The sequence below is a fragment of the Ranitomeya variabilis genome, chromosome 4 (assembly GCF_051348905.1).
Source record: "Ranitomeya variabilis isolate aRanVar5 chromosome 4, aRanVar5.hap1, whole genome shotgun sequence".
NCBI classification, from domain to species: domain Eukaryota; kingdom Metazoa; phylum Chordata; class Amphibia; order Anura; family Dendrobatidae; genus Ranitomeya; species Ranitomeya variabilis.
This window is the reverse complement of record NC_135235.1, coordinates 65,857,745-66,001,923: the sequence shown is the minus strand read 5'-3', so window position 1 is coordinate 66,001,923 and position 144,179 is coordinate 65,857,745. Positions and strand designations below refer to the sequence as shown.

General features: G+C 45.0%; 1 protein-coding gene across 6 annotated transcripts; it reads right to left on the bottom strand.

Annotated features, from left to right (window-relative positions):
- Window positions 1-46,550: 46,550 nt before the first annotated feature.
- Window positions 46,551-105,880, bottom strand: PDZD7 (PDZ domain containing 7). 6 transcript variants are annotated; one of them, XR_013213847.1, is made up of 17 exons: window positions 105,556-105,880; window positions 100,291-100,431; window positions 91,315-91,489; window positions 88,483-88,659; window positions 87,258-87,405; window positions 85,048-85,108; window positions 83,069-83,566; window positions 79,768-79,959; window positions 74,710-74,751; window positions 71,395-71,558; window positions 68,608-68,699; window positions 67,275-67,366; window positions 57,598-57,669; window positions 54,907-55,089; window positions 54,475-54,809; window positions 48,918-49,018; window positions 46,554-46,987 (listed from the first exon to the last, which is right to left on the bottom strand). XR_013213847.1 is itself a non-coding variant. In XM_077257079.1 (17 exons), exons 1-17 carry the CDS (start codon window positions 105,746-105,748, stop codon window positions 46,838-46,840), a joined length of 3,003 nt encoding a protein of 1,000 aa, XP_077113194.1. In that variant the 5' UTR covers window positions 105,749-105,880; the 3' UTR covers window positions 46,711-46,837. The 6 variants fall into 6 exon arrangements, 5 of the variants coding, with proteins under 5 accessions (XP_077113197.1, XP_077113198.1, XP_077113194.1 ...); XM_077257079.1 differs by adding an exon at window positions 84,598-84,687 and having other exon boundaries at window positions 46,711-46,987; window positions 54,475-55,089; XM_077257082.1 differs by having other exon boundaries at window positions 46,551-46,987; window positions 54,475-55,089.
- Window positions 105,881-144,179: the final 38,299 nt, after the last annotated feature.

Here is a 144,179-nt window from a genome sequence, read left to right as displayed (position 1 = left end):
TCCATCTTTAAGGATACCTGTGGGCTCAGAATTACCAGGGGAGTCAGGCTCAAAACTCCTAGAAAGGGCATCCGCCTTAACATTCTTAGAACCCGGTAGGTAAGACACCACAAAATTAAACCGAGAGAAAAACAACGACCAGCGCGCCTGTCTAGGATTCAGGCGCCTGGCAGACTCAAGGTAAATTAAATTTTTGTGGTCAGTCAATACCACCACCTGATGTCTGGCCCCCTCAAGCCAGTGACGCCACTCCTCAAAAGCCCACTTCATGGCCAAAAGCTCCCGATTCCCAATATCATAATTCCGCTCGGCGGGCGAAAATTTACGGGAAAAAAAGGCACAAGGTCTCATCACGGAGCAGTCGGAACTTCTCTGCGACAACACCGCCCCAGCTCCGATTTCAGAAGTGTCGACCTCAACCTGAAAAGGAAGAGCAACATCAGGCTGACGCAACACTGGGGCGGAAGAAAAGCGGCGCTTGAGCTCCCGAAAGGCCTCCACAGCATCAGGGGACCAATCAGCAACATCAGCACCCTTCTTAGTCAAATCAGTCAATGGTTTTACAACATCAGAAAAACCAGCAATAAATCGACGATAAAAGTTAGCAAAGCCCAAAAATTTCTGAAGACTCTTAAGAGAAGAGGGTTGCGTCCAATCACCAATAGCCTGAACCTTGACAGGATCCATCTCGATGGAAGAGGGGGAAAAAATGTATCCCAAGAAGGAAATCTTTTGAACCCCAAAAACACACTTAGAACCCTTCACACACAAGGAATTAGACCGCAAAACCTGAAAAACCCTCCTGACCTGCTGGACATGAGAGTCCCAGTCATCCGAAAAAATCAGAATATCATCCAGATACACAATCATAAATTTATCCAAATAATCGCGGAAAATGTCATGCATAAAGGACTGGAAGACTGAAGGGGCATTTGAAAGACCAAAAGGCATCACCAAATACTCAAAATGGCCCTCGGGCGTATTAAATGCGGTTTTCCACTCATCCCCCTGCTTGATTCGCACCAAATTATACGCCCCACGGAGATCAATCTTAGAGAACCACTTGGCCCCCTTTATACGAGCAAACAAATCAGTAAGCAGTGGTAACGGATATTGATATTTAACCGTGATTTTATTCAAAAGTCGATAATCAATACACGGCCTCAAAGAGCCGTTTTTCTTAGACACAAAGAAAAAACCGGCTCCTAAGGGAGATGACGAAGGACGAATATGTCCCTTTTCCAAGGACTCCTTTATATATTCTCGCATAGCCGCGTGTTCAGGCACAGACAGATTAAATAAACGACCCTTAGGGTATTTACTACCCGGGATCAAGTCTATGGCACAATCGCACTCCCGGTGCGGAGGTAGTGAACCAACCTTGGGTTCTTCAAAAACGTCACGAAAGTCAGACAAGAATTCAGGAATCTCAGAGGGAATAGATGATGAAATGGAAACCAAAGGTACGTCCCCATGAGTTCCTTTACATCCCCAGCTTAACACAGACATAGCTCTCCAGTCGAGGACTGGGTTATGAGATTGCAGCCATGGCAATCCCAGCACCAAAACATCATGTAGATTATACAGCACCAGAAAGCGAATAACCTCCTGGTGATCCGGATTGACACGCATAGTCACTTGTGTCCAGTATTGTGGTTTATTACTAGCCAATGGGGTGGAGTCAATCCCTTTCAGAGGTATCGGAGCCTCCAATGGCTCCAAATCATACCCACAGCGTTTGGCAAAGGACCAATCCATAAGACTCAAAGCAGCGCCAGAGTCGACATAGGCGTCCGCGGTAATAGATGACAAAGAACAAATCAGGGTCACAGATAGAATAAACTTAGACTGTAAAGTGCTAATTGAAACAGACTTGTCAGGCTTCTTAGTACGCTTAAAGCATGCTGATATAACATGAGTTGAATCACCACAATAGAAGCACAACCCATTTTTTCGTCTAAAATTCTGCCGCTCGCTTCTGGACAGAATTCTATCACATTGCATATTTTCTGGCGTTTTCTCAGTAGACACCGCCAAATGGTGCACAGGTTTGCGCTCCCGCAGACGCCTATCGATCTGAATAGCCATCGTCATGGACTCATTCAGACTCGCAGGCACAGGGAACCCCACCATAACATCCTTAATGGCATCAGAGAGACCTTCTCTGAAAATCGCCGCCAGGGCGCACTCATTCCACTGAGTAAGCACCGACCATTTGCGGAATTTTTGGCAGTATATTTCAGCTTCATCTTGCCCCTGAGACAAGGACATCAAGGCCTTTTCCGCCTGAAGCTCTAAATGAGGTTCCTCATAAAGCAACCCCAAGGCCAGAAAAAACGCATCCACATTGAGCAACGCAGGATCCCCTGGTGCCAATGCAAAAGCCCAGTCCTGAGGGTCGCCCCGGAGCAAGGAAATTACAATCCTGACCTGCTGTGCAGGGTCTCCGGCAGAGCGAGACTTCAGGGACAAAAACAATTTGCAATTATTTTTAAAATTTTGAAAGTGAGATCTATTCCCCGAGAAGAATTCAGGCAAAGGAATTCTAGGCTCAGACATAGGTGCATGAACAACAAAATCTTGCAAATTTTGTACCTTTGTGGCGAGATTATTCAAACCTGTAGCTACACTCTGAAGATCCATTTGAAACAGGTGAACACAGAGCCATTCAAGGATTAGAAGGAGAGAAAGAGAGGAAGGCTGCAGCATAGGCAAACTAGCAAGTGATTCAATTAAGAGCACACTCAGAACTAGAGGGAAAAAAAAAAAAAAAAAAATTGTAGCAGACTTCTTTTTTCTCTCCTTTCTCAGCCAGTAATTTAACCCTCTTTTGGGCCGGTCAAACTGTCATGATTCTCAATGGCGAGAGAACATAGCCCAGCATATATGAGAACTAGCTCTTGGAAGATGGAAACTATACTGACCATGAACTAAACCTGCCGCACAACTAGAAGTGGCCGGGTAGCATGCCTACGTTTTTTATCCCTAGATGCCCAGCGCCAGCCGGAGAACTACCTAATCCTAGCAGAGGAAAAGACAGTCCTGGCTCACCTCTAGAGAAATTTTCCCAAAAGGCAGACAGAGGCCCCCACATATATTGGCGGTGATTTTAGATGAAATGACAAACGTAGTATGAAAATAGGTTTAGCAAAATCGAGGTCCGCTTACTAGATAGCATGAAGACAGAAAGGGCACTTTCATGGTCAGCAGAAAACCCTATCAAAACACCATCCAGAAATTACTTTAAGACTCTAGCATTAACTCATAACACCAGAGTGGCAATTTCCGCTCACAAGAGCTTTCCAGACACAGTAACGAAACAGCAGCTGTGAACAGGAACAAAATGCAAAAACACACAAGGACAAAAGTCCAACTTAGCTAGGAGTTGTCTAGTAGCAGGAACATGCACAGAAGGCTTCTGATTACATTGTTGACCGGCATGAAACTGACAGAGGAGCAAGGTTATATAGCGACTCCCACATCCTGATAGGAGCAGGTGAACAGAGGGGATGATGCACACAAGTACAATTCCACAAGTGGCCACCGGGGGAGCCCAGAATCCAATTTCACAACACCTCTCCTTCTTTAGCCAATACCTTTAATACATTCTGGCCGGCAATACTGTCATGAATCCCAATGGCAGGGACATGGGCAAAAACGGACTAGCTCTAGGAAGATGGTATCTCAGGTAACCGCGATGCTGAACCTAACACGCAAATAAAAGTAGCCAGGGGGTGTGCCTACGTTGTATCCCTAGACACCTCGCGCCAGCCGGAGAGCTAACTACCCCTAGAAGAGGAATACACAGACCTGGCTTGCCTCCAGGGAAACCCCAAAAGTTATAGTAGCCCCCCACATGTAATAACGGTTAGGTAAGAGGAAAACACAAACGCAGTATGAATATAGATTCAGCAAAGTGAGGCCCTCTGACTAGATAGATGAAAATACAAAAGAGGACTTCGCGGTTACCTCAAAACCCTAAGCAGCCATCCTGAAACTACCTTAACTCCGTTATCAACTCATGACACCAGAGTAGTAATTTCAGATCACTAGAGCTTCCAGCAGCACGAGAAATATAAATGCATGCTGGACAAAACAAACACAAAAAAGCCAAAGATTTCAACTTAGCTGAATTGCAGACTTGGAGCAGGTAGCAAGCAACAGAGATGCTCTGGTAACATTGATTGCCGGCACTAGAGTGACTGAGAAGCCAGACTAAATAGGAAACTCCCAATTTCCTGATGAAAACAGGTGCACTGGAAACACAAGACCAAAGTCAACCAGTACCACCAGTAGCCACCAGAGGGAGCCAAAAACAGAATTCACAACAGAATGGCAAACGACACCGGAAGATCCAAGCGAAAGGACACTGGATTAAGGATTTCCAAAATCTTATAAGGACCGATGAAGCGAGGCTTAAATTTAGGAGAGGAGACCTTCATAGGAACAAACCGAGAAGACAGCCACACCAAATCCCCAACACGAAGCGGTTGGCAAAACGCTGAGCCTTCTCCTGTGACAACTTTAGGTTGTCCACCACATGATTCCAGATCCGCTGCAACCTATCCACCACAGAATCTACCCCAGGACAGTCAGAGGGCTCAACATGTCCCGAGGAAAAACGAGGATGAAAACCAGAGTTGCAGAAAAATGGCAAAACCAAAGTAGCGGAACTAGCCCGATTATTAAGGGCAAACTCAGCCAATGGCAAGAAGGTCACCCAATCATCCTGATCTGCAGAAACAAAACACCTCAAATAAGCCTCTAGAGTCTGATTTGTTCGCTCCGTTTGGCCATTAGTCTGAGGATGAAAGGCAGACGAAAATGACAAATCAATGCCCATCTTAGCACAAAAGGATCGCCAGAACCTGGAAACAAACTGGGATCCTCTGTCAGACACGATATTCTCAGGAATGCCGTGCAAGCGAACCACATTCTGAAAGAATAAAGGAACCAGATCGGAAGAGGAAGGCAGCTTAGGCAAGGACACCAAATGGACCATCTTGGAAAAGCGATCACATACCACCCAGATGACAGACATGCCCTGAGACACCGGAAGATCTGAAATGAAATCCATGGAAATGTGTGTCCAAGGCCTCTTCGGGACAGGTAAAGGCAAGAGCAACCCGCTGGCACGAGAACAGCAAGGCTTAGCTCGAGCACAAGTCCCACAGGACTGCACAAATGACCGCACATCCCGTGACAAGGAAGGCCACCAAAAGGACCTAGCCACCAAATCTCTGGTGCCAAAAATTCCCGGATGCCCTGCCAACACCGAGGAATGAACCTCGGAAATGACTCTGCTGGTCCATTTATCAGGAACAAACAGTCTGTCAGGTGGACAAGAGTCAGGTCTACCAGCCTGAAATCTCTGCAACACACGTCGCAAATCCGGAGAAATGGCTGACAAGATTACTCCCTCTTTAAGAATACCAGCTGGCTCTGAAACTCCAGGAGAGTCAGGCACAAAGCTCCTTGAAAGAGCATCAGCCTTCACATTCTTTGAACCTGGTAGGTACGAGACCACAAAGTCAAAACGGGAGAAAAACAATGACCAACGGGCCTGTCTAGGATTCAGGCGTTTAGCAGACTCGAGATACATCAGATTCTTGTGATCAGTCAAGACCACCACACGATGCTTAGCACCCTCGAGCCAATGACACCACTCCTCAAATGCCCACTTCATGGCCAACAACTCCCGATTGCCAACATCATAGTTCCGCTCAGCAGGCGAAAACTTCCTAGAAAAAAAAAGCACATGGTCTCATTACAGAGCAACCAGGGCCTCTCTGCGACAAAACGGCCCCTGCCCCGATCTCAGAAGCATCCACTTCAACCTGAAAGGGAAGTGAGACATCAGGCTGGCACAAAACAGGCGCCGAAGTAAACCGGCGCTTCAGCTCTTGGAAAGCTTCCACGGCTGCAGGAGCCCAGTTAGCAACATCAGAACCTTTCTTGGTCATATCCGTCAAAGGTTTAACAACGCTAGAAAAGTTAGCGATAAAACGACGGTAGAAGTTAGCAAAACCCAAGAACTTCTGAAGACTCTTAACTGACGTGGGTTGAGTCCAATCATGAATAGCTCGGACCTTGACTGGGTCCATCTCCACCGCAGAAGGGGAAAAAATAAAACCCAAAAAGGGAACCTTCTGTACTCCAAAGAGACACTTTGAGCCCTTAACGAACAAAGCATTCTCACGCAAAACCTGAAACACCGTCCTGACCTGCTTAACATGGGAGTCCCAATCATCAGAAAAAACCAGAATATCATCCAGATAAACAATAGTAAATTTATCCAGATACTTCCGGAAGATATCATGCATAAAGGACTGAAAAACTGAAGGAGCATTAGAGAGCCCAAAAGGCATCACCAAGTACTCAAAATGACCTTCGGGCGTATTAAATGCAGTTTTCCATTCATCTCCTTGCTTAATGCGCACAAGGTTGTACGCACCACGAAGATCTATCTTGGTGAACCACTTGGCACCCTTAATCCGGGCAAACAAGTCTGACAACAGAGGCAAAGGATACTGAAATTTAACAGTGATTTTATTCAGAAGCCGATAGTCTATACAAGGTCTCAAAGATCCGTCCTTCTTGGCCACAAAAAAGAATCCCGCACCAAGAGGGGAAGAGGATGGACGGATATGCCCCTTCTCCAGAGACTCCTTGATATACGAACGCATTGCGGTATGCTCAGGTACAGACAGATTAAATAATCTTCCCTTAGGAAATTTACTACCTGGAATCAAATCTATAGCGCAGTCACAATCCCTATGAGGAGGAAGAGCACTGGACCTGGACTCGCTGAAAACATCCTGATAATCAGACAAATACTCAGGAACTTCCGAAGGAGTAGAGGAAGCAATAGACACCGGCGGGGAATCACCATGAATTCCCTGACAACCCCAACTTGACACTGACATTGCCTTCCAATCCAAAACTGGATTATGGGTCTGTAACCATGGCAGACCCAAAACGACCAAATCATGCATTTTATGCAGAACAAGAAAACGAATCACCTCCCGATGTTCAGGAGTCATGCACATGGTTACCTGTGTCCAAAACTGCGGCTTATTTTCCGCCAATGGCGTAGCATCAATACCTCTAAGAGGGATAGGATTTACCAACGGCTCAAGTACAAAACCACAGCGCTTGGCAAATGACAGATCCATAAGACTCAGGGCAGCACCTGAATCCACAAACGCCATAGCAGGGTAGGAAGACAATGAGCAAATTAAAGTCACAGACAAAATAAATTTAGGTTGCAGATTACCAATGGCGACAGGACTAACAACCCTTGTTAGGCGTTTAGAGCATGCTGATATAACATGTGTAGAATCACCACAGTAAAAACACAACCCATTCAGACGTCTATGATTTTTCCGTTCATTTCTAGTCTGAATTCTACCACATTGCATTAAATCAGGTGTTTGTTCAGACAACACCACCAGAGGATTAGCGGCTTTGCGCTCCCGCAAACGCCGGTCAATCTGAATAGCCAGCGCCATGGAATCATTTAGACTTGTAGGAATGGAGAAACCCACCATCACATTCTTAATGGCTTCAGAAAGGCCATTTCTGAAATTTGCGGCCAGAGCACACTCATTCCACTGAGTAAGCACGGACCATTTCCGAAATTTTTGGCAATACACTTCAGCTTCATCCTGGCCCTGAGAGATAGCCAGCAAGGCTTTTTCTGCCTGAATTTCAAGATTGGGTTCCTCGTAAAGCAACCCGAGCGCCAGAAAAAACGCATCAATATTTGCCAATGCCGGATCTCCTGGCGCTAACGAGAAAGCCCAATCCTGAGGGTCGCCCTGCAAGAAAGAGATAACAATTTTAACTTGCTGAGCTGAGTCTCCAGACGAACGGGGTCTCAGAGATAGAAACAATTTACAATTATTCCTGAAATTCCTAAACTTAAATCGGTCTCCAGAAAACAGTTCAGGAATAGGTATTTTAGGTTCTGACATAGGACTACTGGTAACAAAATCTTGAATACCCTGCACACGAGCAGCAAGCTGATCCACACTAGTAATCAAGGTCTGGACATTCATGTCTGCAGCAAGCTCAAGCCACTCTGAGGTAAAGGGGAGGAAGAAAGAAAAAAAAAAACAAACTCAGAATTTCCTTTCTTATAATCCCACTTCTGCAATGCATTAAACATTCACCTTTGGCCTGGCATACTGTTATGACCCCAATGGCAGAGGGTCTCAGAATTTATAACCAAGTCTGCAAACACAAAAAACCAGCTCATAGGGCAGTGGTAACTAGGCTGACCGTATACCTGAACCTAGCACCACAAATAGCAGCAGCCGGGGAACGTACCTACGTTGGTTCTAGACGTCTCGCGCCAGCCGGAGAACTAACTAACCCTAGAAGGGAAAAGATAGACCTTTCTTGCCTCCAGAGAAAAGACCCCAAAAGTTGGATACAAGCCCCCAACAAATAATAACGGTGAGGTAAGAAGAAAAGACAAACGCAAGGATGAACTAGGTTTTTTAGCAAAGAGAGGCCCACTGACTAATAGCAGAATATAGGAAGATGACTTATACGGTCAGCAAAAACCCTATCAAAATTTCCGCGCTGAATATTCAAGAACCCCCGAACCGTCTAACGGCACGGGGGGAGAATATCAGCCCCCTAGAGCTTCCAGCTATATCAGGAATCACATTTGGTGCAAGCTGGACAGAAATAAGAGCAAATGCAAATAACCAAAAAATAAGGAAGCAGGACTTAGCTTATTTTGCAAGAACCAGGACCAGCAGACAGGAGCAAACAGAAAGAAACTGATTACAACGATGCCAGGCACCAGACTGAAAATCCAGGAAGCTTAAATAGCAACACCCCTGGACTTACGAGCCAGGTGGGTACCAAGCTAGAGAAAGAAGCTCAAAGTGTCATGTCGCTAGTGACCACAAGAGGGAGCCAAAAAGTCCAATTCACAACAGGTGGATAGGTTGCAGCAGATTTGGAACCATGTGGTGGACAATTTGACGTTGTCACAAGAGAAGGCTCAGCGCTTTGCTAACCGCCGTCGCTGTGTGGGTCCCCGACTTGGTGTGGGGGATTTGGTGTGGTTGTCTTCTCGTTTTGTTCCTATGAAGCTTTCTTCTCCTAAGTTTAAGCCTCGTTTCATCGGTCCTTATAAAATTTTGGAAATCCTCAACCCTGTGTCATTTCGTTTGGACCTCCCAGCATCGTTTGCCATTCATAATGTGTTCCGTAGGTCTTTGTTGCGGAGGTATGTGGTGCCTGTGGTTCCTTCGGTTGTTCCTCCTGCCCCGGTGCTGGTTGAGGGAGAATTGGAGTACGTGGTGGAGAAGATCTTGGATTCTCGTATTTCAAGGTGGAGGCTTCAGTACTTGGTTAAGTGGAAGGGCTATGGTCAGGAGGATAATTCCTGGGTTGTCGCCTCTGATGTTCATGCGGCCGATTTGGTTCGTGCCTTCCATGTGGCTCATCCTGATCGCCCTGGGGGTTCTGATGAGGGTTCGGTGACCCCTCCTCAAGGGGGGGGGTACTGCTGTGAGCTCTGTTTTCGGACTCCCTCCTGTGGTCGTGAGTGGTACTGTGTGAGTTCTATCTTTGGGCTCCCTCTGGTGGCTCTTTTGTTATTCTGCGGGTCTGTGGCTGGGATCAGCTGCCTCGTCACCTGCTATTCAGGTTTTCTATTTAACTCACCTGGACCTTCACTTTTTGCCTGCTGTCGTTGTATTCAGTGCTGGTTTTGATCTCTCCTGACTTCATTCGTGATCTGGCTCTCCAAGTGAAGCTAAGTTTTTGCTAGTTTATTTTTGCTCATCTGTGTTCAATATGTTTTCTCAGTATATGATGAGTTCAGTCCAGCTTGCTAATATGTGATCTTTTCGCTTGCTGGTAGCTTTGGGGTGCTGAGGTTCTCCCCTCACATCGTTAGTTGGTGTGGGGGTTCTTGCATCTTCTGTCATGGTTCCCAATGGCAGGGACTCAGGCAAAAACGGACTAGCTCTAGGAATGATGGAATCTCAGATGACCGCGACGCTGAACCTAACACGCAACTAATAGTAGCCAGGGGGTGTGCCTACGATTATCCCTAGACACCTCGCACCAGCCGGAGATCTAGTTACTCCTAGTAGAGGAATACACAGACCTGGCTTGCCTCCAGGGAAACCCCAAAAGTGATAGTAGCCCCCCACATATAATAACAGTTAGGTAAGAGGAAAACACGTACGCAGTATGAATATAGATTCAGCAAAGAGAGGCCCTCTGACTAGATAGCAGAAAATACAAAAGAGGACTTCGCAGTCACCTCAAAACCCTAAACAGCCATCCTGAAATTACTTTAACTCCGTTATCAACTCATGACACCGGAGTAGTAATTTCAGATCACTAGAGCTTCCAGCAGCAAGAGAAATATAAATGCATGCTGGACAAACAAACACAAAAAATGCCAAAGATCCAACTTAGCTGAATTGCAGACTTGGAGCAGGTAGCAAGCAACAGAGGTGCTCTGGTAACATTGATTGCCGGCACTAGAATGACTGAGAAGCCAGACTAAATAGGAAACTCCCAGATTCCTGATGGGAACAGGTGCAAGACAAAAAGTCAGCCAGTACCACCAGTAACCACCAGAGGGAGCCCAAAAACAGAATTCACAACAGTACCCCCCCCTTAAGGAGGGGGCACCGAACCCTCATGAGAACCACCAGGGCGATCTGGATGCGCCCTATGAAAGGCGCGAACCAAATCAGAGGCATGAACATCGGAGGCAGTCACCCAAGAATTATCCTCCTGACCGTATCCCTTCCATTTAACCAAATATTGAAGTCTCCGTCTGGAAACGCGAGAGTCCAAAATCTTCTCCACAACATACTCCAATTCACCCTCCACCAGCACAGGAGCAGGAGGCTCAACAGAAGGAACAACCGGTACCTCGTACCTCCGCAACAACGACCGATGGAAGACATTATGAATGGTGAAAGATGCTGGTAGGTCCAAACGAAAAGATACAGGATTAAGAATCTCCAAAATCTTATAAGGACCTATGAACCGAGGTTTAAACTTAGGAGAAGAGACCTTCATAGGGACAAAACGAGAAGATAACCACACCAAGTCCCCAACGCGGAGATGATGACCCACACGACGATGACGATTAGCAAACTGCTGAGTCTTCTCCTGAGACAACTTCAAATTGTCCACCACATGACTCCAAATCCGGTGCAGTCTATCCACCACCGTGTCCACTCCAGGGCAATCCGAAGATTCCACCTGGCCAGATGAAAAACGAGGGTGAAACCCTGAATTGCAAAAGAAAGGAGAAACCAGAGTGGCAGAACTGGCCCGATTATTGAGGGCAAACTCTGCCAACGGCAAAAAGGCGACCCAATCATCCTGATCAGCAGACACAAAACACCTCAAATAAGTCTCCAAGGTCTGATTAGTTCGCTCCGTCTGGCCATTAGTCTGAGGATGGAATGCAGACGAAAAAGACAAATCAATGCCCATCCTGGCACAGAACGCTCGCCAGAACCTAGACACAAATTGAGACCCCCTGTCAGAAACGATGTTTTCCGGGATACCATGTAAACGAACCACATTCTGAAAAAATAAAGGAACCAACTCAGATGAAGAAGGCAATTTGGGCAAGGGTACCAAATGAACCATCTTAGAAAAACGGTCACACACCACCCAAATGACGGACATTTTCTGAGAAACCGGGAGGTCCGAGATAAAGTCTATAGAGATGTGCGTCCACGGCCTCTTCGGAATAGGCAAGGACAACAACAATCCACTAGCCCGAGAACAACAAGGCTTGGCCCGAGCACAAACATCACAAGACTGTACAAAGGCACGCACATCCCGAGACAGGGAAGGCCACCAGAAGGACCTGGCCACCAAATCTCTGGTACCAAAAATTCCAGGGTGACCTGCCAACACAGAAGAATGAACCTCCGAGATGACTCTACTGGTCCATTCATCTGGAACAAACAGTCTCCCAGGCGGACAACGATCAGGCCTATCAGTCTGAAACTCCTGCAAAGCACGTCGCAAGTCTGGGGAGACAGCAGACAAAATCACCCCATCCTTAAGGATACCCGTAGGCTCAGAATCACCAGAGGAGTCAGGCTCAAAACTCCTAGAAAGGGCATCTGCCTTCACATTTTTTGAACCCGGCAAGTATGAAACCACAAAATTAAACCGGGAGAAAAACAACGACCAGCGCGCCTGTCTAGGATTCAGACGCCTGGCAGACTCAAGGTAAATCAGATTCTTGTGATCAGTCAAGACCACCACCTGATGTCTAGCACCCTCAAGCCAATGACGCCACTCCTCAAATGCCCACTTCATAGCCAAGAGCTCCCGATTACCGACATCATAATTTTGCTCGGCGGGCGAAAACTTTCGAGAGAAGAATGCACATGGTCTCATCACTGAGCAATCGGGACTTCTCTGCGACAAAACCGCCCCCGCTCCAATCTCGGAAGCATCAACCTCGACCTGAAAAGGGAGCGAAACATCAGGCTGGCGCAACACAGGGGCGGAAGAAAAGCGGCGCTTAAGCTCCCGAAAGGCCTCCACAGCCGCAGAGGACCAATTGGCAACATCAGCACCCTTCTTAGTCAAATCAGTCAGAGGTTTAGCAACACTTGAAAACCCAGTTATAAATCGACGATAGAAATTAGCAAAGCCCAAGAACTTCTGAAGACTCTTCAGGGAAGTAGGCTGCGTCCAATCACAAATAGCCCGAACCTTGACAGGATCCATCTCAACAGAAGAAGGGGAAAAAATATACCCCAAAAAGGAGATCTTCTGAACCCCAAAAATACACTTTGAACCCTTTACAAACAAAGAATTGGCCCGCAAAACCTGAAAAACCTTCCTAACCTGTTGAACATGCGACTCCCAGTCATCCGAAAAAATCAAAATATCATCCAAATACACAATCATAAATTTATCCAGGTATTTACGGAAAATATCGTGCATAAAGGACTGAAAGACTGAAGGAGCATTAGAAAGACCAAAAGGCATTACCAAATACTCAAAATGGCCCTCGGGCGTATTAAATGCAGTTTTACACTCATCTCCCTGCTTAATCCGCACCAAATTATACGCAAAGGCTCTAGGCTAAACCCACAGCGTCTGGCAAAGGACAAATCCATAAGACTCAAGGAAGCGCCAGAATCCACATAGGCATCCACAGTAATAGATGATAATGAACAGATCAAAGTTACAGACAAAATAAACTTAGACTGTAAAGTGCCAAATGCAAAAGACTTATCAACCTTTTTTGTGCGTTTAGAGCATGCTGATATAACATGAGCAGAATCACCACAGTAGAAGCACAACCCATTTTTACGTCTATAATTCTGCCGTTCACTTCTGGACCGAATTCTATCACATTGCATAATCTCCGGTGTCTGCTCATAAGACACCGCCAAATGGTGCACAGGTTTGCGCTCCCGTAAACGCCGATCAATCTGAATAGCCATAGTCATGGATTCATTCAGACCTGTGGGCGTAGGAAACCCCACCATGACATCTTTAACGGCGTCAGAGAGCCCTTCTCTGAAATTCGCCGCCAGGGCGCACTCATTCCACTGAGTAAGCACAGACCATTTTCGAAATTTTTGACAATATATTTCAGCTTCATCATGCCCTTGAGAGAGGGCTATCAAGGCCTTTTCAGCCTGAATCTCCAAATTAGGTTCCTCATAGAGCAACCCCAGTGCCAGAAAAAACGCATCCACATTGAGCAGCGCAGGATCCCCTGGTGCCAATGCAAATGCCCAATTCTGGGGGTCACCCCGCAACAAGGAAATCACAATTTTAACCTGCTGAGCGGAGTCTCCAGCGGAGCGAGATCTCAGAGAAAGATACAATTTACAATTGTGCTTAAAATTCAAAAAACGAGATCTATCTCCAGAAAAGAACTCAGGTATAGGAATCTTGGGTTCTGACATAGGAGCATGTATAACATAGTCTTGGATATTTTGAACCTTAGAAGCAAGAGCACTCAGGCCTGTAGCTAAACTCTGGATATCCATTTCTCAACAGCTGCGATCTGAGCCATTCAGGGGTTAAGAGGAGAGAAAAAAGCAGCAGATTGCAATTATGGCTAGACAGAACTTCTGAGTAAAAAAAAAAAAAAAAAGTGTCAGAAACTTCTTCTTTTCTCTCTTTCTTCAGCCAATACCTTTAATACATTTGCGTCCGGCAATACTGTCATGGTTCCCAATGGCAGGGACTCAGGCAAAAACGGACTAGCTCTAGGAATGATGGAATCTCAGATGTCCGCGACGCTGAACCTAACACGCAACTAATAGTAGCCAGGGGGTGTGCCTACGATTATCCCTAGACACCTCGCCCCAGCCGGAGATCTAGTTACTCCTAGTAGAGGAATACACAGACCTGGCTTGCCTCCAGGGAAACCCCAAAAGTGATAGTAGCCCCCCACATATAATAACGGTTAGGTAAGAGGAAAACACGTACGCAGTATGAATATAGATTCAGCAAAGAGAGGCCCTCTGACTAGATAGCAGAAAATACAAAAGAGGACTTCGCGGTCACCTCAAAACCCTAAACAGCCATCCTGAAATTACTTTAACTCCGTTATCAACTCATGACACCGGAGTAGTAATTTCAGATCACTAGAGCTTCCAGCAGCAAGAGAAATATAAATGCATGCTGGACAAACAAACACAAAAAATGCCAAAGATCCAACTTAGCTGAATTGCAGACTTGGAGCAGGTAGCAAGCAACAGAGGTGCTCTGGTAACATTGATTGCCGGCACTAGAATGACTGAGAAGCCAGACTAAATAGGAAACTCCCAGATTCCTGATGGGAACAGGTGCAAGACAAAAAGTCAGCCAGTACCACCAGTAACCACCAGAGGGAGCCAAAAACAGAATTCACAACAATCTTCTGCGTGGATATTTTTGGATAGGGTTTTGTACTGACCGCATAGATTCTTTACTGTCCTCTTTCTATCTAGTGATTAGCGGGCCTCCTTTGCTGAACCTGTTTTCATTACTGCGTTTGTGCTTTCTCCTTTACTCACCGTTATTATTTGTGGGGGGCTGTTCTAAACTTTGGGGTTATTTATCTGAGGCAAGTGTGGCTTCTATTTCTCTCTAGGGGTAGCCAGTTTCTCAGGCTGTAAAGAGACGTCTAGGATTTTAGGTAACGTTCCACGGCTGCCTATAGTGTGTGCGGTTAGGATCAGGTTTGCGGTCAGTCCAGTTACCACATCCCCAGAGCTCGTCCAATGTTCTCCTACTTAGCTGGTCAGATTTGTGATCCTAAGCCACTAAGGATCATAACACTCCACCACTATCCCAGCCTGGATGCGCTGCTGCAGAAACCACCGTCGTGCTGACTTCCACCATTCCACTTCAGTTGGTATAGAGATCTTTCGGACTACCGGTTAACCGGTTGACATGCGATATGACCACATCAGGGAATTAAACTCTGCACATGTTGCAGCGACTGTGGCAGCAGCGCTGAGAGCTGGTGCAGTATGATATTTTTCATAGCCTGGCACAACGTAGGACGAATGTTGCGCAATTCACACTTGTGTAGTGGACACAGATGAAGGACCTCTGCACCCTTCTGCACGTTTTCTTAGTGGCTACTAAGATGGTTAGTGATGACGATGCCATCACCAGCATCACTATTACTTTTATCTACAGGCTGGAGCACACTTTAAATAGTCTGGGTGAGGAGGAGGTGGTGGTCCCGGGGGCAGAGAAGGAAGCAGAGGAGGATACCTTTAGGGTTAACAATATAAATAAGTTCAGGTCTGTTGTCTCATAGGCAGTTGCAATGGGAGGAACACATGGAATGGACTATGGACTATGAAATGGACGAGAATGAAGAGGTGATGAACACGCAACAGTTAGGAGATGAAGACGATAATGATTCCCTCTATGTTGTCCGTTGTTGTCAGGAGGGGATGGAGGAAGAAAGCTTGAGAGTTATCCCGTCACTAACACACTGTGGAGTTGGACCTTATGAAAGAGATCGACTCATGAGCACCTTCTTGCAGCATTATGTACAACATGATTTTTATTGTTACCTGTATTGTTATGATTCAAAATAGTGCTGATTACTGGGTTGCCAGCGTGCTCTATCCACAATATAAAAGCACATTTTACCAGTTGCTTCCCCACCGGAAAGGGACACACCCATGCTGCAGTATCAAAACATGCTGGAAGACAATCTTGACAGAGCTTTTCCCCTTTTTCACAAGAAAGCAGTGAGGCACACAGTTTGCATCCCAGTGACAGCCTTTCAACCAGAGAAACGTTCAGTTGTCAATGCAAAAACATTAGCAACCTTGCAACGCTGTAGTCCTGTGTTTCAACCCCACCAAGGACAGCATCTGCAAAGAGTTTGTATGTTCTACCCATGTTTGTGAGGGTGTACTCCCCAGTAATTATTTTTCTACCCACACTACAAAGACATACAAATAGTAAATTTAGATTGTGAGTCCCAATGGTGACAGTGCCAGTAATGTCTGTAAATGTCTGTAAAACGAATGTTGAATTATTGGGGCTATATAAGTGATAAAACAAAAAAAAAATGAAATTGATGCTCATCCACACTCAGGTTGCACACATATCAGTTTTGCAGATTACTATTGTCAGAAAAATGTAAGGATTGCAACACTGGTAGTTGACTTAAAGACAGTGGAGGACTGCCGGTATCGGAGGCCTACTCCTACAGGCAACACACATGAAGGAGACCCAACCAGAAATCTACACATTTACAAACATTTATTGGCAGATTCCAACAAAGTGATATCAATTTCACCAAAGTAGAAATAGTCTAATAGGGTCTGAAAAGTCTTCCACTATACCCAATTCAGCAGATGGACACCCATTTAGGAGTGTTCACATTTTAAAAAAATAGTGCCAGACACCAACAAAGTGGCATCAATTTTACCACAATAGAAATATTATAATAGGGACTGACAGGTCTTTCACTACACCAACCCAGCTGATGGACACCCAACCAGGGTTGTTCACATTTCCAAAAAATTAGTGGCAGACACCATCAAAGTGGCATCAATTTTACCACAGTAGAAATAGAATAGGGACCGACAGATCTTCCACTACACTACCAAACAGGACTGTTTACATTTCCACAAATTAGAGTTAACATCTCCAGCAGCAGCAGCAACAGCAGGCACATAAACCACACTAAAGATATCAGAGACTGCAATTACGTGAAAACAATGCAGCACACTAAAAACTACAACATTCAGAAACAGAAGTTGACAGTTGTCTTTGGATAGGATATAACATTGTTGGTTCACTAGTGCTTTCAGAAACATTAACACCTACTGGGGGTAGGTACCCCACATACACCTCGAACACTAAGGCTAATCCCCCTTCCACCATAACCTCGCTTCTTTCCAGTCATGTTGCTCAGATTGTGTGCTAGCACACTATTAGCAACTAAAAATTAGATTTTTTTACTCTGCACACAGCTGAATTTCAGCTGCACAAAATTAGAAGGTGAAATATGGCGTTATGAATCATGTTACTCAAGGAAGAAAGAATTGTTTCAGTGTAGATGAGGCCTCTATGACAAAGAAGATCTGCTCCTAAAAAAATTCAAAGTGAGATGTTCCCTAGTGTATGACATTAGTAACAGAAGAAAGAATAGTTTAAGTGCGGATGAGGGCTGGATAACAAAGAAGATATGCTCTAAAAAATGTTTTAATTAGGTGTCCCCTACTATATTATACGTTTGTAACAGAAGAAATTTTTGGGACCTGTCGATGAGGCCTGTATAACATTGACTACATGTTCCAAACAATTTCAAAGAAATGTCCCCTACTGTATTACGTTAGTAACAGAATAATTTTTGGGGAGCCTGTCGATGAGGCCTGTATAACATTGACTAGATGCTGCAAACAATTTCTACGTGAGATATCGCTTCTGCGTTACGTTAGTAACAGAAGAATTTTTGGGGGCCTGTCAATGAGGCCTGTATAACATTGACTAGATGCGCAAAACAATTTCAAACTGAGATCTCCCCTTCGGTATCACGTTAGTAACATGAAAAAAAATATTTTTAGTGTGGATGAGGCCTGTATAATCTAGGAGATTGTCTGTGGCGTTGGAATGCCCTCTTTCCTACAGTTGCTGCTGGTTAGATGCAGGTTTGCCGGACAAATATGAACGACGTGTCGTTAGGTGCACTGATCAGGAAAAGGGGCATGACGATGGCTGGAATGGGAACATACAACAGGATCAATAACAGGGAGGTATGAGATCCAGGATCCAGTCTACAATTATTCGTTTACCCAACACCAATTACCAGAGAGCGTTTGATGCTCATCAGAAGAGAGATGTAACAGTTGCGCGTCTCAAGCTAAGCATAAAAGAAGCCCGTGAGAAATTGGTTGCCAAAGATGTACATAATCTAGAAGATAGGCTCAAAACAAGTTCAAACTCAGATCTTGGCTGCTGTATCACGCTTGTAAAAAAATAAAATAAAAAATGTAATGTGCAACAGCTCTGCACACAGAACAATTTCAACACCACTAAATGACAAGGTTGAATATAGCGGGCTGTGTTATGTTTAGCAACAGAAACAAATATATATTTTAATGTGTGTGAGGTCTGCAGACAGCTTCATATCGCGGCCAAAAAATGACAACGTAGGATGTGGCGACCTGTAACACGTTTTGCAACAAACAAAAATATAATTTTTTTTTAATGTGCGTTAGGTCTGCATACAGCTTCACATCACCGCCACAATATGACAACATGGGATAAGGCGGGCTGTATCATGTTTTGCAACAGACAAAAATAATAATTTTCTTTTTTTAATGTGCATTAGGTCAGCAGACAGCTTCATGTCACTGCCACAAAATGACAATGTGGAATACGGTGGGCTGTATCACATTTAGCAACAGAAAAAATTGATATACTTTTAATAATGTGCATGAGCTATGCACACTGTGGAATTTCACTGCCACTAAATAGCAAGGTGAGATATGACATGGTGAATCAAGGTAGCAACTGCCCCCCCCAAATTTTTTTTTATGCACAACAGCTCAAATCACTGAACAATGTCACCACAGCACTAAATGACAAAATAAGATTTAGAATGTTATACTTGTGCATGGAGCACAATAGAAGCAGTGCACAACATACTTGTATGACGTGCCCTGCTGTCTTTGTCTGTGGACCTCAGTAATGGCAAAAAAAATTTGCTGAAAGGTCAATTTCACAGCCACACAGGACACTACCTAGTTAAACTCTCTGAGCAAGAAACAATCGCCTAGCTAACTAGCTAAAATCTAGCTGTTCTTTTAGCATTGCGAATGGTACCCATCAGGGACGCTCCCTCTTGCCTTTACTATATGTAATGTGCATTGAACCACTGGCGGCAATGATTTGTCTAAATCTTAATATTTCGGGAGTAGAGGTAAGGAACAAAAATTATAAAATCTCTTTGTTTGCAGACGATGTCCTCCTGACCCTTACTAAACTTCATACTACATTGCCCAATTTACTAGAGGTTTTGAGGGTGTACGGTGGCCTTTCGGGCTATAAACTAAATACGTCTAAAACAGAAGCCTTGCCATTAAATATTCCTCCTACTGCCTTGGATCATTTAAAATCAAACTTCAAATTCAGATGGAAGACTGATGCTATTAAGTGCTTAGGGAATAATTTATCTTGTTCCTATGATAATCTATATTCATGCAATTGTCCGTCACTTTTCGGTGATTTGAGGAGATTGCTGGATAGATGGTCGCTGCACTCGCTCTCATTGATAGGTCGGATAGCCTCAATTAAAATGTCTCTTCTTTTCAAGTTGCTCTATCACTTTGAAACTTTACCAGTTAGGATCCCTATGGGGGAACTTAAGTCTCTCCAAGCAGCTATAATGCGGTTCATCTGGAATGGTCAGCGCCATAGGATCTCCAAGCGTGTCCCCGTCTCTCCTAAAACACAAGGGGGCCTTTCAGTTCCTAACATTATCAAATATTATGGGGCAGCCCATCTGCGTAGGATTCCCCGTGGGCCTCACTGTGGGCTTTTAACAAATGGACAGAAATAGAAAAATTATGGCTAGCTCTGTTTCATCCGAATTCACTATTGTGGACAATTAAAGGGAATCTGTCACCTACTTTTTCGTACATAAGCTGTGGCCACCGCCATCAGGGGCTTATCTACACCATTCTGTGCGATGGGTGTCGCGGTCCGGGTCCGGCGGCTCCCATCTTCATGCAATGACGTCCTCTTTCTTGCTTCCTGTCATGGCTCCCTGTTGAGGGCAGTGCAAAGTACAGCAGTGCGCAGGCGCCGGGAAAGCCCGAGAAGCCCAGCACCTGCGCACTGCAGTACTTTACGCTGCCCTCAACAGGGCAGATAAAGTACGCCTGCGCAGGAGCCGTGACAGGAAGCAAGGAAGAGGACGTCATGGAGATGGGAGGCGCCGGACCCGGACCATGACGCCCATTGGACCGGACCACACCGGGACCGCCCCTGGGTGAGCAAATTATAACTTGTTTTTTGTTATCTTTCAGGTTACAAAAGGGACTTATCTACAGCATTACAGAATTACGAAAACAGCAATTTTGCTGTTGGGCCGTATGCAGTTTACAAAGGAGGTTTGTTTGGCTTCTCTTAATTCACCTATGATATCCTTCATATAACAGCCATTAATACCAAATAGCACGGATCCTGCGATGATTCATCCTGTCAAACGCTGACAGCGGCATTTAACTACCGCTTCGGCCATCAGGCCGGAAATGAGCGCATCGCTGACCCCTGTCACACGGGGGTCAGCGATGCGACAGCATGACAACCTGAGGTCTCCTTGAGACCTCCATGGTTGTTGATGCCGGCTTGCTGTGAGCGCCACCCTGTGGTCGGCGCTCATAGCAAGCCTGTAATTCAGCTACATAGGAGCGATTGTCAGCTCGGAAAGCAAAAGATAAGCCCTCAGAGGTAGGCTCACAATTCCATATCGTTTGGTCGTGTCCCGAGATCATCGGATTTTGGGAAGAGGTGAAAGCTTTGATATGCAGGGTCCTTTTTGTGAAGGTTGGACTGGACCCAGCTATTTATCTTCCAAACATCCCCCCTAAAGGGATGGGTAAGAGCTAGATTATTACTTCACATTCTTACCGCAGCAAGGTGTTTGATAGCTCTTCATTGGAAGCAGACCGCCCCCCTTTCTCAACAACATTTGCTGAACAGAATACAGTGGGTAGGGAAAGTATTCAGATCCCTTTCAATTTTTCACTCTTTGTTTCATTGCAGCCATTTGGTAAATTCATAAAAGTTCATTTTTTTCTCATTAATGTACACTCTGCACCCCATCTTGACTGAAAAAAAAACAAGAAATGTATACATTTTTGCAAATTTATTAAAAAATAACATGAAATATCACATGGTCATGTATTCAGACCCTTTGCTCAGTATTGAGGGGAAGCACCCTTTTGAGCTAGTACAGCCATGAGTCTTCTTGGGAATGATGCAACAAGTTTTTCACACCGGGATTTGGGGATCCTCTGCCATTCTTCCTTGCAGATCCTCTCCAGTTCCCTCAGGTTGGATGGTGAACATTGTAACCATTTTCAGGTCTCTGCAGAGATGCTCAATTGGGTTTAGGTCAGGGCTCTGGCTGGGCCAGTCAAGAATGGTCACAGAGTTGTTCTGAAGCCACTCCTTTGTTAGTTTAGCTGTGTGCTTAGGGTCATTGTCTTGTTGGAAGGTGAACTTTCGGCCAAGTCTGAGGTCCGGAGCACTCTGGAAGAGGTTTTCATCCAACATATCTCTGTACTTGGCCGCATTCATGTTTCCTTCAATTGCAATCAGTCGTCCTGTCCCTGCAGCTGAAAAACACCCCCATAGCATGATGCTGCCACCACCATGTTTCACTGTTGGGATTGTATTGGTCAGGTGATGAGCAGTGCCTGGTCTTCTCCACACATACCGCTTAGAGTTATCACCAAAAAAGTATTTTTTTTAGCAAACTATGCTGGCTTTCATATGTCTTGCACTGAGGAGAGGCTTCCGTCGGGCCACTCTGCCAAAAGGGCCTGACTGGCGGAGGGCTGCAGTGATAGTTGACTTTGTGGAACTTTCTCCCATCTCCCTACTGCATCTGTGGAGCTCAGCCACAGTGATCTTGGGGTTCTTCTTTACCTCTCTCACCAAGGCATTTCTCCCACGATTGCTCAGTTTGGCTGGACGGCCAGATCTAGGAAGACTTCTGGTGGTCCCAAACTTCTTCCATTTAAGGATTATTGAGGCCACTGTGCTCTGAAGAATCCTCGGCCAGATGTGTTCCTTGCCACAATTCTGTTTCTGAGCTCCTTAGACAGTTCCTTTGACCTCATGATTCTCATTTGGTCTGACATGCACTGTGAGCTGTGAGGTCTTATACAGACAGGTGTGCGCCTTTCCAAATCAAGTCCTATCAGTTTAATTAAACACAGCTGGACTCCAATGAAGGAGTAGAACCATCTCAAGGAGGATCACAAGGAAATGGACATCATGTGACTTAAATAAGAGTGTCTGAGCAAAGGGGCTGAATACTTATGACCATGTGATATTTCAGTTTTTCTTTTTTAATAAATTTGCAAAAATCTCTACAATTCTGTTTTTTTTCAGTCAAGATGGGGTGCAGAGTGTACATTAATGAGAAAAAAATGAACTTTTTTAAATTTACCAAATGTATGCATTGAAACAAAGAGTGAGACATTTAAAGAGGTCTGAATACTTTCCGTACCCACTGTAGCTGACATTTGTAGGATGGAATATATGACGGCCTTGATGAATGCACGTGTGGACAGGTTTAACATTGTGTGGGCCCCTTGGGACTATTATTGGGTTCAGTATAGTTCCTAAGCATCTTCTTTCTCCTTATTACTACAGGTTTTGTGCCTTTCCCCCTCCCATCCTACCTTGTGTCTGTCCTGTCTTTTTATACAATGCCTTGCGAAAGTATTCGGCTCTCTGGAACCTTTCAACCTTTTCCCACATATCATGCTTCAAACATAGATGCCAAATGTAAATTTTTGGTGAAGAATCAACAACAAGTGGAACACAATTGTGAAGTTGAACCAAATGTATTGGTTATTTTATATTTTTTGTGGAAATTCAAAAACTGAAAAGTGGGGCGTGCAATATTATTCGGCCCCTTTAACTTAAAACTTTGTTGCGCCACCTTTTGCTGCGATTACAGCTGCAAGTCGCTTGGGGTATGTCTCTATCAGTTTTGTACATCGAGAGATTGAAATTCTTGCCCATTCTTCCCTGGCAAACAGCTCGAGCTCAGTGAGGTTTGATGGAGATCGTTTGTGAACAGCAGTTTTCAGCTCTTTCCACAGATTCTTGATTGGATTGAGGTCTGGACTTTGACTTGGCCATTCTAACACCTGGATACATTTCTTTGTGAATCATTCCATTGTAGATTTTGCTTTATGTTTGGGATCATTGTCTTGTTGGAAGACAAATCTCCGTCCCAGTCTCAGGTCTTTTGCAGACTCCAACAGGTTTTCTTCAAGAATGGTCCTGTATTTGGCTCCATCCATCTTCCCATTAATTTTAACCATCTTCCTTGTCCCTGCTGAAGAAAATCAGACCCAAACCATGATGCTGCCACCACCATGTTTGACAGTGGGGATGGTGTGTTCAGGGTGATGAGCTGTGTTGCCTTTACGCCAACCATATCGTTTGGTATTGTTGCCAAAAAGTTCGATTTTGGGTTCATCTGACCAGAGCACCTTCTTCCACACATTTGGTGTGTCTCCCAGGTGGCTTTTTGCAAACTTTAAATACACTTTTTATGGATATCTTTGAGAAATGGCTTTCTTCTTGCCACTCTTCCATAAAGGCCAGATTTGTGCAGTGTATGACTGATTGTTGTCCTATGGACAGACTGTCCCACCTCAGCTGTAGATCTCTGCAGTTCATCCAGAGTGATGATGGGCCTCTTGGCTGCATCTATGATCAGTCTTCTCCTTGTTTGAGATGAAAGTTTAGAGGGACGGCCGGGTCTTGGTAGATTTGCAGTGGTATGATACTCCTTCCATTTCAATATGATCGCTTGCACAGTGCTCCTTGGGGTGTTTTAAGTTTTGGAAATCATTTTGTATCCAAATCCGGCTTTAAACTTCTCCACAACAGTATCATGGACCTGCCTGTTGTGCTTCTCGGTCTTCATGATGCTCTCTGTGCTTCAAACAGAACCCTGAGACTATCACAGATCAGATGCATTTATACGGAGACTTGATTACACACAGGTGGATTATATTTATCATCATTAGGCATTTATGACAACATTGGATCATTCAGAGATCCACAATGAACTTCTGGAGTGAGTTTGCTGCACTGAAAGTAAAGGGGCCGAATAATATTGCACGCCCCACTGTTCAGTTTTTGAATTTCCACAAAAATTTAAAATAACCAATAAATTTCATTCAACCTCACAATTGTGTTCCACTTTTTGATTCTTCACCAAAAATTTACATTTGGTATCTTTATGTTTGAAGCATGATGTGTGGGAAAAGGTTGAAAAGTTCCAGGGAGCCAAATACTTTCGCAAGGCACTGTATGTAGTTAACTTAATAAGTTTTATTTGGTGGTTTAATCATTGGAGCTAGCATACAGTGGTGTCTAATATACCCATTCGAAAGCGTTACTAGAAAGTCTAGCTACATTTTAGTTTTTAATGCATTATCTTGCATTTTGGTTTTTCACCACTGGAGGGAGCGATCCCTACTACTCTATAGCACTGTGTTTTGCCTTGTAGCTCCTTTAATTTACAGCAATTTAATCTCTAGAAAATGTTTCTGAATATATTTGCTTGGATTTTTGTGTCCTTATTTTCAATCTTTATACTTGAAAAATGTAATAGAAATTTACAGTAAAAAAAAAAATCTACCTGCTAACACTGCCAGCGTCAAGACAGAGCAGCCTCTCTGCACTGTTAGGCCGGCGTCACACTTGGCGTAAGACAATACACCACGTATTATACGTCCGTACTACGGCCGTAATACGGAGAAATGTTCCCAAAATATTGATCCGTAGTCAGGGTGTTTCAGCGTATTTTGCGCATGGCATCCTCCGTATGTAATCCGTATGGCATCCGTACTGCGAGATTTTCGCGCAGGCTTGCAAAACCGACATCTAATGGATTTATGTGCTCAAATGTTAGGGAAAACATATATACAGTATATATGTATATATATATATATATATATATATATATATATATATATATATATATATATATGTCATTGAGACACATATATATATTCTGTATTTAGATTTCATTCAGCGCGATCTATGTGAACAGCCGGTAATTCAATTGCCGGCTTTTCATTTCTCCTGCACAAACCCGACAGGATATGAGACATGGTTTACATACAGTAAACCATCTCATATCCCCTTTTGTTTTGCATATTCCACACTACTAATGTTAGTAGTGTGTATGTGCAAAATTTCAGTGATGTAGCTGCTGAAATAAAGGGTTAAATGGCGGAAAAAATTGGCGTGGGCTCCCGCGCAATTTTCTCCGCCAGAATGGTAAAGCCAGTGACTGAGGGCAGATATTAATAGCCTGGAGAGGGTCCATGGTTATTGGCCCCCCCGTGGCTAAAAACATCTGCCCCCAGCCACCCCAGAAAAGGCACATCTGGAAGATGCGCCTATTCTGGCACTTGGCCACTCTCTTCCCACTCCCTGTAGCGGTGGGATATGGGGTAATGAAGGGTTAATGCCATCTTGCTATTGTAAGGTGACATTATGCCAGATTAATAATAGAGAGGCGTCAATTATGACACCTATCCATTATTAATCCAATTGTTTGAAAGGGTTAAAAAAACACACACACACATGATTTAAAAGTATTTTAATGAAATAAACACAGCGGTTGTTTTAATAATTTATTGTTCTCTCAATCCATTGCCCTCGCCCATCGCCCTCGCTTGGCAAAATAATAAACGCACACGATACATACCTTCTGATGTCAGATCACGTCCAACGAGGTAATCCATCTGAAGGGGTTAACTAATATTACAGGCACGAGCTGCGATAAACCACTCACTCGTGCCTGTAATCCCCGGGTGCTGAAAGGAAAGCTGGATCTGTACTTACATTGAGTCGCGGTGAGGCGCCCTCTGCTGGATGTTCTCATGAACTGCAGCCTGGGAACTTTTTCCCACGCTCCAGGTCATATGAGGACATCCACCAGGGGGCGCATCACCGCGACTGAAGGAAATGTAGGTCAATGACCTACATTTCATTCATTCGCCGGGGAATTACAAGCAGGAGCACACCGCTGCATTAGCAGGGCTCCTGCCTGTAATATTAGTTAACCCCTTCAGATGGATTACTTCGTGGGACGAGACGGTTCACCAGAAGGTATGTATATTGTGTGTTTATTATTTTGCCAAGCGAGGGCCTGGAAATGGATTGAGAGAACAATAAATTATTAAAACAACCGCTGTGTTTATTTCATTAAAATACTTTTAAATCATGTGTGTGTGTGTTTTTTAACCCTTTCAAACAATTGGATTAATAATGGATAGGTGTCATAATTGACGCCTCTCCATTATTAATCTGGCTTAATGTCACCTTACAATAGCAAGGTGGCATTAACCCTTCATTACCCCATATCCCACCGCTACAGGGAGTGGGAAGAGAGTGGCCAAGTGCCAGAATAGGCGCATCTTCCAGATGTGCCTTTTCTGGGGTGGCTGGGGGCAGATGTTTTTAGCCACGGGGCGGGCCAATAACCATGGACCCTCTCCTGGCTATTAATATCTGCCCTCAGTCACTGGCTTTACCATTCTGGCGGAGAAAATTGCGCGGGAGCCCACGCCAATTTTTTCCGCCATTTAACCCTTTATTTTACAAGCTACAGCGCCCAAATTTTGCATACACACACTACTAACATTAGTAGTGTGGAATATGCAAAAAAAAGGGGATATGAGATGGTTTACTGTATGTAAACCATGTCTCATATCCTGTCGGGTTTGTGCAGGAGAAATGAAAAGCCGGCAATTGAATTACCGACTTTTCACTAACACCGCTGCGTATTTCTCGCAAGTCACACTGCTGGTCCGTGTGGAATCCGTATTTTTCTCGCCCCCATAGACTTTCATTGGCGATTTTTTTTGTGCAATACGCTGACAAACGCAGCATGCTGCGATTTTGTACGGCCGTAGAAAGCCGTATAATACTGAACCGTAATATACGGCTAATAGGAGCAGCCCCATTGAGAATAATTGTGCCGTATGTAATGCGAGTTTTACGTACGTGCAGCGCCCCAGAGTCCTGGTCGTTGCAGTACTGTGGCTCCGCCACTATGGGGAGCTATGGTGCGTCCGATGGCACTGAAGGAGTTCATCTGATCAGGTATCACAGACACCAATACATTTCACAGCCGGGCCTCCGGGGGGAGCTAAGGGTGCTATTCATTAGGCCACTCCCCACCATAGTGGGTAAACTGGGGGTCAGACAGGAAGTTAGATCAGAAAGCTGACTGGGTTGGAACCAGGCAACACCTTGTGGCAGAGGGTGTTGTAGGGGAAGATACAGTAGGGTCTCTGTCAGGGGTGGGATCCTGACAGAGGCTTGGCAACGAGAACGAACGTAACGGGACCGTGCCTGCTCCGGGTAGCGGCGGTGCCCAAGAAAGGATTAGAAGAGAGATAGATTGTGCTGAGTGAGAAACGGGATCACGCAAAGGAGAAATACCAGTAGGAGTCGTGCTGTAAGACCGAAGCAACATCCTACTGAGGCGCACTACCGGTGGCCGGAACGCCGAGGGAGTAGAATAACATTCAGCTTCAAGCAATACTCCAAACAGCGGCAGGACAGTCAGTCTCAGGCGGGCTGTCTAACTCAAATCACCTATGAAGTCTTGGGAGGCAATTGTGGGAGAGGGGCGTCTCTAGGGTCCCGGAAGAACTCCAGGCCTACCCGTCAAACGGGTGTTGTTCCTACCCGAACCTCAGGGAGGGACGGAGGATTAGCAGAACATCATCTAGTCGAGTTGTGAGGGAACTTAAGAAACAGACACAACAGTTGTGGGGTACTTTCCGTAAGCACAGCAGGGAAGGACTACAACACATAGCGCTAGGGGGAAGGCACAGATTTCCTCCTGTGAAGAGAACTCTGGAAGTGTCATTGGACCGGCCGGACTTGCGCAGCCTGGTGAGCCGTATTCTGGACTGAGGACTCAGAGATCTTCAGTAAAGAGGTAAAGAGACTGCAATCTGGTGTCCTCGTTATTTACCGCGACCTGCACCCCACAACTGCACCGTTACAACACCACTTATTGCACCGGACGTCCCCCACTGACAGACATGGCCACGGACCGGGTCTAGCCACCGTGACAACCCCAGGACTGAGACCCAGAGGCCCGGCTCCGGGTACCCCTCGGCCCTGCGGCGGTGTGGGGGCGCTCCAACTTGGCGTCACAAACAGGATCTACTTAAGCCTGAAGAATCAGGTCATGTGTGCCTTGGAACTGTGACTTATTGTGCTTGGACTGTACTTTATTGAAAGACTGTGCTGTGCCATTAACCGCCAAAACCGCCGCCATTGCAGCGCTGAGGAGAGGCGCAGGAGAGGAAGAGGGGCGTGGAGTAGGCGTAGACAAGCTAGAAAGCGTGAAGAACAATGGCCGCCCAGTCTAAACATTTCTTGGTCCTGAGGACGTGTCCGTCAACAGCCGAGGTCCGCCTCCTCATCCTGTTTGGAGGGTGGAGACCATGGAGACGGGGCCGCCCACAAAAAAGACCGCGGGAAGAAGACACTGGAGAAGGAGAAAAGATGGCGACACCGAGAACACCGCGTGGGACTGACCCAATCCAGCCTGAGGCTGCACCACCCGACACAGCCCCAGATGCGTCAACGTTGCAGGGACTGACCCTCATGGAGCTACCGATGGGCCGACCCCCCTTGCCACCATCTGAGGAGTGTGTAGCTGCAGCCGAGGCTCGCCAACTAGCGCGCCGCTTAGAGGCTGATGCCCGCGTGCTTACTCGGCTAGGCCAGCCCACGGAGATCCGTCCATCTCCGGTGTCCCCTGCTCTTCCCAACCCGGCCGCGGCGGAAGATACGCTGCCCACACAGGGTATGAGGATCTTGCCGGAGGCCGAGCACCTGTGGCACCTGATGACGGCGTGGCGGAGCCGGCCCCAGCCTGCAGCTCAGATTGATTTGACCAGTGTGGGAGAAACCCCGTCGTCACACTGGGGTGTAGTGGTCTCCTTCAACCCCCGACATGGAAGAGGGGTTATACAGGAGATCGGGGAGCCGCTACAAGTCCACGTGGACCAGGAGGAGGTCGAGCCCTGCGGGAGAGGGTTTGCTCGCGACCTGGAGCCCGGTGATGCTGTCACTTATACTAGGTGGAGGAGGGCAACCGGCAAGGCTGGCTGGATGGCGCGGGGTGTCCAGCGGTGCGTCGCGCTCCAGGCTGCCGCTGCAACATCTGAAGATGAGCCTCCTGCCGAAAAGGCAATGGAACCTGACCCAGCGGAGCAGCGGAGAACCCGGACCCACCATGTACCCTGGGGGCGTGCAGGATCCTCGGCGAAAAGAGCATCACGGCGAGGGATCCTGTCATTGCTGGGACCAGAACCACTTCCTAGATCACCAGCGCGACCCGATGGTCTGGTGAGGCCCGGGAGGAAACCACCTTCTGCACCGAATGAGTAAGATAATACTACTCTTAAAATATGTATATAGTTACTGTTTCCTGTTCTGCTGCTAAACCCGTTCAGGGTTAACTTTTAAAAGGGATCCCTTTGTTGACCCGGGATCCCAATTGTTTGGTTTGTTTTTCCACTTTTTGTTTCCTGTTATCAAGAACTGCCGCAATCATGAACAGTGCATGATACAAACTTATTGTAAATAGTTGCACCTTCTTAAAGGCGCTCCCTACTGGTTTTACTTTAAAAAGGACTCTTTGTGAAGATACCACACTGGAACCTTTGATGAGTATGGACTGGTAGCCTGAGAAGATATGCTACCTCATAGAGACTTGGTCCCTTCTTAAAGGGGATGTTCAATTGTTGCACTTAAACGGTGATATTGCTTTAAGACAGGTAGCAATAATGTTCGATGAAAGAAAGTGATGATAATATGTACATGAGAAAGTTATATGTATCCAACCAGTTAATTGTGAAGAAATGATGATGATGTTTCTCGGAAGAAAAGGGATGATTGATAATGTTGATAGAAAGTGGGGATAGAAGGTAAACCCTGAGTCCTCCATAGAAAGTTAGTTTATTGTAAAGAAAGAGTTAATAATGTGTTACAGAGGACAGAAAGTTAACCCGTAGGGGTTAGGAAGTGAGTCCTCCTAGGAGCCATACGTAGATGGCTCAGTGCTTCTAAAACTGAAGGTAATGTTATGATCTATACTGTGTATAGAAGTTGAAAAGGCGGTAGGCCCTGGCTGAACGGGGCGGTCCTGTAACAGAAAGGAGAGGCAGTAGGTCTGGTGCCGATAGGACAGGCGGTCCTGCAGATTTAAAGAAGGAGAATGAAAAAGTTAAATTACCTTATAATGTGATTATAGGAAGGTCTTTAGTGGATACAGAGTGTATGTCCTTAAAGGCAACGTTAAAGTATTGTTCAGCAGTTTTTGCACTTAGTAGAATACCCGGTTGGGTAAGAAGAGTTATTTATAGCATGTTGCTATGTTATTTAACCATGTTTGTAACGTTCAAGTGTCCTTACCTCCCATAAAGGGAAGCCTGTTCAAGTATACTTATTGTTATTGCACTCAACAAAATTGTATGTCTTTTTGCTAAACTTGTATTGTTGTTTTCTTCCCAGTCCCGGAGTACTGTGTTTAACCAGGGGGGAGTGCAGCGCCCCAGAGTCCTGGTCGTTGCAGTACTGTGGCTCCGCCACTATGGGGAGCTATGGTGCGTCCGATGGCACTGAAGGAGTTCATCTGATCAGGTATCACAGACACCAATACATTTCACAGCCGGGCCTCCGGGGGGAGCTAAGGGTGCTATTCATTAGGCCACTCCCCACCATAGTGGGTAAACTGGGGGTCAGGCAGGAAGTTAGATCAGAAAGCTGACTGGGTTAGAACCAGGCAACACCTTGTGGCAGAGGGTGTTGTAGGGGAAGATACAGTAGGGTCTCTGTCAGGGATGGGATCCTGACAGAGGCTTGGCAACGAGAACGAACGTAACGGGACCGTGCCTGCTCCGGGTAGCGGCGGTGCCCAAGAAAGGATTAGAAGAGAGATAGATTGTGCTGAGTGAGAAACGGGATCACGCAAAGGAGAAATACCAGTAGGAGTCGTGCTGTAAGACCGAAGCAACATCCTACTGAGGCGCACTACCGGTGGCCGGAACGCCGAGGGAGTAGAATAACATTCAGCTTCAAGCAATACTCCAAACAGCGGCAGGACAGTCAGTCTCAGGCGGGCTGTCTAACTCAAATCACCTATGAAGTCTTGGGAGGCAATTGTGGGAGAGGGGCGTCTCTAGGGTCCCGGAAGAACTCCAGGCCTACCCGTCAAACGGGTGCCGTTCCTACCTGAACCTCAGGGAGGGACGGAGGATTAGCAGAACATCATCTAGTCGAGTTGTGAGGGAACTTAAGAAACAGACACAACAGTTGTGGGGTACTTTCCGTAAGCACAGCAGGGAAGGACTACAACACATAGCGCTAGGGGGAAGGCACAGATTTCCTCCTGTGAAGAGAACTCTGGAAGTGTCATTGGACCGGCCGGACTTGCGCAGCCTGGTGAGCCGTATTCTGGACTGAGGACTCAGAGATCTTCAGTAAAGAGGTAAAGAGACTGCAATCTGGTGTCCTCGTTATTTACCGCGACCTGCACCCCACAACTGCACCGTTACAACACCACTTATTGCACCGGACGTCCCCCACTGACAGACAGGGCCACGGACCGGGTCTAGCCAGCGTGACAACCCCAGGACTGAGACCCAGAGGCCCGGCTCCGGGTACCCCTCGGCCCTGCGGCGGTGTGGGGGCGCTCCATACGTAGTTTCTGCGCTCTTACGTACGTAAAACACGCATGTGTGACGCCGGCCTTACAGTGTCAAAATGGCGCTAAAACAAGATGTCCGCTCTTTATATGGAGAGGGACATATGATTTCAGCAGCCAATGACACAAGCTGTTGTGTCAGGACAATGTGGATGTTTCCTGCTCCCTGATTGGCTAGCTGCAATGTGCAAACATACAATTAGGAAAAAAAAAAAATTACTGTTTACAAGAACGTCGCGCCTCTGAGCTCTGCAAACCCCCTCTCGTCATCAAAACACGTGCCAAACGCTCATGATACACCACTATTATTGTTGCTAAAGTGCAGAAAATACTTTTGTGGCAACGTAAATATTTTCCTTCACATTTTACCGAATGTTTCCGATTTTTCACAATTTTATAAAATAATGCTTGTGTATCCTATCAAGAATCTGAATGTGCCATATTCGTGCCGAATTTATGTTTGGCAAACGTTTTCCGAACAAATTTGCTCATCGCTACTTCCGATTCCTCACTGCAACACACGTTTATCCCAAATGATTTGGATTAGCAAATACGGCCTCCTGGCTGAACCACAATATTAGGTCTTACGATTTTTAAGAGAAAATCTGTCCTCCTGATTCCTCACTGCAACAGTTTTATCACAAACAAATTGGATTAGCATATAGGGTCTCCTGGCTGATCTTTTATATTAGGTCTAATGATTTTTAACAGGAAATGTGGCCTTCTTGTTTCTCACCGCAACACAGTTTTATGCCCAAATGATTTTGATTAGTAAATGGGGCCTCCTGAGACAGCAACATAGTTTTAGCACAATCTAGTTAGATGCTGGAAGATCGATTACACACAGGATATTGTCCTATATAGCTAACTGATTAGTTCACTTGCAGGAGCGACGCCGCGGGGCATGTATCCCCATTAGAATGGAGCAGCACATGCCGACCGCCTTGGCTGTAACTCCTCCTTATCTGCTATGACCCAGTCTTACCCTCGGAAATCTTTTTCTCTTTAACTCTGGCAGGAGAAGAGAGCAAGAGCTTGGGGAATGTTGTGTTGAGAGTAGCTCACAGGGAAGCAACAATAGGGATCGGCAGGATTATTCATTACTAAGACCGCTGAGGAATATCACTCTGCTACTGCTGTATGGGGACGAGCTGAACAAATCGCACAGAGCGCTGTGACACACGACATTATTAGCCTAACACATCAGCCGTTGTGTTAACAATTGGAATAAGCTTTAAGCATGTGAACGATCAACATCTCTTAGGACAGATAATATTTGTAGAGGAATAAAGAACACAATCCACAACTAGCACTTTGGTATAAAAATATAAATCTCTTATTTACGGAATTTACAATATTTACACTATATACAAAACATACTGGCTGGTGGAAGATAGCCATTGTTGGTACTGGCTGGTTGTAGTTAGGCGTAGTTTGAGCATACTAAAGAGAAACAGACTAGGTCCTATATATGGGGATCACCACAATACGAATCTGGCATAAATATGAACACAGCTTTATTGAGTAACAAAAAAGTGACATGAACACTTACGGTTAAAAACATTTAAAAAGCATGATTATGCTATACACAACAGCCCCTAATACGGCAGTAACCCACATAAGACTAAACAATGTGACCTTATATATAATATATTCTCACAAAAATCACCCTGGCCGTACTATAATATATATAGGCCATAATACCATGGCACTCCCCCGGATACTATACAATTGTGCAGAGTATTGATAACAAATGAAAAAGATGTATATATAACAATAGCACAGTATGAAGATGGTACCAGCACATAAATCCCTGCGCCCGAAGTCAGAAATAAAGGACCACACCGCACAACCTGTCCAGTAGTAAGAAACAGATGTAAATATGGACGACTTATCAGGGACTATTAGCAAGCAGAGCAGTCACTTGTGATATGTGACCCACAATCCGCCATAAGAAATGCTGAGAGAGTCACATAAAGAAAATATAGAGGCCACATGTAAGAGAGAGGCAATAACTATATAATAGCCAAAGGCATGTCCTGCCTAACCTCTCATTAGAGTCCTAACGTGGGCTACTAAGAGACCCAGTTAGGCGTAGTTTGAGGTGGCTGGTGGAAGTTAATCGTTGTTGGTACTGGCTGGTGGTAGTCAGGTGTAGATGGAGCAGGCAGGAGGAAGTTAGTCATTGATGGTACAGGGCAGGCTGGTGGTAATTAGGCGTAGTTGGAGCTGGCTGGTGGAAGTTAGTCATTGATGGTACTGGTGTAGTTGGTACTGGCTGGTTGTAGTTAGGCGTAGTTGGTGCAGGCAGGAGGAAGTTAGTCATTGATGGTACTGGCTGGTTGTAGTTAGGCGTAGTTGGAGCTGGCTGGTGGAAGTTAGTCATTGATGGTACTGGTGTAGTTGGAGCTGGCTGGTGGAAGTTAGTCATTGATGGTACTGGCTGGTGGTAGTTTGGCGTAGTTGGAGCAGGCAGGAGGAAGTTAGTCATTGTTGGTACTGGCTGGTGGTAGTTAGGCGTAGTTGGAGCAGGCAGGAGGAAGTTAGTCGTTGTTGGTACTGGCTGGTGGTAGTCAGGTGTAGATGGAGCAGGCAGGAGGAAGTTAGTCATTGATGGTACAGGCTGGTGGTAATTAGGCATAGTTGGAGCTGGCTGGTGGAAGTTAGTCATTGATGGTACTGGTGTAGTTGGTACTGGCTGGTTGTAGTTAGGCGTAGTTGGTGCAGGCAGGAGGAAGTTAGTCATTGATGGTACTGGCTGGTTGTAGTTAGGCGTAGTTGGAGCTGGCTGGTGGAAGTTAGTCATTGATGGTACTGGTGTAGTTGGAGCTGGCTGGTGGAAGTTAGTCATTGATGGTACTGGCTGGTGGTAGTTCGGCGTGGAGCAGGCAGGAGGAAGTTAGTCATTGTTGGTACTGGCTGGTGGTAGTTAGGCGTAGTTGGAGCAGGCAGGAGGAAGTTAGTCGTTGTTGGTACTGGCTGGTTGTAGTCAGGTGTAGATGGAGCAGGCAGGAGGAAGTTAGTCATTGATGGTACAGGCTGGTATTAGTTAGGCATAGTTGGAGCTGGCTGGTGGAAGTTAGTCATTGATGGTACTGGCTGGTGGTAGTTAGGCGTAGTTGGTGCAGGCAGGAGGAAGTTAGTCATTGATGGTACAGGCTGGTGGTAATTAGGCGTAGTTGGAGCTGGCTGGTGGAAGTTAGTCGTTGTTGGTACTGGCTGATGATAGTTAGCCATCGATGAACTGGCAGGCAGAAATTAGCCGTGAATAGTATTCGCTGGTGATAGTTAGGCATAGATGGTACTGGCAGAAGTAAGCTAGGAGTAGCTGGCAAGTTGAAATTAATCGTTGATGGTATTGCCAGGTGAAAGTTAGCTGTAGATGGTATTGGCTAGTGGAAATTAGCCATAGATGTTATTGGCTATAAAAGTATATATTTCTTATTTAGAATATATAAAAATATAAATATGTTAAAAAATATAAAAATGAATATAACCATATGAATAAATCCTGAAATATTAACTACTGTATATACTCGAGTATAAGCCGACCCCCCTAATTTTGCCACAAAAAAATGGGAAAACTTAATGACTCGAGTATAAGCCTGGGGTGGAAAATGCAGCAGCTACTGGTAAATTTCAAAAATAAAAATAGATACCAATATTGAATCAGGAGCCCCATATAATGCTCCATACAGTTCATGATGGCCCCATAAGATGCTCCATACAAAATACGCCCCATGTAATGCTCCATACAGTTTATGATGGGCTCCATAAGATGCTCCATATTAAAATATGCCCCATATAATGCTGCACAAATGTTGATTATGACCCCATAAGATACTCTATAGAGATATTTGCCCCATATAATGCTGCACATGGCCCCATAAGATGCTCCATACAGATAATTGCCCCATATAATGCTTCACATGGCCCCATAAGATGCTCCATACAGACATTTGCCCCATATGCTGTTGCTGCGATTAAAAAAATAAAAAATGACATACTCACCTCTCAGGCCCCCGACACTTGCTATATTCACCTGCTCCCCGTTCCACCGCCGACCGGCACTGTGTCTTCCCTGTCCTCTGCACTGATGTTCAGGCAGAGGGCGGTGCGCACTAATCGCATCATCGTGCCCTTTGACCTGATCGTCACTGTAGAGGAAGCGGAAGACGCAGCGGCGTCGACGGTGGAACTGGGAGCAGGTGACTATCGCGCACTGAGTTATACTCACCTGCTCCCGGCGCGGTCCCTGCACGTCTGTTCCCCGGCGCCAGCAGCTTCTTCCTGTATTGAGCGGTCACATGGTACCGCTCATTACAGTAATGAATATGCGGCTCCACCCCAAGGGAGTGGAGCCGGGTCCATATTCATTACTGTAATGAGCGGTACCATGTGACCGCTCACTACAGAAAGAAGCTGCCGGTGCCCAGGAACCAGGGACCGCGCCAGGAGCAGGTGAGTATTATTACACAGCTGCCGCTCCCCCTCCCCTGCCGACCCCTGGGTATGACTCGAGTATAAGCCGAGAGGGGGACATTCAGCTCAAAAAAGTGGGCTGAAAATCTCGGCTTATACTCGAGTATATACGATAAATCTAAAAAAAATTATGGATATAGAAGATAAAAAAAAAAAGTAGTCCTATCAATAAAATAGATAATAGAATTATCCTAAATTATGGTGGTGGCTGGAGTTTGCTCTTGGCATTTAGTGGCAGCTTTTCTTATTTAGTCAGAGTTGTTAATGGCTCACCACCTAGAACAAGAAGACATTAAAAGACAAACAGTTTAGTGAAATCTTAATTCGCTGGAGACATATAATCATGGTTCTCTGTACCTTTCCTGACCATTCTTTGTTACAATATGTGGCACGTCATCATTATCTTATGTGTTTCCCAATCACTCTGTCTTCTATAAAAGACCCATTTAGTGATGAGCGAGTGTACTCGTTGCTCGGGTGACCTCCGAGTATTTATGACTGTTCAGAGATTTAGTTTTCATCACGGCAGCTGGATGATTTATAGCTACTAGCCTGCTTAATTACATGTGGGTATTCCCTAGCAACCAGGCAACCCCCACATGTACTCAGCCTGGCTAATAGCCGTAAATCATTCAGCAGCCACGGGGAAAACCTGAGCAACGAGTACACTCGCTCATCACTAGACCCATTCTGTTCATATTGATATTCATACTGTGAATATTTCTATGTGACTACTCCCCCCCAATTATCAGTGTAAAAGTGCTGGTGTAGAAGGGTCCTCCTCTCCCTTCCCCAACACAGAAATTAAGGCGTCGCTGCTGTGTTACCTCATCACTATTTTTTTGCTCTTTTCTTTGGGAGTCGGTTTGCTGGTCTTATTATTTCTTTTCCTTGAGTTTTTTTCTTTCGGATTTTCAGCCCTGAAAAAGGAATAAAAGATCTTGACGTTCTACATGTGTAACAGACATAAAATAAGATCTTGAGATGAGGTTATAGTGTGAGGCTGGCACCATCACTGTAACTCACTGCTCAGTTCCTCTGCGCTCCTCCCAATTCTTTAATCGTTCCGTAAGCATGACTGCGGCATCAATCTATTCTCTGTTTAGATTAGATAATAATTAATACATTAGGGTTAGGCGCGCATTCAGACGTCATAGAATGGGCATGCCCTTATTTTTGAAGAAGCGCTTCCATCAAAAAATCTTATGATCTATTGTAGATTTTTATAGGTGATTTTTATGATTGTCTCTAATACTATAATAATTACATGATGGGCTTAAGATCATAATAGGTATTTGTAAATAGATGTCTCCTGATGATTCGTCTACTAGTAGGACGGTGAAACGCGTAGACACTAGAGACTAGTGATGAGCGATTTTGTTCAGAAAACGATCACCAAACATAAATTCGGCACGAATATGGCACATTCGGATTCATGATCGGAATCACAAGCAAAATTTTATAAAATCGGAAAAAATCGTTAACATTCGGTAAAAGTGTCGGAAAATATTTTCGTTGCCACAAAAGTATTTTCAGCACTATAGCAACGATAATGGTGGTGTATCATGAGCGTTTGGCACAGGTTTGATGAGGGGAGGGGGTTTGCAGAACTCAGAGGCGCGGCATTCTTGTAAGCAGTCATTTATTTTCCTAACTTTAAGTGTGCACATTGCGGCTAGCCAACCAGGGCGCAGGAAACACCCACAATGTCCTGACACAACGACTTGGCTGCTGAAATCACATGTCCCTCTTCATATAAATAGCAGACATTTTGTTTTAGCGCCATTTTGACACGGTAACAACACAGAGAGGCTGCTCCTGACGCTGGCACTGTTAGCAGCAAGATTTTAGCTAGTTAGTTAGGCGGTTATATATCAGTCAGATAGTATAGTTAGATAGTGTCCAGTGTGGCTGTTAAATTTACCTTCTAGCACTTTGTGTTTTTTTTGGCTATTACTGCTGAGGTCCTCAGACAAAGCCAGTACATAGGGCACATGTCCTACAAGTGTGTTGTGCACTGCTTCTATTGTGCTCCATGCACTAGTATAGCATTCTAATTAATATTTTTTCACTAGCGAAATGTGGAAAAGCCTGCTGTATCCCAGATTTTAGCTAGTTAGCTAGGTGGTTGTATATCAGTCAGATAGTGTAGCTAGCTAGTGTCCAGTGTAGCTGTTAAATTTACCTTCCAGCATTTTTTTTGTGGCCATTACTGAGTTCCACAGACAAAGCCAGCAGGGCAGATATCCTACAGGTGTGTTGTGCACTGCTTCTATTGTGCTCCATGCTTGAGAATAGCATTCTAAATAATAAGTTTTCACTAGCTAAATGTGAAACCGCCTGCTGTATCCCACCTTGTCATTTAGTGCTGTGGTGATATGGAACTGTCTGCAGACCTAAGGCACATTAAAAAAATATATAATTTTTTTCTGTTGCTAAATGTGAAACAGCCTGCTGTATCCAACGTTGTCATTTTGTGGCGGTAATATGAACCTGTCTGCAGACCTAAGGCACATTGAAAAAATAATATTTTCTGCTGCTGAATATGATACAGCCCACCGTATCCTACATTGTCATGTTGTGGCGGTGATATGATCCTGTCTGCAGACCTAACGTGCATTAAAAAAGATATATAATTTTTTCTCTTGCTGAATGTGATACAGCCCGCCGTATCCCACATTGTCATGTTGTGGCAGTGATATGAACCTATCTGCAGACCTAACACGCATGAAAAAAATTATATTTTCTGTTGCTGAATGTGATACAGCCTGCCGTATCCCACGTTGTCATGTTGTGATAGTTATATGAACCTATCTACAGACCTAACGTGCATTAAAAAAATATGATATTTTCGGTTGCTGAATGTGATACAGCCTGTCGTATCCCACATTGTCATTTTGTGGCGATATAAAGCGGTCTTCAGACCTCAAGCACATTAAAAAAAATTATTTTTTTCTGTTGATAAATGTGATACAGCCCACTATATCCAACCTTTTCATTTAGTGGCGTTGAAATTGTTCTGTGTACAGAGCTGTTGCATATTAAAATTAATTTATTATTTTTTTTTACAAATGTGATACTGCAGCCGAGATCTGAGTTTGAACTTGTTTTGAGCCTATCTTCTAGATTATGTGCATCTTTGGCATCCAATTTCTCACGGGCATCTTTTATGCTTAGCTTGAGACGCGCATCTGTTACACCTATCTTCTGACGAGCATCAAACGCTCTCTGGTAATTGGTGTTAGGTAAATGAGTAATATTTCTAGGCTGGATCCTGGAACTTGTACTTCCCATAGCCGCCCTGTTATTGATCTTGTTGTATGTTCCCATTCCCACCATCGTCAAAGCCCTTTTACTGATCAGTTCATGCAACAACACGTCCAGGCTCGGACTGGCCCACCGGAGAACTGAAGGATTCTCCGGTGGGCCAAGGCACTGACACCTGCTGGCATACTGTCCAGCAGCTGCCTAGGGCCCCCACTGCTTCAAGGGCCCCCACTGCACCTGGGGCCCCCAGCCAGTGGCTATGGGGCCCCTGAGTCAAGGCGACCCACCCTGTGCCAGTGTAGCAGCAGCTGGAGACAGGATCCTGTCCCCGTTACCAAAGCAAAATGAATATTCATGCTTCCCCATGCCCCCATGGGTGTGGAGAGGCGTGAATACCATATCTCTTTAATAGCAGGCAGCGTAAGCCGCAGGCTGCAGCTAACACTGCCTGCATGTAAAGCCCCACCACTGCACCACACACACAAAGCACCACACCACATACACACACACAGGCACACAGACATACAGCACAGCACATCCCTGTGTCCTGCTTCCTGTCTGAGACAGCCCAGCTGGATGACATCATCATCCAGTGTGCTGTCTCAGACAGAAAGCTGCCGGCGAGGAAGAAGCTGTCGGGATATGCTGCTGCTGCTGCGGGGAGGTGAGCTATGCTGTGTCTGTGTACCTGCGTGTGTGTATGTGGTGCGGTGCTTTGTGTGTTAGAGTGAGAGAGTGATGCGGTGCTTTGTGTGTGTGAGAGGGGTGGTGGGGAAGGACAATGATATTGGTGGGGGGAGGCAATTATGCAGGTGATGGGCAATGATGGTGGTGGGGGAGGCAATGATGGAGGTGATGGGCAATGATGGTGAGGGGAGGCAATGATTGAAGTGATGGGCAATGATGGTGGCAGAGGCAATGATGGTGGTGATAGGCAATGATGGTGGGGAGGCAATGATGGAGGTGATAGGCAATGATGGTGGGGGAGGCAATGATGGCGGTGATAGGCAATGATGGCAGGGGAGGCAATGATGGAGGTGATAGGCAATGATGGTGGGGGGATGCAATGATGGAGGAGATGGGCAATGATGGTGGGGGAGGCAATGATGGCGGTGATAGGCAATGATGGTGGGGGAGGCAATGATGGCGGTGATAGGCAATAATGGTGGGGGATGCAATGATGGAGGCAATTAGGTAATGTTGGTAGGGGAGGCAATGATGGAGGTGATGGGCAATGATGGCGGTGGGGAGGCAATGATGGAGATGATGGGCAATGATGGTGGTGGCGGGAGGCAATGATGGAGGTGATGAAATGGACAAAGATGGTGGTGGGGAGGAGGCAATGCTGGAGATGGTGGAATGGGCAGTGATGGGGGTGGTGGGGGAGAATGATAGGGTTGGTGGGGGAGAATGCAATGATGGAGGTGGTGATGAGGACAAAGATGGGGGTGTAGAGGGGCTGCATTATACTTTATGAGGGGGCTACATTATATTCTGTGGGGGGACTGCATTATTCTCAGGGGACTACATTATATTCTGGGGGCTACAGTATACTCTATGGGGACTGCATTATATTCTGTGGTGGGGCTGCATTATTCTCTCAGGGGACTACATTATATTCTGGGGGGCTACATCATACTATGTGAGGGGGGCAGCATTATGCCCTATGAGGGGGCTACAGTATACTCTGTGGTGGGCTGCATTGTACTATATGAGGGGGGCTACATTATACCCTATGAGGGTGCTACATTATATTCTATAGTGGGGACTGCGTTATACTTGAGGGGATCGCATTATATTTTGTGGGGCGCTGCATTATATTCTATGAGAGGGGGGCTGCATTATATTTTATGAGGGGGCTACATTATTTTATGAGGGGGGCTACATTATATTCTATGAGGGAGACTACATTATATTCTATGAGGGGGCGATATTATATTTTTTGAGGGGGCTACCCCTCTATGATTTTACCCCAACCCCTGCTACATAATTAAGACGTGTACTACCTTATATTATACCCTGATATTAGCATGTTTTACCACACAATTGGTAGTCTTGTATTTATTTCTATGTCGCTACATAGTGGGCCTCAAGAATTATTTCCTCTGGTGGGCCCAAGGTGCTCCAGTCCGACACTGAACACGTTGGCCATATTTCTCCAACAAACCTGCACCTTACCAGCAGCAACTATAGAAAAGAGGGTGTTCCAATGCCACGGACAATCTTCTAGATTGTACAGGCCTCATCCACACTAAAAAAAATATGTTATTTTATGTTACTAGCCAAATACAGAAGGGGAGATCTCAGATTGAAATTGTTTTAAGCATCTAGTCAATGTTATACAGGACTCATCAACAGAATGACAAAAAAAATTCTTCTGTTACTAACGTCATACAGTAGGGGACATCTCACTTTGAAATTGTTTGGTGACTGTGCAACTGGTACTGGGGGGAATGCGACAGCCATCAGCTTTCGGAAACCGTCTGTATCCATATGGCGGAAAGACTGAATTTCCGTGGCCAACAGATTGGAGTGGCCATGCAATAATCACAGAGATCACAGGCCATGAGTTAAACAGAAACAAGCGCTGTGATCTTTGTAGCGAACAGCTCTCAGCTGGACCCTATTGTCCAGACAATGGCACGATTGGGCGACGGATCATCCGAGGAGGCCACATAGTGAGCGTATGGCTTATCCACGTCCAGATTACAACACATGGAATATGCATATATACTGCCGTACGATCACTGCTTTCTCGACGATAACCCTACAATCCTCGCTGCCAACAGTCTTGTTTTTAACCCAATAAATACAGGCCGATTGGATGCCATTCTTCTTTTGAGGTCCATACCATCAGACTGTTCCATCCCCTCTCCCTCAGAGTAACAGTTATATACCGGCCCTGAGGCTCTCCCACCCACTTCCTTGGCCACTTTTTTGCATTGCGGCCACACTTCATGTCCTCAGAATTAACAACCCTTATCTGGGAGACTCCAACAGCTCCACCTCCTCAACTGCATCCCAGCTTATATCTCTAGCCAATTGTCGTGGCCTCTCACAACTATCAAACTCTGAGACACACAAAGACGGTAACACCCCTGATCTGGACTTTGTCTGGTTCAGTTCAATCTCATACCTAGATGACTCACCTCGTACCCTTTGTCCCCTATGAAATTAGGAGTATAACCACAACTTAGACATTTTTAGGTGTTCCTTAAAAATACATCTGTTTAGGACGGCCTATCACGTTCCCTAATCAAAGTCCTTTTTATATATATAGTATATTCTCTACTTCCCTGAACATAATTCGCCATCAAACTTAGCCGTACCCCAAAGGCTCATGCAGCCTTTATCTACTCCCCATTTCCTCAAGACGGTTGTACCATCATTGTAAATAAGCATCTGTAATTGTCAATTGTGTCACCCCCACCTCATTGTAGATTGTAAGCTCTGAAAAGCAGGGTTGTCATTATTTTTGCTTTGTTTATCTTACATTTTTGACTGTTTTATATGAACTGCTGACTCGTAAAGCTACGTGGAATGTGTATATATAAATAAAGGTTATTATTAGTAGATTGAAGATGGTGAAATTCAAGCTAACTTTGCCATGTGTAGGAGTAAAGAATCTTTTACGTGAGCACAACTGCACAAATGAAGGTTTGCTGCTGTGCTGACACAGGGTGGAGTAGGGTGAACACAACAAGCTGCTGGACTGTGAGAGAGGTGCAGGCGGAGATGTTATGGTGGATTGAGGAAGATGAGGTGTTCTTGGTATGTAAGAGCAGTCAAAAACAGCAGGCATGTCCAATTCCGCATCAGCTGACAGGCTCTCAGTCACCCCAACTGTAAGGGGTAAACAAGTGGAGGTTCTTCGGCCGGAGACCTGTGTGACAACGCTTGCCACGGTGAGGAAGAATCAGAAGATGCGGGTGATGGGGTGGACGGTGGTTGGCGAGACCCGCTAGTCTGCGTTTTAGCACAGTGACATTCCCAGATTAGCACATGTTGATTGTGCATGTGTCAGGTCATGCATGTAGTACTGAAGTTATTTCATTTTTTACTCTACTAGGTTGTTTTTAAAAAATTTGACATGATTTTTTCGATTATTGCCGGTCTGAAAAAAAGACCTAAGATAGCCAATTGAAGAACAGCGAACGCTGCTGTCCACTGCCAGAGTTGGGCCTCAGGATGCATTGGTTGTCATAGTTGCATAACTCTGTGTGTACGTAACTCCGTCTTCCTTCTCCTCCTCTGCTGAGCTACTCCCACTCCTCGCCCTGAGAGTCACCCTTCTCCTCTTCCTGCCTTGACAGCACAGTATAGTCCACAGGCGCCTCAAATATCTGAGTTTCGATACAAATGGATCACCTTCACCCAACGGTGTTAACGTCTGTTCATAAGGGTTTGGTTTATGCTTGGACAAAACTTTGTCCGGCCATGGATCAAAGTGAGAAAAAATTTGGCCATCGGTGCAGATGATTTCCTCCTCTTGACTCTGTGACTCTTTAGAGTACAATTCCTATGCCCATGGCATACAATGTGTGAAGAAATCTACAGACTCAGCCATCTGTAGTTCCCAAGAGTCAGTTAGGTGCTTGGAGAGTTGTGATGTGGGGAAAAAAAGGGTAATTGGGGTGCCACCACTGAGGACTGTACTGTGTGTGATTTTAAGGTGGAGGAAGAGGAGCAGAGGCCCCTTGATATAGCACTTGCTATCTACTGGAGCACATGTTCTTTCTGGCCCTCATCTACAAAACGTACCGTTGTACAGCTGCCAAAGAAAGGGAGAGGAGTTGCCTGTCCAGTAACAAAAGTTGTAAAAATGCTGTGCAAATTCTGACTGCAGCAAATCAAACCGACTTCTTATCCCTCATATCATACCTGTCTCACAACTCTGAACAGCTATTCAGTACTTTCAATTCTTTCCTGCATCCACCAGTTCCCCCTCCCTCTTCTCTCATCTCAGCTGAATACTTTGCCTCACCACCTGTGAACTTGACAGAATAACGTCCCACCTCATTCCAAACTTTACCAGTCTTCATCACAAGCCTAACCCACCTCTTCAACCTGTCACTAACAGGTGTTTTCCATCCTGATTGAAACATACCTCGATCACACCCATCCTCAAAAAGCCCACCCTTGACCCATCCTCGCGTCTACCTATCATCCCATATCATTTCTCCTCTATGCCTCCAAACTACTGGAACATGTCCATTTTGAACTGTCCTCCCACGTCTCCTCTTGCTTCCTCTTTGACCGCTTACAATCTGACTTCAGACTGCACCATTCCACTGAAACCGCTCTGACTAAAGTCACCGATGACCTACTAACTGCCAAATGAAAGCTATGCGAGTTTGTCCTTCTCCTGGACCTGGTATCTGTCTTTGACACAGTGGACCATTCCCTCTTACTACTGACTTTCTGATCTGTTGACATTACAGACTTGGCCCTTTGTTGGAACTCTTTGTACCTAACAGACAGGGCAATGTCTCCTGCTCACACAACACACCACCTAGTTACGCCCCTTCCACACTTTCAGAGGGATAAGGAACAGTGATTTCACCACCTTGCCCATTACAGTCTCCATCTGCTGGATTGGCTGTAGTGGAAGAGGTGTCGGTTCCCACTATACTAATTCTACTTTATTGCAATGGTGCCACTTTGTTGGTGTCTGCCACTATTTTTGTAAATGTGTAGATTCCTGGTTGGGTCTCCTTCATGCGTGTTGCCTGTAGCAGTAGGCCCCCATGACCATCAGGTCCCCACTTCCTTGGAGTCAACTACCCGTGTTACTATCCTTATATTTTTCTGACAATAGTAGTCTAAGAAATTTATATATTTCTGCCACCTGAGTGTAGCGGAGTATGAAAGCAGGATGAACTGTTGCATGTGGTATCAGGGCTCCCAGCACAGGAGGCCTGCACCGATCCCGCACCCACTTTGTCTTACTGTGACGTTCAATTGAAAGCTGTAAATGCTGTCCCAGACCCTGATACCTCATGCCTGGCTGATTGCTGCAGTGCCATGCTACAATTAGTACTGTGGGTGAATTGAGGCCACTTTCCTGGTGTCTGTCCCTAATTTGATGTGTTTTGGTAGCATTTGGGGCTGTTATAAGGTGTTGTGCATGCTTTTGTTTTTGCCTCCCATTGACCTGAATGGCGTTCGGTTATGTTCGGTGAATATTCGACGAATTTACCGGCGAATATTGCAATTTCGGCGATGGTAATCCGAACCGAACATTGAAATATTTGCTAATCTCTACTCCTGACTTGTCTGTTTTAGCAAAAACTTGTATTCTACATGAAATAACTATTCTGGATACATTGTTCCTTAGAAATTTATGAATAAATTGACAACATGATGTTGAGGGAATGCACGTCTCTCTACACACTCTGTGTCCAATTTGTGCCAAATTCTGGAGAGATACATCTCTTTCACAAAAGGAATGGTAACCCCCAATTTATGAATACATTTCCTGAGGAATAATAGAGGAACTAAAACAATGCAGAATTCTAAGAAATGCTCCAGATTTGTTATTTCTTCTTTTCCTTTTTTTTAACACATACAATCCATGCATGTGTTGCGGCTGGCGGACAGTGGCGAGACAAGCAGCCGCAGGGACGCAAACATATTTTTCGAGCATGCCGAAGACACTCAGATAGCACCCGAGCATGCTCATAGTGAAGCTCGCGAATCACTATGATCAAGGGGAAGAGAGTGGAAAGGGACTTTGTTTTCTATGTGACCTTGTGAAACAGACAGAACCGGTCTTCTTTTGACAACGGTAGCGCAGTAAAAACTTTTATTACATTTTACAAAAGTATGTACATAATTATTAAAAATAAAGATCAGTGTGGTCCGTGTTCTGAAATACAAGGAATTGTATGCAGCTTTTAGTGCTGATTCAGATAGGACAGTCCGGGAAAGTGCAAGGGATACACAGGAAGACTCGGGAACACATTAGGCACTTGCAGTGATAACAGATGGTGCTGGTCCTAGGTGGGCTATAAAGGTTTGTCAGTTAATCGGTTCCTGGAAGCTTAGTGACAATATTAGGGGAGGATGTTGCCATTAATGTTCAGTTTTCTTGGGAATTTTAACAACCAGCTCCATTGGCTCCCTCTGTTTGTTGCTGTAGGACTGGCGAATCACGTCTACTGCCCGCTGGTGTGTCACGTTCTGCAACGTCTCCCCGTCAACCGATACCAGTTCATAGCCAGCCTAGAAATGTCGTCAGACGTGTTACAATTTATTCATTTAATTTATTGTCAACAGTTTTTATAATAACTATTAAAAAAAATAAAGTTCCCTGTAATCCTCATTCACTTTTCGTTTTCATTTTTTTTATTTTACTTTTTTTATTATGTATTAGTATTATTATTTTGTAACACCTAAAACGAGCATTATTTCTGACGTTCTTCAAGTCTTATAGAGACGTGTATAGGATGCATGACCTCCAAGAACATCAAACCTGAACATGAAGCGTTTTGAAAAAAGCAAAACAAACAATATCGTTAGTATTATTTTATTCTCATAATAGCTTTCACTGCTGTTGTGCGTGCCAACGTGAAGCCATACAAATAAAAACTCAAGATGAAAATTGGACAATTAAAAAAAGGAAATCTCCTGCCATAAAGACATCAATGTGCCATCGGATTTTTACAGATACATTACAATTCTGTAATATAGGAAACTGTAAAAGATTAATAATTGCGGAGTGAAAAAACGGATTGCACATTGACAGCACACGGATGACAAGTCAGAAAAAATTGTCTCACTCTCCTAAATGATCACTAGTGTGAGCGTCCTTAAAGAGGACCTGCCACTAGGTAAAAAAATTGGACATATTTTGCATATATTTTATTCCCTCAGCTCTCCTGAGTAATCAGCTTTTCCATTTTTTAAAATCCGTTGTACGGTTCCAGAGAAACAGGTCGTTTAATTTAGTGTGTGCAATATGCAAATTTTTGTGGTCTTTACTAAAGGGGCGTGTTTTCAGGCTGCTCTGCATATTTACTCTGTGAGCAACGCCCTTTTGGAAAGAGCAAAAAAATTAGCATATTGGGCACACTGAATAAAAAGGCCCATATCTCTGGAAGTGTGTTAGATTAAAAAGAAAAAAAAACTCGTGCACAACACCGATTTTCTCAATCAGGTGCTATCCGTGGTTTTCGTGGATGGCACTCGTACCTATGATATTCTATGAGGCTGTGCACGTTTGATTTTGTCCTTGGACTGAGGAAACTTTTTTTCACTACACATACGAGAAAAAAATGATGAAACTCTGATCAAAATCTGATTAGAATAATAGAACCGTTTTTCTTGGATGTGGAGAAATTGGTCGTGTGAACCTTCCCTAACAGAAATACAATAAGAGCAAAAACTGGCCACTTGTCACCTGGTGTCAGGTCCTCTTTAATATCAACGGAACTTTTCAGATTTAACACTTCAAACTCCACTAAGAAAAGCCCTGTACTAAATTTTGGAATGCGGCAACAGGAACATTAGCCTACACCCCAGCCAAGTCCCAAAGTGAGTGGTACCTACACATATTTGCATCTTCTTTCGTTAGTCAGTAGTGGGGGCTTAAAAATAACAGAGTTGGAATGCAAATTTTGGGAGGTATGTATTCGTTTAGTTTTGTTCCCAGTGGATTTAGGTCTTGATATTCACGCAAGATTAATTACAGATGAAGGTGGTCAGTGATGTTTTGTGCAGGCCAGTCACATTAATAGATGCCAAACCGACCTTTTAAGGGCCTAGCTTTGTACATTGTCATGCTAAATTGTCAAACTATAACAGGAAAGTTATAATCATTGCATGTCTCTGCCAAAGTTTACAGTAGGCTCTATGGATTAAACTATGAGATTTTTGCCCAGAACTTGATAATCCCTGCCTCATCTATCACACTTCCAGATGATGCCTAATTTGCTCCAGAGAAAACATTCCCACTTTAGTGACTAATGCGAGCATCTGAGCATTTCTATAGAATTGATTGTATTGATAATGTACACCTATTTATAGAGTCGGATGACTCTTGTTGGACCATGTCAAACTTATTTCAGGTTATATCTGTGAATTTTGAAGTTACTAAATTGAAATGATAATGGCAGGGTATTGGTAGAATATCACAAAAGCAAGACATCTTTACCTGCAGATCTCCACTGACAAAAGCTGCTCCTCCTGGAAAGATCTTCTCTATCTTAACCATTGGTTGAATTTTAGATTCCATGCCCCCAGAAATGCTAATACCTATAAAATGTGAATATGTATAAATCTTAAAATTACAATTCCCCCTACATTATACCTTACACATCTTATATCCTATGACAGCCATTGCAAGTAATCTGCAATCAGAAGTAAATGTAAATTAAAAAAAACATATTAACAGTCCTAAAAAATGTGAATTGTTTCTTCTAATTTCATGGTTTATATTTAAACATTCCTGATACTAGCACAAGAGCCATTGAGCCACATAATGCGCTGATATTTGCTGTTCTGTAGAGATCACATCTCAGCAGTCATCTCCATGTCAATACAGGAAGGATTAAAATGTCATAGTAATGCCCATAATACAAAGCTAAGAGCAGATAACACCTAGGTGATGGTCCCAACAGATCACTTCTTTTTCCCTCCCTGCACAATATCCTCTGCACAGGTCATAGATCATGACCACAACACTTTACCATTGAAATTGAATAAATACAAGATTTATTAAGTTACATAAAAGTTATAGATGAAAGTACGAAAAAACACACAATGGTTTTAAACAGTCACTAAATAAAAGGGAAGGTGAGACCTTGGTGGCCATTCAACTGGCCCACGACGACCATCATGATGATGTGTTGCCCTCTTTATGCACTGAAGATGGCACATTCCCTGAGTTTTTCCAGCAAGATGGTGCACCACCACGTTATGGGTGTCAGGTCCGAGCATTCCTACATGAACAGTTTCCGGGAAAGTCGATTGGTCGTCATGGGCCAGTTGAATGGCCACCAAGGTCTCCCGATCTGACCCCCTTAGACTTTTATCTTTGGAGTCATCTGAAGGCAATTGTCTTTGCTGTGAAGATACGAGATGTGCAGCATCTGAAACAACGGATACTGGAAGCCTGTGCTAGCATTTCTTCTGCAGTGTTGCTATCAGTGTGTCAAGAGTGGGAGAAGAGGGTTGCATTGACAATCCAACGCAATGGGCAGCACTTTGAACACATTTTATAAGTTGTCATAAACTTGTAAGTAACTCATGAAAGAATAAAGTTACGCTAAAACCAAGCAGACCATTGTTTTTCTTGTTAAATTCTCAATAAGTTTGATGTGTCACTTGACCCTCTTCCATTGGAAAAAATAAAGTTGGATCCAAAATGGCCGACTTCAAAATGGCCGCCATGGTCACAACCCATCTTGAAAAGTTTCCCCCCTCCCATATACTAATGTGCCATAAACAGGAAATTAATATCACCAACCATTCCCATTTTATTTAGGTGTATCCATATAAATGGCCCACCCTGTAGATAAAGGGAGATTGCGGAAACCAAGCATGCTGTGTGACAAAGTTGTATTGCTATTCTCAAGTGAGGAACGACCCCAGTAACCACTAAACTAACACCTCTTTTTAGGAAAAAACTATACCTACAAGAGCTGTATATATATATATATATATATATATATATATATATATATATATATATATGCCTCCATACAGTATAATGGGCCCCACATAGTCCTCCATATAGTATAATGGCCCCACATAGTCTTCCATAAAGAATAATGGGACCCAGATTAAAACAAACGAATGGTCACCTCTCCCCGGTCCCCTGTTGCTCCAGTCTCGGTAGCTTGTCTTCTGCAACTCTTCATTGCTTGGCACAGCGGGTTTGAAACCGTAACGTTATCGCACCCACTGTGCGGAGACGTCAGACGCAGAGGGAGTATGATTTAATATTACAGTCATGAAGCACCAATATACTCAGTATGTGTGAGTGGTAAGTACCAACTCTCTCTAGGCACTCCTCAGGTGCCCTTCTGGGACTACTCCAAATCAATACATAAACAAAAACACGGAGGAAAAGAGTCCACTTCAACATATTTAGAGAACAATATACAAAAAGTTTATTAAATAATCAATACAAAAACAGAATTAAAAATACAAAACATGGGTGTATTGTTAATACCGCCATATCGCAGAAGACACATAGGAGGAAATGCGGCAATGACCAAGTCAGGGGGGAGTTCACATATACACCTTTTGGGTGGCAGCGTCAGCTCAGAAAATAGAAGGAATGTATGACCAAATACAATTACTACGTTCCACTCATATGGCGCAAATAGCCCAGAGTACAAAAGGTCATATATTCATAAGCACATGTAATTGCTGCTTACCCATTGTAAATCAGGTGTGTCCTCCCCACCTTGCTCGGTCCCCCCGCTTGACGCGCGTTTCGCGTGGCTTTTTCAACAGGGTGTATCCATAGTGTGTCTCATTGTGTTTTTATATCATAGACCCGGAAGTAGAATCGGTGACGCCGGCGCATGCGCAGTAGCGTCCAGAGTGCATCGCTCAATAGGGCCATCACAGTGGGGAGTGTATGAGAGGCGGAGCTCCACCTTCCAAACACAAAAAGTGTGACACTCCCCACTTGTAAGTGATAGGTCCACAAGAAGATGGCTACGATGGACGACACCGGGCATGCGCACCACCAATTCCCAATAAAAAGGCCATGGCTACAGCCATTTTTTTAGTGATAAAGTTAAGATCGCTCAAAAACAGAAACAGAACGCCGCAGCGTCCCGAAATGTACGTAAACCGGAACGCTAGATAGATTAGAGGCGTCCCCAATAAAGTGGAAAAACAGGACGCCAAAAAGATGCAAAAAAATAATAATAACGCATCACATGTGTTTAGAGTGTATACAGTTACATAAAAACAATGACAAAAAAAGACAGAAAAAGGGAGAAAAAGGAGCGTAGCAATAAAAAGACAGATGACAAAAAGAAATAATAACATACATATAAATATATAAACAAAGCATATTATCATACATGTGAAACATATATGTGAATCCGTGTATACATAATGGAACAGACCCCACAACATACTGGGGAATAAATTGTACTATATATTGGTGGTCGCTTACAGTCCCAAAGTACATATTCAATGTCAAAGGGTCCGCTCACGGTGCTAAAATATAAACCAACCAAGGAGGTTAAAATTGATGTATGATCTATGATCCTGCACGTTTATAAAAAGCGCAGGGATATCAAGTGAAACTTAGTGAATAACTAAAGACCCCCAATTCCTGAACTAAACCAAATAATATAAACATGCTAGCAACTCATACAAACATTCACTAAAGAATGATGTTAGCGTATAGAGACTACATAAAGTGCAGATTCATAAGAAAACATAAACCACGTATAAGAACCTATACGTGGACAACGTATAGACAGAAACTACAGGACACTCCTTCTCTTCAGATTCCGAGACGTTCACCGGGTTTTGCTGCGGCGTCATCACCAGTGCGTAGCCATGGATAACTAATAAAAACTAAAAAGAAAAGAAAAACACACAACAAGACGTAAATATATAAAAATATTAAAAGCGAGTGGTGAAAAAATCACCCAAGAGAGGACAGCCAGGTCAAGGGACATGGAATATTTTCCACATTACATCCTCATTATATTGCTGCATGTCAGGACAGAGCCGAAAAATTATGGAAGTATATTTTTGGAACCAAATAATATATAGAACACGAAGGAGAACCCACGGGACTCTCACAGAAAAGGAGCGAAGCTAAGCTGTTCATTAAGTCCCTTAGGGGCAAGGGTGTCAAGGGTGACAATCCACTTACATTCACACTGTGCGAGTAACTTGGTCAGATTGCCCGGGGGGACCGAGCAAGGTGGGGAGGACACACCTGATTTACAATGGGTAAGCAGCAATTACATGTGCTTATGAATATATGACCTTTTGTACTCTGGGCTATTTGCGCCATATGAGTGGAACGTAGTAATTGTATTTGGTCATACATTCCTTCTATTTTCTGAGCTGACGCTGCCACCCAAAAGGTGTATATGTGAACTCCCCCCTGACTTGGTCATTGCCGCATTTCCTCCTATGTGTCTTCTGCGATATGGCGGTATTAACAATACACCCATGTTTTGTATTTTTAATTCTGTTTTTGTATTGATTATTTAATAAACTTTTTGTATATTGTTCTCTAAATATGTTGAAGTGGACTCTTTTCCTCCGTGTTTTTGTTTATGCAGAGGGAGTATGATGACGGAGGGAGTGTCAGCTGACGGCTCCATCTTCCACCACTGCTTTCAACTGTGTCTGCATCCAAAATGCCAATTCAGTTTAAAGTGTGATGCCAGGCAGGGGTGTGGGTTTCGGCCAAATATAACCACCCTGTGGGCCAGAGTTTGACCATGTGTGATGTTGAGGTATACAAACACCCTGGAAACCTGTTGCTGCAGAAGACACCACACACATAGGCGTTTCATATTTACTGATGTTTAGGGGTGCTGTTATGTGTCAGTGCGCTCCTCACATACACTTCTATATACCGGATGTATGTGTATTATTACAGTATCCCGTTGCCCTCTTCTGTATGCACCACTCAGAGAAGCAATCTAAGGCTGTCTCACCAAGCCTTAGGCTTAGGCCTTCTAGTGACTGTTTTTATATCCTGTACTTAAATTACAACTTAAAACTGACTTATGAGATTTAATACAGTCTTGTATTTTATTCACTTTCTATGTTGTGTGCAGGATCTATTACCTGTGCAGGGGAGTCGCATCAATCAACAATGGACAGGCTCTGGAGCGGACACAGACAGAACAGTATATGGGCCCTGTACAGTCCAATAGCTCATCACAATGCACAATTCCACCTAATTTGGGGGTAGAAGTGGCCCTCATACCTCTTGGGCCTTGCGTGTGTCCGCCTTTCAACAAGTTTTTATTCACATTTTTTTTATTTGGAGGATTGTCAGTCCAACGATTTTTCAGTGGAAATGTGAATGTCCAAATGCATCTTTATTTAAAGAGTAACCATTGTTTGAATTTTTATTTTAATAAAAATAAAAATTTGTCTATCCATTACTTATATAAGAGATGGCAGTCGGTGCTCATAAAGTTCAATGTAGGGGAGAGGAGCTAGAGACAGACACAAATATTCTGTTGCAAGTTCTCCTGAAATGACAGTTAGGCCGGGGTCACACTTGTGAGTGTAATGCGAGTCTCTCGCATCAATACCCGGCACTGCCGCCAGCACTCGGGACCGGAGCATGCGGATGCATGCATTTTTATGCAGCTGAACGCTCCGCTCCCGAGTGGCGGCAGCAGTGCCGGGTATTGATGCGTGAGACTCGCGCAAGTTTCTTGCATTGCACTCACAAGTGTGACCCCGGCCTTACAGTTCTCAATTGAGCTTTATGAGCACTAACTGTAATCTCCTGTGTCAATAATAGGAAAGTTGATATTCAGTGAATACAAATTTATCAATGACTTTTGAGAATGAATGATCAGGCCAAGAGGAGACAAAAAAAACAGACTTCTGTGATAAGATACATTATAAAGTTTCTTATTTTCAGGTGTAGTATTGATTTATGGAAAAAAAATATAAAATGATGGTTAGTCTTTGAAGGAAACCAGAAAATTGTGTGTGAAATTAAAGTTAGGAGACGTCATGGATGTGCAACTTACCCAAAGACTGCTTCATCTTGGAGACCATCACAGTCACCAGCTCATACTCTTCCTCCTTCTCTTCACCAAAACCATTTTGGGACACCAGATCAGCTTCTACATGATTGGTCTCTATCTCTAATTTCACAGGTTTCAGCTTGATATCAAGATTTGAAGGACTCAGGGAAACGCCACCGAAAATCTGAGATAAGATTGGCCTGGATTTCTTGGGTTTGTTGAGAACAGAATAAGCATTATCTTTTTTTTCTCTAGATCTACTGCGGATAGTCCTCGATGCTTTTGAGTTCTCACTTGAGTCTTTTTGATCTTTTCTACTCCTCGTAGACTTGTAATCACTAGGCAGAGACGAGGATGTTTGGGATAAATCAGAAGATGACTTTGTGGGTTCAGCAAGAAGCCAATTTGGCCTTGCCTTGCTAGAGGAAGACTTACTGTAAGTTATGTTTTGGGCATCATATGAATCGACTGGCACATCTTCAAGTGGGGTAAAGTTTTTTTGAGTCCGTTTTATATTTGTAGAATCCGAAACCTGCAACCTGTCCATTCCCCCTATCAGCGGTTTATCATTGTGTATCATATCTTCTACTGGCTTAAGCTGGAAGGCTCCTCTGTGATCTGATATAAAAAAGAAAGTAAAGTACTAAATATATTTCCTAATAAAGCACTTGGGATAAAACTAATAGTTTTAAAGGAGCATAGTATATAAAAAAAAAGGTCTGCTAATATACAGTCAATTATCTTGAGAGGAAAATCCTATAAAAAATGGTCCTTCTGTGGAGTCCTCTCAATATACACAACAGACAGGGAAAATCTGTAGCATAAAAAGTGATTTAGATAAGTGGTCTTCTCAAGGAGATTCACTTTTTGAGAAATTTTTGGAGGTGTTATCATGATGGCTGACATTTTTTTTTAGACTTTTGGAAAGTATTCTCAAAAAAGAACAAGCTATTTTCTACTAGCAGGAGCAATAGTTTCTGTTAAATGACACAACTAATACATGGTAGGGGTTGATAACCTGTTTTTTATTTATTTTTTTATTTAAAAAATGACAGACAAGCTGACATTTTCTATGGACTCCATCAGAAAACCCTGTTGAATCAAAAAGATCAGATGTAACACTTGTCTATGTGACCAGCAGTAATATGAACTCACAGCTGCATTTTCTGTATAACCTAAAATGTTGGGAATTACAATTATAATAATTTATATAAGATCATTTGAAAGAAAATCACAGACATCAATTTTTGTGTTTCCTGTTTCTATGGACTGTCCAGGAATTTATGAATGATTGGCATAAAGAAGGTAGACTTTAGGACTTATAGTGCCACTTTTACAATATAGACATATACAGTTGTTCTGACACATTATTCAGAGTCCCCGGCAAGTGGACATTTCAGATAAATTAATTACTTCCCAAAGGTCAATGTAGTGTGAGGCAGTGACCCCTGTTACAGCTAGGGGGTGCTGTTTGTGCTCCCCAGAATGTGCATGGAGACGTATGAAGTCCATAGGTATGCATGGCAGTCACAGGCATAGTGGTGACTGCAATGCAGGTTAAATGTCATAATAAATAAGGTTAGTCTTGGACATACTGTTTGTCCAAGACAGATTTAGGTAAAACCTGCTCTGGGTTTTGTGTTATGAAATTGACTGAAGTATGTTAATGGTGCAGTCTATTTAATTTCCGGTCCGGTTTTCCATGTAGCGGGAAGCCACAATTTGTTTGTTAAAAACCCTGCAGTAAAGTGTATGGGTGTGTCAGGTGTCAGGGTCAGAGTCAGTGTCTGGCTGGTGTTTGGAGGAGGACAGAGCAAGAGGCTCTGCAGAGCTTTGTCGGTGTGCAGTGACATAGGACAGAGCGGAGCCAAACAGCCAGGGGAGCTGAGACGCCTGGCATCCACAGCTAACACAGCGTTGCCACCACCCACGGGAACTGGTCAAAGGAGGACCAGCGTGTTTAGTGGCCGCAAACCAATGGAGTGTGAGTAAAAGCTGTGTGAGTAAAAAGACTGTGATACAGCAGTGCAGGACACCCACGGGAACTAGTCAGAGGAGGACTGGTGTGTGTAGTGTCTGCAACATATGAAGCTGTGTGTGTCAGAGACTTGGTCACAACCTGCAGTTGCCCCACGGAAACCGGGCAAAGAGAAGTCCGTGTGCTATATACTGTGTGTAGGGACTGTGACTTGGAAGATGCCGTGTGTTTTGCAGTGCAATGTTTATGTGAACTAAACATGAATTCTATGCACTTGTGAGAAATGGACTGTGTAAAGTAACACATTAAAGGAACATTTTGTGTTTGAACTTTGTGGGTCACTGCCTCTTCACTGCGTACGTGTGCTATCGCAGCACTACAGTAGACAAAACTGAACTGATTATCTTTTCTCCATCCCACTCAAATCCCTTTCCCAATTTATCTATCACAATAAATAACATCATGCTTTCCCCTGTACCAGAAGTCCTCTGCCTCGGAGTAACCCTCCACTCTCCCCTGTTGTCCAACTCAAAAATATTTCCTGTATTCTTCCTTTTTGTAATCCCATATCTAATAAAATGTTACTGCAAGCCCTCATCATCTTCTGCCTCAACTACTGCAATTTCCTCTGTGGCCTTCCAGCTAAAACTCTAGCACCTCTCCAGTCCTTCCTTAACTCTGCTGCATGATTAGTCAACCTTTCTCCTTGATACTTCTCTATTTCTTCCTTCTATAAATTCCTTCATTGGCTCCCAATTCCTGAAGGAATGAAGTTCACACTGCTAACAATGAACTACAAAGCCGCCCATAATCTGTTTTCTCCTAACACCTTCTCACCTGTAATCTCTGGTCCTCCCAAGACCTCTTTTTCTCTTTCACTCTCTTACGTTCCTCATCCAATCGCCTCCAATACTTTTCCAGAGTATTTCCCTTCCTCTGAAATTTTGTGCCTCAACACATCCAGTTGTCCACCACATTTGGAACTTTCAGACGGAACTTGAAAACTCACCTGCTCAAGAAAGCTTGCAGCCTGCAATGACCTGTCTTACGAGTTTGTCACTATTATTCTGTTCATTGTAACTTATATTTGTATTTTGTATGTAACCCCTTCTCATGTACAGCAATTAAAAGTAATAAAAATTACTGACCTGGAATTGGTGTAACAAGATGTTTCTTGGGAAGAGTGTTGGACATGGCCGGCCGGAGTGCAGGAGAAGCCACTAGAATGAATACACAAAATAAAACCTATTAAAAACACTGGCATTATAGGAACACCTTAATTAAAGGGACTATATGGATTTTTTAAAAATTGTTCACAGTGGTTTAAAACATAATGCTCACTGTACTCAATCCCTCACAGATTCTGTTCTGATGCACGCCTTGTCCCCTCTGATCTCTGCTTCTTCCGCCTGTCCCTGATGCACAGGAAATGTCCAGAAATGCCCACAGAGCCAATCAGAGGCCACTACCGTGACTCGTTTCAGTGATTGGATGAGCAGGCATTTCCCCCATTTGTTATTTTTTGAGCATTCGACCAGGAAACAAAGATCGGTGGGGGCAAGGTGAGCATCAGACCAATAACTGCAGGGGGTCAATTAATTTTATAAAAACATTCTGGACATTTTATGGACTTTACCTCCAGTAATTAAGTCAGTGACAGTATATACTCAGTACGCATACCTGCTCAATTGTAAAGTGCAGGGGAAAATGTTGGTGCTATATAAATAAAATTATTATTATTTCATTACTATCTCACTATGATGGTCCAGTGACAGCTGTGCAAAGGTCATAAACTCTGATTGTACTGGTACCGCCTCTGCCTAAATGAGAATCGTTCGTCCTGGAATGTTTAGTGGGTGTTCTTCATTCCTATCTGTTCACACTTTAAGTGTGACTAATTAAGTATTTAATAAGAATATATTGTACTAGTTGTTATTGCCAGATACAATTTACATAGTGCGTAGCTGTTATTTGGTCTGCTGAATACTTTTAGCCCATAGAGAAAGAGTGGAGTGATTGTGCACATGCCACCGCTTCATTCATAAGGGGCTTTGCAAAACTCAATTTTCTGTATCAGTGGAGGTCATACCGGTTGAACGTCCACCGATCAGCTAGTTATCATTAGAGATGAGCAGATCGATCCACAGAGGATCAACTTGGAGTCAAATTTCCTGATATTTGCGACTCTGTGGAAATTCAAACACTTCAAGATTAATCAAATGGCTTTCATCACTTTATATTCAGTTTTACTCAAATTTGTTGATGCAAAAAATGAATACACCCCACATCTTAAACTACATCTGGTATTTTGCATGAACTTCATGATTTTTAAGGACAACATCTCCAGGTATGGAATGAACAAGTTGGCGACACATTCCAACATCTATCTTTTTCCATACTTCTAGAACAACCTTGGAGGGATAGCGATTCTCAACTTGTCTCTAACGGATTCCCCATAGGTTTTTGATTGAGTTCAGTCAGGAAACTTGGTCACTGAATCACTTTCACCCTATACTGAAGGCACCATGCATTTAGAATAAAGAATTTAGAAAAATGCCTGGTGCCTACAGTGAAACATGGTGGTGGCAGTGTTCCTATGTGGGGCTGCATGAGTTCTGCTGATGTTGGCGAGTTACATTTCATTGATGGGATTATGAATTCACAGATGTACTGCTTTCTGAAAGAGAAGATACTGCCATCACTCTGTGCCCTTGGCCGATTTGCCCTTTTACACCTGACAATGATCCAAACACACACATTTGTTGCATTTCTGAAAAAGAACAAGGTGAAAATTGCCCCAAATTAGAAATGTGATAGAAAAACAAATTATTGCTCAACTGGTAAATGCCACACTGTTCAATGCTGTGGTCCTGTTGGTCAACCATCTGCACATGATGACTGCAGTCAGTCGCTGTCCTTAGTGATAATGCCGGCATGTACAGTGGGTACGGAAAGTATTCAGACCCTTTTACATTTTTCACTCTTTGTTTCATTGCAGCCATTTGGTAAATTAAAAAAAAGTTCATTTTTTTTCTCATTAATGTACACTCTGCACCCCATCTTGACTGAAACCCCCCCAGAAATGTAGAGATTTTTGCAAATTTATTAAAAAAGAAAAACTGAAATATAACATGGTCTTAAGTATTCAGACCATTTGCTCAGTATTGAGTAGAAGCACCCTTTTGAGCTAGTACAGCCATAAGTCTTCTTGGGAATGATGCAACAAGTTTTTCACACCTGGATTTGGTGATCCTCTGCCATTCTTCCTTGCAGATCCTCTCCAGTTCCGTCAGGTTGGATGGTGAACATTGGTGGACAGCCATTTTCAGGTCTCTCCAGAGATGCCCAATTGGGTTTAGGTCAGGGCTCTGGCTGGGCCAGTCAAGAATGGTCAAGAATTGTTCTGGAGCAACTCCTCTGTTATTTTAGCTGTGTGCTTAGGGTCATTATTATGGAAGGTGAAACTTCGGCCAAGTCTGAGGTCCAGAGCACTCTGGAAGAGGTTTTCATCCAAGATATCTCTGTACTTGGCCGCATTCATGTTTCCTTCAATGACAACCAGTCGTCCTGTCCCTGCAGCTGAAAAACACCCCCATAGCATGAAGCTGCCAACATCATGTTTCACTGTTGGGATTGTATTGGGCAGGTGATGAGCAGTGCCTGGTTTTCTCCACACATGCCGCTTACAATTATCACCAAAAAGGTCTATCTTCATCTCATCAGACCAGAGAATCTTATTTCTCATAGTCTTGGAGTGTTTTTTAGCAAACTCTATGCGGGCTTTCAAGTGTCTTGCACTGAGGAGAGGCTTCCGTTGGGCCATTTAGCCGTAAACGCGCAACTGGTGGAGGGCTGCAGTGATAGTTGACTTTGTGGAACTTTCTCCCATCTCCCTACTGCATTTCTGGAGCCCAGCCACAGTGATCTTGTGGTTCTTCTTTACCTCTTCTCCCATGATTGCTCAGTTTGGCTGTAAGGCCAGGTCTAGGAAGACTTCTGGTGGTCCCAAACTTCTTCCATTTAAAGATTATGGAGGCCACTGTGATCTTAGGAACCTTGAGTACTGCAGAAATTCTTTTGCAACCTTGGCCAGATCTGTGCCTTGCGAAATGGACAGCATGTGACTTAAATATGAGTGTCTGAGCAAATGGTCTGAATACTTATGACCATGTGATAGTTCAGTTTTTCTTTTTTTAATAAATTTGCAAAAATGTCTACATTTCTGTTTTTTTTCAGTCAAGATGGGGTGCACAGTGTACATTATTGTGAAAAAAAATAGGGATTTTTGTGTACTCACAATAAAATCCTTTTCTCCGAGACGCGCATTGGGGGACACAGACCATGGGTGTTTTATGCTGCTGCCACTAGGAGGACACTAAGCAAAAAACATAAAGAGATTAGCTCTTCCTCCGCAGTATACACCCTCTGCTGGCTCTACCCTGAACCAGTTCGGTGTCAATGCAGTAGGAGCTCATAAATTGTAAATAATAAGGCAACATGTCAAAAACCAAAGAGCAAACCACAAACCAACAGGCTAATAGGGTGGGTACTGTGTCCCCCAATGAGCATCTCGGAAAAAAGGATTTTACGGTAAGTACAGAAAAATTGCTATTTCTCCTTCGCCTCATTGGGGGACACAGACCATGGGACGTCCCAAAGCAGTCCATGGGTGGGAAACAGCGCGACAGCTGAAACCTAGTGTACCACCAGGTCATATCTGCCCTACAGATGTGATACTGCCGATTGCAGAATCCATCTGCCAAAGGCCGCATCCGCAGTAGCTTGCAAAAGAATGTTGTGATGCTTAACAACCGCGTACAGGCTGGACCAGCCGCAACCGTGCACACTCGCTGTGCCAATGCCTAGTGCTGAATTGCCCAGGAAGCTTCCATTAACCGAGTGGAGTGTGCCTCGATCCTCGCAGGGATCAGCTGTACTGTTGCACAGTAAGCGTCATGGATCAGTGAAGTGATCCATCTGCTATAGCAGCCTTAGAAACAGGTAGGTCCCTTTCTGTTTCCCTTTGGAAACACGGAAAAAGGGAATCAGATGTGTGAAAAGATGCTATCCTGGGAAAGTATTTCCTGAGTGCCCTCACTAGTCGAGAAGAGGAGAACCTTGTCCGTACAATGAGCCAGAGCTAGGCAGAACGAGGGCAAAACTATGTCCTAATTCAGATGAAAGGAAGAAACGGTCTTAGACAAAGAAAAGGACTGAAACGTCCTCAACACCGCCTTGTTCTGGTGGAAAACCGGAAAAGGAGCTTTGCCAGGCAAAGCCGCTAACTCAGAAACCCACCTGATGGATATCATTGCCACAAGGAAAGCAACTTTTCCCAGAAAGAAGGGGAAGCAACGTATCCTGCAAGGGGGTTCTAAGGGAGCCTCCTGGAAGGCACCTAGGACCAGATTAAGATCCCAAGTATCCAGTGGCATCTTATAGAGAGGGACAAGATGCAACACCTCCTGTATGAAGGTCTTAACCCGTGATTTAGAAACTATTCTTCGGTGGAATGGGAAGGATAGAGCTGAAATTTTGCCTTAAAGAGAAGCTAGTGTCAGACCTGAGTCAAATCCAGCCTGGAGAAACTACAAGATGGAAGAAATAGAAATACAAGAGTTGAACATCCACGGATCTTGCACCAAGGGAAAAAAAGGCCTTCCAGATGCGAAGGTAAATGCGCATCTATGTAGGTTTTCATGCATAAATGATAGTAGAAGCTACGTATTGCGAGAAAACCAGCCTGGGCTAAAAAAACAGGATTTCTGGTGAAAGATTGGCCCTTGAAAGAGAAGGTCTGGCTGGTCTGGTAACTGCTGGGGGAGGGGACTAGTTGCACTAAATCCGCGTACCACGCTCTGCATAGCCAGACTGGTGCATTGAGAATCACTGGGATTCCCTCCACCTTGATCTTCCCGGATGACCCTTGGGATTAGCGTAAACGGCGTTGAAAAATGAATGGAAGCGAAACTGATGCCATGGAAGCACCAGGTCATCGGATCCGAGGGCAATTGGGTCACGGAATGGAGCTAGAAAAGCCGGGACTTTGGCGTTTAGTGTAGAGGCTATGAAGTTTATATGCAGCGTTACCCAGCATTGCCAAACGTGCTGAAAGGCTTCCGGGGAAAGGACCAGTGTCCTGAGATGAGGCCCTGGTGGCTGAGGAAAAGTGCGCCCAATTCCCTACCCCTAGAACATGAACTGCGAAAACCAGTAAATGGTTTGTATCAGCCCCTTGTAGAATGTGAGCTACGTCAAGCATAGCTCCTGTGCTTCCTGAGCCCTCCTGACGGCAGATGTATGCCACAGGCGTGGCGTTGACTAGTTGTATCCGGAGGGGATGACTGTCGGGAAGCCGGCGGAAACGCTGAAGGACTAGTCTGATTGCCCGGATCTCGAGAAAATTGATCAGGAGACCTGATTACCAAAGGGGCAAGCGTCCCTGTACCGTGTGGTGGCGGAAGATCACTCTCCAACCTAGGAGACTGGCGTCGGTGGTCAACACCCGCGAGGGATCAGGAAGAAGTACTTTACCCGAATCAATGAGGACAACAATTTCCACTGCCTCAGAGACCGCCTGATCCGGAGAGACAGGCAAAAAAAAGGCTGTCCAGAAAGGACAGATATCTGTCCCACGCTGCATTGCCTGCTGCAGAAGGACAGAGATGTAGATGAGCGAAAGGTGCTGATTGCAGGGAAAGAGAACGGCCGAGGGGAAGCTTCCGAGCTTCCTGGATAAGTGTGGAAATCTTTCTTGAAGGTGGAATTATCAACCATCGGGAAGCGTCCAAGCCTAAAAACGAAAATCCTCTGGGATGGGGCTGGAAAGGACTTGCTCATGTTCACTAACCAACCTAGACGAATGAGAGTGTCCACGGTGATACTGACACTTGAAGGGATGATCCCTTGATAAGGAGGTAGTCTAGGCTTGAAGGGATGATCCCTTGATAAGGAGGTAGTCTAGGTAGGGCAGAATCACCACACCCCGAGAGTGCAGTATAGAAATAACGACTGCCATGACCTTGGAGAACAGCCTGCGAGCCGTGGCGAGGCCAAAGGTTAAAGGCTTGAACTGAAAGTGGTTATCTCCGATGGCGAAGCGGAGACATCCTTGTCGGCCTGAGAAGGATTGGAATGTGAGGTGATAACAGAATGGTAAAATTCCATTTTGAAATGACGCACCCTGACAAACTTGTTTGACAGATTTAAGTCTAGGATGGGACACATGGTTCTGTCCTTCTTTGGAACCACAAACGGGTTTGAGTAAAACCGTTTGAACCTGTCTGTGTGTGGGACCGGGACAATGGTTCTGTAGATGCGGGGTACATAAATGAGCTGATAAGGTGGAGCCGCTTGCTCCTTCTGTCCTTAAAAGACAGGACCGGAGGAAACGTGTTAGCGAGGGGGACAGGAATTCCATGTCCGTATCAGGATTTCCGACCCATGATCGAGAATGACCGCAAGTCAGACCTGATAAAAACGAGAGTAGAAGGATGCCTACCCTTTCCGTGTCTTTCAGATACTGCAATGAGTCTCTGAGCAGAGAAACTTGTGGGAAGGGGTACCCTTGGGTTTGGACCGTGAAGGTCTGCGTTTTCAGGAATGAGAGAGCTTGAATGAAGGATGTGAATCTCTGTGCCCACGGATGACCAGCCTGCGTTAGTGTAAGACAGCTTGTGGTGAACCTGTTGATGATTTAGACAGGGCCGACTGAAGATGCTCTTTCCTCCAGTAGCTCCTCCAGTAGCGTAATAAATGCCTACTCTGGAAAGGAAGGGAGTTAGAGATTTTCTGGAAGCGGAATCTGCTCGCCACTCCTGTAGCCATAAGGCTCCCCTGATGATAATGGCGTTTGGGCTATAAGAGCGTCATCATCTGCTGTATCCAGGGATGCATGTACCCATAATCCCCGGCCTAGGCTATTTGGTAATCCAGACTGACCACCTAGTGAGGCAAGCTATTGTCTTGACCGTTCTTGGCTAGAGCCTTAGCTCAGACCATCATGGCTCTGGCCGCCTAGGAGACAGCGAGGGAAGGGAAGAGAGTTGCCCCAGAAGCCTCAATAGACTGACTGCGGAAGATTGCAAATTGGTCAGTGGAGATTTTAATAGACAAGCCGTCGGTCAAAGACAGTAGAGCTTAGTAAGTGAACCGCAATATAGGATCCATTGTTGGAGACTCCTTCCACTCTCTTTTTAGTGTGTGGACAAAGGGGTACCGTGCTTTAACGGCTTTAGCCCTGAAAATCATTTGTCCAGCGACTGCTAGGTCTCTGACCAATGTCAGAAACTCCGTGTAAAGACGTTTGGTCTTTTTGAAGGTCCCATTGAGATAAGGACTAATTCCAGACATTGTACAGCTCTTATGGTACTCGAGGGAGTCCATGTATACAGCCACATCAGACTCATATCCTGAGTAATGTTCGCTGCAACCCCCAGAGACGGGGGAGCTGGAAACGGAGCTCACGTATACCAAAAAACAGCAGAATGCCTGGGGGACGAGCTACTGAGACGTTAGCCAGAAAATTGGACATTCTTTGTTGCTGTCAGCTTCTGTCTGAAGAAACTCGAATGGCAGAGGGGCCTTCATCGTAAGGTAAACTGAAGGGGCATTACACGAGGCGTAATCGTGCGTTCCATCAGTCAGTGCTCCCAGGTCATATGTCCGTGCCTCCAGAGACGGCAGTCTGTGTAGCGGTGACAGACGAGTAATTGTCCGCAGTCAGAAACGACCCTTGCGGTGGTGCCAAAGCTCGCAACACCATTGGTGTGGTCTGATATAATGCAGTGTGGACGATTTTGCTGATCTGCAGCAGAGAATATTAGCCCATTACACATGCCCATATCTCTGCACTGAAGCACTTTATGCATATGCAACGCAAGCGGAACTTTGCAGCCAGTAATACAGATTCCACTGTAATCATCTCCTTTCTTTTTAATGGTGGATTTGGCGCCTCTCGTCAGGAACGAGAGGCGCCAGAAATGAGGGCGGAGTCGGCCGGGTGGGTAGAGTTAGGCCTAACCCGTCCAGAAACCGGGACCTAACTTTTTGTTCGCGGAGATGGCTGCGGAAGCTGCGGCACGACGAGAGTGGCCGCGGTAATGGCGGCGGCCGTGGTGCGGCAATGGCGGCTGCGTCACAGCAATGATGGTGGCGGCCGCGGCACTGCAATGGCGGCCACGTCATGGTGATGAGGGCGGCGGGCGTGGTAATGGCAGCAGGCACGGTACTGGCGGCGGTGGCCGTGGCACTGCAATGGCAGCCGCGTCACAGTGATGGAGACGGTGGCCGTGGTAAAGACGGCGGCGGCCGCTGTCTGAGTCCGGGGGTGACCATGCTGCTAAGTGGCAGAGGCCGCGATATCAGAGACCGCCTGAGAGGCCGCGAAGGGGGCGACTGAGGCTGGAATGTAAAATAGGCCGCAAAGGTCACCAGGAGATAGAAAACCACTCGCCATCTGCACGGATTATCTCCTCAATCCGCCATCTCTTTGATGGGGAGGTGGAGAGGTTTTGTTAGCCTCCAGTAACCATCCACTTTCTGTCAGTAGTGGTGCAGTGGGGCCGCACGGACGCCGCATGGAGCCTCTGCATGTTACTAGAGGTAATTTTCTTGTCAGGATTGTTGAGGCAAGCTGGCATGTCCGGCTGAAGAACCTGGCTCCAGAAGGGGTACTTGGGGGCGACACCCCATGTTCCCGTCTGTTGTTGATGTGGGGAGAGTGGACCCATTGAAGGAATCCGACACCCCTGAGGAGAGCTCAGGCTGGCGTTGAGGTTGCAGGAGGGGATAAGGGGAGACGACACTCCGTGTGCCCGCCTGTTGCTGATTTTGGGAGATCTGGACCTTGAAAGGCCCCATCGCCCCTTGAATCCGTAGAAAAAAGGGTAAAAAAGGAAAAAGTTAGAATAATAACGTAGGGGTCTGAAGCCAGACCCTAGTGCCTCCTACAGACACCAATCGAGGCACACTCCACTCGGTTGGTGCAGGCTTCCTAGGCCATTCAGCACCGGCATTGGCACAGCAAGTGTGCACGGCTGCGGCTGGTCCAGCCTGCACGTGCTTGTTAAGCATCACAACATTCTTTCACAAGCTACTGCGGATGCGGCCTTTGGCAGACGGATTCTGCAGTTGGCAGTATCACATCTGTAGGGCAGATATGACCTGGTGGTACACAAGGTTTCAGCTGTCGCGCTGTTTCCCAGCCATGAACTGCTTTGGAACGTCCCATGGTCTGGTCCCCCAAGGAGGCGAAGGAGAAATAGGGATTTTGTGTACTTACTGTAAAATCCTTTTCTCCGAGACGCTCATTGGGGGACACAGCACCCACCTTATTAGCCTGTTGGCTTGTGGTTTGCTCTTTGGTTTTTGACATGTTGCCTTATTATTTACCATTTATGAGCTCCTACTGCTTTGACACCGAACTGGTTCAGGGTAGAGCCAGCAGAGGGTGTATACTGTGGAGGAGGAGCTAATCTCTTTATGTTTTTTGCTTAGTGTCCTCCTAGTGGCAGCAGCATAACACCCATGGTCTGTGTCCCCCAATGAGGTGAAGGAGAAATTAAGTTTTTTGAATTTACCAAATGGCTGCAATGAAACAAAGAGTGTAAAATTTAAAGGGGTCTGAATACTTTCCGTACCCACTGTATGTCACAGCATTGCTGAGCACAGTCTTTGGCTGCAATTGTCATGTTTGCATGGTCAGGAAGTCATCCTTACTGCAGCGGGGGAGGATTTATGAGGTAAGTATAAATTATTTTGTTATTTTATCACTTTCTCAGTTTTAGAGAATTAAACAAAAAATCAGAACTGAATGCTAATTTACCTGATCGACTCTTGAGGGCATCATACGCTTCCATCTCCAGGGATATAACCATACTGTCAAAGCGTCCAAGATCCGTCAGTGCAATTAAACCTCTGTTATATAACATAGAAAACATAATAAATGTACATTACAGTGACAACACTAAAGAAACACACAGATTCAGTAACTTTAGATATTGTTTGATATGATGCTTTTTACTTTTATACATTTGGATTTTATCACAAGATGATAGAATATGGTAGAAGGACTCTAATCTAAATGGCCACCACCGATCACTTGACAGCGCAGCATGCCTTTAAATTTGCGCATGCAGGCACATAGGTTTTTGATACATGTGACTGTTCCAGATCCTGCAGATCAGAGCCATTCAATGATGAATAGCAAGAGTCTTTGGGGTAGGATCCTCACGAATAAAACATTTATGACCAATCTTAAGGGCAGGCCATCAATGTTATAGTTCTAATAACCTCTTTAAAGAATGTCAGTGACTGGGAACTTCAGTTTTCCTACCATTACCCCCAACCTGCCAGAGGTACTGAATTGTGGTTACAGAAGTATTGAAGAAAGTGTCCAATTTTTGGTTATTAGCATATAGAATACTTGACAACTATCTGGGAAAATTAGAAGGCTCCTGGAAAATGGAGAAATCTCCAGGACTCTTGGAAGAGTTGGTGAGTCTCTTGAGTGCTACTAAAGACTCCCGATACTTTCCAGAAACAAGTGATTCCAGAAGCTTTTTTTGCTACCACATCCAAATACAGATTTAGAGCTAGAGAATGGAAGGACTGTGGAGGGGCATATCCCCTAGGAGGAACGACTGTGTGTAAAAAATGGTGGCAAAGCATTTCACGAGCCACAAAGAATGTTCAGGTATGCAATCTGGAAAAGTTGGTAAGTATGGCAGATAGAGTTGGTTAAATCTGGAGGTCAAAAATTCTAGGTGAAGGCTGATATCTTTGCAAAGATAGAAACTTTGAGGGTCTGTTGAATGGTCCAACCTACGTGAAAGGAGGGTGACCATCATCTATATACTTAGGTCTCAGCGTAATGCAGCGATCACACGATAGTGGGGGGCAATAAAAGATGTAGGTACTGGTGACCCGATTTCTCCTTGCTGGGGGAGTGAAGAGGGAAACTCTAATTTATTCACTCATCACTAAGGAATCAATCCAGTAACTTCATGAAAGAGAAGCCATAAGAAAAAGCATTGGAAGTCCAACTGATCCAAAAACTGGGACTTGAGCAGACCTGTTCTATAAGGTAGCATGTGAATGACAGAAAAAGATTTTTCCTTGATTTTCGTCTACCAGATTCTACAGCAGAGAAATCCTACCTGACATCTCTTAAGAGGAGAAGCTTCTCGGGACGGTCCAAAATTGCAAGCAATGGTCTGACGAGATCCTCAATCCCTCCTTCCTGGATATACTGGTAGCAGAGGTAATGTTAGAGTAAGAGTTCAGTTTGTATATCTTTATGAAATATCCTCACGGCAAAAATTATTTCTAAAAGAAAGTATATCCAAGGCTGCTACCAATTAGTACTAACAAAATATAATTTCTTTGACTGTTTTTTGGCGCCATCTTTAGTTCAAAGATAAGAATGCTTTACTCAATAACCTAGAGGAGGGTTGCATAAACTTTTCATAGTTATATTTAGCGTCTTCAAGGGATCACAATTGAACTTAAAGGGAATCTAAATCACTTTAGACCCCCTGAACAGCCATGTAAGTCTTGAAAATACAAGGTAATAGATACAGTGGGGAAAAATAAATTTAGTCATTGACCAATTGTGCAAGTTCTCCCACTTAAAAAGATGAGAGAGGCCTGTGATTGACATCATAGGTAGACCACAACTACCTTACCTTGTCTGATTTGGCAAGATTTATTTAGCAAATTATGGTGGAAAATAAGTATTTGGTCACCTAAAAACATGCAAGATTTCTGGATCTCACAGACCTGTAACTTCTTTTTTAAGAGGCTCCTCTGTCCACCCCTCATTACCTGTAGTAATGGCACCTGTTTAAACTTGTTATCAGTATAAAAGACACCTGTCCACAACCTCTAACAGTCACACTTCAAACTCCACTATGGTGAAGACCAAAGAGCTGTTGAAGGACACCAGAATTCAAAACTGTAGCCCTGCACCAGGATGGGAAGACTGAATCTGCAATAGTCAAGCAGCTTGGGGTAATGAAATCAACAGTGAGAGCAATAATAAGAAAATGGAAGACATACCAGACCACTGATAATCTCTCTCGATCTGGGGCTCCATGCAAGATCTCATCCCGTGGGGTGAAAATGATAACAAGAACAGTGAGCAAAAATCCCAGAACCACAAGGGGGACCTAGTGAATGACCTGCATAGAGCAGGGACCACCGTAACAAAGGCTACCATCAGTAACACACTACGCCGCCAGGGACTCAGATCCTGCAGTGGCAGACGTGTCCCTCTGCTTAAGCCAGTACATAGCCGGGCCGGTCTGAAGTTTGCTAGAGAGCATTTGGATTATCCAGAAGAGTAACATCATGCTTTGGGGCTGTTTCTCTGCAAAGGGACCAGGAAGACTGATCCATGTACATGAAAGAATGAATGGGGCCATGTTTCATGAGATTTTGACTGCAAGCCTCCTTCCATCAGCAAGGGCATTGAAGATGAAACGTGCATGGGTCTTTCAGCATGATAATGATCCCAAGCACACCGCCAGGGCAACGAAGGAGTGGCTTCGTAAGAACCATATGAAGGTCCTTGAGTGGCATAGCCAGTCTCCAGATCTCAACCCCATAGAAAACCTTTGGAGGGAGATGAAAATCTGTGTTGCCCAGCGACAGGCCCAAAACATCACTGCTCTAGAGGAGATGGGCCAACATACCACCAACAGTGTGTGCCAACCTTGTGAAGACTTACAGAAAACGTTTGACCTCTGTCACTGCCAAAAAAGGATATATAAAAAAATATTGAGATGAACTTTTGTTAATGACCAAATACTTATTTTCCACCATAATTTGCAAAATAAATCTTGCCAAATCAGACAAGGTGATTTTCTGGATTTGTTTTCTCATTTTGACTCGCATAGTTGTGGTCTACCTATGATGTCAATTACAGGCCTCTCTCATCTTTTTAAATGGGAGAACTTGCATAATTGGTGGCTGACTAAACACTTTTTTTCCCCACTGCACATGTATGGCCAGAAAGTGCTACCCAAGGCCCCAAAGTGCTGACAAACTGCATTCTAAACTAATATGCTAATGAGGCTGGAAGTTCAATGGGGGCGGACCGATAAATTACAAGTGTATCAGTGTTTTTCATTACTGTCCATCATGTACATCCCTTTTCTCTTTGATTTATGCCTCATTTCTCTGCTGTGATTAATGGATTAATGTAGTTACTATGCATCAGTCTTCCCCCAATACACATCCAGTCTCTTTAGCATATATTGTAGCGGACTGTCGCCACAACACAAACACGATCCCATTATGGTCAACATGGTCTGTTGTGTCCCCCCAATGTCCAGCCTTCAGGCATTTAGAACGGCCATTCTTTTAGTATTTCTGTTCCTGTATGATGATACTAGCGAATAAGTGAAGAGAAACTAATAAATTATATATTCACATGGTGTCTTCTAACCGAAGGAGAGCAGATGAGGGAGCCACAGTGGTAGGGTGACCCAAACGGGTTCTGGAACCAGACTGCTAGGTCCACCTACCCTCACGTAAACCCATGAGTGGTGTCAAACCTGTGGCTCTCCAGATGTACCTCTCCCCTGTTCCTTAAAGTGCATCCTCATATTGTGAAGCCATGGGTACTTTAGGTTTGTTAATTACTGAGATATTTTTCCCTGGAAGCACAATGGCATCTGGCAAGCTTTTTTTGATACGGAGGCCAAGAGAAAACCTCAGTTGTAAGTATATGGAGGCCAAGTATGGAACCATAACTTTCAATGAGGGCAGTATAACATATCACCCCATGTCATAAAAGGGCTGTGTACATGTTCAGTATTGAGACAAGAGGTGAGTGAGCAAATAGTCTGTATTGGCTTTCTTGATAAAAACAAAAAGGTTTTCTCCTTCCCCAATCTTTATATTACTGACCCTGTGTAGAGGTGAAATGATCACTCCCTTACCCTGCGACAATGGCGCAGAACTGCCGCCACTTCATCCTCATTGAGTAGCTTTCGGGCCATGTCTTCGGTAACAGCCAATCGATCCTCCATAGTCATATCTCCATTGTAGAGAGCATTCAGATCGCGCTGTGCACCAAAGAAAAATGGACGAGTCCGATCTTTACCTAGAACAAAGCAGATGGATCTTCCTTATTTCTCATTCTGAAACCATAGTCAATGATAGTGGTCTTTAAGAATACATACACCCATCATCACCACCTATAGAAATCATCACCGGTAGAGCCTTGGGGTTTACTCACATCAGCGTATTAAAAATTGCAAAAAGTTGGACGAGTGTCCTGCGCATGTAATCCGTATGTTATAGGAGTGCACGATTTTTTTCTCATATTACACTTGTCCGATTTATACTCCAATGTCAGCGAATCTTTAGTAAATTTTCCCTCTGATCCTCTTTCTGAATTTTAGGTATGCACTTGGGGCTAAAAATAATTTTTGCAATTGGATTTTATTAAAACTGTTGCACTGTTTGACGATTACAGGCTTTTTGTTTTCCTATTTTTATGTGGTTTGTGGTCATGAATCAGCTGATGGAGCTCAGAAAAAGACAGATAAAAGAGCTACAAACTCTCTAATGAGACCATCACAAACAAACTCGCTGACAGATACTCCGATAACTCATTCTGCAGTCAGTAACAGAAAGAGCAACAAAAAAGCTATAGAAGGCAAATGGTGTAAAATGTTCAAAGACACTAACTTGCAAAAATTAATTTTAGTCCCAAATAAATGCATATAACTAAAATAAAAAAAATGTCCTCAGAGGTGGACCAAGTGTAACCCCTGCTAGCAAGGACTAGGACAGAGACTATGTTGTCTATTCAGTGACTTGCAGTCTTGGGTAGTTGGGAGTGAATTTTTTGAAAGGTAGTGGGTGGCCAAACAGTCACGAGGACCGATGGAATTGCTGGGCACATGTGTAATGCACACCGGAGCACAGGGCAATGGGATTATCCTCCAGTACACCGGGCATGGGTCGGATCCTCTGATAAGGGCACGTGGCTGTGGGCATGCGGGGGATAAACGTCGCTTCTTACCGTGCCCTCTGATGGTGTGATCTTGCCGACCTTCCCCCGTGATGTTGGTACAGAGGAAGACAGGAGAGGAAGAAAAGGGACGGAAGCAGGTGAACTGTTCAAGCAGATGAAACTTTTACTTGTAGAACACAGCCAAGAAGGAATTACAGCCAGAGATGATGCAGGGCAGACATGTGCAAATGACAAGGTTCCTCAGGCAGGCGTTTAGCGACAGATACAGGGAAAATGGCAGATGAGAGGTGTGACATTCAGCAAGTGTGAACAGAGCCTATTCTGTTCTCCAAACTGACATGATAGAGGTTCTCCCCATCCCACCGGGTTGGCGTTCCCCAGCAGATCCCTACATCCCTGCTTCCTCTGACCTTCATCATGTTGTAGGACTCCTGATCTCAAGCAACCACTCTCCAGGCCCGCACTCCTCATGTGTCCACAGTTTAGTATCTGGGTAGGCTAAGAGTGCTGTGCAGACCAGAGAATTCCATCTGCCTAAAAAGTTCTAGGATGTCCTACAGGTTTTTTCCAGTCAGTCTATAACTATCCCGCATGCTGGTAGGGGAAGAATAAGGATCTCCTCACATGTTCCTCTGGCTGATTTCCTTCTGTCCTCTCAAGATGTTGCTTACAATTTTGCAACTCTAGAACTCTCTACAATAAAACTTTTATCTAACTTTTGTACACTCAGGGACTCTATCCACTAAACTTCTGGCCTAGCAGCTGCTCTAGTAAGAGGATTTAACTATTACTGTACTAACAGTGTAACAGCAAATCATAAATAGACATATTCCAAAGACATACTGATAGGGAATTTAGATTGTGAGCCTCATCGGGGACAGTGATGATAATGTGTGCAAACTGTAAAGCCCTGCGGAATTTGTTAGCTCTATATCAAAAGATTATTATTATTATTATTATTATTATTATTATTAACAATAATTTACCCAGAGTTTACCTAGTAATACAACTCTGGGGTATTACACATATATACAGAGTGGCTGGTGATGTCACATAAGACCAGATTGGTGGTCTGTGCTGCTCCCACAGCATCACTCTAGGGTGCAACCTAGACTTGTGAATTACGGGATGGTCCCCTGGACCGAGTATTGCTTAGAATTGGACACGTAACTAAGATTCTGCAACCTTCAAGCACATTGTGTAACCAATGTGACCTGCAGCCACAAAGTGTTCTGTCCCATCCAGTGTGTTTTGAAACCATCAAATGTTCGTGCCACTTTTACAAGAAAGCAAAGTAATCTGTTACATGACTGTCATTTAGGAATTGCAAGGATTTCTTGTAGAACTTGGTAAGTTAAGGTGTATTTTAAAGGGGTTGTCCACTAGTAAGACAACCTCTTCTTAAACTAAATGTTTGGCCCCAATAAAATAAATAAACCTATACACGCCCCCATGATGGCTCTGTTCCAGTGGTGTCAGCAGTTGAGGTCCCGCAGCTGTAATGCGGTGAAATGTCACGTGATGCTCGGCGCCCAATCAGCACTGGGATCACTGTTCCCGCCTTCGGACAGACTGAACATGAAGCGGAGGTCCGGGCTGCAGCTGATCTCAGACTTCTTGGTGTTCATTTCAACAGTAGGCGGGGACAGTGACGCCAGCACTGATTGGGCACCGGGTGTCATTTCCCTCCATCACAGCCCCATGACCTCGAGAGCTGACATAACTGGAACAGAACCGGCACTGGAGGCACGTATCAGTTATATTATTTTATCAAGACCGAACATTTAGTTTAAGAAGGGGTTGTCCTAGTAGTAGACTTTTTGACTTTGGACAGGACCTTCTTGAGACCTGATTAAAGTATATTCACTGTATACCGTCACAGAATGGGTTTTCATTTTTAGGGATGAATAAGAATATAGGAACGCATGCTCATAACTGCCCCAACACATACAAAGATGCATCACTGTGAAGAAGGAACGCTTCTATATCATTGCGTCCAAAAATATAAAAAAAATACATATTGTTGATACTCAGGATAACAAAGAATGTCCTGAGCAAGGCTGCCAGAAGACACATCAAGTACATGGGCTAACTGATTTGCTGACCCATAGATTACAGTGAAGAAATGATTCACATAGTCTGGTAAATTTGCTGAAAATAAAAAATCTTCCATCATGTATGAGAATGTAGGTTCTTAAAAAGGTATCTGCATCTTTATATAGTTGTGGCAGGATCACGACAAACTGTGTGCACACATTACATTAGGATTTACCCTTCTTCAGGCTTCTCATCATAAATTTCTGAACAATATTAACTAGAAAAAAATAAAAAAATAATATTACAACTATGCAGAAGACAAATTACCGCTACTTACTGGAACCCATTGTTAAAGGATGGCAAACTGTACAGCGGCTTGCAAAAGTATTCACCCTCTCTGGGATTTTACCTATTTTATTACATTACAACCTGTGTTTAAATATTTTTGTAATCTGATCTGTGTGTGATGCATCAGCACTAAAAAACCTATGTTGGTGACGTGAAGAAAAATATAGCCGTATATTAAATTTGTAAGATCAAATAACTAAAAATTGGCATATGCATATGTTTTCACCCATTTTACTTAGAAGCCTCTAAAAATTTCTGGTGCAAGCAATTCCCTTCAAATCACATACTTAGTGACAGGACGTCCACCTGTATACAATCTAAGTGTCACATGTCGGTCAGTATATACACTTTACCTTTTCTGAAAGGCCACAGAGGCTGCAATACCATTAAGCAAGAGGCACCACTAACCAAACACCATGAAGACCAAGGAGATCTCCAAAAAAGTCAGGGACAAAGTTGTTGAGAAGTACAAGTCAGGGTTGGGTTACAAAAAAAAAATCCCAGTCTCTGATGATTCCCCAGAACACACTCAAACCCATTATCATCATATGGAAAGAACATGGTACCACAGCAAACCTGCCAAGAGAGGGCCGCCCACCAATACTCTCAGCCCGGGCAAGGAGGGCATTAAACAGAGACGCAGCACAGAGACCAAACGTAACCCTGGAGGACGTGCAGAGATACCAAGCAGAGAATGGAGTAACTGTCCTTACGGCCACAAAAAGCCATACACTCCATAGAGGAGGCTTTTATGAAAGAGTGGACAGAAAAAAGCCTTTACTCACACACTAAAATTGTAAGACTCATTTTGAGTTTGCAAAAAGCCATGTGGGAGACTATCCAAATGTATGGAGGAAGGTGCTGTGATCAGATGAGACCAAAATTGAGCTTTTTAGCCACCAAGGTAAACGCTATGTCTGGCATTAAACCAACATAGCTCATAACACCAAGAACAATATGCCAGCAGTCAAATATGGTGGTGGCAGCAGCATAGACAGGGGAAATGGTCTAGGTGAAGACGGATGGTGCGAAATACATGGATATTCTTCAGCAAAACCTATTTCGGTCTGTGAGTGATTTGATACTGGGATGGAGGTTCACCTTCCAACAAGAAAATGAACCAAAGCATACTGCTAAAGCAACCCTCGAGGTATTTTAAGGGGAAATGTGTAAATGTTTTGTAGTGGCCTACACAAAGTCCAGACCTTAATCCAATTGTGTATCTGTACTCAGACTTGAAGACTGCTGTTCATCAGAGGAAACCATCCAACTTGAAAAAGCTGGAGCAGTTTTGCCTTGAGGAATAGGCAAAAATCGCAGTGGCAAGATGTGGAAAGCTCATACAGACGTATCCAAAGTGACTTGCAGCTGTAATTGCCGCAAAAGGAGGCTCTGCAAAGTACTGACTTTAGGGAGGTGAATAGTTATGCACACTGAAGTTTTCAGTTATTTTGTCCTATCTGTTGTTTGCTTGACAATAAAAAGAAAACAAAATGTTCACAGTTTTAGGCATGTTCTTTACATGAACTGATGCAAACCCTCAAAAACAAAAACAGAGAAATTCCAGGTTGTTAGGCAGCAAAATAGGAAATATGCCAACGAGGTGAATACTTTCGCAAGCCACTGTACACTGATTGTCAAGAGTCAATTTCTTATATTTAAACCATTATATTACTTATTATAAATTAATAATTAATTAATATATACTGATATTTCTGAAATTCTAACAGCCATGAAGATGAACACTTTTAATTCAAAAAGAGCATGGGCATAAGTGTTCATTTACATGTACCATAGCCTTAAATGACTGCTGACTGGCTACAAAGAAGTATATCAGGCGCCCAGAGTTCTATGCCCCTAATCGATTGCTAATCTGATGATTATGTGTGCATAGGGTATCCTTGTTATCAGCAGCACATCTGTTTACACAGGACGATGTGCTGCTGACAACAATGATTTTAATATACAAATGTCGTTTTTCTGTCATTTCAACAATGATATTAATGCTAGCAAGAACAATACAATCATCCGACGAACCAGCGTTATGCTCATTTGTTTGATGATTGATGCTATCTTTACACAGGCCAATAACTGGCGTAAGAGCGATTACATTGCCGCCTCCTCAACACTGAATCTGCAACAACAAGAAGGAAAGGTCACTGTATTGAAAATCAGGATAGATAGACAGGTTACTGATCTGCAAATAAAGAAAAAAGTATTCAAAACATCTCGATTTATTCAGTATGAAGTGAGCAACACGTCTCCAGAATTGTCTCCCATTGAGCACATCTGGGATGTCGTTGGTCAGCAATTGCAAAGGGAGGAGCTGCCAGCAGAGGATCTTGATGATTTCCCCAAGTGCATTCAGCGCTGCAGAACATTCCGCAGACGACCATTAATTACCTCATTGATAGCAGCCACAGGTGTGTAAGTGTGTGGATTTCTGCACTCATACTTCATACTATATAAATCAAGATATCGGGATTGTTTTTCCATTTTTTTCATCAATTGAATATCATCAACATGTCTATCCATCCTCTGATTTCCTTAATTTCACGATTTTCTTTGTGCAGCAATTTCAGTGTTGACAGATCACGACAGATCACACATACAGTAGGCGGCCTAACACTGTGAAATTCCGCAAAATATTATAATTTTTTTTTCGCACTCAAATGTGATACCCTAATACAGGAAATCCTGCACAATCTGAAACAATAGGCGATTTCTTTCTGAAGCTCAGGTTCACTAAAGGTAATCTCAGCAGGATTTGGGGACCATTCAAATATAGGATCAGATTACAAGAAGGATAAATTGGATTGGTGACTAAATCCTTCTTAGCGGTGACAGGCTTTCCTTGGAGTAAGGTGTCACAGTGACAATAATGTGTGACAAGGCTGCTGCTGGAAAACAACGTATGGTAGACAATCGTACCAAGAAACATATTCCTGAAATTCCTGAAATCATCAAAAATGATTCTATTCAGAAAATAACATGTAATTATAGATGTAGCAGGGATGAATTTGCCATTTTTTTCCTTTTTGGATTTGCACAGTTTATTAACCTTTATTACTTTCTAAATTAAAGGTTTTCTTTTCCAGGCCATTAAAATACAGGTAAATGATGTATAAATGGTAAGTTTGGTCTATTAACTCAGATCCTCTATTCACCAGTCGCTGCTCCAGGCCAGATCCCAGGCTCTGTGCATTGCCAGTGTGGACAGGTTACCTGAGCAGTGAGGGAAGGGGGCAGGCTGATTCCTAATTTCCATAGATAAGCCAGTCCCCTTCCATTCCAACATATGAGGGAAAGGATATATATATAATCTGACAAAGGAGTTTACGCAACTGCCATTTAGAGTATAAAATATATTAACATTTATTTGGTTACCATCATAAAATACAAAGGGTACATAATATTTAATATCAACAAGGATAATATTCAAGTAACTATATGAAAGACCGATACAGGTAACAGGCACCACATAGCACACCTAAGGTAAATGACTGGAGGTCACAAGTTCAGCATGTAAAGTAAATTAAGTAATAAGCAATGAAAGATGGCGCTTACCGCAGGGGTACAGGGGTCTCTGTATCCTGGTTCCAGTCCGGTGTTCTGGACAGCCCACCCTATTTGCGGTAAGCGCCATCTTTCATTGCTTATTACTAGTGACTGTCTGTCACTCTACTGCACTTATTAGTAAGGTGGCTCCTTGCGGCTTTGCACATTACCAGTCTGCTGATTTTTTCAGACTGGTCCATTACTTGGGCTCCGCACACCGGTGGGATACCTGTTTCCGTTTTCCATCCTTATGCACTTTGTATTTAAACTTTTGTAAACATTCTATTTTCATGTGGTTTAATGTATGTATTTACACTTTGTATATTTAATAAACTTGTATACCCGTTATACTCCTTTATCCTCTTTGTCTTCATCATAAGTATGGAGTGGGTGGCCCTTTTTGCAGGCTTTGGGTTCTTTACCACTATTTAGTGCTAAATAGCCCTCCTTTTTTCCTCTTCAAAACATGTGCTCTGGTTTTGTTGTAGTTGATGTGCTGAAGTTGGAGTTCATAGTTGCTGCTGGAGATTGTTGTGTGCTGTTTTTGTGTGTATGCTTTCTCCATTATCCTAATCCCATTTCATTTTGTTCATTCCTATCCTTCCCTTTATTCCTCTCTACCTTGGTGTTTTTTGTATGTAAGTTGATTTATGTTATCCCTGTTTGTCTTACGTGTTTATACACTAGTATATCTGTCACAGGCCTCCCAGGGGGAGAAGACAGCTTAGGACCTTAATAGGAGCATAGTAAGGTGGGAGACTCAGACCTACCTTTAAGAGTACCCCAGGGACAGGGATATTTAGGGTCCCTGTTCCAGGGACAGTTTGAGGCCACCCTTCTTTATTGAAGACCATTACAGTGTTACAAAAACAGGCTGAACTCTACAATACAATGATGAATTGGGCTAAAAAAGTCTAATGAATCAGGGTCCTAATGGGCCCCTTGCTGGCAAACTCCCTCTTAGAATACAGCTGATAGAAAGGGGGCCCAACTGCGGACTGGGGGAGCCTAATTACAAGATGGGATTGCAATGGACATCCTCTATAAGGAGAGCTCAATTTCAAAGAAATCGCAATGTTGTTCCTAGCTACAGTCATGAGCAAGCAGTAAAATATGAAATAGCATTACAAAGCACAATGTATATAAAATGCAAAACAATTACCAATAAGCAATTGCCGAGAAATGATTTTTCCCAGCTAATTAAGACATCCTGGCACAAATATAACATCATTCACCTACATATATATAGTCATTGCTGACCGTTGTCGCTACAAAGGCGCAAAGTCATTCTGATCTTAATGAAAACTGCTTTGTGTCAATACACCATATACTAATTGTAATTTACAAAGATTTGGGGACCATGAAAGGAAGCAAATCTCAGTAATACCTTTCTCTGAATCGCCGTGTGAAGGGGACTTGCTTCTTCTCTTAGAATCCGGAATATAAGTTTCCTTACTGTTGGTTCCATTTTGTTTTCCAAGTCCGCCCTTAAAAAATAAGTTCATGAACGTCTTGGACCGTTGCAGGCCTGGACTTTCAGGAGTGGAACGCTTCTCTTTTTTCTTCTTCTTTCTGGCCTCTGCAAAAAATATAGTAAGAAAAAAGAATGAATGAAGACTTAAGCGCTTATGCAGAATTGCTTTTTTATCTTTATTCTGGAGTTAAAATTGTTCTAACCGTGACTTATTTTTACATGCGCCTTATTCACTATTCCATTTACTTGGTGATGACTGCTCTTTTTCTTTTTGGTTCAGCATTGTGGTTTTGGTTATATAGAATCTAAATCATCATTTGTGACTTTTCGAATTGCAGTAAAATTTTTGAGCAGAGATATTCTGTGTAGCCTAATGGAGTACAACATCTGCCATTTTTTTTGCCTAGCTGCAGACTAACTTTCTAAAGTTTAGTGAGAAGATTGTCATTTTACTTTAAGGGCTCGATCACACAAGTGTATAACTCAGAGGGGTGCTATGTTTTATCCGATGGCACTCGGAGCAAGGTTGTTCTACGGGGCACTGCTGATGTGTGTTCTCCTCATGCCGATGCAGCACGAGAAAAAAAATCACAGCATGCTGCAAGTGGATCCATAAGTGTGATGACACGCACCGAGTCTACATCGGACAGCATTTGGATGTCATCCCAGTGCAGTCTGATTTCCACAGACTCAGACAATGGAAAAGATGGAGAAATTAAGTTCTCCATCTTCTCCTCACCCGTGAAAAGACTTTCTTATGCGAGAGAATCGGATCACACTAAGCTGACACTCTACTCAAACTGGGACTAGAGTTTGTGAGAGAATTGGATCAATTATGTTAATGACTCTCTGCTCAGAGAGAATATACCATCATGTGACCCCGGTCTAAAAAAGGAGCAAAAGAGCACAAAAATAGGCATCTTTGACTTTGCACCAATTCATCAAACATTGTGTGCCCGTTTAGATAAATTTGGAGCAAAAGTAAAGACAAGACCAAAAAAATGACTTAAAGGAAACCTGTCACTAGATTCATGCTGCCCGAAATATAATGAATCAGAGCTGGGTGTATTATTGCAGCCAGATATGTCTTTTTCTGTAACACAGACACAGTCTGATTTTTTGTGTTGATCCGATTTACGGATGCAAATCAGGCATGCTGTGATCTTTTTTCTTAGACTGGGTTTCGGCCATGCAAGTCAATGAGTATGTGAGTGCAATCCAATGTTTTGTACGCGGACCAAACATACGGTCTGCAGAAGCCGTAATGAGAAGCAAGTGCCTCCATTACAGCTTGAATTGGAGGAAGCTTCAGGCCCAGCACGTAACCCTTTAGTTGCTGTGGTTTATGACTGAGGCATGATCTCAGAGGACTCCCCAACTCAGGAACTCCCCAATTCCCCAACTCAGAACCCGACTGCAGCCATTGTGACCTAGGAAGAACTTCAGAGCTGTGTGTTCAATAACAAAAGTGTAGGGACACAGAGAATAGTCATTATACATTAGTAGTTTTAATATACTATAAGTAAAATATAGAAGATATAATGTAAAAAAGATGTATAATATCTATACATAATGAAAAATTATCCTTTAATAGAAAAAAAAATAAAAAAAAAAATACTAAAGTCCACAGCCACATTCATATCATTATTAAGTATAAAATACATTATATTGTGTACATAATAATTAAAAACATAAACTGACACATTAAGTAAAAAAAACAGATGTAGACATTTTTTGCTCAACAAAAATAAAATAAAATTAAATAATAAATGATAAATACCATCAAAGAGAGCTGAAAATAATATTTCTTGTGAATAAAACAAAGCCTCATATGGCCATAACAATTAAAATAATCAAAGCATTATATTTGCTAAACAGCAGGTGGAAATGAAAAAAAAAGAAGAATGGTCATTACCTTTTCGGCCTGATCAGATTTGCTCCCAACTTTTTGAAAAGTGAGCGGAGCTCGGATGAGACAGGGTGGGACCAAAAGTCTGACAAATTTATCATCATTTACAAAACAAAAATGGCATGCGTTATGTAAAAATGTATGTCAGCACTTGGGGCCTGGCTGCAGTACTTTTCTGGCGGTGCCACATGGCAGTTTGGAAGGTGCACAAAATTCATTACAAACACAAGTGTCTTTATAAATTTGGTGTGCTGCGTTCATTAGTACTGGCTTACAAACCCGCAGTCTTAATAAATCAGGGCCATTGTGTTCTAATCTCTGCTTCCATTCTTCAGAAATTAAGTTAATTCAGATATGCTAATTCGGGTGGTCGGTGCACCCTGGGCATGTCAAAGAGGCTCAGAGCACCGTGCTGTTCACCGGTTCTGCATGCCAGCCTCCCTCACTGCCTGGCCTATGTGTTATCTGCACAAAGTGCTCACTTTAAAGCAACCCAGTGCGGTGACTCACTAGTGAGGAAGTTGGAGCATGTGTAATCAGTGCACTGAGCCTCTTGGTCACACCCAGGGTGCACCAAGCGCCCTAAGTAGAATGTTTGATTACATGTCAGTTTCGGCAGAATGGAGGCAGTGATTTGAACTTTAAGGGTGTGGGTTTGTATAAGGGCTATACTGCCAGGTGGTGCTGACACACTCCTTTCAATCCAGTTAAGGCTCTGGTCACAATACATATGACAACTACAGGAAGCCTACACTTATGTAATGTCCTAATGAACTTCAGGGGACAAGAAGATATGCGTCACTTTGTAATGGTGGCTGATTGGTTGGGGACCACTTCATATATAATATAAAAGAGAATCCGGCATTTATGATTATGCAAAAAAAAGAAAAAGTTGTGTCTATTTCAACTGAATTCCAGTATTTGTAACGTTTCGGTCTAATACTTAGACCTTCATTGGACGGATTGCTATTTAGATAGTCGTGTAAATGGTGGGATGCAAAATATCGCTGTACAGATAGAGGTACCAGCCCAAAAGACCCTACTTTTTAATGAGTCTCCTTTGGGTAAACCATTGGGTGGTTTAGATTTTGCACCTTTTCTTTTAACTTTCTTTTGAATAAAGTTTAGGCAACTACACTTTCCAGCAAAGTAGAATAAATGTGACAATGTAAGTTAGTATAAGCATGAGCAACACAGAAGTAAAGAAAGCCTAAAATAAATAGTTGGATTTCTACATGAAGAGTAAATATATAGGAAAAGTATAAAATGTATAAAAAAAATAAATAAATGTAGCAAAAAACTCACCCCACAGAGTAAGGTAACTCTGAGTTCTTTTGATGGGTTTTCGAGGTTTGCTAAGAGCTAATAACAAGGCTGTTTTTGGAGATTCTGAGCTAGGAACATCTCCCGATGATTTCCTCTGCTTCTTCTTAAACTGGGATTCAAGAAAACTCTCTGATCTTATGGCAGTGTCTTTAAGACGAACAGTAGGATGCACAGTCCTTTTGGTTTCACCAATGACCATTCCCATCTTGTGTGATCCTTCTTGATCCAGGAGCCCTGATGATGACATGTTGGGAACTGCTTGTATGGCAGTCTCTGACTGGTCCATGTAATTGGTCTCAAGTAAGGCTTCAGTAGAAATGCCAACATCGATCATTCCTGGTTCATACAAGGCTGGGCTGGAAATAAGTGCTTGATGGTATCCATTAATAGAACCTGGAGGAGGTCCAGAGGAATAAGAAGAAATAGAAGAGCTGGTTTCCGATGCTTGAGATAATTGCTGCAATTGGCCATTGGTTACTAATAAGGAGGAGAAGAAACAAAAAAAATGTATTATACGGCCCTAAAAGTAATTTTTTAAGTAAAAAAAAAAAAAGAAATTGCTTCTCTAACTCTTAGTGATCAGCGGTTACTGCTTTTGGTCGAGGACAAATGTAGTATTACATGTAGAGCAAGGACAGACTAGGTCCGCCACGAAGGTAAACACTCTTACCGAATGGCACTATGTACTGGCCCGTGAAGGAAAGTCCTGACCTGGAAAGTCTAAATCTACATGTCCTACAAGTACAGAATTTACACAGCAGGAAATTTTCTTTAGTTGTTTCATTTGTTGGACACTTTCTTAGTTAGAAAGGCTTGCTGGTGATAAGCTGAACACAGGAGGTCCCATGGTTGGGACCATAAGTGATAAGCTATGGGTGAACTTTGTAGTACATTTTCAAGTTCTCTGCAGGGCTAAGAAATGAAACTTTAGATCCAATCGAAATCATTGGGCTATCTGTGTAATACAAGGAATACCCTAGATCGTTTAGCTTAAGAGGTTTTTTTAAATGTGGATTTTGAAGGGGATCCATTCTCATATCCGTGTCCAAAACTACTTCAAATATTCTTTGTTGTGGATTTTAGCGAAGTTACTTCACTACTTGTAAACCTACAGCGACTAATATATCAAGTCATGTATACCGTGCTGATCAGCTGAAAGATTATTTCCCCAAGGACAGTGCCATCATCTGATCATGGCTAATAATCATCTGCTATTGATCATGCAGCTTAATGCAGCCCAGTTCTATTCAAGGAGATGAAAGTGAGCTGTATACCAAGCACAGCCACAACTGTATGTACAATAATATGCCTGGGTAATCCATGAAGGTACCGGTGAGCATCATGGCCTCTACATTCAGCTGGTCACCAGGGGTGAGTCAGAGTCCACCTAAAAAAAGGAAACCCCCGTAGCAAAGAGCCTAATAAAGTATTTGGAATAAGGCCTTCTAAACAAGACACCTCCTTTAATGAGGACCTGCCACTTGCAATAAATATGTAATTTTTTTTACCTGTTATAAATGCCGATGTTCTCCTGAATCCGGTGTTGTTTTTCTCTTGTTCCTGGGCCTCTCCGTTCCTTAAATATGACCTCCTCTTCCCTATTTATAAAGCTAAAGTTTTTAGCCAATTGGGCATGGTCCTCAATAAGACTGGATTCAAGAGAACAACAACATTTTCACCAAGTGCAAAAATTACATAAGGAATGGTAAACGATGGATACTTTTTAATTAAATTGCCTGATCACTTTTGAACGCAAAGCTTCCAAATAAAATCCTTTTTCCAGTACAGATCAGATCCTTCTTAATAAATTGGATTTAAAAAAGTGAATGAATATTCATCAGTCCTATTCTAGAATGTCAGGAAACCTTATATAAGAGCAGTATACATTCTCGAATGGAGTTCCTTGTACCAGGATTCCCTTCAAACGTGACGATCCTGTTTTATTATTCAGTACTTACATCGATTAAACCAACAATACTCTGCAATCATCTCCTTGTACGCAGGGTACATCCCCATCTCCTGTAAGACACAACGAGAGACGCGCTAATAAAATACACACGGACCTGCAAATATGAGATGAGCTGCAGAAAGTAAAACCTGATCGGCCTGCTTGATGAATAATACATTGCTCTTCACAGATGAAACCGTAGACACAGAGCCTTAAGTAAGTGACCCTGCAATGCCTTGAGACGCTGCCTGCGTGATGCTTGATTATACCCTTCCCTTTATGGAGGAGGTAATTAGCGGTAAGTCACTTACCCAGAAACAGGCGCGGGTTTTCACTAATGACTCTAACGCTGCAGCATGTCACTAGTACGGTAGTTTTCTTTTTATTGTTTAGAAAAAATATTTTGCTTTTAAGAATATTTGTGTATGATGTAGGTTTATCTCTTTTTCTAATTTTTCAACCAGTTATATCATAAATATTAATATTCTCCTTGGAGAATGAACGAGTCAGCAAGCCTAGTTATAATTCTGTGTGTGTCAAATTCTTTAAAAAGTTTCACGTTTGTCAAAAAATGAGCCAAACTTAAAACTTCGCCTGATGCATTACTTCAGGCAGAGACTAAAGCGAGATGTGGCAAAAAAAAGCGACATTTGGTAAAAGTCGCTTTTCATGAATCTGTCTAAACCAATTGGATAGGAAAAGTTGTCAAGGAAAAATAAAAAAAAAACAACTTAAAAATGACAGACAACTGGAAAAATGATATAGAGAATAAGGCGCAAATACTAAAGCCACTAAAAATGAGAAAATTACTCTAGTGGAGAAACAACAATAATGAATTGGGGCAATAGTTTTAATTATTATTTTAGCGGCGTAAAAAAAAAATTCTGACGTTTGTAAAGAAATATTTGGCTTGTGTTGCCTTTTTCCTGAGACCAGTAACTTCCTTATTTTCTCTTCAATTAGAGCTTGTTTTTTTGTTATGAGCTGTAGTTTCTTTTGTAGTTTCTTTTTCGGACCATAAGACGCACTGGACCATAAGACGCACCCAAATTTTTGGGGAGGAAAGTAGCAAAAAAAAGATTTTTTTATAAGAAGAGGGTCCATTTTATAATCCAAATTTAAGGTATTTAACCTGTGGGACGGCGGCGATGGAGTGGGCACCCCAGGAGACATGGTCCCTTCCTCAGGAAGCTGGTGGAGGCAGAAGTGGAGCAATGCTGCGGGCCCTGGGTGGGCCGGGCCAAGATGTCAGACTATGCATGGTCATCGGGAAAGTAATGAACTCCACCTTGCCTCATTGCCGAAATCAGGACCGCAGCATCGCACCGCTTCTGCTGCCTAATGAGGAACGGAATTTGCCTCCTGTGATGCAGCTCCACCACTACCACAACTTCCCAGGTAAGCTACATTTGAACTATAAGACGGACTCCCCATTTTCCTCTCAAATTTTTGGGAAAAAAGGGCGTCTTATAGTCCAAAATACATGGTATATATGAGCTCTATGTATTGTATTTTTGTAAGGAGATACAGCAACCGAAAAACAGCAATTCGGTGGTTACTATTTTATTTCTCTATACAGCATTTACCTTATGGACTAAATCATTTTATATTTTGGTAGACCAGACTTTTATGAATGCGGAGGTGAAGTAGCAAATATGCGTTTTTTATTTCTTGATTTTTGGCTGAGTAAAAATGGGTGATTGCAACTTTTTTATGTTTCAAAATTTTCTTATATTATTAAGAATATTTTTTTTTCTAATCTTCATTTTTTTCAGGAACTTATAGTGACATTTAAGGAGTTAAACAGCAGCCATCAGAGCTGGCTCTCTAATTGATTTTAGTACTTCACTATTGTGGGCTTTTGGCTTCTATTTTGTACATTTATTCCCCTGTGAAAAGTACAAAATCAAACTCGTTTGGGATTTTGGAACACTAGAATAGGGAATCCACTAGATTGCTGGATCTTTTAAGCCAAGTTCCTTATCTGTGCATAATGCTGCTATGCTTTGCGCCTTACATTTGGAGTGTGACCAGCTTGGTTTGCATTTATTGTTGCGGCTTGGAAACATTAGTTAAGTGATGTTTTTTTTGTATTTTGATAAAGTCAGTTAGCCATTAAAAGGTATCAACCACTGAGGACTCTCAATTCTAAATGTTTTTTTTGTAGGAATTTATCTTTTCCGTTTCATACAATCTCTAAATAAACTATTCTGGATTCACCTTGATTGTGAGCATGATGTGAGTTAACCCCTTTAGCACTTCGACCGCTTTACTATGGCTTATGTCTTCAAAGTTAATTCCGTTGGCTGCAAGAACTTGATCTCCAATTTTGATGCCTCTTTCTTCAGCTATTCCCCCTGAATCAACTCTGAGGACAAAACAAAAATATGATAAAATAAATGAGAGCTAAGATTTAGGAGACATATCGTGATGTATGGTATTTAAGATCACAACAGGTTTTATGACTTTACATCATTTCATAGATACCCAGATAAGTCCATAAGTCTTTTTTTTCCTCGTATTTGAAGCCACACTGATGGTAGTAATGTACACATGTACTAAAATGGATGAAAATCAGGTCTACATCACTGCAAAGTTTCTGGCTTGGGGTAGGAGAGGAGCTGTTGGGTCAGGAGTCGAAGATGGGTTGGAGCTGGGCTGCCAAGGACTTTGTAGTGATGTAGAATTGTAGTTCTAATGATGACTCATGCATGGAAAAGAGACTTCCAGTTTCTACATAGAACTTAGAAGGATTCAGCTAGTCGGTTTTTAAGCATGTGATGTCATAGACATCATGGAAAAGAGAAGAATTAACTGAGTAGAAAGGCAAAATAAGCAATTGTAAGTACACAGTGCCATATAATATGATGGCTGTGATATAATAAGAGGATAACAACTTTGATAGGAGGAGTGCTTCTTTAACTGTCCATGTACAGTAGATAATTTTCTCCCATTTACTCTTTTGACTGACAGCTATTTCTCCCAACTGCCCCCATACACATAAACCTGGCCGATCCTTCTCTCCACGAACATCTTTTATTGAGGGAGTGTCGGGAGGCTCCCATACATATTAAATGGCCATGTTTGGATGACTTTTCACTTACATGTTTAAGGGCCTTCAGCTTAAATTTTGTGTATTTTAGGCCAATTTTCTCATAAATCAGTGAAGCTTAAAAAATATACAGTTTCCAATTTTATTTGAGGTTATTGGGTGCAATCTGGAAAAATACAGCTACAAAAGTAATGAGAAACACAAAGTTGTAAAAAGCAATTTGATAGAACTTTATAAAAGATGGATGTTATATGCGACTTATGTCATATTTTTAGCTTCATGGAATATTTCAAGTTGCCAAACTTACCCAACTGCTCAGATGACTCAGACAACTACACCCAACAATCTATGAACTAAAATATAAAAGTACATTTGTTTGGACTCTTCACTTACTTGGAAACAAAGATCCCAAGTCCAAATTCTTTCCCCCCTCTAATGTTAAACCCCCAGCACGTGTCATCAGAGGACGTGTAGAGATGGACGATCCTTTTCATTCCATCTTCAGAGCTGCTGTCTGATGGTGTCGAACTTCCCTTCTCTACTATGAGTCTCTTATTCAGCACATCTACCCTGAAATTTTAGATAGGGAGATATATGATCTAATACATTGGTGACACAAACACTTATACACACTCTTACAACCAGTTATCGCTATAGTGAATCTCAATATATATATATATATATATATATATATATATATATATACATATATATATATATATATATATTTTTTATTTTTATTTTTAAAAAGCAGCAATTTTTCAAATATTGTGTATCTTGGGTAAACCCTTCCTACCAAGACCTATGTGTCTCCATGGTAACAGACTACTAAGGAAGACTATGTAGTCTGGCCATGCAGTCAAGCTCCCTTCAATCTTCCCCTACTTCTCCTAATCTACTGAGTGTGCAAGGTCTTGGTTGTAATCACTAGAACACATAGATCTGTATGGGAGCTGTAAACCTAAAACAGTAGGAAGTTTTTAATCAAGACCTAATGCAAAGTTGTTTTTTTATGACATTGAGGCCCAGATTTTTCTGATCCTTCTAAATTAAAGGAACTGGTGGCAATGCTACCTTACAGAAGCAGAGTGTGGAGCAGTAGATGATAGCATGATCAAGCAGTAGTAGGGACGCCATTATGTTGTTTTCTTTTGCCATGGGGCACCTTCTGCTGTATTGGCGTCACTACACATTTAATGTATAGCATAAAACAGTATATTGTTGCTATGCGACCCAGTAGACCTGGACACTTCAAGAATTGAAAAGCAAGGTATTCTTACACATGACTGATTTGCTGCTGGAAAATCTGCTGTGAAAATCCACAGTGGCAAAAAACACTGTGGATTTCATTGCAGAAATACTGTGGAGTAGCCAGAAGAGATGAGCGGACACGTGGATGTTCGCGTTCAGTCGAGCTGTAATCTAAAGTTCGGTTCAGGCACCAGAACTTGACCCAAACTTGACACCAAACCCAATAGAAGCCAATGGGAACCTTAAGTTTGGTGCTGGAAAATGGTTGGAGGGGGGCAGCAAAAGGAAGCAAAATGGGGGTAAGAGCAGAACAATTGCCCTGCAAACAAATATGGAAAGGAAAATGACTTAAAATAACATAGAATTAAAAAAAACATAAAAAATAATAATCTTGAACCAGGATGCAGAGGTCCAAGTGAAGGAGGAGGTTGAGGAGGAGGTGGAGGTGACCCTGGCATGTAGGTGGAAGAGGTGGATGAGGAGGTCGCCAACATTGTTCATTTTTTTGTTTTTGTATTTTTTTAAGAAAATTACTAAAAATAATAAGAAAAAAAAAAAGAAGGATGCAGAGGTCCATGTGGAGGATGAGGCTGAGGAGGAGGTGGAGATGGACGTGGAGTTGTAGATAGAATAAGAGAAGAAGGTAGCCAAGACTGTTTTTGTGCTTCCTTGATAAGGACAAGTTCTGTAGGATCCACGCCTGGTTCATTTTAATGAATGTGAGCTTGCTCATGTTGCCTGTGGACAGGCAGATGCGGCTGTCTGTGATCACACCTTGCCGCAGGGCAGGCCAGTACCTCCAAGGCATACAGTGCAAGCTCAGACCATGTGTCCAAGACCCAGAGCAGCGTGTATTGACTCATATTTGCTAGGTTGCCCAGAGGCAACAACAAACTGTCCAGAAGTGTCCACAACCTAAAAGCTTGTTTATTGGTTGCGCTGCAGTCTTTCAACAAACTTTACTCGGCATCAAACCCAAACAGTAAAACGGACTTACAAGAAAAAGTCCATGTTCGGAATTCGGTACTGGACACTAAGTGTCCGGTATGAACCCCAATCTTTACAGTTCGGGTTCTCTCATCCCCACTAGCCAGAGATATCACCGATTGCATTGCAAAGGCTGAACTCCCCATTGAAAATCTGCAGCATTCAAATCTGGAGCACTGAGTATTTTCCGCTGCTGATTATTTCTGCACAGTGTAAAAGAGATTTCTTTAAAAAAAAATTGCTAGTTAAATCTGTTGCTATTTTAATAAAATTAGTGTTTTATCAGCAAGAGATTATTACTAGAGAACTAGGTGTCTTGTGCCTCCTGGCCCAACCCCATTACCATCACTGATTAGCAGTCTTATGTCAATGTAAAGTGTTGATCAGGGTTGTTGGCAGGGATATACACAGCTCAGCATTTGAGCTCTGCTAGATCTGCAGCAGAGAAAACTGATTGTGTCACAACTACTGCGCCAAGTAAATTAGGTGATACATCCCTGTAATCAGGGTCTCTGTGCCTACATCACGCTGCTGTCAGAATACACACCAACAAACTGCTGACAGATTCCATTTAAAGCTATTTTTTTCTTTGCGTATTCAATATCACCACTACTGGATAATTGTATAATGAGCCTACATCTACACATAACTAGAAACTTTTAGAGGTTATATTAGAAATATTATTTTATTATGAATAGACATGGATGCCACGGCTCCCAGCCCTGCTGCATACCCCACATTTAAAGGTTAAATCGGCATTCACTAGATTTCCATAGACTTAGCGTGGCGTTTCTGAGTGGCGCCTTTTCTGGTCAGAGTTCATGCTCGCACAAGCCCTTTTACTGCTGTGAAAGCAGATACTGTGATCCTCTAATGAACTTGACACGCTCTCTTTGGTCCATAGAGGTGATACATTGTGATTTTTGGTTACCTAGAATGGCCGACAATGAGCGGGAGGATGTGAGTGAAGAGTACGGCTCTGCTTACCATGTGGTCTTTTCTCTGGAGAACTTAATCCCTGGCACTTTTCCCATCCGTCTCACCATCATACGTAGACGGTTGTTCCCAGTCAGAACTTTGACAGCGCTTCCCATGGTTATACTTTCCAAACTGATACCATTCACCTCTGCAATCTTATCTCCAACGCAAAGCCCGGCTAGATCTGCGAGTATGAAATAAAAGCGTATTATACCCTATGCATATACAGGGGGTGAAATAAGTATTTATAAGTAAATATGTTTCTAAAAGTGCTATTGACATGAAATTCTCAGCAGGTGACCATAACAACTAGTGATGAGCGAGTGTACTCGTTGCTCGGGTTTTCCCGAGCACGCTCGGGTGGTCTCCGAGTATTTATGACTGCTCGGAGAAAAAAAAGAACTTTTTTGAATTTACCAAATGGCTGCAATGAAACAAAGAATGAAAAATGTAAAGGGGTCTAAATACTTTCCATATCCACTGTATATATAATATATATGTATATATATATATACAGTATATATATATATATATATATATACATATATATATATATATATATATATATATATATATATATATACACTGCTCAAAAAAATAAAGGGGACACTTAAACAACAGAATATAACTCCAAGTAAATCAAACTTCTGTGAAATCAAACTGTCCACTTAGGAAGTAAGGAGTGGTTCTGCAGGTGGGGACCAAGGACCACATCTCAGTACCAATGCTTTCTGGCTGATGTTTTGGTCACTTTTGAATGTTGGTTGTGCTTTCACACTCATGGTAGCATGAGACGGACTCTACAACCCACACATGTAGCTCAGGTAGTGCAGCTCATCCAGGATGGCACATCAATGTGAGCTGTGGCAAGAAGGTTTCCTGTGTCTGTCAGCATAGTGTCCAGAGGCTGGAGGCGCTACCAGGAGACAGGCCAGTACACCAGGAGACGTGGAGGGGGCCGTAGGAGGGCAACAACCCAGCAGCAGGACTGCTACCTCAGCCTTTGTGCAAGGAAGGACAAGAGGAGAACTGCCAGAGCCCTGTAAAATGACCTCCAGCAGGCCACAAATGTGCATGTGTCTGCAAAAACGGTTAGAAACCGACTCCACGAGGATGGTCTGAGTGCCCGACGTCCTCAGATGGGGGTTGTGCTCACAGCCCAACACCGTGCAGGACGCTTGGCATTTGCCACAGAACATCAGGATTGGCAATGGCAAATTCGCCACTGACGCACTGTGCTCTTCACAGATGAAAGCAGGTTCACACTGAGCACATGTGACAGACTTGACAGAGTTTGGAGATGCCGTGGAGAGCGATCTGCTGCCTGCAACATCCTTCAGCATGACCGGTTTGGCAGTGGGTCAGTAATGGTGTGGGGTGGCATTTCATTGGAGGGCCGCACAGCCCTCCATGTGCTCGCCAGCGGTAGCCTGACTGCTATTAAGTACCGAGATGAGATCCTCAGACCCCTTGTGAGACCATATGTTGGTGAGGTACGCCCTGGGTTCCTCCTAATGCAGGACAATGCCAGACCTCATGTGGCTGGAGTGTGTCAGCAGTTCCTGCAAGATGAAGGCTGTTGTGAATTCCGCTCTGGAGCTCCCTCCTGTGGTTGCTAATGGTATTTTTGTGAGTTCTGCCCTTGGGCTCCCTCTGGTGGTTTCGAGTGGAACTGCTGCTTCTTTGGGTAGCTGTGGCAGCTGCCTTCACTAATCGCCTTGCCTGGGTTTGTTATTTAAACCTGCTCTGGGCTTTAGTTCATGCCAGCTGTCAATGTCCTTGGCTTGGATTTGGTTCTCTCCTTGGATTTCTCATATGGCCTGTCCTTGTCAGCAAAAGATAAGTTTTTGCTAGTCCTTGTTTGTCCATTTGTTTGGACTCTATTGCTTTGCAAATATTTCTCTTTTTGTCCAGCTTGTCACTGTCATATTTAGGCTAGCTGGAAGCTCTGGGAAAGCAGATTTGCCCCTCCACACCGTGAGTCGGTGTGGAGTTCATCTTTGTAAACTCTGCGTGGATTTTGTAGTTTTTAATACTGACCGCACAGTATCCTTTTCTCTCTGTCTATCAAGTTTAGTATTGGCCTCCTTTGCTGAAATCTGATTTCATTTCTGTGTACGTCATTTCCCTCTTCACTCACAGCCAATATTTGTGGGGGGCTATCTTTCCTTTTGGGGTTTTCTCTGAGGCAAGATAGCTTTCCATTTTCCTTCTTTAGGGGTAGTTAGTTCTTAGGCTGTGAAGAGGTGTCTAGAGAGAGTTGGGAACATCCCACGGCTATTACTAGTGTTGTTGTTAGGATTAGGGACTGCGGTCAGTAGAGATACCACCTTCTCAGAGCTCGTCCCATGTTGCGTTTTAGCCACCAGGTCATATCAGTGTGGCCTCTTAACCACCAGGTCATAACAGTACAGCTGGCCCACAATGTGTTAAATGCATCTCAAAAGAGGGAAAAGAAAGTTCTGAGCCATTTTTTTTTCCTTTGCAGCTTGTTTTGTCTTTTTTTCCCCCTTAATCTCTGGGTGGTTCAGGATTTTGGTGCTGATATGGAGGTTCAGGGTCTGTCCTTGCGCGTGGATCAACTCGCTGCAAGGGTACAGAGTATCCAAGATTATGTTGTCCAGACTCCGGTATTAGAGCCTAGAATTCCTATTCCTGATTTGTTTTCTGGGAATAGATCTAAATTTTTGAATTTTAACAATAATTGCAGATTGTTTTTTGCTCTGAGACCCCGTTCCTCTGGTGACCCCATTCAGCAGGTGAAGATTGTTATTTCCTTGCTGCGTGGCGACCCGCAGGACTGGGCATTCTCCCTTGAGCCAGGAAATCCTGCATTGCTTAATATTGACGCATTTTTTCAAGCGCTCGGATTGCTGTATGACGAGCCTAATTCTGTGGATCAGGCAGAAAAAACTTTGCTGGCTCTGTGTCAGGGTCAGGAAGCAGCAGAAGTATACTGCCAGAAATTTAGAAAGTGGTCTGTGCTCACAAAATGGAATGAGTATGCCCTGGCAGCGATTTTTAGAAAGGGTCTTTCTGAAGCCCTTAAAGATGTTATGGTGGGGTTTCCCACGCCTGCTGGTCTGAATGAGTCAATGTCTTTGGCCATTCAGATTGATCGGCGCTTGCGCGAGCGCAAGGTGGTGCACCATATGGCAGTGTCCTCTGAGCAGAGTCCTGAGCCTATGCAATGTGATAGGATTTTGACGAGAGCAGAAAGGCAGAAATTCAGACGTCAGAATGGCCTGTGTTTTTACTGTGGTGATTCTGCTCATGCTTTTTCTGATTTCCCTAAGCGTACTAAGAGGGTCCCTAGGTCTGTTACCATTAGTACTGCACAGCCTAAATTTCTCTTGTCTGTTACCCTGATTTGCTCATTGTCGTCCTTTTCTGTTATGGCATTTGTGGATTCTGGCGCTGCCCTGAACTTAATCGACTTAGAATTTGCCAAGCGCTGTGGTTTTTCCTTGGAGCCTTTGCAGAGTCCTATTCCATTAAGGGGGATTGATGCTACGCCATTGGCCAAGAATAAACCTCAGTACTGGACACAGTTAACCATGTACATGGCTCCAGCACATCAGGAAAATATTCACTTTTTGGTGTTGCATAATTTGCATGATGTTGTTGTGCTGAGTTTTCCATGGTTACAGGTACATAATCCAGTGCTGGATTGGAGATCTATGTCTGTAACTGGTTGGGGTTGTCAGGGGATACATAGTGATATTCCTTTGATGTCCATATCCTCGTCCCCTTCTTCTGAATTTCCTGAGTTTTTGTCGGATTTCCAGGATATATTTGATGAGCCCAAGTCCAGTTCCCTGCCTCCTCATAGGGACTGCGATTGTGCCATTAATTTGATTCCTGGCTGTAAGTTCCCTAAGGGCCGACTTTTCAATCTGTCTGTGCCAGAGCATGCCGCTATGCGGAGTTATGTAAAGGAGTCCTTGGAGAAGGGGCATATTCGCCCGTCTTTGTCACCATTGCGAGCGGGATTTTTTTTTGTTGCCAAGAAGGATGGCTCCTTGAGACCCTGTATAGATTATCGCCTTCTCAATAAGATCACTGTCAAGTTCCAGTACCCTTTACCTTTACTTTCTGATTTGTTTGCTCGGATTAAGGGTGCCAGTTGGTTAACTAAAATCGACCTTCGAGGGGCGTATAATCTCGTGCATATTAAACAAGGTGATGAATGGAAAACAGCATTTAATACGCCCGAAGGCCATTTTGAATATCTTGTGATGCCATTCGGGCTTTCTAATGCTCCATCGGTATTTCAGTCCTTTATGCATGATATCTTCCGGAATTATCTGGATAAATTCATGATTGTGTATTTGGATGATATTTTGGTTTTCTCCGATGATTGGGAGTCTCATGTGAGGCAGGTTAGGATGGTATTTCAGGTCCTTCGTGCTAATGCGTTGTTTGTGAAGGGGTCTAAGTGCCTCTTTGGAGTTCAGAAGGTTTCTTTTTTGGGTTTCATTTTTTCTCCCTCGGCTATTGAAATGGACCCTGTTAAAGTTCAGGCCATTCATGATTGGACTCAACCTACATCTGTAAAGAGCCTTCAGAAATTTTTGGGCTTTGCCAATTTTTATCGCCGCTTTATTGCTAATTTTTCTAGTGTGGTGAAGCCTCTGACCGATTTGACGAGGAAGGGCGCTGATGTGATGAATTGGTCCTCTGCGGCTGTTGAGGCCTTTCAGGAGCTTAAACGTCGTTTTACTTCTGCCCCTGTGTTGCGTCAGCCAGATGTTTCTCTCCCTTTTCAGGTTGAGGTTGATGCTTCTGAGATTGGGGCAGGGGCCGTTTTGTCTCACAGAAATTCTGATGGCTCTTTGATGAAACCGTGTGCTTTCTTCTCCAGAAAGTTTTCGCCTGCTGAGCGTAATTATGATGTCGGCAATCGGGAGTTGTTGGCTATGAAGTGGGCATTTGAGGAGTGGCGACATTGGCTTGAGGGAGCCAAGCATCGCGTGGTGGTCTTGACTGATCATAAGAATCTGATTTACCTCGAGTCTGCTAAGCGGTTGAATCCTAGACAGGCTCGGTGGTCTCTGTTTTTCTCACGTTTTGATTTTGTGGTCTCGTATATTCCGGGATCTAAGAATGTGAAGGCTGATGCCCTTTCTAGGAGTTTTTTGCCTGATTCTCCGGGAGTTCTTGAGCCGGCTGGGATCCTCAAGGAGGGGGTGATTCTTTCTGCCATCTCCCCTGATTTGCGGCAGGTACTTCAGGAGTTTCAGGCTGATAAACCTGACCGCTGTCCTGTGGGGAAACTGTTTGTTCCTGATAGATGGACTAGCAGGGTAATTTCTGAGGTTCATTGTTCGGTGTTGGCTGGTCACCCTGGGATTTTCGGTACCAGAGATTTGGTGGCTAGGTCCTTTTGGTGGCCTTCCTTGTCGCGGGATGTGCGTTCGTTTGTGCAGTCCTGTGGGACCTGTGCTCGGGCTAAGCCTTGCTGTTCCCGTGCCAGTGGGTTGCTTTTGCCTTTGCCTACTCCTGAGAGGCCCTATTTCCATGGATTTTATTTCTGATCTTCCTGTTTCTCAGAAGATGTCTGTCATCTGGGTGTTTTGTGACCGGTTTTCTAAGATGGTCCATTTGGTACCGTTGCCTAAGTTGCCTTCCTCCTCTGATTTAGTTCCATTATTTTTTCAGCATGTGGTTCGTTTGCATGGTATTCCGGAGAATATTGTGTCTGACAGAGGTTCCCAGTTCGTTTCCAGGTTTTGGCGGTCCTTTTGTGCTAGAATGGGCATTGATTTGTCTTTTTCTTCTGCATTCCATCCTCAGACAAATGGCCAAACGGAGCGAACCAATCAGACCTTGGAAACCTATTTGAGATGCTTCGTGTCTGCTGATCAGGATGATTGGGTGACCTTTTTGCCATTGGCGGAGTTTGCCCTTAATAATCGGGCTAGTTCGGCTACCTTGGTTTCGCCTTTCTTTTGTAATTTTGGTTTTCATCCTCGTTTTTCTTCAGGGCAGCTTGAGCCTTCTGACTGTCCTGGTGTGGATTCTGTGGTGGACAGGTTGCAGCAAATTTGGACTCATGTGGTGGACAATTTGACGTTGTCTCAGGAAAAGGCTCAAAGTTTTGCTAACCGTCGTCGGTGTGTTGGTCCCCGGCTTCGTGTTGGGGATTTGGTCTGGTTGTCTTCTCGTCATGTTCCTATGAAGGTTTCTTCCCCTAAGTTCAAGCCTCGCTTTATTGGGCCTTATAAGATTTCTGAAATTATTAATCCGGTGTCTTTTCGTTTGGCCCTTCCTGTTTCCTTTTCCATTCATAATGTGTTCCATAGATCCTTGTTGCGGAGATATGTGGTACCTATGGTTCCCTCCGTTGATCCTCCTGCTCCGGTGTTGGTTGAGGGGGAATTGGAATATGTGGTGGAGAAGATTTTGGATTCTCGTTTTTCGAGGCGGAAGCTTCAGTATCTGGTCAAGTGGAAGGGTTATGGCCAGGAGGATAATTCTTGGGTTGTGGCCTCCGATGTTCATGCTGCCGATTTGGTTCGTGCTTTCCATTTGGCTCATCCTGATCGGCCTGGGAGCTCTGGTGAGGGTTCGGTGACCCCTCCTCAAGGGGGGGGGGGTACTGTTGTGAATTCCGTTCTGGAGCTCCCTCCTGTGGTTGCTAATGGTATTTTTGTGAGTTCTGCCCTTGGGCTCCCTCTGGTGGTTTCGAGTGGAACTGCTGCTTCTTTGGGTAGCTGTGGCAGCTGCCTTCACTAATCGCCTTGCCTGGGTTTGTTATTTAAACCTGCTCTAGGCTTTAGTTCATGCCAGCTGTCAATGTCCTTGGCTTGGATTTGGTTCTCTCCTTGGATTTCTCATATGGCCTGTCCTTGTCAGCAAAAGATAAGTTTTTGCTAGTCCTTGTTTGTCCATTTGTTTGGACTCTATTGCTTTGCAAATATTTCTCTTTTTGTCCAGCTTGTCACTATGTCATATTTAGGCTAGCTGGAAGCTCTGGGAAAGCAGATTTGCCCCTCCACACCGTGAGTCGGTGTGGAGTTCATTTTTGTAAACTCTGCGTGGATTTTGTAGTTTTTAATACTGACCGCACAGTATCCTTTTCTCTCTGTCTATCAAGTTTAGTATTGGCCTCCTTTGCTGAAATCTGATTTCATTTCTGTGTACATCATTTCCCTCTTCACTCACAGCCAATATTTGTGGGGGTCTGTCTTTCCTTTTGGGGTTTTCTCTGAGGCAAGATAGCTTTCTATTTCCTTCTTTAGGGGTAGTTAGTTCTTAGGCTGTGAAGAGGTGTCTAGGGAGAGTTAGGAACATCCCACGGCTATTACTAGTGTTGTTGTTAGGATTAGGGACTGCGGTCAGTAGAGATACCACCTTCTCAGAGCTCGTCCCAACAGAAGGCATTGAAGCTATGGACTGGCCCGCCCGTTCCCCAGACCTGAATCCGATTGAGCACATCTGGGACATCATGTCTCGCTCCATCCACCAACGTCACATTGCACCACAGACTGTCCAGGAGTTGGCGGATGCTTTAGTCCAGGTCTGGGAGGAGATCCCTCAGGAGACCATCCGCTGCCTCATCAGGAGCATGCCTAGGTGTTGTAGGGAGGTCATACAGGCACATGGAGGCCACACACACTACCGAGCATCTTTTCCCTGTCATGAGGCATTTCCACTGATGTTGGATCAGCCTGTAATTTGATTTTCCACTTTGATTTTAAGTATCATTCCAAATCCAGACCTCCATGGGATATTCATTTTGATTTACATTGATCATTTTTATGTTTTATTGTTCTCAACACATTCCAGTATGCAATGAATAAAGATTTGCAACTGAAATATTTCATTCAGTGATATCTATGATGTGATATTTTAGTGTTCCCTTTATTTTTTGGAGCAGTATATATATATATATATATATATATATATATATATATATATAAACTAGATTTTGGCCCGATTATATATATATATATATATATATATATATATATATATATATATATACTAGATGGTGGCCCGATTCTAACGCAGTTCGGGTATTCTAGATTACGTATGTATGTATGTACGCCATGCTTAGCACAGCCACGTAGTATATAGCACAGCCACGTAGTATATAACACAGCCACGTAGTATATAGCACAGCCATGTAGTATATAACACAGAAGCCACGTAGTATATAGCACAGCCATGTAGTATGTAGCAGCCACATTGTATATAGCAGCCACGTAGTATATAACATAGCCCACGTAATATATAGCACAGCCCACGCAGTATATAACACTGCCCACGTAGTATATAGCAGCCAGACAGTATATAACACAGCCCACCTGGTATATAACACAGGCCACGCAGTATATAACACAGCCCACGCAGTATATAACACAGCCCACACAGTATATAACACAGCCCACGTAGTATATAGCAGTGTGGGCACCATATCCCTGCTAAAAAGAAAATTAAAATAAAAAATAGTTATATACACACCCTCCGGCGTCCACCGAAGCTGTCCCGAGACCGCTAAGTTATCTGGGTAATTTCGCAATGCATCACTGGGAACGGAAGCTGGCGGCAGCATCGCGCGCATCGGTGGACGGCGGAAGATGAGAATAGCACAATTTTTTATTTTTTTATTATTTTTAACATTATATCTTTTTATTATTGATGCTGCATAGGCAGCATCAATAGTAAAAAGTTGGTCCGGGATGGGGCGACACACTGGCACTGACTGGAGAGGAGTAGGGAGGGGGCACTGACTGGTGGAGAGTAGGGATGGGCCAATTCGCGGCCGGACTAAGCCTGTCACTGATTGGTCGTGGCCTGCCGGCCGCGACCAATCAGCGACACGGGATTTCCGTTACAGACAGACAGACGGAAGTACCCCTTAGACGATTATATATACTGTATATGATAAGTCATGTCAAATTTGGTAGTAGTCTCTTTAAAACCTTAGAACACTATTAGGCACATAAGATATGCACATCGGGTATACATGTATCTTACCAGCACTGCTTCCTTCTTCCACTTTACTGACAAATATCCCCAGCCCGTGTTCTGAACCACCTCGAACACTGAAGCCCAATCTTCCATCGGGAGTTTTATCCACTGTGATTGCGAGGATTGAATCACTTTCATCACTGTTGGCTGCAAAGAGATCGATCCAGTGTTATTTTGATTACTTTTCTTAATTAAGATTTTTTTAGAACGTTACAAGAAAAGCATAGAAGAAAAATAAAAAAATAAAATGAAAAAGAGTATATAAGTAAACAAGTTACTATCGCAATCTACACAAAGCCTAAAACTGACAATGCAAAAGACACAGCTGACGTCTTCTCTATTAGTTTGCTCGTCTCAGCTAAGTGCTTGTTTTTCTAAATTGGGAGAGAATGAGCTAATTCGAGGTCCCTCTTGTCACCTGCAGGAAAAAAGGATCAGGCCTGTTGTAATCCAATTTTCTTCCAACAACGTTTCTTTCCCCTAAGATCTGTTGCCAAAATCATTGAGTCTATTGACTTTTATTTAATAGGTATGCTAGCTGAAAGGGTTAGTCCCATCATCTTCAGTCGTTAATATTGCAAAGTGCTTGTAAAAAAATCCTCTCTCAATTTGAGAATTTTACATTTAATTGGTTGCTGCTTGTTATCTAGATTACTGGCCAGCGCAGTATAGCAGTGGTGGCCGAATATGCGCAGTGCTTATGTGGCACCCCAGGAGTCCGGTTGCCATAGTGGCATTGCCTCCCTCACAGGGGGTGATGTCCTGCCTGGAAGCAAAGAGGTAAAGTAGACGAAGAGCTAGCACTCGACTAATTATAGAGTTCGGAGGTGCATGTGAAAGGAACCAGTGGTCCCATAAATACTAGGTATACGAAAATCACTGCACTCATCCAGTTCAGAGAAAACAAAAGTTCTTTGCTGAAGTGAAAATTTATTTAGAATATAGTGATGCAGATGAAACGGAAAATGATTATGGCAGTTTTAACGTTTCGACCACACAGTGGCCTTGATCACAATACAGTGCCTTATGGGTTATTCGTTTCAAGCATAGTTTGTTGCATCATTCGTGTACAAACGAAGAAGGAGATAGACAAGTTTCGAGCCCCAATTAGGGAAGCAAAATCTGAAAACCTATTTGCGCTATAGATGGTTTTTGGGCGTGTATTCACCTTTCCAGGCTCTCTTGGTTTGGTTTTCAGATTTTGCTTCCCTAATTGGGGCTCGAAACTTGTCTATCTCCTTCTTCGTTTGTACACGAATGATGCAACAAACTATGCTTGAAACGAATAACCCATAAGGCACTGTATTGTGATCAAGGCCACTGTGTGGTCGAAACGTTAAAACTGCCATAATCATTTTCCGTTTCATCTGCATCACCATATTCTAAATAAATTTTCACTTCAGCAAATAACTTTTGTTTTCTCTGAACTGGATGAGTGCAGTGATTTTCGTATACCTGGAAGCAAAGAGGGATCCCCTTAGCAGGTAACACTTACATCCAACACCTTACCTACTACAGACCAGAAGGGGGAGCTCTAACACCTGATTTCAGGGGAGCTTCCCTGATAAGTTCTGGCCTGGAGGAGGAGTCGGTCAGTCTAGTGTAGGGTCTGAGGGAGACAGACAGGAAAGAGGAAGTCAAGGAAGAACCTGAGGAGTGGAGCTGATATAAGCTCACTTCAGGGCCAAGTGCTAGAGACCGGACACCGGAGTCCGTGGTTGTACGGGTACTGAAGTCCCAGCAGCTAAATCCGGAGGGCAGGGGACTGCAGGTCTCCTTGCCCATCACAACACCTGAAGGCACAGCAGCAAATGAGAGGCCGGAGCCACCACAAAGGAGTGACACCTGTAATAGGCTCCAGCTGCCTGCAATACAGACAAGGACTAAAGAACACGAAGGATCAGAGAACTAAGCACAGCTTTAGGCAGCAAGGATCTCAAAATACAGCACAATAGGGAGGCCTACTCTGAACCCACCTGGTTAGGTGGATCCCAAATTGCTTCCAGGCTGTCCGGATCTGCATTACCATCTATAATCAGTGTCATGGACTGCACCATAACCAGTGAATAAAAGTGTGAAGACTGCACCTTGCTGTGTCCTCAGAGTTATTTACTGCACTATCCACTCTGCACTACAATCATCACCACTATCTTTCACATCATAAATGCTCTGGGACTAAGGGTACCGTCTCACAGTTGCACTTTGGTCGCTACGACGGCACGATCCGTGACGTTCCAGCGATATAGTTACGATCTCGCTGTGTCTGACACGCTACTGCGATCAGGGACCCCGCTGAGAATCGTACGTTGTAGCAGATCGTTTGAAACTTTATTTCGTCGCTGGATCACCCGCTGACATCGCTGCATCGGCGTGTGTGACGCCGATGCAGCGATGTCTTCACTGGTAACCAGGGTAAATATCGGGTTACTAAGTGCAGGGCCGCGCTTAGTAACCCGATGTTTACCCTGGTTACCATTGTAAATGTAAAAAAAACAAACCACATACTCACATTCCGGTGCCTGTGACGTCCCCGGGAGTCCGCTTCCCTGCACTCCTCCTGCATCCTGTGTCAGCGCCGGCCGGCCGTACATCAGAGCACAGCGGTGACGTTACCGCTCTGCTTTATGGCCGCGCTTACACAGGATGCAGGAGGAGTGCAGGGAAGCGGACGCCCGGGGACGTGACAGGCACCGGAATGTGAGTATGTGGGGGGTTTTTTTACATTTACAATGGTAAACAGGGGAAACATCGGGTTAGTAAGCGCGGCCCTGCGCTTAGTAACCCGATGTTTACCCTGGTAACCCGGGGACATCGGCATCGTTGGTCGCTGGAGAGCTGTCTGTGTGACAGCTCCCCAGCGACCACACAAGGACTTACCAACGATCACGGCCAGGTCGTATCGCTGGTCGTGATCATTGGAACGTTGCTGAGTGTGACGGTACCCTAAGCTCTACCTGTGGAGAGCTGTATCAACTCTGCTGCATCACCATCAGCCCCAGCAGTCTCTTTAATAAACATCAGCCATTCCTAGCCGAGTACCACAGGTGGCGTCACAAATCATCTCTTTATTCCCCTTTTATCATCATTTTCTTTGGACGCCCAGGGCCCCGGACCGGGTCACTGCTGCTGTGACAAATCCCCTTAAGAACTGGCCTGGTACCGAGTATCCCCACGGCCCTGGTGGGCGCCCCACTTACAAGCTATTTACAACAGATCTCGTAAGCGTACTCTGAAGCTTTCTGGATCGCTGGAGGGTGCTGTTAGTTCTCGATCCAGCCACCCTCAGTGCCACGGCACTCCACTGATGCGGCAGAAGCAAAGCAGCCTCATGTAGCAACATTAGAGAGTGCACAGTTTTGGCTAGTGGCACAACAATACTACTAGTCAGTCTTGTGACAATCCAACAAGAGCACATTACGCCAGGAAGCAGCAAGTCAGTAGGCTAAGGTTTGGTGCGCGGCGCCTCTATTCAGAAGAGACAACCCCTTCAAAGGGAGCCTGTCATTAAATTCATGCTGTCTGAACTATGAGCAACATGAATCAGAGCCTGGTGGCATGATTCTAGCCAAGTATGTCCTTCTCTTACCTGGTCTGACCAGTTCTGAAATAACAAAATTAGCCTTACGCACACAATGCCGCTCTAGCACTACAGTCTTTGCTGATATGGCTGCACCAGTGATGTCAGTTCTACATCATATGACTGCTGCAGCCAATCACTAGGCACAGTGGTCATGCCAAGGTATAAAGTACAGGACTGTTGATTAGCAGGAGGAGGTTCTGACTGCACTGCTAGAGAATAGAAGGTCTTGGCTTGTCAAAAATACAGGTGTATCAAGACTCGGAGACAAATGCACAGCAGTATACAGGGAAGAGTAGAGAAGGTCCAAGGCTAGATCACAAGAAAGCATGGGCAAGCCACCAAGGTCAAGGAATCAGGCAGGCAGACATGGTCGTTGATTAGTTGATGTCAAGAGTAATATATGGAAATACAAGGTAATTAATAAAAACATGTGTCAAGGTAACGCATTGAATCATAAACAGAGTAACTCGTCTGAGCAGCATATTGAATATTAAAGGGTCATCATTCCCAACATGTTATCACCTATTAGGAGGTTAGGTGATAACCTGTGCATGGGTGGGTGTTTGACTGGTAGGACCCTCATCAATCAAGAAAACTGCCCCTCTATTTATATTATAGGACTGCAATAGATAGCCAAGTGCTGTACTCAGAAATCTCTACCACAGACAATGAATGGACTGGTGACATGATTCCACAAAGGCATTTTAAACTCTCAATTTTAGGACCAGTAAGACCCCAGCGATCTGCAAAATATCAACAGATAATTTATAAATATAAGGGGCAACTTTAAATGTTGGCAATAGCCCCTCGATCTCTGTAGAGGAAGATGTTGACATGCCAAAAATCACCTGGCATGACCTGGCATTGGGTCCATCAGATGGGCTCCTCTGTGATGTCTACATTCCATAATAAAGCAAATATCTTGCTGGTGATGTTGGTTTTATTAAACCAACTGTCTCACATTTGTTAGCAATGTTATGTGGGAGTGAAGCTGTTCGGGCATCAGTCCTATGTCTCATCAGCGTATAGAATCCTCTTTTACAAATTGTCTTATGCAGCAATGTTTGGTGGTGCTTCACAATAGAAATCACATGAAAAATCAGGAGAAAAGAAGAACAGTGGCACTCACCAAAAGCTGCAGTTTTAACAACCTTTACTCCAGTAGACATAACTGGAGAAGCGGTGGGCAGGAGATGTGGAGGTGTGAGGATAAGTCGATGATGGCCGTTTCGCACTACAACCAGCGCTTCTAAGGGTACAACTCTGAGTTGGACCCCTAGAAGTGCTGGTTGTAGAGCGAAACCACCGCTTCTACAGTTATGTCTGCTGGAATAAGACTGTTAAAACCTCAGCTTTTGGTGAGTGCCATTGTTCTTTTTTTTCTCCTGATTTCTCGCATTTGCTAGGATATCTCATGAAGACAGACCCTTTCCCTGATAGCATCTGTTAAGGAGGTGTGACTTTATGCCCCTCCCCGAAATCATGTGGCATTCCAAAGGGAAATTTTCACCTTTACGACATATCACCTGCAGTAAGCTACATGGGGCATTATACTGTGTGGTTTGCAGTAAATGAGTCTATAAATCAGATACGTCTTGTATTCCTCTCCATAGATAACATAGTCACTAACTTTAGGCAACATCTATGATCCTAAATTATTTTCTTATAAAGAAAAATATCCAAAGGCTTACCTTCTAAGGGAGAATTTATCAAAATCACCCTTCCCATCGGAGAGGTGGCTCGCAGCCCTTTAGTGTGACCATTTCCTGGTCTGTTCAACTTTCGAAATAAATGCCGAGCCTTAATTGAGGAGTCTCTCCTGGATCTACTGGGGAAGACATTATTGGTCATCTCACCGTCATCCATTTCAATAGCGTGTGCCATGGCGGCGGAAAGTGAGGGCAAGTCATAGGGATCCTAGAGTCTGATAGATGCTGTGGGTGAAGAAATTCCTGGGTTTTTCCAAATAAGAAATTTCCTTATGTCATCTCCCACCAGAAGAGATATATGCTGAACATAGTGAGAAGAAGCATGTCTTCAGGCCATGAATGGACGTTCTGTGTTTGCCATTGTAAATACCGTTCAAGAAATGACCATGACCTAAAGCGAAGAACAGAAAACATTTTTGTTAATTTCGGTGCATTTCAATTTTTTTTTATTGCAGCTCTGTTACGTCTCCTGGTCCACTCCGCCTGAGTGCAGCACAAGATAGATGGGCAGATGCTGAGCCCAGGGATATATTAGTTCAATTTGATTAGTTATGTTAATGTAACAAGTCTTACTTCCCCTGCTCATACATAGAGACAGCCATTGGCTAACCTGAAGCTTGTGGTCTCCTGTGCCAAATCTCCAAGAGGGCCTCAAATAATCAGAAAGTTTTTGACCACTTCTTGCTCCATTACTTATGCATCCCATACAAAAAAGGGGCTTAGCAGCACTCTGTAAGGACCAAGATATATGCAAATACAAGATCTAGACTACACTGAATAAAACGCACTAACAAAAAGAAGTACCGGTACTTACAAAAATGAAGATTCTTAGTGCACAAATTGGCAAATTCATATGTGCCCATCAACCACGGCAAGGTGACACTTCTCTGATGGGTCCTATCATCTCAAACATGCCTCTCTTGGACTTATTACTTATGCATTCTTTATGGAGTGGGTGTGGAAGTCTGAGATGAACTCAGGAGATGAGCTCAACCCACATTCTCCTGTACTTTATGGGAGATCATGATTTTGTGATTTTTCCTATCTACTGCACTACTTTATTATAAAAAGTATATTAAATTATTGCAATATATAGAACAAGCGATCGAATGCTAAAAAATGGGAATGAAAAACAAAGTGAAAGATAAATAAGTCTTTACATTTTTTTTTTAAACGATAAAATTGGGAATATCCCCCTTTTCATAATTTAAAAATAAAGACATGAACAAATAAGCAAATTTCTTGAAAATAAGCCCTTATATAACTGTGACGAAAAGTTTAAAAAAAGTTCTGACTTTTGGAAGAAATTAGCAAAGTGCAAAAATGAAAACTGCCTGCTTTCTTAAAGGGTTAATAGTATATGTGCCATAGGGACCTTTTTGGGCCTCTATAGACCCCAGTGCCCGCGGTGACTGTGACCCCTAGACACACTATTGTTCAAATATCAGTTCCTCCAAGATCCCGCAGGAATGTGGTGAGATTAGGCTGCACTTGGGATCTGTCTATGGGGACACTTTTTGGATGATGAACTTGGCACTGTGAGGTCCTCTACCTGGTAGGCACTTAGCATGGAGACTCTTGTTGGCTGGTACTTATTGGGGGAAGAGTCCACTAACGCAAAACTGCCTTTTTATATAGTATCATTTAATTTGCAACTTATTTAATCTGTGTAGGTGCAGGAAGTATTGGGTGCAAGGTGAGGAGAGTCCAGCTCTGAAAAGACCCCAGGTCACCTGTACATGTGGCACTTCTGGAAGATATACCTAGCTACATGAATAATTAACAGGAGATTCTGGCTCCTGTGCTGCGTATTTGTTTCCAAAATGTGCATCATCGTGACTCGTCTGTACCTTAACGTTATATAAACACACATGAACAAATAATTGTAATATACAAGATACAAATAGAATAAGCAAAGAAACCCCTCCATCCATACAATAATCATTAAATAGATTAATGCTATAATTATTCTAGTAGAATAAAATAAGTTACCGTAGATTGCATTTTATGGCAGCGTGCACGACATATGTGCCTACATAGAACTGAATATGTAGCAGTAACTGCTTTGTTGGCTGCAAAACCCCATCTCTGCAGGACAACAGCCCTGGATCATATGACAGGTTGCTGTTACACTTCATAGCACTGTATAACAAATACAAAGGATGGAAGCTATTTAACCTATTCCTCTCCAATTCGTCCATATGAAAATACTCTCCTGATATTTCCAAGGTAAGCTGTTCACAGAGAGGAGCAAAGTGTTTCCAAGTGTTCAAAACTGAATAATTTTTCAAGCAAAAACTACTTCAGGTCACGGCAAATTTTTCTAAATTCATTTTTCTAAATGTATGGTGCCTACAGGGAAACATGGTGGTGGCAGTGTCCTTATCTGCGGCTGCATGAATAATGCTGCTATCAGGTATCATAAATTTACAGATGTACTGGTCTATATTAAATGAGAAGATGCTACATCACTTCTTACCCTTGGCAGATGTGAACTTTCCCAACATGATAATGATCCTAAACACATGTATTGCATTTCTGAAGAAAAGGATAAAAGTGATTCTGTGGTCAAGTGTCTCCTGATCTGAACCCAACCGAACACTTATTGGGAGTTCTGGAGAGACAAGTTGAGCATCACTCTCCGTCCAGCATCCAGGCTCTAAAAGAGGTTGTCCTTGAAGAATGGAAAAAGCTCGGTGTTGCAACATGTCGCCAACTTGTTCATTCCATGAATGGATAGCACTCGTATATACAATAGTGAATGGGGTCGTTCACATGTTTTTCCGCAAACTGAGTGGTTTGTGCAGAATCTTGGAGACATGTCTGATTTTGATGAGAGTTTTGGATCAAAACCAGCAATGCAATTCTATGGGTCCATGTAAACATCGGACAGCACTCAGATGCCATACAATTGCGTTCCAATTTTCACGGACTGCTAGATAGGAAAAGAATAGAGAATATTTTTTTTCTCGTATGAGAAAAACTGATGACACTCCGACTATCCTCTAGCACACAGATGAAACTCTGACCAACAAAATCGGTTCGTTTTTTCTTCGAACGTGAAAAAGATTAGATTTTTTTTAATGAAAATATATTATTACCCTTACTTTCAAGTTATGCTTCCAAAAATGTTCTACAAAGCTCAGTCTTGATCAGTGAGATATTGATTGAAATCTTACTTTTCAAAGAGGGGGGGTGTACTCATTTATTCTGAGTACTGTGTATATATTACTATTATCAATTGTGTCCTACAGATTTCTTTTTTCGTATTGTATCTTAATAAATAAGAATTCACAAATATACAAGCACGGAATATCGAAGGTGAGCTATGAGTGTCCGTAGCTGTTTTACGTGATCTTTTTGTGTGTTTCGCCACGAAAATAGGAAAACATGTTGTTGGATCACAGGAGCCACAATGCTTCATTGTAGATCTATTCACATACATTGCCTTGGGCTACGCCAGCTGTCTTTGTCCCTGAACAGCAAGAGTTGCCCCATTGAAATAATATACCTTTTCCATTGTCTTGAAATATGCATGCATTCAGTCTGCTTTCGGTCTTTATTTATAATAACTTTTACATGACTTCTTGTATGTCTAGATTCATATACATTGTATCATAAAACTCCTAGATTCATCTTCCAGATCAGAAGAAGCCAGAACTTTCTTTTGCGACATAGCACTAAGATGTGACAGCGCTTCCTTTGCTTGTTTACGATGCTGAATGTTGTTATTTTTACTTTGTATCAATGCAATAAGTGGAATAAAATGTACATTAATCACATACAAAACTCACATAAATAGAAAACTGTTTATCAATAACAAAGGTGAACATGCTCAGTGTAGTAATCTCTGTTGCAAGTAGGTTACAAACTTTCACTATTGCAAGTAAAGACATTTTCAAAGAAGCTCAGGGGCAACAATATCCTTAGATCTGGTGCCAGACCTTGCAGCACCAGGTAAATCTGCAGCAAGGAAGGAACTATTTCTAAGCCAAATTACAAATATTCCTTGAAGAGGACAAAGTTATCACAGGCAGAACATCTACTTACTTTACATTTGTCCCTGCAGATGGATCATCTGATGCTGTGCTGCTTCCACTGAATGCTGTGTTGTTACATCACCAGCCTGCACTGTACATGTGTAACCAGACAGCTCAGCTCTAGCGCCCTCTAGGGGCTCTCTCTACTCAACCAATAGGAGGAGCTTTTCCACCAACAGGGTATTGTAGTCACACTGTGCAGAGTGAGATGAATACCGTATATAGACCATGCACTTTATTGCAGACAAGGTAGCAATGGAAAAATCAAATAGAAGTGATGAAGCTGAATCCCTCTTGGTTTACTAGAGTCTGGACATGGGTACTTTATCATTTTAGAGTTGGTCACAAATATCCAATCAATGTACATTTCTTTAAAATACAAAGTTATAGAGTGCATGCTCTAAAAATTAAAATTGTACTAAAAAACATCAAATTAATGGAAAAGTTAAGGTGGCAACAAAGGTTTAGAAAAGCATGTCTGATTTATTGCAGAAATAGTGGCTCCTTTGCTTTGACCAAGGGTTGTGCCTGGTGTTGAGGACCAGCCGACAGTGCGGCGTTCCCACCCACCGCAGAGGTTCAGTCCCAGCCCCCATGCTTCTGTCCAGAGACATGAGGTAGATGAGAGAAGCAGGAGGCGGTCAGCTCAGGCAGTGTCTGATATGTCCCCCATGGCTAGACCGGTACCCTAATAAATCATCAGCAGCGGAATTGTGTGTCAGTTTTACGTTCGTTTTTTTAAATTCCTTTCTTTTATTTCAGCGAGCCATTCTTTGTGCACAATTTAAAATCAGCCGGCGAGAACCCAGCTATCATAAAAGAAAAAACTGAGAAAGAAGTGAATTCGAGGCCCTTTCATCCATCCCTCCTTTTCCCAACCTGAGAGTATCTCCACTTGATATTGTCCCCAAAAAAGAGATGAATAAGTTTTGTTTTATTCATCATCACCTGGCTCATCCAAGAGGCAGCTCGGTAAATGATGGCATATGCAAAGAGGATGTGTTTGGTGGCTTATGTCTCATTTGACACATTCCCTCAGCGTATCCAGTTCAAATTACTAATACTGACCTACAAAGACATCCACAACCTGTCTCCTCCATATATCTCTGAACTAATCTCCCGATATCTTCCCTCATGTAATCTCCGGTCCTCCCAAGGCCTCCTTCTCTCCTCCACACTTATCATATCCTCACCCAACCACCTCCAAGACTTCTCCAGAATATCCCCCATACACTGGAATTCTTTGCCCCAACACGTCCAATTATCAACCACATTCGGATCCTCCAGACGAAACTTGAAAACCCATCTCTTCAAGAAAGCCTACAGCCTGCACTGACCCCGCTGCCTCCTCACCACTACCGAAGCTACCGCCTCACCAACACCGGAGCTGCTGCAACCCTCAACCCATTGTCTCCTTCCCCACCATCCTGTAGAATGTAAGCCCGCAAGGGCAGGGTCCTCTCCCCTCTGTATCAGTCTGTCATTGTTAGTTTGCTTACTGTAAGTGATATATATATATAATTTGTATGTAACCCCTTCTCATGTACAGCACCATGAAATCAATGGTGCAATACAAATAAATAATAATAATAATTTGACAGGGCGGTTTCTGTAGTTCATGAAGCTGGCTACGGGGCTCTTATGGCAAAATCTGACATCAAGTCACCTTTCCGCCTCCTACGAGTACATCCAGATTGTTACCACCTATTGGGTTGCTATTTAGATGAGTTTTTCTATTATGATTCCTACTTGGGTTGCTCAATATCATGCCATTACCTCGAGCTGTTCAGCTCCTTTTTGGAATGGGTGGTACGCTACGAAACTGGGTCTACAGTAGTCATACATTACCTGAGCGACTTTTTTGTTTGTTTCCCCTTGGAATACCGGTGGGTGTCAATTTCTCCTTAGTTTCTTTCAGTCATTTAATGCAGCGTTTCGGTGTCCCACTTTCCGCTAAGAAAACAATCGGTCCTACATGTCATTTGTCCTTTCTGGGCATAGAGCTAGATTCTGAACAAATGGTTTTCACTCTTCCGTCTGACAAGACAGAAAAATTAGAGAGCCTGGTCTGCGGTTTTTACTCCTTTTCAAAGGTAATTTTAAAGCAAATGCAGGTCCAGTTGGGCTTACTTGCCTTCGAGTTATGCCCATGGGTCGGGTTTTATTGCGACGGCTATCTCTATCAACAAAGGGCATTATTAGGCATGAGCATCACATTCATGTCTCAAAGTCCATGAAGTGTGATCTTGATGTATTGCGTTTTTTTTAGTGTGTATAATGGCCTTACTTGCAGCTAGGCAGTGGAAATATCAAATAGCGAATTATCACTGTTCGCTGAAGCTTCAGGATCAGTCGGCTTTGGGGCCCTCCATGGCTCTGAGTGGTACTCCGTCAGGTGGCCAGATGAGTGGGCTATTACTGGTCTGTGCAAAAACATCACATTCCTGGAGTTATTCCAGATTGTAGTGGCAGGATCCTGAGCTTTAGAACAGAAAGTTATGTTTTTGGACCGACAATTTGGGAGTGGTTTACAACATTAATAACACCACTTCATCATCTCTTCATCTTGCTTTGCTTAGGCATTTGGTTCTTTGTTTTTGCAGTATAATATATGGTTCCATGCTCCTCATGTACCAGGACTCAGGAGTTAAAAATGTTTGTGCTGTTGCCCTTTCATGCTTTACTTTGCAGGACATTCCCCCAGCAGCTGTGAGACATACCCATGAATGCATGATGTCACTGGTTCATTCATCCATGGCTCCATCCACTTGGAACAATTATTGTAAGATGTGGAGGGTGTGTCGCGAGTTGGCTGGAGAAAGGTTTTGGAGTTTGGGTAGTACTGAATTGCTGGACAGCCTCATTTGTTACTTGCTATAATAATATGACTATAATAAAAGTTATTTTTCTTATCTTTCAGGTCAGATCGGGGGCTTATACACAGCATTATAGAATGCTGTAGATAAGCCCTGAAAGGGGGTGGCCGTAACTAGTATCGGCCAAACCTGGTGGCAGGTTCCCTTTAAAGGTTGAAAAAAAGAGTTTGTCAAGAAAGAATGTCGTCCCATGCCTGCAGAAGCGTATTTCCGTGAGGGATCATTGACCTGTCAGCAGTCTGCATTATGAATATCTTATCAGAACACCACATACATGAACCCCGCCTTAGGACTAGTGTTGAGCATTCCGATACCGCAAGTATCGGGTATCGGCCGATACTTAGCGGTATCGGAATTCCGATACCGAGATCCGATACTTGCCGCGTATCGGATACCGGAATCGGAAGTTCCCAGGATTCAAACTGCACAAATTTGCACGAAATCAGCCAATGAGAATGATTCCAAGTGTGGGCACATCCTGTTCAGCATGGAGGGCATGAAACTACTGGCAAGGCTGTGATTGGCTGCTGAAATGATGTCATGATGCAGTTTAAAAGTCGCTGGCGCCATTTTTCGCTCACTCTGCTGTGAATTCAGTTAGTGACAGGACGCTGTTTGCTGACTGAGGGCCAGTTTAGAGATAGCGATTTGCTTCTTTGTGCTTTTCCAAGGCTAATTTAGCAACCGCTGTGTTCACCTACTATTCACCTTGCTTTTGCCTTGCAGCGCTGTTTTCACAGCGATTTGCAAGGTCTGTGTGTGTGTGTGTGTGTGTGTGAGTGCAGCCCACTCTCTAGTCTGAGTGCAGCCACATAGGCCATCCATAGCTGGTTGTATTCAGTTCAGGGAGGGTGGTTCATTGCCTCATACTGTTATTTTTTTTTTTTTTTTCAAGTAGTGTAGTCTGCTGCTCATTTTTTGTAATAATTCCTATTAGTGACTTTCCACCCGTATCCAGCTAACTTGTGGAAAAACACTACATAGGATAAAGTAGAGGAGGTTTTTTGGGCCTTGCAGCGCCGTTTACGGCTGTCTGCACGGTCTCCGTGTGACTGCAGCTCGCCCTGTAGTCTGTGAGCAGCCATAGCCTGGTTGTATCCAGCTCAGGGTTCTTCACTGCGTCATACCGTAAAATCAATTTTCCTTTTGTTTTAAGTAGTGCAGGCTGCTGCACATTTTTTCAAAAAATTCCTATTAGTGTCTTTCTGGAGCGCCCCCACACCGCCACAGGGCCGAGGGGTACCCGGAGCCGGGCCTCTGAGTCTCTGCTCTGGGGTTGTCACGGTGGCTAGACCCGGTCCGTGGCCCTGTCTGTCAGTGGGGGACGTCCGGTGTAATAAGAGGTGTTGTAACGGTGCAGTTGTGGGGTGCAGGTCGCGGTAAATAATGAGGACACCAGGTTGCAGTCTCTTTACCTCTTTACTGAAGATCTCTGAGTCCTCAGTCCAGAATACGGTTCACCAGGCTGCGCAAGTCCGGCCGGTCCAATGGCACTTCCAGAGTTCTCTTCACAGGAGGAAATCTGTGCCTTCCCCCTAGCGCTATGTGTTGTAGTCCTTCCCTGCTGTGCTTACGGAAAGTACCCCACAACTGTTGTGTCTGTTTCTGATGTTCCCTCACAACTCGATTAGATGATGTTCTGCTAATCTCCGTCCCTCCCTGAGGTTCGGGTAGGAATGGCACCCGTTTGACGGGTAGGCCTGGAGTTCTTCCGGGACCCTAGAGACGCCCCTCTCCCGCAATTGCCTCCCAAGACTTCATAGGTGATTTGAGTTAGACAACCCGCCTGAGACTGACTGCCCTGCCGCTGTTTGGAGTATTGCTTGAAGCTGAATGTTATTCTACTCCCTCGGCGTTCCGGCCACCGGTAGTGCGCCTCAGTAGGATGTTGCTTCGGTCTTACAGCACGACTCCTACTGGTATTTCTCCTTTTGCGTGATCCCGTTTCTCACTCAGCACAATCTATCTCTCTTCTAATCCTTTCTTGGGTACCGCCGCTACCCAGAGCAGGCACGGTCCCGTTACGTTCGTTCTCGTTGCCAAGCCTCTGTCAGGATCCCACCCCTGACAGAGACCCTACTGTATCTTCCCCTACAACACCCTCTGCCACAAGGTGTTGCCTGGTTCCAACCCAGTCAGCTTTCTGATCTAACTTCCTGCCTGACCCCCAGTTTACCCACTATGGTGGGGAGTGGCCTAATGAATAGCACCCTTAGCTCCCCCCGGAGGCCCGGCTGTGAAATGTATTGGTGTCTGTGATACCTGATCAGACGAACTCCTTCAGTGCCATCGGACGCACCATAGCTCCCCATAGTGGCGGAGCCACAGTACTGCAACGACCAGGACTCTGGGGCGCTGCACTCCCCCCTGGTTAAACACAGTACTCCGGGACTGGGAAGAAAACAACAATACAAGTTTAGCAAAAAGACATACAATTTTGTTGAGTGCAAATAACAATACGTATACTTGAACAAGCTTCCCTTTATGGGAGGTGAGGACACTTGAACGTTACAAAACATGGTTAAACATTATAAATTACAGGCTATAAATAACTCCTGTTACCCAACCGGGTATTCTACTAAGTGCAAAAATTGCTGAACAATACTTTAACATTGCCCTTAAGGACATACACTCTGTATCCACCAAAGGCCTTCCTATAATCACATTATAAGGTAAGTTAACTTTTTCATTCCCCTTCTTTGAGTCTGCAGGACCGCCTGTCCTATCGGCACCAGACCTACTGCCTCTCCTTTCTGTTACAGGACCGTCCCGTTCAGCCAGGACCTACTGCCTTTTCAACTGCTATACATGGTATAGAACATAACATACTTTCTGTTTAAGAGCACTGAGCCATCTACGTATAGCTCCTAGGAGGACTCACTACCTAACCCCTACGGGTTCACTTTCTGTCCTCTGTAACACATTACTAACTCTTTCTTTACATCAACTGACTTACTATGGAGGACTCAGGGTTTACCTTCTATCCCCATTTCTTATCAACATTATTAACTATTTCCTTATATCATCAACCTTCATTAATACTTTCTTACTTCCGACTATGCAGGACACTCTGTCTACCCCTACGGGCCTACTGCATATTTCTTCTAGCTCTCACACTTTCTTCTAAGGAACATTATCAACATTTCTTTTCAGTTAACCAGTGGAATACATATATCTTTTACATGTCAACATTATCATTTCTTTCTTTCATCGAACATCATTGCTATCTATCAGTCTTAAAGCAATACCACTTCTTTAAGTGCAACACGTGAACATCCCCTTTAAGAGGGGACCAAGTCTTTATGAGGTAGCACTTCTTCTCTAGCTACCAGTCCTTACTCAGCAAAGGTTCCAGTGTGGTATCTTCACAAAGAGTCCTTCTTTAAGTAAAACCAGTAGGAAGCGCCTTTAATAAGGTGCTAACTATATACAAAAAGTTCGCATCATGCACTGTTCATGATTACAGCAGTTCTTTTCAACTAAAAACTTGTGCAAAAACTTTAGAAAAACAACCAAAAACAAACAATAGGGATCCCGGGTCAACAAAGGGATCCCTTTAAAAGTTAACCCTAGACGGGTTCAGCAGCAAAACAGGAACAAACAGTTAAAGGGAGGAACTATTTACATTTTCATGGTTTCGAGGTTTATCCTTATTCTGGCGGTCTTGGTCCCTGACCTCTGACCGCTGCAGCATCTGCGCCGGTAGCAGGTCCCGCAGGGGCCATCAGACCACCCGGTGTCTGGATCTGAAGGCTGACCTTGCTTGCGAGTTCAGTAGCCGCTTCTACGCGTACGGTGGTGATGGTCACAAGATCTGGCAAATCTGGATCTGTCATGATCGGGGCAGCAGGTGACGCCCCCTCAGGCTCACATCGCCGGACATCCCGAGCACACCATCCTTGTGTGCTCCTATGACGGGTGTACGTCACCTGGTCCCCCCTTCGTAGTGGATCGCCATTCCGGTCGCAGCAGGGAGTTTTCACGTTATAACTTGTAACAAAGACGTCAGTGGGTAGCCCCGGCTCCTGTATGGAACCCCATCCCCTCTTCGGGTGGAAGGCCAACACAGTCCCCCGCTTTACCACGCCTTTCCTGCCCTGCACAGACTTTCTGCGTTGCGTATCGGGTTGTTCAACCTCGTCTCGATTCTTCCAGTGGTGGATTAGACATTGCTTATATTGCTCCCAAGTGAGCACGGCAAGGGTGAGGCCGTCCTCCCGGGCTCCATCCGGCCCGGTCCAGGGGGTGTCCCACCGGAGGACCACCCCGTCTGGGCCCACATCTATGGGTTCTCCCATCTGGGTTGGTAGCGGAGGCACTAGCTTCCCCATCGTGTTAGAGGTGAGGATCACCCGCTCCACCGAGAAGAAACGATTATTGCTGGGGTGAGGAGCGCTCACAGGAGCGGGATCGGTTGGGGGAACCGGACCGGTCAGGGGAGCAGAATCGGCCGGGGGAGTAGGGGCGCTTTCCATACCTGCGCCTGATGTGATTCCACCGGTGTCGATCTGCTCCGCTGACAAGGACACTGGAATCGGCTGCAGCCCGGACCGCAGCTCCTCCGAGATGGTCTCCTGTGGTGGCTCCGCCCTCCATGGCTCCGTGGTCGGGATTGGTGGACTCAGCTCCGCTATCTGTTCCAGGGGCTTCGGAGCCTCCGGCTGCAGGGGACACGGGTCCGCCTCCGGTGAACGAGGGCAAACCGGGACTGCTCCTTCCCCGTTCCGGCACTCGCTGTTCTTCGTCATGGTCCACTGATCGGTGGCAATGCATGCATCGGACTCCGCCATTTCTCCAGGGCCGAGCTTCTCCATCTCCTGCTTCCCGCTGTTGCAAATCAGGGGGTCGTCCTCTGCTTGAGGGCAGGTCCTCACCTTGCAGCCAGAAGCGCAGGGGGCGGTAGCCATTTCGCGCGCCACTCTGGTGGTCTCCTCCCATGGCACGCCCTCCTTCTTCTCCGGCGTAGCAATGGCGGCGGCTTTTGGCGGGAACTTCTCTCAGCAAAGAGCAACACACAGTCTCTCAATAAAGTTACAGTCCAAGCACAACAAATCACAGTTCCAAGGCACACATGACCTGATTCTTCAGGCTTAAGTAGATCCTGTTCGTGACGCCAAGTTCTGGAGCGCCCCCACACCGCCACAGGGCCGAGGGGTACCCGGAGCCGGGCCTCTGAGTCTCTGCTCTGGGGTTGTCACGGTGGCTAGACCCAGTCCGTGGCCCTGTCTGTCAGTGGGGGACGTCCGGTGTAATAAGAGGTGTTGTAACGGTGCAGTTGTGGGGTGCAGGTCGCGGTAAATAATGAGGACACCAGGTTGCAGTCTCTTTACCTCTTTACTGAAGATCTCTGAGTCCTCAGTCCAGAATACGGTTCACCAGGCTGCGCAAGTCCGGCCGGTCCAATGGCACTTCCAGAGTTCTCTTCACAGGAGGAAATCTGTGCCTTCCCCCTAGCGCTATGTGTTGTAGTCCTTCCCTGCTGTGCTTACGGAAAGTACCCCACAACTGTTGTGTCTGTTTCTGATGTTCCCTCACAACTCGATTAGATGATGTTCTGCTAATCTCCGTCCCTCCCTGAGGTTCGGGTAGGAACGGCACCCGTTTGACGGGTAGGCCTGGAGTTCTTCCGGGACCCTAGAGACGCCCCTCTCCCGCAATTGCCTCCCAAGACTTCATAGGTGATTTGAGTTAGACAGCCCGCCTGAGACTGACTGCCCTGCCGCTGTTTGGAGTATTGCTTGAAGCTGAATGTTATTCTACTCCCTCGGCGTTCCGGCCACCGGTAGTGCGCCTCAGTAGGATGTTGCTTCGGTCTTACAGCACGACTCCTACTGGTATTTCTCCTTTTGCGTGATCCCGTTTCTCACTCAGCACAATCTATCTCTCTTCTAATCCTTTCTTGGGTACCGCCGCTACCCAGAGCAGGCACGGTCCCGTTACGTTCGTTCTCGTTGCCAAGCCTATGTCAGGATCCCACCCCTGACAGAGACCCTACTGTATCTTCCCCTACAACACCCTCTGCCACAAGGTGTTGCCTGGTTCCAACCCAGTCAGCTTTCTGATCTAACTTCCTGCCTGACCCCCAGTTTACCCACTATGGTGGGGAGTGGCCTAATGAATAGCACCCTTAGCTCCCCCCGGAGGCCCGGCTGTGAAATGTATTGGTGTCTGTGATACCTGATCAGACGAACTCCTTCAGTGCCATCGGACGCACCATAGCTCCCCATAGTGGCGGAGCCACAGTACTGCAACGACCAGGACTCTGGGGCGCTGCATTTCCACCCGTATCCAGCTAACTTGTGGAAAAACACTACATAGGATAAAGTAGAGGAGGTTTTTTGGGCCTTGCAGCGCCATTTACGGCTGTCTGCACGGTCTCCGTGTGACTGCAGCTCGCCCTGTAGTCTGTGAGCAGCCATAGCCTGGTTGTATCCAGCTCAGGGTTCTTCACTGCGTCATACCGTAAAATCAATTTTCCTTTTGTTTTAAGTAGTGCAGGCTGCTGCACATTTTTTCAAAAAATTCCTATTAGTGTCTTTCTGGAGCGCCCCCACACCGCCACAGGGCCGAGGGGTACCCGGAGCCGGGCCTCTGAGTCTCTGCTCTGGGGTTGTCACGGTGGCTAGACCCGGTCCGTGGCCCTGTCTGTCAGTGGGGGACGTCCGGTGTAATAAGAGGTGTTGTAACGGTGCAGTTGTGGGGTGCAGGTCGCGGTAAATAATGAGGACACCAGGTTGCAGTCTCTTTACCTCTTTACTGAAGATCTCTGAGTCCTCAGTCCAGAATACGGTTCACCAGGCTGCGCAAGTCCGGCCGGTCCAATGGCACTTCCAGAGTTCTCTTCCCAGGAGGAAATCTGTGCCTTCCCCCTAGCGCTATGTGTTGTAGTCCTTCCCTGCTGTGCTTACGGAAAGTACCCCACAACTGTTGTGTCTGTTTCTGATGTTCCCTCACAACTCGATTAGATGATGTTCTGCTAATCTCCGTCCCTCCCTGAGGTTCGGGTAGGAATGGCACCCGTTTGACGGGTAGGCCTGGAGTTCTTCCGGGACCCTAGAGACGCCCCTCTCCCGCAATTGCCTCCCAAGACTTCATAGGTGATTTGAGTTAGACAACCCGCCTGAGACTGACTGCCCTGCCGCTGTTTGGAGTATTGCTTGAAGCTGAATGTTATTCTACTCCCTCGGCGTTCCGGCCACCGGTAGTGCGCCTCAGTAGGATGTTGCTTCGGTCTTACAGCACGACTCCTACTGGTATTTCTCCTTTTGCGTGATCCCGTTTCTCACTCAGCACAATCTATCTCTCTTCTAATCCTTTCTTGGGTACCGCCGCTACCCAGAGCAGGCACGGTCCCGTTACGTTCGTTCTCGTTGCCAAGCCTCTGTCAGGATCCCACCCCTGACAGAGACCCTACTGTATCTTCCCCTACAACACCCTCTGCCACAAGGTGTTGCCTGGTTCCAACCCAGTCAGCTTTCTGATCTAACTTCCTGCCTGACCCCCAGTTTACCCACTATGGTGGGGAGTGGCCTAATGAATAGCACCCTTAGCTCCCCCCGGAGGCCCGGCTGTGAAATGTATTGGTGTCTGTGATACCTGATCAGACGAACTCCTTCAGTGCCATCGGACGCACCATAGCTCCCCATAGTGGCGGAGCCACAGTACTGCAACGACCAGGACTCTGGGGCGCTGCATTTCCACCCGTATCCAGCTAACTTGTGGAAAAACACTACATAGGATAAAGTAGAGGAGGTTTTTTGGGCCTTGCAGCGCCATTTACGGCTGTCTGCACGGTCTCCGTGTGACTGCAGCTCTCTCTGTTGTCAGTTCAGCCCCCCAAAAATAAATAAATAATAAAGTTCACCAAACACACCACTTTACATTTGTGTAGGCCACATTAGATCATATTAAAGTCTAGTCCACACTTTAGAAAATTAGTGTTTCCTATACCTGTTAGGACTCGGAGCTGTTCAGGAATAAGCACACAAAGCCGTTAGTACTTTTCTGCTTATCTTTATCAGTCAACCAAGATGAAGAAGGCAGAGAGTAAGGCACGTGGGCGTGGGCGCGGAGCAGGGAGAGGACGTGGGGATTCAGTGCCTGCTGCGGGCACCGGTGACTCCTTTGCACCCAGTTTCACCAGGGAACAGTCCTTCATGCGCAGCTTTGTCGCAGAGCGCCGTACACCGCTGCTGCGTGAAGACCAAATTGAAGCCGTTGTCGGATGGATGGCAGCTAACGCATCGACTTCAATTAGTGCCACATCCTCTCAGACACAGAGCACTGGAGAGCAGCCATCTGTCTCTTCACCACCTGCCAAATTGGCCAGGCAGACAGAGAGCCCAGGACAGGAGCCGTCTCTACTTCTGTTCTCTGAATCTCTTGGCTTGGAAATAGGGGGCCAGCCAAGCAGCATTGGAGAAATGGAAGAAGAGGCAGGGTGCAGTGATGCCCAACAGCTTTTTCTCTCTGAGTCTGAAGAGGTGGGTGGGCCAGTGCCTCCGGTCACCACATTGCAGGCCGCATCCGCTGATGATGACACTCAGGTGCCACTTTCTGGTGCGTGCTCTGCTGCTGAGACTACCCAGGAGGAGCAGTTGGTGGCAGAGGGTAGTGTAGATGATGAGGTCCTTGACCCATCGTGGCGTGAGGGACAGGAAGGTGGTGGGAGCAGCTCCGAGGAAGAGATTCCTCGAACGGGCCAAAGAGGTAGAGGGAGGGGGAAGACTGCACAGCCTGTAGCCTCCACTTTGGCACCCATTAGGAGCATGTCTGTTCCAAAAGCCAAAAAGGGCGCTCCCAAGACTTGCAGTGTCTGGCCCTTTTTTGACACAGTTGCAGATGACATTTGCTATGTCAAATGCAAGGTGTGTCATCACAAAGTCAAAAGAGGTCGAAATGTCAGCAACCTCAATACCTCCAACATGTGGAAACATGTGCGCAACAGGCATGCGGCGGAGTTAGAAAAACACACTGAAGAGCTTGGCCAACCAACAGCGGCAGCTACCACCTCTTCAGCTCGTGTTGCCTCTTCCTCCAGCTCACACGCAGCTGGTTCGGCTTCCTCCCAGGATCGCCGTGGAAGAACCGCTGGCCCTGTTGTCCAGAGACCCACTGTAATTCCACCCGCAGCACCACTTTCCCAGTCATCCACACACTCCCAGCCCAGTCTACAGCCATCGGTAGTACAGGCATGGGAGAAAAGGCGGCCTTTCTCGTCAAACCACCCACGAGCACAGGCTCTGACTGCAGGCATTGCCAAACTTCTGTCACTGGAAATGCTGTCATTCAGGCTGGTGGAGACTGACAGCTTCCGTGACTTGATGTCATTGGCAGTCCCACAGTACAATGTGCCCAGCCGCTTTTACTTCAGCAGGCAAGCTGTCCCTGCCCTGCACAAGCATGTGGAGGGACACATAAAACACACGCTACTGAACGCCATCAGTAGCAAGGTCCACCTCACCACCGATGCGTGGACCAGTCAACATGGACAGGGGCGATACCTTTCCCTCACTGCCCATTGGGTTAATGTCGTTGAGCCGGGTACAGATCGTGCGAGTGGCGCAGGACGTGTCCTGCCCACTCCAAGGATTGCAGGAATCCATTCTGTACGCATTGACTCCTCCTCTTACACCAGTTCCTCAGAATCATCGCTGCAGGAGCCGTCACAGTCCACCTCCACATGGACCCGTGATGAACGTTTACCTGTTACGACCGACATGAGCACAGCCATGGCCAAACGTCAACAGGCCGTCTTGAAATTAATTTCTTTGGGGAATCGAAGCCACACAGCGCAGGAGCTCTGGAATGCCATCAAGCAGGAGAGCGATGTGTGGTTTGTGCCAGCGAATCTCCAGCCAGGCATGGTAGTGTGTGATAATGGCCGAAATCTGGTGGCAGCTCTGGGCCTCGGCAACCTCACTCACATCCCATGTCTGGCACATGTGCTCAATTTGGTCGTGCAGAGTTTTTTGAGGGACTATCCGGATCTTGATGCACTGCTGCACAAGGTCCGCCAAGAGTGTGCTCCCTTGCGGCGTTCCAGCACGGCAAAATCGCGCATTGCGGCTCTGCAGCGCCGACACCGCCTGCCGGAACATCGCATCATATGTGACCTACCTACCAGGTGGAATTCCACGTTACATATGTTGGAGCGGTTGTGTGAGCAGCAGCAAGCTGTAATGGAGTACCAGCTGCATCAGGCGCAAAGAAGTCGCACTCCGCGCTGTTCAGACTTCACAACCACAGAGTGGGCCACTATGAAGGACGTCTGCCAGGTTTTGCGTCCCTTTGATTATTCCACGCGGATGGCGAGTGCAGATGATGCACTAGTCAGCATGACTGTCCCCCTTATCTGCCTGCTTGAAAAATCACTGCAAGCGCTAAGGGATGATGTTGTGGAAGAGGTGGAGGATGAGGATTCACCATTTCCATCATCTTCTGGACAGTCAGCACCACGTGGTTCCTCACAAACGCGTAGGCAGGGGACACTTTGTGAGGAGGATGAGGAGGAGTCAATGGAGGAGGAAGACATCCGTCCAGAGGAGGGAGTTACACAATTGTCCAGTACTCAGTGTGTACAGCGAGGGTGGGGTGATGACGAGCGGGCAGAGATCACGCCTCCAGCAGGGGACAGCGTTTCTTGGCCAGTTGGCAGTCTGCAGCACATGGTGGATTACATGCTGCAGTGCCTGAGAAACGACCGCCGCATCGCCCACATTCTCAACATGTCTGATTATTGGGTGTTCACCCTCCTCGATCCTCACTACCGGGACAACGTAGAAAGCCTCATCACACCGTTGAACCGGGAGCGAAAAATGTGGGTGTACCAAGACACACTGGTGAATTCCATCATCTTCTCCATTCCAAGTGAGAGAAGTGCTGCTAGTGCATTACAAAGCAGCTCAGTGCGTCCAGGCAGTGGAGGAGGCTCTGCACAAAGAGGGAGCAGAAGCAGTGCCTCTGCCCAAGGCAAGACCAGTATGGCCCAACTGTGGCACAGTTTTTTGTGCCCGCCACAAAAGTCTACACCATCACAGATGGCTCCAGTCAGCAGGAGGCAACGGTTCCGTCAGATGGTGACAGACTACATGTCTTGCCCTCTTGCTGTACTCCCAGACGGCTCTTCCCCTTTCAAGTTTTGGGTCTCAAAGCTGGATACATGGCCAGAGCTAAGCCAGTATGCATTGGAGGTGCTGGCTTGCCCTGCGGCTATTGTATTATCGGAACGCGTCTTTAGTGCTGCAGGTGGTGTACTAACTGACCGTCGCATGCGACTATCCTCCGATAACGTTGACCGGCTTACTTTCCTGAAAATGAACAAGGCCTGGATCTCGCAGGAATTTGCCACTCCTCTTCCTGATTAAATAATTAGGTGACTGTCTACGTTATCCAGGTCTCCTGTTGTGTTCATCTTTCTACCACCTGAACTTTAATTCCTGGGCTCCAACACCGCCAGTTGAGGCTCAGAAGTGCCGTCTGCACAGTCAAAACATACGACCCAGTGTTATTGGGTTTCAGTAACGTCAGCTGATCCCCAGCTGTGTAGCCGGCAATGTGTCCTGCGACCGCCACGCTGACACAACAACTGAAATGTAAGGGAACCTGTCCCCCGCCCCCAAGGCGTTTGTTACTGAAAGAGCCACCTTGTGCAGCAGTAATGCTGCACAAGGAAAAGGTAGCTATTTTTGTTTAGCTCCTTGCACACGCAGAACTTAACACTTATAAAATGTGTTCACTGATACCGTAACACCGTCCCGGAGGTGGGACTTTCCTTCGTAATATGACGCAGCACAGCTGTCATTCCTACCCCCTTGGCGCCGTGCCCCGGCTCCTCAGCGTTGTTTGATTCCGTCCCGGAGCCTGCGCTGTTATGTTATCCCTTGGCCAGGCACACTTAGCGCTGCCCCTCTTCTGACATCATTTGGTGTCAGGCTGACTGCGCCTGTGCGGCCGCGCTGGTCGAGAGCCCGCCTCGCAGTGTCTTCTGATTTAATCCCACTGGGGGCCTGAGATCCATGGACATGCGCAGTGCATATCTGAACCTCCGCCTCTCACTCATCTCCCTACGCCTTCTTCAGACTGTGCGCCGTCAGCTGATCCCTAATAGCATGCCACGGCCGTGACGCCGCACAGTCTGAAGAAGCCGTAGGGAGGGGAGTGAGAGGCGAGGATATGCACTGCGCATGGCCACGGATCCCAGGCCCGCGGTGGGATTACATTAGACGACACTGCGAGGCGGGCTCTCGGCCAGCACGGCCGCACAGGCGCAGCCAGCCTGACACCAAATGATGTCAGAAGATGGGCAGCGCTAAGTGTGCCTGGCCAAGGGATAACATAACAGCGCAGGCTCCAGGACGGAATCAAACAACGCTGAGGAGCCGGGGCATGGCGCCAAGGGGGAAGGAATGACAGCTGTGCTGCGTCATATTACGAAGGAAAGTCCCACCTCCGGGACGGTCTCACGGTATCAGGGGACACATTTTATAAGTGTTTAGTTCTGTGTTTGCAAGGAGCATAATGAAAAGAGCCACCTTTTCCTTTTGCATCCTTTGTGCTGCACAAGCTGGCTCTTTCAGCTACAAATGCCTTGGGGGGGGGTTAAAGGTTCCCTTTCGACTTTCTCCAATCAGGCTTCGGCCTACACTGTGTTCCTCTGCTCCTCCTGCTGTCCCTGGGCTCCAACATCGCTAGTTGTTGCCTGGTAGTGCTGTACGCACAGTCAACAGTCACTCCTCTGTTATTGGGGTTCAGTAACGTCAGCTGTTCCCCAGCTGTGTGTGTGGCAATCCCTCCTATCTCCTCCACCTCCTCCTCCTGCTGTCCCTGGGCTCCAACACCGCTAGTTGTTGCCTGGTGTGCTGTACGCACAGTCAACAGTCGCTCCTCTGTTATTGGGGTTCAGTAACATCAGCTGTTCCCCAGCTGTGTGTGTGGCAATCCCTCCTATCTCCTTCACCTCCTCCTCCTGCTGTCCCTGGGCTCCAACACCGCTAGTTGTTGCCTGGTAGTGCTGTACGCACAGTCAACAGTCGCTCCTCTGTTATTGGGGTTCAGTAACGTCAGCTGTTCCCCAGCTGTGTGTGTGGCAATCCCTCCTATCTCCTACACCTCCTCCTCCTGCTGTCCCTGGGCTCCAACACCGCTAGTTGTTGCCTGGTAGTGCTGTACGCACAGTCAACAGTCGCTCCTCTGTTATTGGGGTTCAGTAACGTCAGCTGTTCCCCAGCTGTGTGTGTGGCAATCCCTCCTATCTCCTCCACCTCCTCCTCCTGCTGTCCCTGGGCTCCAACACCGCTAGTTGTTGCCTGGTAGTGCTCTACGCACAGTCAACAGTCGCTCCTCTGTTATTGGGGTTCAGTAACGTCAGCTGCTCCCCAGCTGTGTGTGTGGCAATCCCTCCTATCTCCTACACCTCCTCCTCCTGCTGACCCTGGGCTCCAACACCGCTAGTTGTTGCCTGGTAGTGCTGTACGCACAGTCAACAGTCGCTCCTCTGTTATTGGGGTTCAGTAACGTCAGCTGTTCCCCAGCTGTGTGTGTGGCAATCCCTCCTATCTCCTACACCTCCTCCTCCTGCTGTCCCTGGGCTCCAACACCGCTAGTTGTTGCCTGGTAGTGCTGTACGCACAGTCAACAGTCGCTCCTCTGTTATTGGGGTTCAGTAACGTCAGCTGTTCCCCAGCTGTGTGTGTGGCAATCCCTCCTATCTCCTACACCTCCTCCTCCTGCTGTCCCTGGGCTACAACACCGCTAGTTGTTGTCCAGAAGTGCTGTCCGCACAGAGCCAAACACCTCGCCAATTTGTTAGTGGGGTTCAGTAATGCCTGCTGCTCCCCTGCTGTGTATACGGCAACATGTCATGCGACCGCCACGCAGGCACAACAACTTAAATTTAGGGGAACCTTTCCCCCCCCCAAGGCGTTTGTTACTGAAAGAGCCACCTTGTGCAGCAGTAATAATGATGCAAAAGGAAAAAGTGGCTCTTTTTGTGGTGCTCCTTGCACACGCTGAACTTGACACTTATGAAATGTGTCCCCTCACACCGTTAAACCGTCCGGTCGGAGGGACTTTCCTTTGTCATGTGACGCAGCACAGCTGTCATTCTTACCCCCTTGGCGCCGTGCGCCGCCTCCTCAGCGTTGTTTGAATCTGTCCCGGAGCCTGCGCTTTTATGTTAGCCCTTGTCCATGCACACATTTTGCGCTGCCCATCTTCTGACATCATTTGGTGTCAGGCTGGCTGCGCCTGTGCGGCCGCGCTGGACGAGATCCCGCCTCGTAGTGTCTTCTGATTTAATCCCACTGCGGGCCTGTGATCCATGGACATGCGCAGTGCATATCTTAACCTCCGCCTCTCTCTCATCTCCCTCAGCCTTCTTCAGACTGTGCGCCGTCAGCTGATCCCTAATAGCATGCCACGGCCATGACGCCGCACAGTCTGAAGAACCTGGAAGGAGGGGAGTGAGAGGCAAGGATATGCACTGCACATGGCCATGGATCACAGGTCCGCAGAGTGATTACATTAGATGACAGCGAGGCGGGATCTTGGCCAGCGCAGCCGCACAGGCGCAGCCAGCCTGACACCAAATGATGTCAGAAGATGGGCAGCGCAAAATGTGTGCATGGACAAGGGCTAACATAACAGCGCAGGCTCCGGGACAGATTCAAACAACGCTGAGGAGGCGGCGCACGGCGCCAAGGTGGTAAGAATGACAGCTGTGCTGCGTCACATGACAAAGGAAAGTCCCTCCGACCGGACGGTTTAACGGTGTGAGGGGACACATTTCATAAGTGTCAAGTTCAGCATTTGCAACGACCATAATTAAAAGAGCTAAGTTTACCTTTTCCAGCATTAGTGCTGTACAATATGGCTCTTTCAGCTACAAACCCCTGGGGGGGGGGGGGTTTAAGGGTTCCCTTTCAACTTGCTCCAGTGCAGGCTTCGGCCTACACTATGCTCCTCCTGCTGACCCTGGGCTCTAACACCGCCAGTTGGCGCCCAGATGTGCTAGCTGCACAGAGAAAAACACCAGCCAATGTGTCAGTGGGGTTCAGCAACGCCAGCTGTACCCCTGCTGTGTAGCCGGCAACGTGTCCTGCAACAGCCACGCAGACACAACAGACCTAAAGCTGCCGCCAGTGCAGGCTTCGGCCTACACTCCGCTCCCTCTACTCCTCCTGCTGACCCTGGGCTCTAACACCGCCAGTTGGGGCCCAGAAGTGCTGGCTGCACAGAGCCAAACACCTCGCCAATGTGTCAGTGGGTTCAGCACCGCCAGCTGTTCCCCTGCTGTGTAGCCGGCATCGTGTCCTGCAACAGCCACGCAGACACAAGAACTGAAATTGAAGGGAACTTGTCCCCCCTCCCCCAGGCGTTTGTATGTTTCACAGCCACCTTGTACAGCAGTAATGCTGCATGTGTGCAAGGTGGCTCAGAAACTTATTCCCCTTGCACACGTGGAACTGAACACGTCTAAAATGTGTCCTCTGTGACCATTAAACCATCCCTGAGGTGTGAATTTCCTTTGTAATGACACGCTGCAACCCCCTTGGTAGCGCTGCCCGTCTTCTGGCATCATTGTTTGGCTGGCTGCGCCTCTGCGGCCGCCCTGGCCCACAAAACGCCCCTCGGTGTCTTATTTATTTTGACTGCGAGGGTGTGATTGATGGTTATGAGCAGTGCATATGTTCGCCTGTCCCTCATCTCCTTCGGCCTTCTTCAGACTGTGCGGCTTCATGGCCATGGCATGCGACAAGGGATCAGCTGACGCTGCACAGTCTGAAGCAGGTGTAAGGATCCGAGTGTGAGAGGCGAACATATGTACTGCGCCAGGCCATGAATCCCAGCCCTGCAGTGTTTTAACAATGTAAAGACACTGCGGGGCTGGGATTCATGGTCATCGCGAACCGCATCGGCCAACATTAAATGATGTCAGAAGATGGGCAGCGCTAGCAGCGCAAGGCCAAGGGATAACACGACAGCGCAGACTCCTGCGCAGCAAATAACGACGCTCAGGATGCCGCGCCCAGCACCAAGGTGGGATTTTTGACAGCTGTGCTGCGTCTCATTACAAAGGGAACTCACGCCTCCAAAACAGTTTGACTGCTTAAGGGCCTAAATGTTATACGTGTTTCTTTCTGCGTGTGCAAGGAGCAAAATTAAAAGAGCAACCTTTGACTTGAGCAGCATTACTGCTGCCCAAGCTGTGGCTCTTGTAGTTTGTAACCCCTGAGGGGGGGTTAAAGGTTACCTTTAAAATCGGTTCAATTAGGCTTCGGCCTACACTCTGCTCCACCTGCAGAGCCCGGGCTCCAACACCGCTAGTTGCTGTCCGGAAGTGCTGGCTGCACAGAGCAAAACACACGCCACTCTGTCAGTGGGGTTCAGCACCGCCAGCTGTTCCCCTGCTGTGTAGCCGGCATCGTGTCCTGCAACAGCCACGCAGACACAAAGCTGCCGCCAGTGCAGGCTTCGGCCTACACTCTGCTCCCTCTCCTCCTGCTGACCCTGGGCTCTAACACCGCCAGTTGGGGCCCGGTACTGCTAGCTGCACAGAGAAAAACACCAGCCAATGTGTCAGTGGGGTTCAGCACCGCCAGCTGTTCCCCTGCTGTGTAGCCGGCAACGTGTCCTGCAACAGCCACGCAGACACAAAGCTGCCACCAGTGCAGGCTTCGGCCTACACTCTGCTCCCTCTCCTCCTGCTGACCCTGGGCTCTAACACCGCCAGTTGGCGCCCAGATGTGCTAGCTGCACAGAGAAAAACACCAGCCAATGTGTCAGTGGGGTTCAGCACCGCCAGCTGTTCCCCTGCTGTGTAGCCGGCAACGTGTCCTGCAACAGCCACGCAGACACAAGAACTGAAATTGAAGGGAACCTGTCCCCCCTCCCCCAGGTGTTTGTATGTTTTACAGCCACCTTGTACAGCAGTAATGCTGCATGTGTGCAAGGTGGCTCATAAACTTATTCTCCTTGCACACGTGGAACAGAACACGTCTACAATGTGTCCCCTGAGACCATTAAAACGTCCCTGAGGTGTGACTTTACTTTGTAATGACACGCAACAACCCCCTTGGTAGCACAGCCCTTCTTCTGACATCATTGTTTGGCTGGCTGCGCCTCTTCGGCCGCCCTGCCCGACACAACGCCCCTCGGTGTCTTATTTATTTTGACTGCGAGGGTGTGATTGACGGGCATGAGCAGTGCATATCTTCGCCAGGCTGTCACTCAGCTCCTTCCGCCTTCTTCAGACTGTGCGGCTTCATGGCCGTGGCATGCGATAAGGGATCAGCTGACGCCGCACAGTCTGTAGCAGGTGTAAGGACACGAGCAAGAGGCGAACATATGTACTGCGCCAGGCCATGAATCCCAGCCCTGCAGTGTGAAACACTGTAAAGACACTGCGGGGCTGGGATTCATGGGCATCGCGAACCACACCAGCCGACATGAAATGATGTCAGAAGATGGGCAGCGCATGGCCAAGGGATAACGCAACAACGCAGACTCCTGTACAGCAAAATGCGATGCTCAGGAGGCCGCGCCAAGCACCAAGTTGGTATTTTTGCCAGCTGTGCTGCGTCTCATTACAAAGGGAACTCCCGCCTCCAAGACAGATTGACTGTATAAGGGCCAAAATGTTGTACGTGTTTCATTCAGCTTGTGCAAGGAACAAAATTAAAAGAGCAACCTTTGACTTGTGCAGCACTACTGCTGCATAAGGCTTGGCTCTTCTAGTTTGTAACACCTGAGGGGGGGTTAAAGGTTACCTTTAAAATTTGTTCAATTAGGCTTCGGCCTACACTCTGCTCCCTCTCCTCCTGCTGACCCTGGGCTCTAACACCGCCAGTTGGGGCCCGGTACTGCTAGCTGCACAGAGAAAAACACCAGCCAATGTGTCAGTGGGGTTCAGCACCGCCAGCTGTTCCCCTGCTGTGTAGCCGGCAACGTGTCCTGCAACAGCCACGCAGACACAAAGCTGCCGCCAGTGCAGGCTTCGGCCTACACTCTGCTCCCTCTCCTCCTGCTGACCCTGAGCTCTAACACCGCCAGTTGGGGCCCGGTACTGCTAGCTGCACAGAGAAAAACACCAGCCAATGTGTCAGTGGGGTTCAGCACCGCCAGCTGTTCCCCTGCTGTGTAGCCGGCAACGTGTCCTGCAACAGCCACGCAGACACAAAGCTGCCGCCAGTGCAGGCTTCGGCCTACACTCTGCTCCCTCTCCACCTGCTGACCCTGGGCTCTAACACCGCCAGTTGGGGCCCGGTACTGCTAGCTGCACAGAGAAAAACACCAGCCAATGTGTCAGTGGGGTTCAGCACCGCCAGCTGTTCCCCTGCTGTGTAGCCGGCAACGTGTCCTGCAACAGCCACGCAGACGCAAGAACTGAAATTGAAGGGAACCTGTCCCCCCTCCCCCAGGTGTTTGTATGTTTTACAGCCACCTTGTACAGCAGTAATGCTGCATGTGTGCAAGGTGGCTCATAAACTTATTCTCCTTGCACACGTGGAACAGAACACGTCTACAATGTGTCCCCTGAGACCATTAAAACGTCCCTGAGGTGTGACTTTACTTTGTAATGACACGCAACAACCCCCTTGGTAGCACAGCCCTTCTTCTGACATCATTGTTTGGTTGGCTGCGCCTCTGCGGCCGCCCTGCCCGACACAACGCCCCTCGGTGTCTTATTTATTTTGACTGCGAGGGTGTGATTGACGGGCATGAGCAGTGCATATCTTCGCCAGGCTGTCACTCAGCTCCTTCCGCCTTCTTCAGACTGTGCGGCTTCATGGCCGTGGCATGCGATAAGGGATGAGCTGACGCCACACAGTCTGTAGCAGGTGTAAGGACACGAGCGAGAGGCGAACATATGTACTACGCCAGGCCATGAATCCCAGCCCCGCAGTGTGAAACACTGTAAAGACACTGCGGGGCTGGGATTCATGGGCATCGTGAACCGCACCAGCCGACATGAAATGATGTCAGAAGACGGGCAGCGCATGGCCAAGGGATAACGCAACAACGCAGACTCCTGTACAGCAAAATGCGATGCTCAGGAGGCCGCGCCAAGCACCAAGTTGGTATTTTTGCCAGCTGTGCTGCGTCTCATTACAAAGGGAACTCCCGCCTCCAAGACAGATTGACTGTATAAGGGCCAAAATGTTGTACGTGTTTCATTCAGCTTGTGCAAGGAACAAAATTAAAAGAGCAACCTTTGACTTGTGCAGCACTACTGCTGCATAAGGCTTGGCTCTTCTAGTTTGTAACACCTGAGTGGGGGTTAAAGGTTACCTTTAAAATTGGTTCAATTAGGCTTCGGCCTACACTCTGCTCCCTCTCCTCCTGCTGACCCTGGGCTCTAACACCGCCAGTTGGGGCCCGGTACTGCTAGCTGCACAGAGAAAAACACCAGCCAATGTGTCAGTGGGGTTCAGCACCGCCAGCTGTTCCCCTGCTGTGTAGCCGGCAACGTGTCCTGCAACAGCCACGCAGACACTACAGACCTACAAATGCCTCCAGTGCAGGCTTCGGCCTACACTCTGCTCCCCCTGCTGACCCTTTGCTCCAACACCGCTAGTTGGGGCTCTAGGAAGACAAGCTTGAATAGGTCCCCATCCTGGTTCCAGCACCGTCAGCTGGTTCCGGGCAGAGCCTTTGGCTTAGGTGCCTCCCTCTGGGTATCCGAGTTCCACCAACGTCAGGTGGTCCTTGGTAGTGCTTTCAGGCACGGGTACCTCCTGCTTAGTAACCGGGTTCCAGTAACGTCAGCTGGTTCTCGGTAGTTCCATTGGCTCTTGGACCTTCGGCTACCCATCCGGGTTCCAGTACTGTCAGCTGGTTCTCGGCAGTGTCTTTTGCTCTTGTACCTTCTGCTCCCCATCCTGGTTCCAGTACCGTCAGCTGGTTCCGGGCAGAGCCTTTGGCTTAGGTGCCTCCCTCTGGGTATCTGAGTTCCACCAACGTCAGGTGGTCCTTGGTAGTGCTTTCAGCACGGGTACCTCCTGCTTAGTAACCGGGTTCCAGTAACGTCAGCTGGTCCTCGGTAGTTCCATTGGCTCTTGGACCTTCGGCTACCCATCCGGGTTCCAGTACCGTCAGCTGGTTCTCGGCAGTGTCTTTTGCTCTTGTACCTTCTGCTCCCCATCCTGGTTCCAGTACCGTCAGCTGGTTCCGGGCAGAGCCTTTGGCTTAGGTGCCTCCCTCTGGGTATCCGAGTTCCACCAACGTCAGGTGGTCCTTGGTAGTGCTTTCAGGCACGGGTACCTCCTGCTTAGTAACCGGGTTCCAGTAACGTCAGCTGGTCCTCGGTAGTTCCATTGGCTCTTGGACCTTCGGGTAGCCATCCGAGTTCCAGTTCCATCAGCTGTTTCTCGGCATTTTCTCAGCCTTCTTGTACCTTCTGTTACATTTCCAAGTTCAAGACCCTAAAGACGACGACCCGGAAGACCACCCCTAAGATGACGACGACACCAGAGACGACAACCACTGAGATGACGACGACCCTGGAGACGATGACCCTGAGGACCACCCCGATGACGACGACCCCGGAGACGACGACCCTGGAGACGACGACGACCTGGAAGACCGAGAAGCAGAAGAACAAGAGGCTGCAGAACAAAGAGCAGAAGAACATTAACCCCTTCCCGACATGTGACGGAATAGTACGTCACATGTCGGGACCCCCGCTTTGATGTGCGCTCCGGCGGTGAGCGCACATCAAAGTCGCGACATGTCAGCTGTTTTTTACAGCTGACATGTGCGCGCAATAGCGGCGGGTGAAATCGCGATCACCCGCCGCTATTAACTAGTTAAATGCCGCTGTCAAACTCAGACAGCGGCATTTAACTACCGCATCCGGCCGTGCGGCCGGATATGAGCGCATCGCCGACCCCCGTCACATGATCGGAGGTCGGCGATGCTTGTACATTGTAACCATAGAGGTCCTGGAGACCTCTATGGTTACTGATCGCCGGTGGCTGTGAGCGCCCCCCTGTGGTCGGCGCTCACAGCACACCTGCATTTTAGCTACATAACAGCGATCTGATGATCGCTGTTATGTAGCAGAGCCGATCGGGCTGTGCCTGCTTCTAGCCTCCCATGGAGGCTATAGAAGCATGGCAAAAGTTAAAAAAAAAAGTAAAAAAAAATGTGAAAAAAATAAAAAAAATATAAAAGTTTAAATCACCCCCCTTTCGCCCCAATCAAAATAAATCAATAAAAAAAAAACCCAACCTACACATATTTGGTATCGCCGCGTTCAGAATCGCCCGATCTATCAATCAAAAAAAAGCATTAACCTGATCGCTAAACGGCGTAATGAAAAAAAAAAATCGAAACGCCAGATTTACGTTTTTTTGGTCGCCACGACATTGCATTAAAATGCAATAACGGGCGATCAAAAGAACGTATCTGCACCAAAATGCTATCATTAAAAATGCCAGCTCGGCACGCAAAAAATAAGCCCTCACCCGACCCCAGATCACGAAAAATGGAGACGCTACGGGTATCGGAAAATGGCGCAATTTTATTTATTTATTTTTTTGCAAAGTTTGGAATTTTTTTTCACCACTTAGGTAAAAAAGAACCTAGTCATGTTAGGTGTCTATGAACTCGTACTGACCTGGAGAATCATAATGGCAGGTCAGTTTTAGCATTTAGTGAACCTAGCAAAATAGGCAAGCAAAAAACAAGTGTGGGATTGCACTTTTTTTGCAATTTCACTGCACTTGGAATTTTTTTCCCGTTTTCTAGTACACGACATGGTAAAACCAATGATGTCGTTCAAAAGTACAACTCGTCCCGCAAAAAATAAGCCCTCACATGGCCAAATTGACAGAAAAAAAAAAAAGTTATGGCTCTGGGAAGGAGGGGAGCGAAAAACGAAAACGGAAAAACGGAAAAAGCTCCGGGGGTGAAGGGGTTAAGCATAAGACTAAATATCAGAGCAAAAGATATTATCTAAATTATAAGCAGAAGAAGACTAAGCAGTGTATGGGGGTGAGTCCGTTCCTCCTCGTGGTGCCCCTGGATAAAGCGTGATGCTGCAGGCCAAACTGAACGCGGACAAATGTAACTGTTTTGTGACAGGCAGAACGGAAGGTGTAATCTTCAAACTTTTATAGATAACAACTACGGGAATGCCTGTCACAAATAAGAATATGATGAAGAAGTTGAATATGAAGAAGATAATAGTAAAATAAAAAGAATATGAACAATGTAACAAAAAAAAATAGGTAGAAGATGAAGAAGAAGATGAATAAGGTGAAGAAGTTGATGTCAAAGAAACTGATGATGAGGATAATGAAGAAAAAAGTGTGGGAGAAGTAAAAAAGAAGGTGAAGGGCGTGGAAGTAGTGAAACATCAATATCTGACAAAATAAAAAAAAAATTAACATAGTCAAAATCTTTCTAACGCCGAACGTCATAAAAAACAAAACAAAATCCTGCTATTCTATTAGATTGGGCTAAACCTCTGTGCCTTTAATGTCTCCGCCACCTCCCCCAATACATCCTACATTATTCTTAGTTGTTTTCCTTCATGTAGAATGAACCTACAAGGAAAGAAAGGGTTTATTTTAATTCCGATATTTTCGTCCCATTGACTTGCATTGGGATCGGGTATCGGTATCGGATTAGATCCGATACTTTGACGGTATCGGCCGATACTTTCCGATACCGATACTTTCCGATATCGGAAGGTATCGCTCAACACTACTTAGGACACGAGTATATCATTAACACAAAAATGAAAATAAAGATTAAGAAACAGACATAAGATGGATTTCATCAACCAAAGTATCATTTTATTCAGTATAACAGCACACTGTGTGTAGGTTACTGAGCACAATCCTGCTGACAGGTACACTGGAGTATGATGCGCCTAACTCATTAAGATTTCTGATATCTCATGCACACGCTGCTTATTTTTTCCTTGTGGATTTCAACCATGAGAGCCTTTATTGAAATCCTGCAGCAAGTAAATTTTTTCAGTGTTTTTCACTGATAAAAATAAATGAGTAAAGACATTTAAAAAATGCACATAAAAAATGCACATCTTTACGCAGCGTTTTTGATGCAGAAAAATCCTCAAATATTCAATGTGTGCACCTTAGGGTATGTGCACGCAACATTTTTTATACACCGCTGTACCTCTACCTGTAGACACGTCGCGCAGTGTGAGTGTGAGAGTGAGTTTGAGTGTGAGCGAGTGAGTGTGTGTCTAAGTGTGAGAGTGTGTGAGTGTGAATGTGAGTGTAAGGGTACTGTCACACTCTGCAACTTTCCAACGATCACGACCAGCGATACGACCTGGCTGTGATCGTTGGTAAGTCGTTGTGTGGTCGCTGGAGAGCTGTCACACAGACCGCTCTCCAGCGACCAACGATGCCGAAGGCCCCGGGTAACCAGGGTAAACATCGGGTTACTAAGCGCAGGGCCGCGCTTAGTAACCCGATGTTTACCCTGGTTACCATCGTAAAAGTAAAAAAAAACAAACAGTACATACTCACATTCCGGTGTCCGTCAGGTCCCTTGCCGTCTGCTTCCTGCTCTGACTGAGTGCCGCCGTAAAGTGAAAGCAGATCACAGCGGTGACGTCACCGCTGTGCTCTGCTCTTACTTTCCAGCCGGGAGTCAGTCAGAGCGGGAAGCAGACTGCAAGGGACCTGACGGACACCGGAATGTGAGTATGTACTGTTTTTTTTTTTTTACTTTTACGATGGTAACCAGGGTAAACATCGGGTTACTAAGCGCGGCCCTGCGCTTAGTAACCCGATGTTTACCCTGGTTACAAGCGAACGCATCGTTGGATCGGTGTCACACACACCGATCCAACGATGACAGCGGGAGATCCAGCGACGAAAGAAAGTTCCAAACGATCTGCTGCGACGTACGATTCTCAGCAGGGTCCCTGATCGCTGCTGCGTGTCAGACACAGCGATATCGTATGGATATCGCTGGAACGTCACGGATCGTACCGTCGTAGCGACAAAAGTGCCACTGTGAGACAGTACCCTAAGAGTGAGAGTGTGAAAGTGAGTGTGAGAGTGGGAGTGTGAGGGTGAAAGTGAGTGTGAGAGAGTGTGAGAGTGAGTGTGTGAGTATAAATGTGAGTGTGTGTGACTGAATGTGAGTGTAAATGTGAGTGTGTGAGTGTGTGTGTGGTGCGTACGGAGTATAGTGTGTGTGTGTGTGTGCGTGGTGCGACGGTGTTCTGCTGGTGGTACCGCACAATAGGTTGGTACCAGCAGCAGTTTCCATATTGACACACCTATCACTTGGGTGTCCCAATATGGCGGTCAGTGAACTTCCTCCGCTTGGAATTCTGGGATTCGAGGATGTCCAGACGGAAGTGGATGACAGACAATTTAAGGTAATTATATAAATAGTTAATTCAGACCGAAAATCTTCAACGTATCCATCCTGAGTGAACGTACTTTTGAGGGTATGTGCAGATGATCCAGAAGGGGCAGCGCTTTGGCCTCAGTGCATGTTCGCTGCATCCAAGGTGCTGCTGTCTATTGAATGCAGGTAAATCCACCCTGCTGCCTCCTCACCACTACTGGAGCTGCCGCCTCACCAACACCGGAGCTGCTGCAACCCTAAACCTATTGTCTCCTTCCCCACCATCCTGTAGAATGTAAGCCCACAAGGTCAGGGTCCTCGCCCCTCTGTATCAGTCTGTAATTGTTAGTTTGTTTACTGTAAGTGATATCTGTAATTTGTATGTAACCCCTTCTCATGTACAGCACCATGGAATCAATGGTGCTATGTAAATAAATAATAATAATAATGTGTTCACTGAACTGTGCGTATTCACCGAGTCCAATACATTGCATGGGGGAAATTTCTCTTGTGGAGACTCGTGTCTCCGTAAGAGAAATTGACATGCTGTGGTCTGGAGAGATGCGCCGCATGTCCGTCTCTGCGGGTGAGCCATAGACGCATAGTGGACATGAGATTTCTTGAAATCCCATCCACTATGCTATAACATGTGGCCGCTGTGGGTTTGACACTGTGTAAGGGGTATGATTAAATATGTTATTTGCCTTTCCCTCTCGTCCCGGTGCCGTATGTTTTCAGTGTATGTGTATAGGTTAACACATGATGGTATTGCTACACAGTTTAGTGTATTACCACCCCTTATATAATGGTACTGCTACACAGACAGGTGTATTACCATATCTTGTTCTGCTAAATGTGTATATTGCCATTTGACATGCCTGTTATTTAAGGATAATATAGTACTGAAGTTTGGCCACTAGATGGTTGTGGATCAGTGTACATATTACTAGTTAATGTAGGAGAGGTCAGCTGCAGTTAGAGAGGGAACATTTCCTTATTCAGTCCAGAAGGGCCCGAGCACCCAGACAGTCCACACGGGCTCTAGGCCCAGGACATTAGCAGCTACCACGCAACGTTGTTTGACTAAGAGGAGAGAGCCCAGCCATCCACAGCATCAGGCCAGAAAAGCGGAGGCCAGCACAGCATTAAGAAAAAAGGAAGAAGACAGTACACGGGCACAGGTAGCCCTAGAATGTGGCAGCTTATAGCATGGGCAGATGTCATCAGTAACGGGGCGAAACGGTGGCTGGGGAAGAACCCAGAAGCTGTGAGCTGGGAGCAGGACAGTGCTGGGACTTCACAGAGCACAAAACTGAAGGGCAGGTCACTCGCCAGGTGACAACTAGCTTCGGAGGTGCAAACTCTTTTGCATGGGGTGAAACAGACTAAGGAAGGCCTAAACGTGGCAGAGCTGAATTGGGAGGACACTGAGGATCCGTGCGGCACGGTCTGACCCTGGTATGCATTATGAGAAAGGAAGGAAGGTGCAGGGAGAGAAGAGGGAATGTGTAATGCTGATTCTGTTGTTAATGCTGTGAAGGATCTGGATGTGCTGTGTAAAGCTAATAGTAAAGTTGATGATTTGAAAGTTGAAAATAACTGTGTCTCAATTTTTATTACCCCGACTGCAGAGAATGGAGCCACAGGTACACAAAGTGATGGACAATATTTTCATGTAATGGGGAACCAGGGCACAGATATACCAGGGTGTTTGGCCATGACTACTGCCCTGGTTGACGCCCTACAGCAGCACAAATACACAGCGTCAAACCTGCAGCGATTACTGATCGTCTGTACCTACCCTAAAAAGTTTGTCCGGTTTTATTAAAAAACTGAACCAATTGATATACTGTATCTTTATAAAACTACAGATGATACATTGTGACATTATGATGAGCTATTAAAAAATTATCCATAATACATCAACTTACTGCTTACTACTGCTACATCTATGAGCACCATGAGAAATGAGAAGCTAGCAGCAAAAAAAGGTATCATTTTTTTGTGGTTTGCAAATTAGAGTGTGACTCCTACATGCCCAGAGGACCTCAACAATTCTCTATATCTTGCACTATTTTGACTATGGATATTTCAAAATTAACGTGTATTGTTACATTTCGGCCTACCAGGATTTACTGCTTTCTTTTTCAAGCTTGAAGTTTGGGTGAGGTTATTGATATGGACTAAGATACTAATGTTTGTGTAGTTAGTGAATGAAATCTCAAATAAAATTAAAAAATATTTCTACATGTAAAATATCTTTGGAGTGCAGGTAATACAAGTGCAGAGTAGCTAACTTTTCCTATCCATTAGCTGAATTACAGTGTCTTGGATGAGTGACCAAGGTCTTATGAATTAATCATGTGACTCCCACGAACATCTCAAGTGCAAAGTGTTCTCAGGCACAAACCCCGCAAAGCACCGATCTTCAGGAAATTACCGGTCTGTAATAAAAATCCAAGATAAACTGAGTCATTCTCCGTCATGTCAGATTCTTGCTGTGATTCTGTATCAGACAGGCTATGTGGCTGATTCTATTAGAGATTTTCATTAGAATTATTATTTGGGAAACTTTGAAACTATTTTAGACTGTTTGTTAAGTAGTTTGATGTTAAGCTGAATTTCCCCTTACTTATGGCATAAGGATCAGTTTTATGGTGTCTCAGCGTATCACATCTGATGTCAAAACAACATCACTTGTCATCCAGCTTTTTACTAGTTTATACTGCAAAACTAGGGAGTCAGATTGAAAATCTCAACAAGTAGCATTTTCTGACCTGGCTCCTCGAAGACTCTAGTGCAACAGCTGGGGTGCTACATGAATGGGAATAATCCCAAAGAAAACTTTGTGATCGTGTCCCACATCAGTTTTGTAGCCAGCCGGTGGCTCGGTAAATGGAAACAAAACCTTAAATGGCATCTTGTATCCGTTACATCCCGTATAGGACACACCTTACTATAAAACACACTACCAGAAAATAAGACAACATACTGTATTTCCTATTAATGAAAACTTCCCTTTTGGTGTAAAGAAACAGAGGGGTCAATGCTACTAATTTTAGGCTAGAATAGGGAGATAATAGGCCTATTGTTAGTGTTACTGTGCAACATGTGTATTATACACATATAGCTTTACAGCACACACATGATGTACACTGTCTGCAGTACACACATGTACATTGCTGCAGACATCCTGAATGCGTTAGCCAAGGTCGTGTTTTTGTCCAGCTGTTATATCGATGCCTCCACTTTGTGCCAGTCATTGCGCTGGTTGCCCATTCACTACAGAATACAATATAAACTTCTCTCTCTCATCCACAAATCTCTACACAGTTCTGAACCATCGCATATCTCCTCCCTCATCTTTCTCTATCACCCTTCCTGTGCTCTCCATTCTACAACTGATTTAAGACTAAGGGTATGTGCACACGTTCAGGATTTCTTGCAGAAATTTCCTGAAGAAAACCGGAAATTTTCTGCAAGAAATCCGCATTTTTTTTTTTGCATTTTTTTTCCGTTTTTTTCGCGTTTTTTTAGCATTAATGCAAGCGTAATTAGCTTGCAGAATGCTAAAGTTTTCCAAGCGATCTGTAGCATCGCTTGGAAAACTGACTGACAGGTTGGTCACACTTGTCAAACATAGCGTTTGACAAGTGTGACCAACTTTTTACTATAGATGCAGCTTTTGCAGCATCTATAGTAAAAGATAGAATGTTTAAAAATAATAAAAAAAATAAAAAAATGCTTATACTCACCCAGACATCTCCTCAGCGGCGTCCGTTCCTCTTCCTATAGCTGGTGTGTACGCACAGGACCTTCCGTGACGTCACGGTCACGTGAGCGGTCACATGACCGCTCACGACCAATCACAGGACAGTGACGTCATCGGCAGGTCTTTCACCGCACACCAGCTACAGGAACCGAAGCGACAGCATGCAGTGGAAGCGGGAAGACATCGAGGGTGAGTATAGGACTATTTTTTATTTTAATTCTTATTTTTTGACCACTTATATGGTGCCCAGTGCGTGGAGGAGAGTCTCCTCTCCTCCACCCTGGGTACCAACCGCACATAATCTGCTTACTTCCCGCATCGTGGGCACAGCCCCGTGCGGGAAGTAAGCAGATCAATGGACCCCTAGGTGTGCGGAATCCCCTGCAATTCCGCATTTTAATGAACATGTTGCTTTTTTTTCCGCGATGCGATTTTTTCACGGAAAAAAAGGCTACATTTGCACAAAAAATGCGGAATACACTTAAAATAAATAGGAGGCATATGTAAGCGTTTTTTTCGCGTTTTTATCACGTTTTTATAGCGAAAAAACGCGAAAAAAACGCGAAAAATACTTAACGTGTGCACATGGCCTAACATCCTGCACAATGCAAACCTCACAATTCCGTCTCCAAGACTTCTCTTGTGCTGCACCAATTTTCTGGAATGCATTACCCTAGACGTTCTGACTAATATCTAGCCCCCATATTTTTAAGCATGCTTAAAAATCTTAGACAGGCCTATAACCTCACTTCACTAGTTTAACTCTTCCCTGTTACCTCGTTGTAAATGTTCCTCAGAATCTGGTCCCTCCCTATACATCTGTCCCTACATCCTCCATGGAAACATTAGCACTTGGTAAGTGTACATGGACAGATACTGGCTGATGACTGGATCATGCAGCTTAATATGAAATGCCCTATTTATTATAATGATGGCTGGACCATACATGACTAGCACTTTTATGCCTATTGTGTCCCCCGGTGGCGTAACTAGAATCCGATGGGCCCCCCCTGTGAAAAACTTGGACTTGGACCCCTCCACAAACACACACACCCACACCTCCCCGCCCCATCACGTTGGTCAGCTGTATGCGCCTTATAGTGTTCTAAATCATATATGTGAAATAAATGTGCAAAGCGCAATAGGGTCTTACCCAACTATGGTAGATAGAAACATAGGGGTGATATGTGACACAACCACTATATAGCATAACTGTCAGCTTCTCCACTATCGATAGGAATCGATTCATATATACCAACAACTGGTCATCTAATGGTTAGACGGAGACCTGGAGAGGCGTACAAGCCACAATGTCTTGCACCCACTGTGAAATTTGGCGGAGGATCGGTGATGATCTGGGGATGCTTCAGCAAGGCTGGAATTGGGCAGGTTGTTCTTTGCGAAGGACGTATGAATCATGCCGCATACAAGGTTATCCTGGAAAAAACAGTTGATTCCTTCTGCTCAGGCAATGCTCCCCAACTCTGAGGACTGGGTTTTCCATCAGGACAATGCGCCATGCCACACAGCTAGGTCACTCAAGGTGTGGATGAAGGACCACCACATCAAATCCCTGTCATGGCCAGCCCAATCTCCAGACCTGAACCCCACTGAAAACCTCTGAAATGTAATCAAGAGGAAGATGGATAGCCACAAGCCATCAAACAAAGAACTGCTTAAATTTTTGTGCCAGAAGTGGCATAAGGTCACCCAAAAGCAGTGTGAAAGACTGGTGGAAAGCATGCCAAGACACATGAAAGCTGTGATTAAAAATCATGGTTATTCCACAAAATATTGATTTCTGAACTCTGCCTGAGTTAAAACATTAGTATTGTTTTTTCTAAATGATTATGAACTTGTTTTTTTTTTTGCATTATTTGAGGTTTGCAAACAATGCATATTTTTGTTATTTTGACCTTTTCTCATTTTCAGAAAATACAAAATGTATTGTTTGGAACTTCGGAGACATGTTGTCAGTAGTTTATAGAATAAAAGAGCAATTTACATTTTACTAAAAAATAGACCTATAAAGAGAAAAATCAGAGAAACTGAATATTTTGCAGTGGTCTCTTAATTTTTGCCAGAGCTGTATGTACATCCTGATATATGTTCTTTATCCTGGGCCTCATCCTGGCATAAAAGTCCCTTATCCTGGGCCCCATTCTGGTATATATGACCCCTTACTGGGCCCCATCCTGGTACATATGTCCCCCATTCTGGTAAATAACTAAATATGTCCGTTATCCTGGGCCCCATCCTGGTATATACCGCACAACCACCATCCTGGCATATATGCCCCTTATCTTCAGCCTCATCCTGGTATATATATCTCCCATCCTGTTATATGTCACCCGTTCTGATGCTTCTTTAATGCATATCAAAAAATTCTCTTCTGAAGCCGCCAGCTGACTTCAGCGTGCAATCGACTGGAGCATGTGACGTCACTGCCCCAATCATGTGGAAGGCAACATCAGCTGTAGGTTTCTGATTGGTCGGCAGTGTGTATTGCAGCGCACGGAATCCTGCGCCACAATACACTTCAGCTGAATGTGCGGCTGCGCTATGTTTGTTCGTTTTTTTTTTCAGACGTCCCCCCTGCTGTTCCGTCTTGCCTCTCACCACATGCGGTCCCACAGCGTGAGAGAGAAACTATGGCTCCGTATCTGCCAGCTATTTAAAAAAAAATTACTAAGATTATTTTACCTTTTTCATCTACCACTGATACATCTGAAAAAAATTGGATATGCACATTTTAAACACTTAGGGTTTGTTCACTGCATTGTGCAGGCGTTGGGCCTCTCTGACCTTTCCCGGCGCCTGCGCACTGCAGTACTTTGCTCTTCCCTCAACAGGGCAGATAAGTACGCCTGCACCGGAGCCGCGACAGGAAGCAAGGAAGAGGACGTCATCGTATGAAGATGGAAGGCGCCGGACCCGGGATCTGCCACACCCATCGGACCGAACCGCCCCCGGGTGACTATAATAAAACTTGTCTTTCTTCTCCTTCAGGTCGGACCAGGGGCTTATCTACAGCATCACAGAATGCTGTACATAAGCCCCGAAAGGCGGTGGCCACATCTTATAGCGGCAAAACGAGGTGACAGGTTCCCTTTAAAATAAAAAAATAACCTAACTGACATACAACATGGTGCATAGGTTATTTTTTTTTATTTTAAGAATAAAAGTTAAGTTCTATTATCCCTATGTCCTAATAATTCAGGGATAAATAGACGTATCAATGATATTCTAATATTGTAACCTTGCCTCATTCAAGTCCAAATCTCCTTCTTAGACATAAGTAAATATATCTTTGGAGAGTGTTATCCATAGAATAGAAAAGATAAAAACTGAGAGTTCAGTTATCTAAGAAGATGATGACAAATAGCATGCTTTCAAGGTTTTATCCAAGCTTTTTAGGTGTCTTTAGCCAGGTCTAGAACACTTGCTATTTGTCATCAACCACTGAGGACTCACAATTTGTACCTTTTCTGCTCATAGATAAAATACCTGCAGTCACCACTAGAGGGAGTTTAGGAGGTTATGGTCCATGTCTATGAAGGCAATGTGGAGCTCTGT

Excerpts from the sequence above, each read along its gene's own strand:
- PDZD7 (XM_077257079.1), bottom strand. The coding sequence starts at position 105,748 with ATGGCACACGCTATTGAAATGGATGACGGTGAGATGACCAATAATGTC. Across the intron at positions 74,752-79,767 it reads ACACGGCGATTCAGAGAAAG|TTAATATTGTTCAGAAATTT; the intron begins GTATTACTGAGA and ends ATTTTTTTCTAG. Across the intron at positions 55,090-57,597 it reads TCTTGTTACACCAATTCCAG|ATCACAGAGGAGCCTTCCAG; the intron begins GTCAGTAATTTT and ends TTTTTATATCAG.